This window comes from Pseudorca crassidens, chromosome 20 (genome assembly GCF_039906515.1).
Source record: "Pseudorca crassidens isolate mPseCra1 chromosome 20, mPseCra1.hap1, whole genome shotgun sequence".
NCBI lineage: Eukaryota > Metazoa > Chordata > Mammalia > Artiodactyla > Delphinidae > Pseudorca > Pseudorca crassidens.
The window spans coordinates 5,711,621-5,845,206 of NC_090315.1; the positions used below are offsets into that span (position 1 = coordinate 5,711,621).

At 47.1% G+C, this 133,586-nt stretch overlaps 4 protein-coding genes, 1 long non-coding RNA gene, 1 other non-coding gene and 1 pseudogene across 14 annotated transcripts; 3 read left to right on the plus strand and 4 right to left on the minus strand.

Annotated features, from left to right (window-relative positions):
- Positions 1–6,164: 6,164 nt before the first annotated feature.
- On the minus strand, positions 6,165–24,787 carry CACNG7 (calcium voltage-gated channel auxiliary subunit gamma 7). 2 transcript variants are annotated; one of them, XR_010939037.1, is made up of 7 exons: positions 24,663–24,787; positions 22,245–22,469; positions 21,480–21,566; positions 20,932–21,072; positions 7,879–8,024; positions 6,727–7,526; positions 6,165–6,592 (listed from the first exon to the last, which is right to left on the minus strand). XR_010939037.1 is itself a non-coding variant. In XM_067719212.1 (6 exons), exons 2-6 carry the CDS (start codon positions 22,438–22,440, stop codon positions 7,269–7,271), a joined length of 828 nt encoding a protein of 275 aa, XP_067575313.1. In that variant the 5' UTR covers positions 22,441–22,469; positions 24,663–24,787; the 3' UTR covers positions 6,165–7,268. The 2 variants fall into 2 exon arrangements, 1 of the variants encoding a protein (XP_067575313.1); XM_067719212.1 differs by having other exon boundaries at positions 6,165–7,526.
- Positions 24,788–26,527: 1,740 nt separating this feature from the next.
- On the minus strand, positions 26,528–48,059 carry PRKCG (protein kinase C gamma). The gene is made up of 18 exons (XM_067719041.1): positions 44,876–48,059; positions 44,434–44,465; positions 43,329–43,411; positions 39,056–39,167; positions 38,775–38,906; positions 38,042–38,198; positions 37,246–37,380; positions 36,877–36,964; positions 36,575–36,604; positions 34,261–34,413; positions 33,739–33,927; positions 32,327–32,418; positions 32,173–32,235; positions 31,930–32,068; positions 30,178–30,258; positions 28,982–29,089; positions 27,565–27,705; positions 26,528–27,469 (listed from the first exon to the last, which is right to left on the minus strand). Exons 1-18 carry the CDS (start codon positions 45,043–45,045, stop codon positions 27,281–27,283), a joined length of 2,094 nt encoding a protein of 697 aa, XP_067575142.1. The 5' UTR covers positions 45,046–48,059; the 3' UTR covers positions 26,528–27,280.
- A 148-nt stretch (positions 48,060–48,207) lies between these two features.
- MYADM (myeloid associated differentiation marker) lies at positions 48,208–55,950 on the minus strand. 5 transcript variants are annotated; one of them, XM_067719195.1, is made up of 4 exons: positions 55,936–55,950; positions 54,463–54,604; positions 52,225–52,300; positions 48,208–50,534 (listed from the first exon to the last, which is right to left on the minus strand). In XM_067719195.1, the coding sequence occupies exon 4, from the start codon at positions 50,530–50,532 to the stop codon at positions 49,570–49,572; it is 963 nt and encodes a 320-aa protein (XP_067575296.1). In that variant the 5' UTR covers positions 50,533–50,534; positions 52,225–52,300; positions 54,463–54,604; positions 55,936–55,950; the 3' UTR covers positions 48,208–49,569. The 5 variants fall into 5 exon arrangements, with proteins under 5 accessions (XP_067575296.1, XP_067575293.1, XP_067575294.1 ...); XM_067719192.1 differs by lacking the exon at positions 55,936–55,950 and adding an exon at positions 55,314–55,564; XM_067719193.1 differs by lacking the exons at positions 54,463–54,604; positions 55,936–55,950 and adding an exon at positions 55,314–55,564.
- On the plus strand, positions 52,726–66,569 carry LOC137214915 (uncharacterized). 4 transcript variants are annotated; one of them, XR_010939051.1, is made up of 5 exons: positions 52,726–53,563; positions 53,919–54,055; positions 55,176–55,233; positions 60,623–60,706; positions 63,603–66,569. It is a non-coding gene; the product is annotated as an uncharacterized lncRNA (long non-coding RNA). The 4 variants fall into 4 exon arrangements; XR_010939053.1 differs by lacking the exon at positions 55,176–55,233 and having other exon boundaries at positions 52,727–53,563; XR_010939052.1 differs by lacking the exons at positions 60,623–60,706; positions 63,603–66,569 and adding an exon at positions 55,437–58,734 and having other exon boundaries at positions 52,728–53,563.
- Positions 66,570–79,190: 12,621 nt separating this feature from the next.
- On the plus strand, positions 79,191–80,172 carry LOC137214855 (large ribosomal subunit protein uL18 pseudogene; annotated as a pseudogene).
- A 14,465-nt stretch (positions 80,173–94,637) lies between these two features.
- NLRP12 (NLR family pyrin domain containing 12) lies at positions 94,638–98,183 on the plus strand. The gene is given in 4 exon segments (XM_067720753.1): positions 94,638–94,711; positions 94,824–94,891; positions 94,894–94,993; positions 97,940–98,183. Coding segments are annotated over 4 exon segments (486 nt in total).
- Positions 98,184–109,502: 11,319 nt separating this feature from the next.
- LOC137215820 (U6 spliceosomal RNA) lies at positions 109,503–109,606 on the minus strand. Its single transcript, XR_010939451.1, has one exon. It is a non-coding gene; the product is annotated as a U6 spliceosomal RNA (small nuclear RNA).
- Positions 109,607–133,586: the final 23,980 nt, after the last annotated feature.

The window sequence follows — 133,586 nt, forward strand, 5'->3', positions numbered from 1 at the left end:
TACACTGTACTGGATTCCTGATCCACGATAAATTGTGAGATAGTAAATACGTGTTGTTTTAAGCCCCTGTGTTTGTGGGAATTTTTAAAGCAGCAGTAGATAGCTAATACTCCCTATAAATCACACAGCACCTTGAAGTTCACACAGGGGCCACTCAGGCTATACTGCGTTAATGCCTCCTCAACGCCTTCCTCTCCCCCATTCCTGACAACCAGCCAGGCTCCATATGTGGACCCCTCTCCCTCCTGGATCACTTTCGTATCTATTTCCTCCTCTCTGTCCTGCTCTTGTTTGGACTGTGCCAGCAGCCCACACCACTGTCCAATTTTCACTTGGCTCCTTTGTAACATTCAGAATTGACCTTTTCCTTCCTCTGCTCAAGATTCTCCTATGGCTCCCTATTGCTCTCAGGAGAAAAATCTAAGCTCCTCACCTGTGTCCTTCTGTCAAGGTCATCAGTCTCCTCTTATGCCATCTGCACTGCAGCCTCCAGCAAACTGGAGTTATTTTTCCCTTCTATGCCCAGTTCCTTCAGGCTTTTGAGGTTTCTTAGTGTGGATCCCCTTTCTGGACTCTTCCATCTCCCAGCCATATGACAAACACTCTACCTGCTCTTGAACAGTCAGCTTACATGCTTCCTCCTCCAGGAAGTCTTCCCTGACCCCCCAAGGCTGCATCAAGGATTACAGCTGTGCTTCCACCATGCCCTATAGGGTTCCCATTAGAGCACAGTCACCCTGTATTGCAATCAGCACATCGGTAGGTCTCCCCCAGGAGAGTAGGAGCTGTTCAGGATGGGCATGTGTCTGGTTCACTTTGGTGTCCCCCAGAGCCCAGCCCTGGTAGACAGGAAGCTTCAGTTTACAGGTGCTGAATGAATGGATGGATGGGTGGGTGAAGGAATGAATGAATGACTCAGGGAATGAGTGGATACATATTCCAGGGTCCTTACCCCCCAGCAGTCCCTGCCCAACCACTCTCCCCGCCTCACATCCTGAATGTGCTTTTTCCCAGGTGCTTGAGTGTTTCTCATCAACAACAGCTGGGGCCTTTGTGTCTTCTCGAGAGGAACAGAGTGCTGGTGGCATGTTTTCCCGCTGTACCAGGAAGGGAAGATCAGCGTTTCTAAAACGTCCTCATTTAGGGTGAAGTGGAAATATTCCAGCTCTGGTGAGTCAGGTGGCCTGAGTTCCAATCTTTGCTTTGCCTTGCCTCCCTAAAGGACCCAGAACCAAAGCATTGTTCTCTCTGACCCTTCATCCTCTTGTCTAAAAAGGGATGGAGGGGTGCAGTTAGTGATCTCCCTCTGGATGGGATGCTCTAGGACTGTGATTCAGAAACTACACTTCCAAGGAATTCTGGCAGGGCTCTTTTGGTGCCTGTGAAGCCCCTGAAATTATGTACAAAATTTTGTGAATATGAGTATTGTTTTCTGGGGGTTCATAGCTTTTATCTGATTCACAAAGGGATCCCTAATCCCCTACAAGTTAAGAGTTACTTCGTATAAATGGATTTAGCGAAATCTCATTTGTGTTAATAAAAATAAAGGCCAAAAAGAAAAAAAAAGCAAGGGAGAATATATAAATGCATAGGTAATATCTGAAGCAGGTTTTTCTCAACCCCAGCATGAGTCACATGCTAGACCAGATCGTTCTTTGTGGTGGAGGGCCACCCTGTGCATTGTACGGTGTTTAGCGGCATCCCTGGTCCCACTAGATGCCAATAGCGTCCCCTCCCCAGTTGTGACATCCAAAAATGTCCCCAGACATTGTCCGATGTCCCCTTGGGGCAAAATCACCCTGAGCAGGGAACCGCTCATCTAGAAGAAGAAACTGATAACAATTTTTCCCTTCGAGGAACAAACCTGGGATTGAGAAAAACGAAAAGAAAGTTATTTTTTTCTTTCTACACTTCTCTGCTGCTTAAATTTGAAAATCATGACTGTGTTACATTTATAATAAAAATGAGTTTATTGTTAAAATAAATTACCTCCATTCAAGGGACCACTATACAGCCATTGAAAAACTCAGGCAAATCTCTACATCTGATACATTACCTGCAGGGCATGCAGCAGCAATGATTCAAACTCTTGCCCTCAAGACCCCTCTATACACTTAAAAATTGTAGCAGACCCCAAAGAGCTTTTGTTTATGCGTGTTGTGTCTGTCAGTATTTAACATATTCAAAATTGAAGCCGAGAAGATTTTAAAATATGTATTACTTAAGTAAAATAATAAATTCATTGCATATTTGCATAAACAGACTTATTTTAGTGAAAAGTAACTATTTCCCCCCAAAATATAGTGGTATCGGTTTATTTTTTTAACTTTTTAATATGTTATATTGGAGTATAGTTGATTAACATTGTTGTGTCAGTTTCAGGTGTATGCTTTATGTTTTTGAAAATCTATTCCGGGAATTCCCTGGCAGTCCAGTGGTTAGGACTCCGTGCTTCCACTGTGGAAAGCCTGGCTTCGATCCCTGTTAGGGAACTAAGACCCCGCAAGCCTCGCAGCGCCAGGGTGGGGGAGTGGGGGAGAAAGAAGAAAATCTATTCAATGTTTGGCCTAATAGAAGAAAGTTAGGTTCTCATATCTGCTTCTGCATTCAATCTATTGTGTTCTCAGCCATTGTGAAGCCTCCAGAAGCCTCTGGACTCCATGTACTCATGAGAGACTAAGAGTGAAAAAGGCAAATAATATCTAAGTATTATTATAAAAATGGTTTTGACCTTGTGGTGGCCACACTTTGAGAACCACTGATGCATAGTACTATTCTGTAAATGAAATGAGTACAAAATACTTTGTAAACATGATGATAGATACAAAGATGAGATTGCGTGGCTTCAGTATACACGGAGGTATACACTTAGGGTTAATTATCGGTAGGCTCAGGAGATTCCCAGGATTCAAATCTTAGCTTGACCACTTACTAGCTGTATGACCAGGAGTAAGTTAATTAACCTCTCTGTGCCGCAGGATCTCATTTGTAAAATGGCGATGATAATATAATAAAAGCACTGACCTCCTTGGGTTATTCAATGTAAAGTGCTCAAGACTTGAATGCAAAGTGTCTGGCACATAGAAAACAGTAGACTATGCAATTAATTTATGCAAACTATTATTATTAAGTAGCTTTAAAAAACATAAGGTAGGGATTTCCCTGGTGGCGCAGTGGTTAAGAATCTGCCTGCCAATGCAGGGGACACGGGTTCGAGCCCTGGTCCCGGAAGATCCCACACGCCGCGGAGCAACTAAGCCCGTGTGCCACAACTACTGAAGCCCACGCCTGGAGCCCGTTCTCAGCAACAAGAGAAGCCACTTCAGTGAGAAGCCACTGCAATGAGAAGCCCATGCACCGCAATGAAGAGCAGCCGCCTCTCGCCCTAACTAGAGAAAGCCCGTGTGCAGCAATGAAGACCCAACGCAACCATAAATAAATAAATTAAAAAAAAAAAAACAAAACATAAGGTAGAGTTATATAACTGATGCTAAATGATCTCCATAACACATGTGAAATTGGAGGGTACAGAACTCTGTGCATACTATGATAAATGCTGTGTCAAATAAACATGTATGTGCTACAGATTCACTTGTGTGTGGATTTAAACACATACACATATGCTTAGATATGCATATAGAATTCTTGAAATTATACATTAAAAGATAATACCTTAGGGCGAAGGGTATTTCTGGATGTCAGGAGGTCAGAAGTAGGACAGACTTTTCACAGCATTCCTTCAAAAAAAAAAAAGATAAATCTTTAACTATGGAACCCCATTGTATTTTCAAAATGTAAAAAACAAAACCACCACCAAAAACACTAACTTAATTTTTTTTTTAAAGAACACAGACTTTAGGATTTTAAGTTGTTAAGTTCCAGGCAAAATCAGCAAATACCTCAGCACTTGCACCACAACTACTCATCCTGCACGCAAGACAGACAGCACCAAATGATCAGAACGGCAGACAGCACCAGTCGATGGGGACATCCCTTCCCACTGAGCAGATGTTCAAATCCTTCTTAACACTGTGCTCCAAGAAGCCACTAGGAATCAGTTAGTCTTGACAAAGAAGCTGAAACACGTTTGCCATCCCAGTTCTTGAGCGTGACCTACAGAAACTCCTGAAATCATTGAAAATGACTCAGAGTATTTCCCTCAGGGAATCTGATCCTGCTGACTCTTAGTTCTCTTCTGCTAACCTATCCCCACCTCTCTTCCTGTTCCAGAGGGATTTGGAGTCCTGCTAGCCCATCCCCCTCCTTTTTTACAGAAAAAGAAACTGAAGCTCCAGAGATTAAAAGACTTGCTCAAGGTCACAGAATGAGTTTGCATCAAATTCGAAGTCAGATATAGCAGCAGGAGAGAGGAGACTCTGGGATTAGAAAGGAGTGGGTGTGAATTCTTTGCATCTTTCAAGCTGGGTGACCTTACCTCCCAGTCTCAGTTTCCTCATCTACAAAATGGGGCTCTTTGGAATGCCTAGCTCAGAGGATGTTTGGGAGAACCCAATGAGCTGATAAATGAAAAGGGCTCAGCACAGTCCCTGACACCTCACAACAGCTTGATCAATGTGTCCGTGGCCATTACAGGATGCGGTAGTGGTTTCAGACGTTGTTCTGATTGCCCCCAAGAGACTAAGTCTAGCAGAGGTGTAGAATCCCCCAGCTAGCACTGTGTTTCCTTTTTAATATATTTCAAGAATAAGCTTATCTGGGACTTCCCTGCTGGTCCAGTGGTAAAGGATCTGCCTTCCAGTGAAGGGGAGGCGGGTTCGACCCTTGGTCAGGGAACTAAAATCTCACATGCCACCGGGCAACTAAGCCCGCGCGCACCACAACTACTGAGCTCGGGCCCCTCAACTAGAAAGCCCGCCTGCCGCAAACTACAGAGCCCATGTGCTTTGGAGCCCGCATGCCCGCAACTAGAGAGAGAAAACCCACCACAACTAGAGAGAAGCCCTCTCGCCGCAAGGAAGTATACCGCATGCCTCAAGGAAGATCCCGCCTGCTGCAACTAAGACCCGACGCAATAAAAAATCAATAAAATAAATTAAAAAAAAAAGTTTATCAAACATTCAGGCCGTTTTCAATCCCTCAGTGTGGTAGGTGAGATCACAGATCTTAGAGACCACTTTGAGCCTCCATCCCTCACCTGTAAAACGTGTGTGTGCGCGCGCTCGCTCAATGTGTGTGATAATTCCTACCTACAGGGCTGCTGGGAACATCTCCTGAGATCATGGATGGGAGGAAAGTGTGTGGCTCATAGTAGGTGCAATAAATAGTAGCAGTTATCTCTTCACAGAGTGACCAGGCATTAGGAGAAGCCGCTGCTCCCCGGTACAAAAGGAAGGAAGCTCAAGGTTTGGAACCAGCTGAACCTAGTCCCAACTCACAGCTCTGCCGAGTTCCACCTGTGTGACCCTGGGTGAGTCATTTCACCTCAATGGACCTAGCTGCAAAATGAGTCCAATAAACTCAACATGCAGGCTTGGGGGAGAAAATTAAATGAAGCAGGTACTTCCCTGGCGGTCCGGTGGTTAGGACTCCGCCCTTCCACTTCAGGGGACACAGGTTCGATCCCTGGTTGGGGAACTAAGATCCTGCATGCCTGCGCAGCGTAGCCAAGAAAAAACAAAAATTTTTTTTAATAATAAATGAAGCAAGGAAGGTGAGTAATAGTAACTGTTCTCTAAGTGGTCATAGTGATACCAAGAGTTAATTTTTATTGATCCGGACCTGTGTCATTTGCTGTCTTACACGCTTTACATGGCCTGAATTATAAAGTGAGGCTGTTAATTACAATGATTAAGCTATTTAACAAACAACCATCTAACCTTATTTTGTAGCACTCTAGCCACAGCCTCTCCCCCACCCCGCCAGGGTGGAGACCTGGACCCGCCCTCGGTATCCAATGCCCTCCCCCTGGGCAGGCAGAGACGTGTTTGAAATAAAGTTTATTGAAGTTTCTGTCGGTATTTACATATGATACACGGTAAATAACAGAGCCAGGCCCCCCACCCCATCCCTTCCCCACCCCCAAAGTCCCCCTCCCCCCAGCCTCGTTAAAAATCGCTGCGTAAAGACAGGTTAACTGCTGCGGTCCCCCCTCCCCCCTCCCACCTAAGATGCAATCTAAAAGCCCCCGTCCCTCCCCTGCCCCCCTCCCCCCACCCAGGGGGCCTTTCTAGTTCCGTGTACAACACTGTGCTACCTCGCCCCTCCTCCCCTAATAAGGGGGTGGGTTTCTGGTGACCCCCCCATCTGTCCAAGGGGGCGGACGGACCCTTGAAAGAGGCCAGAGTTGGGGGTCTGAGATGGGAAGGGGGACTTCAATGAGGGGGAGGGCCAGAAAATGGAAGACTTGGAGGTTTGGGGGGCGTCGACCCCCGCTACTGCCTCTCCCTCCCCCGACGGGGCCTCGAGGGGGAAGAGGCGGGCACAGGCGTGGAAATGGCGTGGAGGAATTCCCTCCACCCTAGGGTCTCCATTCTTGTCGCGTGGTATGTGGGGCTGGATGCACCGACGGGCTTTGGATGAGCGGGTGAAGAGGAGGCCGGGAGACGGAGGAAGGAAAAGAAGCCAAGGTCAGCTGAGAGAGCAAGAAAAGCCGTTAGAGAGAGCCCTCGAAAAGGCAGGTAACCTTCAAAAGGCCGAGAAGCGTCCAGCAGGTGAGAAAGAATGGGGTCTCCCGTGGGTGGGGAAGTGGGGGAGGGGACACCATACCTGCGGCCTCCAGCCCCACCCCGGCCGCACTACACCCGAGGACCACGAAAGTCCGGAGGTGAGACTGGGCCGGGAAAGAGAGAAGCCAGGGCAGAGAGCAGAAGAGGATGCTTGGCATTTCTGGCGGCAGCTGGAACCTACTCTCCTGCCCAGAGCCCCTGCAGCGAGGCGGAAGGCTGAGGGACGGCTCGCGGAGGTGGGCGCGCTCCGCCGCTCTGCCCAAGGAGCAGAGGAACCTGGGAGGCGGTACTAGGCCGGGAGGGGAGTGGCCTAAGGAAAAGGGGCGGGTCATCTAGAAGGAGGTGTCATCTGGAAGTGGAAGGGACCAATGAAGTGGAGCGGTCAGGAAAGAGGGAGGGGTTATGGTGACGGGGCGGGGCCACTGGGAAGAGGGCGGGGCTAACGCGTGCGCAGCGTCCTACGGGTGGGACGAGGAGTCCCGAGGACTTGAGGGGCAGCTGCGTTGTGGGGAGACCCATGAGGAGTAGGAGGAAGAGGAGGAGGAGGAAGAGGAGGAAGGGGGGCCCTCCGGGGGCGGGGCCTCAGCAGGGCGAGGTGGAGATGTGCAGGTGGTCCGGGTACTTGATGGCTGGAGGGTAGTTCTGCGTCATCTGGATGGATACGTCGCTAGAGATGTCGGAGGGACTGCGGCCGCGGCGCCACGCCTCGGGCTGCAGAAACTGGCCCGAGTAGTCGGAGCAGTCGCTGAGACGCGGGCGGTAGAAGGCCGGGTGCGGACGGTACATCTCCTCCTCCGCGTAGCGCTTGGTGAACAGGTACACGGACATCACGCCAGCTCCCTGTGGCAAGGCAGGGTCAGAGTCGCAGAGGCTGGCCCCGGGCTCCCTCTGACCCCAAAACTCAAGACCCCCAGTCCCTCCTCTCCCAGGACCCAAGATTCCAGGCCTCCAGCTTCCTCCTTTCCCAGAACCCAGGAAGTAGAGCCCCAGTCACCTCCTCCCCAGGATCCCAGGAGTTGGAGCTCCCAGACCCTCCTCCTCCAGGACCCAGGGGTTAGGACCTCAGCCACCACCTCCTTTTAATTCAGAGTCTACACCCACAGCCTCCTCTTCCTCCTGGACCCAGGAATCATGCCCTCCCCCCCAACCCCCCCCATTCAAAACTCTAGAGTCTGGGCCCCACAGACATCACCTCTTTGAGTAGGAAGGAGGAAGCTGCGAAGGCAAAAGACCACCCGTAGCGATAGTGGAAATACTGCTCAGAGCTGCTGGGCCTGTTCATGACCTCGTCGTTGATGCTGGAAATGTAAAGAACCAAGCCCACCACCAAGGAGAGGCCTGTGGGGAGCAGAGGGGTGCCCTTGGCCCATTAGCAGTGGGCCCCTTTCCCCAGCCCCAGGCCCCCTGCATCTCACCGCCATCCTCTCCCCTCTCCTCCCTGCTCTCCCCTGGACTAAATTCCATCCGTTGAAGTTCCTTGTGTGCTGGGCCTCGGCTGGGTGCAGGGAGCCCAGAGATAAATCAACAGCCTCCTCCTCCCTCCCACCCCCACCCCTAATCTGCCATCCAGGAGCTCACAATGCAATTGGGGCAGGCAAACATGAACACTGATCAACAGTCACATCCATGGTGACATGTACTGTAAAGAAAACAGTAGCACGGAGCTCTGTGGGTCCAGAAGAGGCACCAAGCCCACCTGGGGCAAGGGTGGGGGGAGCCAAGGAAAGCTTCCTGGAAGCATGACTTTGTCGAAGTCCTAAAGGATGAGGCCCAGGGAAGAATTAGGGTTTACCATTATACCACTCCAGGCAGGGCGGAGGGGACAGCATGGGCAAAGAGTTGGAGGGGGAACAATGAACTGATCCCTCCACGTAGCTAAAACATGAACCACAGCCACAAGAAATGAGGCCAGAGAAGGGGGCAGGGGCATTGCCATGATGAGGCTCGAATGCCAGGCTGAGGAGCTTGGCATCAATGCCAAGGGCACTAGGGAGCCATGGATGGTCTGAAGCAGAGGAAGGACAAGGCCAGATCGAAGTGTTAGAAGATCCTTGTGGGGCTGATTGGTTCTGGGAAGAGATTGGAAGGGAGAAACTGGATATTGTGATATTCCAAGGGAAGGAGGATGAAGCTGAGCTGAAGCTGTATAGATCATAATAGCAACAACAACAACATCAATAACAATAATAATAATAGCAACTGCTTATATAGGTCTTGCTCTAAGCTACGCACCATTCTCAGTGTTATATATGCATTAACTCATTCAAACCTCACAACACTTTCAAATTGGTACCATTTTTATCTCCATTTACAGCGGAGGAAATAGAGGCACATGGAGAAGGTGGAGAGGAGAGGTCTGATTTGAAAAATTTTAAGAGGCAACTATCACTTCTTCAAGCTGAACTTTCTTTTAAGCAGTAGCCATGCAGAGCGATAGCCATACGTAGGGTGGCTTAAAGAGGCTATAAAAATCCCTCCCCCCAAATTAATCCAAGTAATCCTCATCAGCATCTTCCCCTAGAATCCTACAAATAAACATTCGTGTGCCCGTCGCACCCAGAATAAATCTAAATTCCTTCCACTGCCTACAAACGAGGTTAGCAAACACAATGACCGCCCAGGGCTAAATCCAGCCCACCTCCTGTTTTTGTATGGCCTACTAGCTAAGAATGGCTTTTATATAATTAAATGGTTGAAAAAATCAAAAGAAGACTATGTTGTGGCACGTAAAAAGTATATGAATTTCATTTGGCAGTTCCTCAAAGTGTTAAAGATAGAATTACCATATGACCCAGCGATTCCACTCCTAGGTATTTACCCAAGAGAACTGGAAACATATGCTCACACAAAAACTTGCGCACGAATGTTTGCAGCGGCATTATTCATAATAGCCAAAAAGTGGAAACAACCCAAACGTCTATCAACTGAATGGACGAACAGAATGTGGTATAGCCATATAAAGGAATATTATTCAGCCAAAGAAAGGAATGAAGTACGTATTTATACTACCACACGGATGAACCTAGAAACTGTGCTAAGGGAGAGAAGCTAGATGCGTAAGAGCACATATTGTATGGTTCCATTTATATGAAATGTCCAAAACAGGCAAGTCCATAGAGATAGAAGGTGGATTAGTGGTTGCCAGGGGGTGGGGTGGAGGGGGGATCATGATTAGCTACTAAAGGGAGTGAGGTTTCTTTTTGGGGTGATGAAAATGTGGTAAAATTAGGTCATGCAGATGGTTGCACAACCTTGTGAATAGACTACAACTGCTGAATATATGAACTTTATGTTGTGTGAATTATAATGTCTCCATTTAAAAAGCATATGAATTTATAATTTCAGGGTCCACATTTGTTGGCACGCAGCCACGCCCATTTGTTTACATTTAGCCTATGGCCGTACCGGCAAAACTGAGTAGCTGCGGCAGAGGCTGTACGGCCAGTAAAGCTGAAAATATTTGTTATCCGGCATTTTACAGAAACATGTCCCTGACCCCTGGACTGCAATGCCTACAGGGTCACCTGCCAAACTCATCTCTAGCCATTTCTCCTTGCACCTGCTACTTAGGTCCCACTCTTGCTTGAGCACAAGCTCATTTCTGCCTCAGGGCCTTTGCTCTCCCTGTTCCCTTGAACTGGAATGCTCTTCCCCCAGATTTCCACATGTCTCTCTCTGTCACTTCATTTATTATTATTATTATTTTGGCCGCATGGCATGTGAGGTCTTAGTTCCCCGACTAGGGATAGAACTTGCTCCCCCTGCAGTGGAAGCACGGCATCCTAACCCCCGGTATCTGTCACTTCATTTAGATCTCTTATTCCTTGTCACCTCTTTAGAAAGGACTTCTATGCTCTCCTTGTTTTAAAAAATTGCCCCTTCACTCAGAATTAGAGAAATGCAGGTGAAAACGATGAGGACATACCATTTCTCATCCATCAGATCGTCAAAAAAAGCTTCACAACATACTCTTTGTGAGGCAGGGAAATGGAAGCTCTTATATATTGCTGGTGGGGATGCAAAATGAATGGTGCAACCTCTATGGAGGGGAGTTTGGCCATGTCTAACAATACCACACATATATTTATCCTTTAACCCAGCAATCCCACTTCTAGAAATTGACCCTGAAGATACCTGTCCAACAATATGAAAGCACATATGTACAAGTTAATCCACTGCAGCATTATTCATAATTGCAAAACATTAAAAATGACCTAGATGCCCTTACATAGAAGATTAATGGAATAAACTATAAAACGTCACATAACAGAGTACTGTGCCACTATGAAAGGGCGATGAGGAAGATCTCTAGGAACAGATATGCAGTTCAGTGATAGTTCCAGACCATATCACTAATTATTTAAAAAGACTATACAGAATGCTAGCTTTTAAGCCCCAAAAAGGTACACAAAATACATATATGCGTCTGCTTATTTTTACAAAAAGAGACATAGGAGGGGAAACAAACATGAAGTTGATTACTTTAGGTAGGTGAGAATAGGAAGGAAGAGATGGGAAGGAAGTGGCACTCCTCTGAGTATATATTTTTGCATAATTTTGACCTTTGGAACTATGATAATATTTTATATATTCAAAAGATAAAATCAACAAGGATCTGGGGCTTCCCTGGTGGTGCAGTGGTTGAGAATCTGCCTGCCAATGCAGGGGACACGGGTTCGAGCCCTGGTCCGGGAAGATCCCACATGCCACAGAGCAACTAAGCCCATGCGCCACAAACACTGAGCCCGCGTGCCTAGAGCCCGTGCTCCGCAACAGGAGAAGCCACCACAATGAGAAGCCTGTGCATCGCAACAAAGAGTAGCCCCCACTTGCTGCAACTAGAGAAAGCCTACGCGCAGCAACGAAGTCCCAACGCAGCCAAGAATAAAATAAATAAATCTATTAAAAAAAAAAACCAGGATGGGGAAAACAACAAATTGAATACAAACAAAAATAAATGAAGCTAATTTATATCAGATGAATAATACAACCACAGGAGGGGGGAAAGTAGTAATCCAAGTAACTTTTGGACAAAGTACTTTGAATATATATCTCAGTTTAAAGACAGAAAGGTCTGTGAAGAAATCTTGAACTGTATTTAATAAATTTTTATTGGGAGTGGTGTAGGGGTAGCAGTACTTAAGTTATTCTGTGTGGATAGTAGGGTTGAGCAAATGTGCAAATATACTGATGTTTTGGGGAGGTGGAGATCTCATTCCGAAAGAAGGAAGATACAAATCACAATGGAGTAAGTCAAGAAAGACCCTTGTGGTGTCAGTATAAACTCCTGTTTTACAAATATATGTAATTTCCCAGCTCGTATCCTGAAACATCCTAGGAGCAGTGACACCCCAGCAGCAATGAGCACACCTAGCACCCAGATTTTGGTCTCTACTATCACCCCCACTACATCAGGAGCTAGGAAGAAACAGCTCATTTGAAGCCTGAGGCAGGGGCAGTAAAGGTGTACTGGTACCACAAAATAAGGAAGTACTCAAAAACAAAATGGAGACATGTCAAAAAAGGACACAGGAACTCATCTGAAGGAGGTTCCTGATAGCCCAACTGGGGACAATCTGAACATCAAAATGAATACTAAAAGTAATGACATACAATACACTGAATTTTTAAAAAATGTGAATCCATACTGATATATTCTTTAAGGAAATAAATAATAAAAGAAAAGAGAAAATTTGGGAATTCCTTGGCAGTCCAGTGGTTAAGACTCCACACTTTCACTGCTGAGGGGCCAGGTTCAATCCCTGGTCTGGGAGCTAGAATCCCACAAGCCACGTGGCCAAAAAAAAAAAAAACAAATTCTTCTTTTCGGTGACATCCATGTAGATAGAACAACAGAGTTAAGAAAACACCATTTTGCAACCCTTGTAGTAATATTAGGATTTAGGCAAGCATCGTCGACAGTGGACATTAAATCACTGTATGACAGAATCTCCCCATGGAATATCTATTAATTATGAAGATTTTTGAAAACTTCCTTTATCATAAAGGAACCTGACAGATACCATCTGAACCAAGAAACCAAAGCTAACATCACCAATAATGGGGCAAACGGACACCCCGACCTCCTGATGTGATCGTGACGCTACTTCGTTTATGTAGTGTCCCTACTGGTAATTTGTAACACGGATCCACTCCTGTGGGAACTGTGGGGTGTTCTACAAAACACTGGCTGCATTCTTCAAAAAAACATCAACAAGAAAGATTTTTTTTTAAAGGTACAGGAACTATATAAAAGATGAAAGGAGGCGAAAGAGATACAGCAAGGAAAAACAGAACTGGATCCTGAATCAGGGGAAAAACTGACTATAAAAGGCAGTGTGGAGACAACTGGTGAGATTTGAATGAACTGCGTATCAGCTGTAATACTGTATAAGTGTTAAACTTCCTGAATTTGATGATTGTACTGTGGTTAGGAAAGAAAATGCACTTGTGCTTAGGACATAATTGCTGACGTATTTAAGAGTGAAGTGTTTGCAATTTATGTTCAGGTGGTTATATAATAATATAATATAATATAATATAAGTTACATAATATATACATATATACACATAAGATACAAAGAAACAGAAATACAAATGTGGAAAATGTTATAAATTGGTCCCAGTGAAGAATATATGAGAGTTCCTTGTATAACTCTTGCAACTTTTCTGTATGTTTAAAATTTTTCCAAAGCAACACATTTTGAATAAAATGGACATCCCCAAACAGGATTTTTCCCCCAAGGTGCCAAAATGTTACCCTGCAAATGACTTATTCGTTGTAAAGAGAAAAATGTACCTTTTCAGTGGAGAGCTCTAATGATCACCCCCTTTTCCAAGGGTTCAAACTTTGTTCCACTCCGGTAGGAACAACGTGATGTTATTTGCTACCTGAAGGGATGGGCTGTAAAGAACGTGGTACCACCTCTAAATCTTGCCAAACATATTTAACCAGAATCTAATCAAGTCTCTACCCTGGACATAACTTCCAGGCTACAGAAAATACAAAGAAAGAGGAACAAATCAAAGGATGCCACAAGGAAACAAATAAATGTGGGATGTGGGGTGTTCTACAAGACACCCTGTCCTGCAGATTTCAAAATGACAATGGTATGAGCCAAGCTGTAATACTAAGCAAGTGTCTGATCTTAACATCTCGAATAGCGACACAACCAGATAGTATTAGGTCTCCTGATGCAATACAGTAGGACATAATAGCACCACCTATCTATGAAGTACTTTATCACCACCACCCACCCCCAAAAAAATCAAACCTGGATCTGATCTACAGTTTTACAGGAAAACACAGGATGGAGGAGCATATTAAATCACAAAAACACAATTAGAAAGATCTAGAGTGTGGGAATTCTATGAGACAAATGACTAGATTTCTTCAACAAATAAATGGCAAGGAAAAAAATAGAAGGAGAAGGACTGTTATAGATTAAAAGAGGCTTCAGAGATCTATCAACTAAATGCACAAGTGGAATTTGGATCCTGGTCTGCAAGAAACTAATGGTAAAAAAAAAAAAGGCATTTATGAGACAAGTGGGGAAGTTGAACACTAACTAGATATTAATTTATATTAAGCAGCTATTCTTAATTGTTTGGGCATGCCAGTGGCACTGTGGCTAGTTAAATAACAAAGTACTGATTTCTCAGAGATATACTGAAATATTTGTGGATAAAACGATTTAATGTTTGAGACCAACTTTAAAATCATGTAGTGAAGTACAGAAGGGAGGTATGGCAGTATGACTAAAAAAAGATTCACCATATGTTGATAATTGTTGAAACTGAGTGAAGGGTACATGGCAAATTATACTATCCTTTGTATATTTTTATAATGAAATATATTTTAAAAGTCAGTGTTGTAAAAAAATATAGTATGGAAACTATTCTAGACTAAAAGAGAATTAACTAAATGCTACGCGTAAACAGACTGAATCCTGGTTCTGGGGGAAAAGCTATAAAAGGCATTCTTAGAACAACTGGGACAGTTTGAAAATGGAATGAATTATATTATGGAATTATTGTAAAATTTCTAGATTTGATAATGGTGTTGTAGTTATGTAGAAAATGTCATTACTCTTAAGAGATGCATATTAAAATGGTTAGTGATGAACATCACGATGCCTGCAACTTACTTTCAAACGGTAAAGCCAGAAACAAACAAAAACCAAACTGTGTGTAAAGAGAGAGACGGAATATAGTAAAACTTCAGCAAAATGCAAGTATCTATGTGGATCTAGGTGGAAGAAGTACCAGTGTTCACTGTACTATTCTACAGATTTCAGAGTTTTCTTTAAAAATTTGGAGTGATTGAGGTAAGATTAAATAATGACGTTCCCATCCATCTCCTTCCCCTTAACTGTTTTATTTATCTTTGTTGCACTTGTCACTACCTAACATTATATTTTCTATCTATTTGTAGTTTTTAGTCATGAATCTCCTCCACTTCCTCTAGGATGCTTGAAACTCGTCTACCTTGTTTCCTACTGCATTCCTAGCACCTGGTGCAAGATCCAGCAGATAATAAATACTGGTTGAATGGATGAATATACTTGCCATGCACCTGGAACTTCGAGCTCGTTAGCTGCTTTTCCCTTTTAAGTCCACTCTAAATCCCCATTCCTCTGTCTCCTTTAAGAATTAGCTTTTGCTGAACTTCCATAGCACTTTCAACTTCTGGTATTCCATAATTTTGATGTTCAAGAAGAGGGGGCCCATGAAGTGTTACATGGTGAAGGCATCTGCTATAGGTCTTGAAAGATGAGCAGGTTTATAGGAAAAGAATACCTAGGGAATTCCCTAGCGGTCCAATGGTTAGGAGTAGGTGCTCTCACTGCCAGGGACCCGGGCTCAATCCCTAGTCCGGGAATTAAGAGCCCACAAGCCATGAGGCATGGCCAAAAATAAAATAAAATAAAATAAAATAAAATAAAATAAAATAAAATAAAATAAAATAAAATAAAGGCAATGCGTGACTCTAAACGGGATCCTTAAAAAAAAAAAAAAAAGGAAAGAAACAATACTTAAAGATCCTTTAAAAAAAAAAAAGAAAGAAAGAAACAATACCTTGATTCCCAGTCCCCCATCCAAGGATGGTCCATCATCAAGTAATGTCTATGTTACTTCCTGAATCTCTCAAAATCTAAACCCCTTTTTGCATCCCCAAGTCCTCCGACCCAGCTAAGGCTTATTCCCTATGCCTGTTCCACTGCCTACAAATCTTTATCCCCCTGTTTTAGATACTGGTTCTTTCTAAAGCCCATACCTGCTAACCACTCCTGCCTCACCTCAAGTCCCATGTTTCACATTTCAGTTGTAAATAACAAACATTCTCCATACAGAGAGTCAGGAGCAGGGGTGATGAGAAGGAGACAAATATTTCCAAAGAGAAGAAAAATAAGAAAAAAAAAGAAACAGAGAAAGAGCTTTTTGTTGTTGTTTTTCACCCTTGTTTTTAGTAATTGAAAGTTGTCTAAAAACAACGTCAAAAGGTAAGTTATTCTTGTCATTCTTTCTCCTTCCTGGTCATTTTACAGTGGCTCTGCTTCTCTAAAAAATAACGTTCTTTTCCCTTTTTTCCCCTTCTCCCTTTTTCTCTCTCCCTTCCCCCTTCCCTGCTCTGTAATCCAACTCTCTCCCTCCCCCCTCCGCTACATCTGCTTCAGAATACTTAGAGCACAGTAGGCTAGAATCACCTACATTCCAAGCTCAACAGGCACAAGCTGCTTTAGAACAAAGAGTTTCAGGACCACGGAGAGCTACACAGCTGGCTACTTGTCTTAGCTGCTTTCTAGGGTCTTAACACATGCTGTGAATTCCATCTCTGTACAAGGCACTTTTCTCTCTTCACGTGAAAAACTTCCCCTCGCCCTTTCTGCATCGTCAACTTAGATGTCACCTGCTCCTGAAGTTGTGGTCGTTCCCACCCTTCCCACCACCTTATTGTGTCAGCTTAATGCATCTTCGCTTTTCCCAGAATGCCCTGAGCTGTCTTTACCATGCATCCCTTCTACATTCATTGTGGACTTTGTGCCAGCAACTCATCTAGGCTCTGAAGATACAAGCAAGAGCATGTTCCTGCCTTTTGGAGTTTACATTCCAGTAGAAGGAGACAGAAAATGAAGATGACAATAGCAATAAGTGCTATGAAACAAATATAAAATAGGGAATGTGATGGATAGTATAGTGGGGGCAAAGCAACATGGGGTACCACTGTCAGAGAAAGAAACTCTGAAGAGGGAAAGTTGGAGTCTTTGAGAATTAGGGGGAAGAGACTTCCAAACATGGAAGTGAGGCTGAGATGATCATTTTTGAGGAATAGACTGAGGCCAGTGCAGCTGAAGTTACAAGCAATGGAGAGAGTGTTAGTGAGTTAGGTAATAAGGCCAGAGGTCTGAACAGTGGCCAAATCATGGAAGACCTTGTAAGCCAGCATGAGGAATTGGGATGTATTCTAAGTGCAATGGAAATCCATTAAAGGGATTTAAGCGTTGTGTGACAAGCACTGACGCACATGTAGCTGGGAGCTGTTTTGTGGCTGACTGCCTGCAGACTGTCATGCGTTCCAATATACATTAGGTGCAGACAAATACTGTTTGATTCCACTTATACGAGGTACCTAGAATAGTCAAATTCATAGAATCAGAAAGTACACTGGTTGATGCCAGGGACCAGGCGGGGGTTGGGGAGGGGGAATGGAGAGTTAGTGTTTAATGGGGACAGAGTTTCAGTTTAGGAAGGTGAAAATTCTGGGAGATGGATGATGGTGAGGGCTGCACAACAATGTGAATGTACTTAGTGCTACTGAACTGCACAGTTTAATATGGTTAAAATAGTATGTTTTATATTATGTGACTTTCACCACATTAAAAAAAAAAAAAGATTCAGTATGTCACCAGCACCCAGCACAGGGCGTGGCATGTAAGATGTCTCTGTAAATGTTTGATGAGTGAATGAATGAATGAGCAGATGCATAGAGCATGATTGAGGATCAGGGGTTAATATGAGCCATGCATGGGAAGCATGCCTCTTATGACCTGGAAAAAGAAAATCAATGTCACTCCAGCCTCCTCCCCTTCTCTCACCAACCATATCCAGTCAGTCATCTGGTTCTATTGATTCTTCTGTCAATATCCCTCTCTCTCAAAGCCATCCAGTCACCTTTATCCTTCCACACCCCCTCCCAGCTCAAACCTTATCTGCTATTGCCCGGACCAATGCATAAGCCTCCTCCTCTGTTTGCCCAGTTCCAGTCTCTTTCCTTCTAGTGCATTCCAAACACAAGTCCCTGAGGGATCTTTAACGTCCCGGTGTGACCCTATCCCTTTCCTGCCCCAGCCCTCTCACCACTTTCTCCAAAATTGAATGCCAACTTCACCATTTCCCCGACCTCGGGCAACTCTCGTCTCTTTCTAAGTCTCAGTTTCCTCATGGGGAGCATGAGGTGGTTGGACTAGATCATTCCATTCCAAGATCTAAGATATTGTTGGTACTATTTCCATTCTTTCCCCTGTTTTTTGGGCCCCATCACAGAGCATGCAGGATCTTGCTTCCCAGACCAGGGACTGAACCCGTGCCCCCTGCAGTGGAACTGCAGAGTCTTAACCACTGACCACCAGGGAAGTCCCCCTTTCCTCTCTTTTAATCTCCTTTGTCTTTAGGATTTTTAACTGTGGTAGGGCAGCAGAGCGCCAGGGTGAAAGTCTGGTTTGGAATCCTTCTTCCACTATGGAGCAACTTCTGAGTGCTTCGGTTTCCTCAAGTGGAAAATGGGAATAATGATAGCATCTGCCTTATGAGGGGAAGAAAAAGAAATAACTTAATTTGCACAAAGCACTTAGAACTTCCCCAAACCATGGCCCTCAATAAAGTGTTTATTATCACGGTTGTTGTTGCTACTACAGCTATTTATGAATGTATGTGTGTATGTATTTATTTTAAATTACCACGTGTTGAATACTTACTGCTATAGACCAGGCACTGGGTTGGCCCTTCACGTCCGTGATCTAGAGCAGGGGTCAGAAAACTACTATCTGTCCTGCTGCCTGTCTTTGTATGGTTTGCAAGCTAAGTGTGGTTTTTACATTTTTTTAATGGTGGGGAAAAAAAAACAAAAGAAGAAGAATATTTCATAACCCATGAAAATTACACTGAATTCAAATTTCAGGGTCCATACATAGGATGATTGGAACATAGCCAGGCCCATTGCTTCCCCTCTGGTGGCTCACAAAGCCTGAAATATTTACTATTTTGCCCTAAGCAAAAAGTTTGCTGACCCCTGAACAAGACTGGTCCTCTCAACAGCTCCAGAAAGGAAGGCTGTAACTCACACACCGAGTAAGTGGTAGGATTTTAACCCAGGTCTTTCTAGGTTCACAGGAGCAGGTGCCTTCAGCCACTACCCCCTACAACCTGTAAAGCACACAACTGGATACTTTGGGTGGGGTGCATAGGTCATAGTCTATGAAATGAAGTTCAGGAAGCGGGGTTCAATCCCCGCCCATTACTCTATTATTACATCAGAGGCCTGACTTGCAGCCCTGAAGGCACCATTGATCCTCAGCTTGACCTTGGGAAGTCAGGTCCTGATGCAAATCAGGTCCACGAGCATGGCTTTTGGGAAGAGAATATCCTCGGTTCTAATGCCAGCGCTGCCATTTACCAGCTATGTCACCTCTTTTGTTTCAACTTCTGTGAACCACGAACAATGGGATTTTCCTTCTTCTAATGTTTCAGGTGGGTTGAATAAATGTTCCCATGCTCCTTACCCTTGCCCCACTTTCTGTCTCTCTAGGCCACTATTTTTCCATCTGACACTCTGGGATGGAGATATTCTACGTGTCTTATTTTAGCTCTGTGTCTGGCTCTACATGCTGTGATTCAAATTTGCACAGAGGTTGCACCCTGGTTTCCCTGGGAAAAGGTCTCATCAGGTTAGGTTGGAAACACGGGGGAGGTTTAGCCCGGAGAAAGCTGGTTGAGGAAAAGGGAGGAGACTGGGGGAGAGGATATTTGAAGATCTATCTTCAACTATCTGCAGAGCCAACTCAAAAGAGGCAGCCGAATGCGGGCCCAAAGGGACAGAACGGAAACGAGACCAACAGCGGGGTTTGTTCATAACGTATCAACTGAATTAAAAGGGCACGAATGGGGTTTAATTAAATCACGTTGAGTTAATTCGAATTGAACTGAAGAAATGAGTCAGAATAGATTGGGGTTAGTTGGGCCAAACTGATGGAGTTAAGTGTGTCAGAGCCGAGGTGATCTGGGCTGACCTGAGCTGAGTTGGACCACCTTGGACTGGACTGAGCTGACATTTGGAGGAGGGTAGCACTTCGGAGACAGCTCTACTCTGGAGCTCAGGACACTTGGGTCCCTGGGGAGCCAGAACTATGTTGGTATCTTAGGCAACTCCCTGCACAACTGCAGGCCTCGGTATCCCCATTTTATCAAATGAGTGCTAATAATAACTCCCGGGCAGAGATGTTATGAGAAGGTTATGAGATCACTCATGCAAAAGAACCCTGAATCTCAAAAGAAACAAGAACTATAAACAAACGTTGAACTCTAGCTAATGACACGCATGGTGAAGAATTTAGGGCAAAGTGTACTGATGCCTGCAACTCACTTGGAAATGCATTTTAAAATGATAATAAGATAGACTGATGGATGGGTAGAGAGACAGATGGACAGATACAGGATAGAGCACATCTGGGGTATGGTAATGGTCGACCGTAAGTGGTGGGCACAGGGTTCTTGCAACTTTTCTGGTTGAAAAATGTTCAAGTAAAATGATGCACAGAACATAAAGAGCCTTGTAATCTGTTAATTGCTCAAATATCGGGAGTGGTTAAAAATACAGCCTCTGGAGGCGAAATGCGTGAGTTTGAATCCCATCTCTGCCTCTCACTGGTTGTATGGCCCTGAGCAAATGACTTCATTTCTCTGAGTGTTTGTTTCCATATCTGTAAAATGGGGCTATTAATAGCATTTACCTCACAGGGTTGTTGTGAGTATCAGAACAGAGCCTGGCACCTAATTAGCACCCAACAGGCATTCGCTGTGATTTGGCGGCTAGCTCCATTTCACAGAGGAGGGAAGTGGGACTCAGAGAGGTTCTGCAACTCCTCCAGGATTACACAGCAAGGAAGTGGCTTTCCTATTGGAAGAGGAACCCCAGGTTCCTGGAACCTAAAATAGTCCCACGGCCTTTAAGTCTTTTCCTTGGGCTTACCCGATAGGATGAAGAAGATGCCAGAAACGAAGGCCAGAATGGTCCTCTGTGGGCGGATGTGGCCGATGTTGCTGATGACGAAGGCAGTGAACACGAGAAAGAGACTGACCATGGGGAAGGGGGTGGCTGTGCGCACTGTCTCTGGGGGAGGGGTAAGAAGAAAGACAGGGGTGAGGGGGGACTCTCCAGAAGGACACCTCCCCATTCTCCTGACCTCTCCACTTCCACCCCCCACCTCCCAGCCCTGACCCCGCTCTTTTATGTGGTTCCTCCCCTTTCTGAAACTTCCACTGCTGGCCCCACCCCTTCACACAGGCCACACCTCCTTTGGTTTGACCCCACCCCTTGCCTATTGACTCCACCCACTTCCCAGGCCCCACCCCTTCAACCTGGCCCCTCCTCCTTACCCAAGCACTCTGCCTGCTGTCAAGCCTCCACTCCTTCCCTCCCACCCCACCCCTTCTCTGGTCCTAGCCTTTCTCCCAGGACCCGCCCTGCCACCCTGCACCCTTGTTGCCTGACCCTCCCCACCCCCTGCCTCCCCTCACTCAGAATATTCTCCGTGTTTTCCGTCACCAAGTTGATCTCCGGTTCAAGGAAATATTCTGAGGCCACGCAGCGACCCTTTTCCCGGCCTGAGGGGAAGATAAGAAGGCAGGGCTGGATGAGAGGCTCCTGAGCTTTGGAGAGGCAGTCAGGGGCAGGACGCACAGTAGAGAGACCCCAGGATGGGAATGTGAGGTTTAATCCAAGGATCATGGTCTGTACTACTCTTAGGGGGTCGCAGAAGGGGATGGGCAGGAGTCCGAGAGCTCCTATTGCAAGCTGCCTTAGAGTCCCTTGGATGGAGGACAGGGCTGGAAAACTGAGTCCCAAGTGAGGAGGGGCTATGGGCCAGGACTCCTGGATCCCTAAAGAGGTAAGGTCTGGGGGGTGAGGTGGGACAGGATTCCTAGAAGGAGTGGTCTCTGGGGTAGCTGGGAGGCACAGTTTTTTTTTTTTATTATTATTCCCATTCAGCTCTGGAACTGTCCAGGAGACAAGTTCTGAACTTAGACTGCTGCTTCTAAGGGGCCAGGGGCTCCAGGAGGTTATGGGGATTAGGGACCTGGAGATTGTGTGAGCATTAAGGTTCTTAGATCCTGGGAATAAAGGGCTAGAAATTGAATCTCCAGGTGGAAATTTGACTCTCCAGGAGAAAAACAGGACTGATTTCTGGATTTCTGGCACCCATGGGATGGCACTATGGATAAAGACTCTCGGATCCCAAGCAAGGCAGGGACAGTTGACTGGTGGGCAGGTGAGGTCCGTACCTGCGAAGAAGCAGACGCGCCATAGGCCGGCATGCAGCGCCATCTTGACCTCCGTGGTCTGGTTCTGTGGCAACACCGTTCCCTCTTCCATGTACAGCCAGTAGTCCGTGCTGACCGCAATGCCCACAAGCAGCAGGCCACACGCACCAAACACGCTGCTCAGCAGGGTCAGGGCGCGGCTACTGCAGTGACTCATCCTCAGCAGCGGGGGGCGCCCTGCGGGGCCTGAGGGTCGGGAAGCTGCAGTGGAGGGCCCTGATGGGACGACTAGAGTCCCCAGACCCCATGCAGCCACGTGGGACATCGGACTCAGGCCAGAAACAACAACCCCCAAACTGAACCCTCTAAAATCTGACCTCTGTGTCCTGACCTACAACTCCATCCCTGGATTTGAACCAGTAACTTGTCTAGAAACCCTAACCTAGGCCACCAATCCTGACTCCAGGCCCAGACCTAACACCCTGACCCCTTTCTTTTGGACTCTGTCTCTGAATAGCAACTAGAAATCCCCCAAGTGGGTCGCTAGCCAAGGACCCTAACCCCATACCCTGGCCTTGACCTCAGACCTCCCATCTAAGTTTAAACCCTTAACATCCAATTCTAATACCAAGACCTTGACCTTTTAACTCTGACATGGTGTCTTGACCTCAATTTGGTATCCCAGTCTGAGATCATGGACCACGACCCAGATCCAAGATTCCAGAACCTTAATTCCCCCCTCCCCCATCCCAAATCCCCACAGGCCCCTGAACCTGGAATGCTAGAACTCCACCCCATGTTGCTGGATCCCAGAATATTGGGGCCCAGAGACCTGGAGCCAGGATTTTGGCTAGAGACTCCAGAACGTCAAAACCATGATCTGGGAGTCCCCCATCTCAGCACCCTAATCAGAGCACTCCAGTCAAACAAGTGACCCTCCTTCAAACTAGGGATCAGTGCTCTGAGCTCTAAAACCCGAATCAGGAAGCCCAGGATCCCCATTCCCCCCATCCCCATTACAAGATCCCCAGATTCCCTACCAGAGGTTCTGGACTCCAACTTCCCATACTAGGATTTCCAAATACAGACCCTCTTCAACATGCAACCTGGAACCCAGATCTCCCTAACACTGGACCCTCAAAAAAGAAATCCTCAGTTCAAGGCTGTGGCCTCCAAAATTCCAGTCAGAAGTCTGGAGACTCCAACTAGGGAGCTCTTAATCCCTTACCCACCACACTCACCCTTTATCAAGAACATTTCCCTAAACCACACAGTCTCATGATTTGGGAGGCTCAAATTGCAATCCCCATCCTATCTCAGCCAGAGACCTCAACCTACATGAATACCACAATCTCCATCACCGTTTTAACTATGAAGGTTAAGACCCCGAATCAACAGCCCCCCAACAATGCAGCCAAGACTTGAGACCCCACTCTCCTGAACCAGAATTCTTGTAGCCTTGAAACTTGACACCACCCCAATAAGAACCCTGGAGTTTGAGACAATCTTCATCCCGCCTGCCCCCCCCCCCCATTGCAGCATCTAGTGCCCCCAGCCCACCCGCCACGCCCCCAGCCTCCTGGAGGATTCAGGAATCCGAGGCTGGCAGGGCTCCGACCAGCTTTTCCTCCCATCCCCCGTCCCATGGCTCCAGGGCTTGACTGCTAGCTGTCTGCTCCTCTTCCAGTCCACTCACCTCGGAAACCAGCATCAAAAACCCTGTCACCCTGACTGTCTTAGTCCCAGGTAGGTGACCTCAGCTCCCCCCATTGGCTTCTCAGACTCCCAGCTGGGACCTTGCCAACGTCACCCTTCTCACTTCCCCTCTGGAGGTCCCCTCCTTCCTTGCTTGATTCCTCCTCACTCGAAATGGCCCGCCCAGATCTCCTCATTCTCCTCCAGCCTCCAGCCCTTCCTCCTTTGGGACCCCCCCCTCCCCCCCAGGCCCGGAGCCTCCTTCTTATCTTCTTTATTCCAGCCTTTCCTGGATATAGGCTTCTGGATCCCCGGGGTCCCATTCTCCAAGCCCCAAGTCCAAACTCCACCTCCCTTCGATACCTTGGGAGACGTGCTCCCTCTTTCTGGGGACCCCTTCTCAGACTCCAGCCTGCCTTTACTGGGCCCAGGCCCTCCCCGCTCAGCCAGGACCGCCTCCCTCAAGGACCTGGCCTGCACCCTCCCCGGTGCCCACGGTCTCCAAGACTCGGACATTAAGAGTATAGTTGCCCCACTCTGGGACCCTGGGACCCCGTCCTCCCAGATTCCTTAGGCCCAAATGTTCCTCCATCCCCCATTGCCCCCGAACTCGGGCGTCCGACCGCCAGAATCTCAGCCCCCGGAGCCACTCAGGGCCCTTTTAGCCCCAAGCCCCGTCCCCCAGCCACCTCCAGAGGAACCCCCCGCGCCCACCTCCTTCCAGGACCCTCCCCTCGCGCTCACCTCGCTCAGGGTTGGGCGGACGCTCCGGGCCGCGGGCCCCGCAGCCGCATGACCGGCCCCGCGGCTTCCCCCGGCCGCCGCCGCCGCCGCCGCCGCCGCCACCGGGGTCGCCGGTGCCCGCGCCCCCCGCCCCCGCCCCGGAGCCCGGCGTCCCGGCCCCCTCCCGGCCTCCCACCCCCCACCCCCCGCGCCCGCGGCCTCACTCGGCGGACGACGCCGGGAGCTGGGACCGGCGGCCGCTCATTGGCTACTGAGGAGGAGGGGAGGGGCAGGGAAGGAGAGGGGAAAGGATGCGGGGAGGGAGGGAGACGGGCCTCGAGAATGGGGGAGCCAGGGAGCGAGAGAGAATAGAAACAGAGGTAGAGAGCCCGAGAGGGGCAGGGGCACACAGAGCGGCAGAGAGACAGAGCAGAGAATCCAGAGTCACACCGAGACCTCGAGGCTGTGAAATTCTGAGACTCGCAGGTCTGGAGACTGGAGAAGACACAGAGATGGCCTAAAAGAGACAGAGAGAGAAATGGAGAGGCAGAGATCTGATCTAGGATCCCTCCTCTTCCTCCAGGCTAAGAGATTCTGGGGTCCTGGAAGTGGAGAGGTCACAGACAGAGAGAGACAGGTAGACCGTCAAAGACCTTTGGGCTGAGAGATGCTGAGACCCAGAGACCTTGAGATAGGGAGAAAGAGAGAGAGAGAGAGAGAGAGAAGAGACCCTGAGAAGAAAAGACAGCAGGGGCAATCCTGGGGTACCCTGATGAAGACTGGGGCTCTGCCCAGGCGTGGGGCGGAGCCTGGGGTCTGGGCGGCTGGAAGAAGCTGGAGGGGGCGTCCCGGGCCGGGGTCCCCTGAGCAGCAGGCGGGCGCAGAGCGGAGCCGGGTCCTGCAGCCGCCGCGGAGCCGGGAGCCGGGCCAGCACCCACCCCCCCCCGCCGTGATGTCAGCGGGGCCACTCTTAAAGGGGCAGGCCGCCCGCCGAGGGTCGGAGCAGGGGCTGGGGGCCGCGGGCACCGGATGGGGGTACCGCGGCGGTGCTGGGAAAGAGAGGAGAAGCCCCAGCATCCAACTGGGCCGAATCCCGGAAACCCAAGAGCCTGCAAGGACCAAGAGACGCCGGGGTTCCCCGAGGGAGCCTGCGAAGCTTTGAAGCTCAGTCCCCTCCAAATACACAGACGGAGGCACACCATTCCATTGGCCTGTCCCTATCCAGGGACTACACTTCCCATCAGCCCTGGCGGCGGGAGCCGCACTTGGGGGAAGGGTCCGCCGCAGTGTCTGCTGGGAAGTGTAGTCTATTTGGACTGCCCTCTCCACGCCCCTCACTCACAAGTGGGTCAGGGGAAAGAGGCCCGGAGGGCGCATCTGCCTGCCCTCTGCCTCAGTCTCTGATTCTTAAGCTCACGGGTGTCTCTGTCTTGGAGGGTCTCTCAATAGCAGGCTTGTCTTTCATCCTCTCTCTTAGGACTTCCCAGTCGCTGGGTCTCAGTGTGCCAGTGTGTGAGCTTTATTGCTCTGGGCGAACATGTGCGTGCTTGTCTTTGTGCCCGGGATCTCTACCTGACACGCTCAGTGGTCTATGAGTACACCGCTGCCTATTCCTGCACGTGTCCACTTTGGTCCTCTCTATGGCACTCTGTGTGTGGCTCGATCGCGCTCTCTCTCTCTCTCTCTTTCTCTCTCTGCTTTCTCCAGGTCTCTGTTCTTTACTCTCATGCTGTGGGTATCATCTCTCACTTTATGGGTCTCTGCGTTCTCCCTCTCTCTCTGCAGACCCTTCCTCAGCCTCTGTCTCTGTTTGTTTCTATGTATAGTCGTTGTCCCACCTGCACACCCCCTTCATTCTCCAAGCTTAGAAGAAAACATCCAAACACTTCAGCATCAGCATCCCAAATTTATTCTCCAGCAGCTGTGGCAGGGTGGGAGAGGCAGAGGATTGGGGGTGGGGAGAGACCCCGAGAGTGGCAGGCACTGGGGTAGGGGTTGGGTTCCAAGCAGGACTGGAGAAGCCATGCAGTGGTGGGTTTAGGATGGGGAGTCTAGGACAAAAGCTGACTGAGAACAGCTGGGGAGAGAATCCTCCATACATCCCAGGAATCCCCAGAGCGTAGAAGAGGGGCACTGGAGCACAGAGGCACAGCTTCCCACTTACTCCAGAATGGAGTGGAGGTAGGTGGGGCCTCGGGGGAGGGGGGTTGTCCTGAAATCCCAGTCTGAAACAGCCCGCCCTGTGACGCTATTTCCCAGAAATAAGAAAGAAGAAGAAGAAGAGGCATAGATTCTACCAAGATGGAGTCTAGAACTCCTTGGAGTTGGGATGGTGTTGGTGGCTCTGTAACTTGGTGGAGCGGAATCCAGAACACTGAGGCAGGTCAGAATCTAGGGCTCAGCCCAGCAGAATCTAGAACACGGTAAGACTCCAGAGATTGTATGCAGTTTAGAATGCCAGGAACGCTTGGGAGGGGCATCTGGAACCCGGGGCAGGGAGGGGGAGGGCAGAGGCCAGAACGTTGGGGAGCAAGATCTAGAATTGGAGAGGGGGTGGTGAAGTACGGGGGCGCGTGAGGTAGGGGTAAGGCTGGCGCGGCGGAGGGAGCCATGGGGACACCTAGTGGCGGCAGGTGAGATTACATGACTGGCACAGGTGCTGGGCTGATGGGGCTGCGGGCATCCGGGTGCACGAAATCCGGGTTGACATAGGTGAAGCCTTGGAATTCGGTTTGGTCGATGCTGGCCAGAACTAGGCGGTCTGGGGGAGTCAACGCTGGCGCCGCCCGCGTGAAGAACTTGTCGAAGTTCTCGCCGCTGCGGCCACACTGTGGGAAACACCGGGAGGGAAACATGAAGTACTGGAGCTCATGGATATTCCACCCTCTAGGGGCCAAGATTTTGTTCCCAGAAGGTGACTGACCGGGCGGGGTCTGAAAGGAGGCGCGATCTCTAATCGTTCCAGCCGTTCCCAGTCGATCCAACGGAAAAAGCCATGAGCTCGGATGGTGGGTTCTCCATCTGGCCCCGAGCCCAGGCGCTTTGCTGGGTGCTTGGTTAGGAACTGTAGGAAACACAGAGGGAGACGGACAGACATACACAGTCCCGGACAGGGAGGCCCAGAGAACGACAGAGAGAGAGGAAGACAAGCAAGGAGGAACAGAGAGACAAGCATAGAGATCCAGAAAGAGAAGAATGGGGGGGGGGGAGGGGGAGATGGGACAGAGATGGGGGGAGGGAGTGGAAAGAAGAAAGGGAGAGAGAAAGAGGAAGAGGGGGAATAAATGAGATGGGGTAGATGAAACCCAGATCCAGAGACCCAGGGAGAGACAAAGAAAGAAGCAAAATTAGGGTGTGAGGGTATAAGGGGCGGAGAAACCCAGAAACAGAGGAAGAGAAACGGAAAGAATCCCAGATGGGGGATGGAGACAGAGAAGGAAAGAGGGAAAGTGTCAGAGAGGGAGAAGGGGGGAGAGAGAGGAGATTGAAGACCCAGAGAAAGGGGGGAATAGAGATCCAGAGAGAGGAGGAGACTCAGAGGGAGGACAGATACCCAGAGAAGGTAAGAGACAAGCAGGGGCAGGGGTGGGGGGAGACAAAGGTCCAGAAGGAGAAGAGGATGGAGACCCAGGAGACAAATGCCCAGAGAGAGGGATGAAGACCCCATATGAGGGCAGAGACTCAGAGAAAGGGGAGACAGAGACCCAGAGAGAGGAGAACAAAGATGCAAAAGGGGGACAGAGATTCCCGAAGGACACAGAAAAAAAGGTAGCAACACAGAAAGCCCCATGATATGTAGATGGAGGCAGAGGGATGAGACAGAAGCCCAGAGAGAGATAGTCAGAGAGACGTGGAGACGGGAGCTAGAAGCAGAAATGTCCTAACATCTGTTGAACAGCTGCTATAGGCTAGTCTCTTCCTCCTGCTTTAACTCCACAACCCCAGAGAAGGAGACTGAGGCTCCCAGAGTTTTGGTGACTTGCCCAACCGAGATCCCGCAGGAAGAAAAGTGGCAGGAGTTAGGTTCACCTGACCCAGCCAGTGCAGGAGAGGCAAGCCTTGGCCTTCCAGCACTTCCTGCCATGAGCTGGGGAGAGGAGCTAGCACAGGAGGACAGGATAGAGGCCATCCTTGGACTGCAGGTGGCAGCAGGGCAGTATGTTATTGTTCTAACAAAATCTCTGTATTATATAAATTTTTTCAGCGGACGGGAGTAAAGCAACTTGAGGAACGGGTGCCTTTTCCTAAGGTGCACGTAGACAACGTGTGGGCAGCCCTGGACAGCAGCAGTGGGGCGTGTGGCTTATGGGTCTGGAGAATCTAGGAGTTAGGTCTCTCACCCCCTTGCAGATGGCCACAGCTTCCCGGGAAAGCGACTTGGGGTAGGTGACAGTTTGTTCCATGATGGACTGGAACAGTTCCTCCTCGTCTTCCCCATCAAATGGGGGCTAAGGAAGTAGAGAGGATAGTCAGAGACTCGGCAAACTACCTGGCCGCACCTTCCACACCCTCAATGCCCACCATGAACACAGCCCACCCCTGGGCCCCCAAATTCCTAGGGAAAAATTTGACCAAACCGCAAAAGCTGTATCTTTCACACTTTCAGACTCTGTTGTTTTCTATCTCAGATGCTTCAGCTCTCTGCACCTCTTTGAGGTTCTGTCTCTTTCTCTGCTACGTAAATTGGCAGGGTATTAATTAGGCAACGTGTCATTTAAATAGAAGAGAGAAAAACTGCAGGAAAAGCTGTAAAAGCATTCTCCCGGTTGGATGAGTGGCCTCCAGTCTTCTGGGATTAGCAGAAGCAGTACCCAGGCAAAGCTTCTTAATGTGAAGTCTAGGGCGTCTGTTTACACCATTGAGGGGGGCCATGAATTTGGATGGGAAAAAACATGCATCTTTATTCTTTAAAATCTAAAACAAATTCAGCATTCATGGCAATTATAGGAAACAAACCCAAATAGTGGTAACTGTCACTTCATCACCAATGGAAATCACAGATATTTTCTTAGCACCTAAGAGTTGCAAATATCTCAAAAAATCAGTCATCTCTACTTCAAAATCACTGGTAGACCTTCCTATTTACTTCCTATTCCTGTGAGATATTACCGTTTACTTCATTAGTAGGATATCACATATAGGTCCATATTCTAATATGTTTAGACAACCGTACACATTTAAATTTATTTAGTTGGTTAAATTACTCAATTAAACCTTTAACATTTTGATAACCATATTTCAACATGATTGGCTTCTTTTGTAATGCTATTATCTTACTTCATGCATTTAAAAACATTGTTCTGAGAAGGGGGTCCGTGACACAAGAAAAGTGAGGAACCCCTAGCCTGTGGGAAGATAATGCTTCAGGACCACGGAGAGCGCTCTCCTATCTGGCTGACCTTCCCCACAGCTTCTTATTAGCCTACAGACGGACATCCCTTCCTGACCGGCTCCTCCTGAGATGATGGCCATGTAACAGGTGGCACCCCATCCATGTTGCCTTTAGTCAAACCAGCCTCTCCCCACCTTCCCTTACCTGCCCCGCCAGCATCTCATACAGCAGGACCCCAAAGGACCACCAGTCGACAGACTTCCCATAGGGCTGGTAGGCAATGATCTAGCAGGGGAGGAAGGAAGGCAAGGGATTATGATTTGTGATTCAAGAAACCTAGGGCCCCTCTGGCTTCACCGCCTGCCCTACCCACTTTAAATGTTTTCAGCACAAACTTTTCCCATTCAGAACACTTTGGCTCCATCCTCTGGAAAATTTGGGAAACAAACTCTACCTACTTGGAACATCCCTTTGGTCCCAAATATAAACACTATCTAAAGACCAAGTCGCAAGTTCCACGCATCCGGAATATCTAGGTAACTGGACTCTCTCCTTACAATATCAGGTGCATAGGGCAGAATTTCAGAGACCAGAGAGTCTTAAATCTGGACACATATCAGATTCTTCTAGGGGACTGTTTTTTGGTTTTTGTAAAAAATAAAATTAATTAATTAATTTTGGCTGTGTTGGGTCTTCGTTGCAGTGCGCAGGCTCCTCATTGTGGTGGCTTCTCTTGTTGTGCAGCATGGACTCTAGGCGCACGGGCTTCAGTAGCTGTGGCATGTGGGCTCAGTAGTTGTGGCTCGCGGGCTCTAGAGCACAGGCTCAGTAGTTGTGGTGCACGGGCTTAGTTGCTCCGCGGCACGAGGGATCTTCCCGGACCAGGGCTCGAACCCGTGTCCCCTGAATTGGCAGGCGGATTCTTTGGCTATGTTGGGTCTTCGTTGCTGTGCGCAAGCTTTCTCTAGTTGCGGCGAGTGGGGGCTACTCTTCCTTTCAGTGCGCGGGCTTCTCATTGCGGTGGCCTCTCCCGTTGCAGAGCACGGGCTCTAAGGTGTGAGGGCTTCAGTAGTTGTGGCACACGGGCTCTAGAGCGCAGGCACACGGGCTTAGTTCCTCCGTGGCATGTGGGATCTTCTTGGACCAGGGCTCGAACCCGTGCCCCCTGCATTGGCAGGCGATTCTTACCCATTGCGCCACCAGGGAAGCCCCGGCAGGCGGATTCTTAACCACCGCGCCACCAGGGAATTCCTAGGGGACTGTTTAAAGAGAGATGTCCCCAGCCCTGAAGAATCCCAGCCACGATAGGCCAGAGGCAGAGGCAGGAAGATGTGTGTATGTTTCAAAATTTCCCCAGGTGATTCTGATTACCAGCTACGTTTTGAAACCACTGGCATTGGTTACTTGGGCACTACCATAGAATCGCCAGGAAAGGTCAAGGAGGGCACCACCAGCCCCACCTCCTCCATCAAGTGAGAGGTCAGGACGCGCTCTCAGTCTACGTATATACAGTCAGATCATTAGCTTCACCCCCCGCAACAAAATCAGAGCATACTCTGCCCACTTGAGATATTCAGGGGACACCCTCCACATGCCTAGTGTTCTGGGGGATGGGGCCCACCCACTCAGAGTACACCAGAAATCATCTCCACCTTCTTAGAACAGTCCAGTAACAGGCCCTGTTCTCCTAGAATCCCTAGAGCTGGTCCTTCTCTTTTCGAACATTCACCCACAGGTCCCCCCACTTTGCCTATTTAGAGACTCAGCTCCGCCCACTTACAACGCTCCGCCCACTTACAACGCTCCGCAAGAGCCTCTCTTTGCTGCTTGCTGTCGGAACCCCCACGACCCAGGTAAAGACCCCAGGGTCAAGTCCCCATACTCTGAATACTGGACGACCAGCCACACCTACTCAGTGAATTGGGAGGGCACCAAGAGCAGTGGAGGCAGGATTACCTCGGGGGCTATGTAGTCTGGGGTCCCACAGAAGGTGCGAGTTGTGGTCCCGGGGAAGACGTTCTCCTTACACATGCCAAAGTCAGTGATTTTGATGTGTCCTTCAGCATCCAGCATCACGTTGTCCAGTTTCAGGTCCCTGGGGGTGGGAAGGGTACAGTTCAACGGGCTGGAGCCTTAAGCTCAAATTCCTTCTCTTCTGGGGGTCTGATTCCCTCCCCTGAAAGGCCTGGGACTGCTCACCGATAGATGATGCCCTGATTGTGAAGGAAGAAGAGGCCGATGGCGATTTCTGCTGCGTAGAACCTGGAGGTGGAGGTGGGGAGTCAGAAGGCCAGAGACTGAAGCCCACTCCCTTCCACCTTCCCTCTACCCTCCTCTCTTGGCCAAGACTCACGCTGCATGGGGCTCCTTAAACTTGCCCAGCTGCTGAATGTGGTACATCAAGTCGCCCCCAGTGACATACTCCATCACAAAATACAGGCGATCCTGGGGAGGAGTGGACGGGACTTAGAGGCAAGGACACGCCCACCAGGGGTTGGAAACGTCCATCCCTGCCCACTTGAGACAAAGGCTCTGGATCCACCCAATCAGAAATCCAGAGCAACTGTCTGTGCCCACAGGGAGGCCCCGAAGATTCTCAACCGGCCACCGCAGAATCTCCACCCACCCCATCCCCTGTTACTCCAAACTGTCGGCTGTTCCGGTCCTCCATTCTCGGAATTTAAGATTGAGGCCCACCATTTGCTTGAAATCCCTGGGATACTGAAACCTCTTTCCACACCCACTCACATGCATATGCAATCATGGCCACCTGTTAGGAACCAAAGTTGTTCAGGCCTCACTAGCAAATGATAGTAATTTTTAATTTATTTTATTTTCATTTTTTTGGCCGTGCCGTGCCACTTGCAGGATCTTGGCTCCCCGACCGGGGATTGAACCTGGGCCCCCTGCAGTGGAAGCGTGGAGTCCTAACCACTGGACCACCAGGGAATTCCCGATACAGTACTAATTTTTAAAAAACTCCAGGAAGGGGACTTCCCTGGTGGCGCAGTGGTTAAGAATCTGCCTGCCAATGCAGGGGACACGGGTTCGAGCCCTGGTCCGGGAAGATCCCACATGCCATGGAGCAACTAAATCTGTGTGCCACAACTGCTGAAGCCCGCGCACCTAGAGCCCATGCTCCACGACAAAAGAAGCCACCGCGATGAGAAGCCCGCGCACCGCAACGAAGAGTAGCCCCCGCTCGCGGCAACTAGAGAAAGCCCATGTGCAGCAATGAAGACCCAATGCAGCCCAAAATAAATAAGTGAATAAAAATTTAAACAAAACAAAACCTCCAGGAAGCTGGCTACGCCCACTCAGAGCTCTTGGAAGTAGAGTCACGTTCTCTCTAACCCCTGACAGTTGTCCCATTCCACAGCCTTCGGGAAACACCCTGTTTCTGACAAGTCCTTAACTCAGAATCCAAGAGTGACCACCTCACCACTCAGAGCCCACTTGCAGGCATGCTCACTTAGAAGACATTCTCCACGAATTCTTTTACTCCAGAAGCCCTTACTCAAAAAACACCCACTCAACACCTAAGGGATTCAGGCCACTCCCACGCAGGATCCTAGCCTCGTGGCCACGCCCTCCAGGGGGCACCTGCATTCTGGCCACGCCCACTGAGGAGCCCGCCACACCCAATCAGAGTTCACAGGGTTCTTCCGCCTTGCCAAAAACTCAGAATCTCAAAGCCAATGCTTGATACATCCAGTGGGGATGAGGCAGGGCTCCTGAGCCGGCCTCTGCCACCTCCTTTCTTACCGGGGTCTGGAAAGTGGAGTGAAGCTGGGTGAGAAAGTGGGGCCGGCCTCCGGGGCCTCGACCCCCCAGGGCTAACACGCGTTTCTCCACCAGGGTGCAGTCCACGTCGTCATCCTGGACAATCACGTCTTTCTTCAGGATCTTGATGGCATAGAGCTCATCGGAGCCCCTGCGCTCGGCCAGCATCACCTAGGGGCAGAGGCGGGAAAGGCCCAGTCCATCTTGGGAACCAGAGGTGCGGGTCCCTACCCCTCCCTTTCAAGGACACAAACGAATGGGAGTCCCAGGTCCTCCCTCTCCCTCTCAGGGGACCAGATGCCCTGACTTTGCCAACTACTCCCTCAGAGAAAGTAGCCACATCTTTATGCCTCTCCTCTCCAGGAACTCAAGAGACCCATCAAACTCTCTTTGGGGACTCAGTAGCCTAGTTCCCTCCCCCCTGCACTTCAGCTCTAAGAACCAGAAACCTGAGCCCCACCCCCAGACATTCTCCCCCTTCTCCCAGAGCCCCAGGAATCCAACCTTCCCAAAACTGCCTTTTCCTAGAACCATGAGGAAGCTGAAGTCAGAGATGTGCAGACGTCCAGGGCTTGCCCCGAAGAAACAACGCTTGGAGTCAGTGGGACTAGGAGATGGGGAGGGGATGGGAGAGGAAGAAGGACCCATCCGCACCCTCTGTGAGAAAGGGGAGAGATCCAAAGCTAGTCAGGCCCCAGAAGGGGATAAGGAGGTGCCCCTCAGAGAGACAGCACCCAAGAACGAAAGGGACGGGGAGAGATGGAAAGATGGAGAGAGAAAAAAAGTTGTCTCCACCCCCCTCTCTGGCTTAAGAACTTTCTCTGATTTCCCGTAGCCTGGAGGGTTTATTATTCAACTAGCACTTAGATAGCTTACTATATGCCATTGATCCTCCAGGAGACCCTTGTCACCCACCCCACCCCCCATTTTAGAGACGATGGCACAGAGACATTAAGTAACTTGCCCGAAGTCACACAGCAGGTAAAAAACAGAGCCAGAAATCAACGTCCATTAAAGTCGGAGAGTGTGTCTCCCTCCCTTCTGTTTTTCTCCCATCGCCCAGCACATGACTTGGGTCTCAGCAGGAGTGGTTGAGTGGATGAAGGTCTCAGGAGATGAGTGCTGAATGCACAACCTGTTGCTCTATGTTCAGAGCACACCCAGAACCTGAACACCTTTACCATCATTGTCCCCTGGGCGAAGCCACTGGCAACTCCCCTCTGGGCCTTCACGATAGCCTTCTTCCCCCTTCCACCATCTCTTCTTGACACAGAGGCAGTTATCTTGCCCAAACAGAAATCATCTCAGGCCACCTCCAATGCCCTCCCATCTCACTTGGTTTAAAAGCCAAAATCCTTCCAATAAATGACGAGGCTACTCCCACCCCTTCTCTCTCTGACTCCATCTCCTACTTCTTCCCACCCTCATCCCTCATCCCTCCCTCTGCTCCAGCCTCACTGCTGGTCTGGGCCCACCTCAGGGCCTTTGCACGTGATCTTCCCTCCACCTGGAAGGCTTTCCACTATCCTCACAGCTCGCTATTTCATCTCCTTTATGTCTTTGCCCAAAGGTCACTTTCTCAGTGAAGGCTTCTCTGCTTATTGCTACTAAAATCTCAAAACAGCTTCCCTGGTGGCGCAGTGGTTGAGAGTCCGCCTGCTGATGCAGCGGACACGGGTTCGTGCCCCAGTCCAGGAAGATCCCAAGTGCCGCGGAGCAGCTGGGCCCGTGAGCCATGGCCACTGAGCCTGCGCGTCCGGAGCCTGTGCTCCGCAACAGGAGAGGCCACAGCAGTGAGAGGCTCACGTACCGCACAAAAAAAAAAAAAAATCTCAAAAAACAGCACTCCCAATCCTCTAGCATTTATTTTTCTCCACAATCACATATCACCTTCTGACATAGGACCATTCACTCCTTTATTTTGTTGAATGCTTTCCAAGGGTAAGCCCCACGAGGGCAGGAGGTTGTCTCTCTCTCTCTTTCCCTCTTTCTCTCTCTCTTTCTCTCTCTCTCTCTCTCTTGTTTTCTGCTCTATCCCCAGTGATTAGAACCATGCACACAGAGGGCTCAACAAAATGTTTTTTGAAAGAATAAATGGGAGAGAGAGAGAGAACGAGCGCATTATTCCTTCCTTGACCTGGAAATCTCGTCTCCCTGTCCTTTGCCTGGGGAATCCTGCACTTCCTGTCTACGAACTTTTCTCTGACTCCCCCAGGTCCTGCCAGAGGCTTAGGACTCCCTAGTGCCTGAAGCCATCTCCGTGATCAAACACACTCCTTCTCTATCTGTAACTTTCTCCTATATTGAAAGAGGAGCTCCCCAGGGAATGGCCTGATTCTACTCCCAAAATAGGGCTTGGTTTACATAAAACCTCAGGAAATAGGTGTTCAGTAAGTCAAAAAACCAATGGAGGAGAGAAAGGCACAGTGATAAATAGGCAGAAAAACTCAAGGAGCAATTCAGGTGTCACCTCCTTAGGGAAGTCCTCCCTGACCACCTCCACCCCAACCCTCTGGCCCCAGGCTGGGGTTAGTGCCTCCTCTATGCTTCTTTGTTCCCTGAGCTACCTCTAATTTAGCACATCATCCTGGAATCTGAGTATCTGTGACTGTGTCCCTACCTTGAGGAGTTGCCTGCGGGTCAGATTCGGCTCTGGAGAGCTAGGATTACTCAGCAAACACAAGACCTGCCACCAAGTATGTGCTCAACCCATGTGTGTGGAAATGAAGACAGATGTTGGAGGAGAGAGAGGTGGGGGGACGGATACAGACCACAGGAAAGGAAACTGTCTCCATTCCAGGCCTCCAGCTCTGCTCACCTCGTACAGTTCCAGTGGGTAGTTACAGGCCTGGGGGAGAAGAAAGCCAGAGTCAGAGCCCCCAGAGAGGTAGGAGATTGCCCTAAAGCAGGGGATGGGGGTCCCCAGACCCCCAAGCCAGGGGGATGGATAGGAGCTCTAATTCCCAGCAGTGCCCTAGAAGACCAGAAAGAACTCCAGGGCTTTCTGGGAATTTTAGTCCCAGGGCCAGTGGGCAACGAGCGATGGAGTTTGGGAAAGGCCAGCTCTGAACTGTGGGTGACTGGGCTGGGCTCCTTGTGGGGAAGCCGGGGTCTGGGTACCTCAAACTTCTGGAGGAGGCTGCAGTTGTCAGCATCAGCCACTGGCACATTGTAATATTCGCCCTCCTCCTGGTTCAGTAACTTGTACCTGACACACAGACGGAGACCAGAGGCGGGCAGGAGGAGGGGAGACGGACGGGGAGGGGGGTACCCGCGGGAGCGGCAGTGACATCAGACGGGGGGAAGAGACAGAGAGACGGAGAAGGAGAGAGAAAGAGTGAGATAAGGAGAGAGGGGCGGGGGAAAGAGAGAAAGAAGCACAGGGAGGTAGAAAAGATAGTGCCCTAGAGAATAGGGACCACCCACGGAAGTTGATGCAGATGCAGGGGCCCCGCCCCCAGCCCCGCCCGGCCCCGCCCCCGCCCTCACCAGCCGTCCACGGGAACCTTGAGCAGCTCCGAGACGCCAAAGGACATGGCACCCATGAAGTCGTTACGGGAAGTCCGGTCCCAGTCCCACACCTCCACGCTGAGCCGGCGCTCCACGTCCCCCGGCTTCAGGTTGCTGCGGGAAGGGAGTGGCACAATGAGGGGCCCGGCTCTTGGCTGCCCACCTTTCCGCCCTGGGGAAGAGCAGGCAAACCCGGGGAGCTGGGGGGCCTGTTTCCTGCTCTGTAAATTGTTTTGCCACCCCAGGTCCTGCCGAAGAGCGTCTCTCTCCCTGTCTGAGCCCTACGTAAACCTAGACAGCTCTCAGTCTCCCTCCCTCCCTGGCTCTTCCCCATCTCTGTCTCCCGGCCTTTCTCTCCAGGCCTCTCCTTTTCACGGGGCCCCTCTCCTCCCTCCAGATCTGTCCGTCTGTCTTTCTGTCAGTTGGCTTCTCTTTCCCTCCCTGCCACCCACCCATCGCCATTCCTTCTGTGTTTCTCTTTGGGTTTATGTCTCTTCTTCTGAGTTGCAGGGTCTGTCTACCTCTCTCTCGGATCCCTGTCTCATTCTAAAGCGGTGAGCTTTGATGGAGATCAAACACACAGATGTCTGTCTCTCGCCTTCTGTATCTCTGTCCCTCTCCCTCAACCACTTCATTTTCTTCTCCCACCACCTTCTTCTGCCCTTTTTGGGATTCCCGCAATGCTAACACCTGCTCTCTGGGGTGTTCTGGGCCACCAGGACCCTCAGATCATTCTCTATCAGTAATTACAGCCTCCCCTGCACCCGAGGCTCACAACACAAAGGTCTCGTTCCACACAGGGTTTAGCGTGGCTTTCACCGTCCGGGTCTTCTGTTTTGTCAAATTCCGAGGATCTGGGATGAGCTTCAGTTTCACATAGGGATCAGACAGACCATTGGGGTCCATTGGGATGAGGTTACGGGCCTCGCCAACTGAGCGGGGAGGGGAAGGAGGGTAGATGGGGTTAGAGATCCAGGAAGAAGCCCCCGAGCCTTCCCCCAGCCAGCACTCAAGAATTCCAATCTCTCAGCAGCCTCTCTCAAGACCCAGGTGTTTTTGATCTTTTACTTCTCCAGTGCCCAGAAGACAGGGCATGAAGCCCTTTCCCCAGCCAGTGACCCAGAAATCAAACCCAAAGACCCTGGCTCCATTAGGACCCAGGAGTCGGGACCCTGGCCATATCACCACTAGTAAACCCGAACCTCCTTCGGAACCAGCTCTTCTCTCATTCCCCACCCCCCACCCCTCCACCCCCAGGACCTTGATGCCCAGAACAGCCATTAAGAGGCGCCAGAGGCATGGCTGGAGGAGGGGCCTCGAGCTAGAAGGGGCGCGGCCGAGTGGTGTTCAGCTTTTGCGGGTGGGGTCAGGAGTGTGGGTGCGACCTCCGCGAGGGGCGTGGCCTTTCTGAGTCGGGGGGCGGGGCGGGGTGGGCAGCTCAGGGGCATTCAATCGGTTCCTCACGCTCCGGTAAAGGGGCGGGGCCAGGCGAGGGGGCGGGGTCTCACCCGTGACGTGGATCTCATCCGAAGTGGGAGCTCGGATTTCCAGCTGCAGGCGGCCGCGGCGCTCCGTGTGGTCCACACCGCACAGAGAGGGCACGCTGCGCACACAGCGCCGGTGCACGTTCATCTCGCAGCCTGGGGGAACAGAACTGAGGGTAGCACTTCAGGTCCCGCCCTTAACCCCAGACTCCATTCCCCAGCATTTACCGGAAACCCAGACACTGCACTTTTGCAGGGGCCCCGGAAGCGCCAAGTTCTGGCGGGCGCAGCAAGCGTAGACTCACAGGAGCACTTCATGCCCTGGTGCACCAGCCCGTAAAGGAGGGAGCCACAGTGGTCGCAGAAGGTGGGGCTGCTGTAGCTGTGCAGACGGAACTTGTGCTTGTTCCGGGGATCCTGGGGGTAGGGAGGAGCCGGTCAGAAGGGGTCTGCAGGGCGTCCTAAAAGAACAGCCCCCTGAACTCTTTCTCTTCCGCCCTGCTCTCCCGTCTTCCTGCGGCTCCACCTCACTCATTCACTCTACAATATTTATTGAGCACCTCCTGTGTGCCAGCACGGTTCCTGGTGCCGGGACCTAGCCCTGAGCAAAACAAAGGAAAACTCCTGTCCATGTGGACTTTACTTTCTAATGGAGGGAGAGAGAAAATAAACACGATATGTAAAATATATAGTATTACAGATGGTAATAGGTGCTCTGGACAAAAATGAAGAAGAAAAGGGGATTGTGAAATAGAGTGATCAGGGAAGGTTTCACTAAGAAGGTGGCATTTGGGAAGAACCTGAAGGAAGTGTAGGCTTCCAAAGTCCCATAGTCCCTAATCCCCAACCTTCCACAAGCTGTTCTCCCGAGGACTTGTGGGCCACCATGAACCTCAGATCACTCACTGTCAGCCTCTGTCAATGTCTACCCGCTGATGATCTGCCTACTCTGAGCCCCCTGTGGGATGGAGAATATGACCACTCAGTTTTAGGGACCCAGGTGTCCTAAGTGAAACATTAAGTGTAAACAACAGAGCCGTGTCTGGCATGTTAAATGTGCTCAGTAGCGTTACTGCTGTCATTACTGCCGTGGTTATTATTAGTGATTTTATTGCAGTCCCCACATACCCTTGGGTTTAATCAAGAGCTGGGCCTGGGCTTCCCTGATGGTGCAGTGGTTGAGAGTCCGCCTGCTGATGCAGGGGACACGGGTTCGTGCCCCGGTCCGGGAAGATCCCACATGCCGCAGAGCGGTTAAGGCCCGTGAACCATGGCCGCTGAGCCTGCGCGTCCAGAGCCTGTGCTCCACAACGGGAGAGGCCACAACAGTGAGAGGCCCGCGTACCGCAAAAAAAAAAAAAAAAAAAAAGAGCTGGGCCATTTCCCAGCTGCGTGATTTCAGACAAGTAAGTGCCCAATTTTGAGGCTCAGCGCCCTCCTCTGCACAGTGGAAATAAACAATGTATATCTTGAAGAGATGCTAAATGTCGAGTCCAATTAAGCATGAATTTAAGACACCAATAAAAGCATTCCTCCTTCCACCCTCAGCAATGTCTGAGTGTTAAATAATCTGATATTTGCCTTTTTCTACGAATGCATTGCAAGAGTTATCCCTAGGGTGAAAATTCAGGACATTCTTGGGCTTTCACTTATTTTGCAGTTTAGTGGGGATTCTATTTTGAATTATACTTGGACGGAGGGAGGGTGTTGGCAGGTGCATGTGCTGGACCTCTAAGGATCTTCATCTGACCGTGGCTCACAGTGTTCCTGCCGCATGAAGTGAGATGCTGTGGGTGAAAATTCCCAGCAGGGTACCTGACACAGAAGCTGTTGCGATTATCCTCAAGGTGAAAGTAGCTATTAAAGAGGAGACAGTACTGTGGCTCCAGTTCGAAAGATCAGGGTCCAGATTTTTGACTCTCCCGACCACCCAGCTGTGTGGCCTCCCCCCACACCACCCTTTTTAGAGACTCAGGTTTCCTCCCCATAAAATGGGGCCATGAGCCCTCCCTGAAAGGGTTCTTGTGAAGATTGAATGAAATCATGCTTGTCGAGCCCTGAGCATTTCTTAAGCCCTTGATCTGTGTTGCTGACAACAAGATTAAAAGCTTAGTGCTTCACAAAGGAAAAGAAAGCCAGAGTGATATAGAGGAAAGACCTGGTCCTCTGTTTCCTCATCAGTAATAGTAATAATTTTACAATGATAATAATTAATACTTTGTGTCTGGCTATGTACCAGGTGCTGTCCCAAGTATTTGACTCATTTAGTCCTTAAAACGGTCCTACAAGATGAGGGCATGGTTACCATCCCCATTTTATAGACAAGGAACTCCAGAGGTGCAGAGAGGTAAATAAACTTTTGGAAGGTCACAGAACCAATACGCGGTGGAGGTGGGATTCAAGCCCAGGTGTCCTGGCCCAGGAGCCTCGGTCAGATGAGGACAGGAACAATACCTAACCTTACAAGCTGTTAAGCAGAGTCAGTCCTATACTATATACAAGATACCTGATGCGTGCACGCAATGAGCCCTGGATGACTCAGATGTAGTGTTTGTTGGTGGTGGAGGCAGGCGAGGCAGCCAAATCATAACATATATAGGTGCTGGTAGACAGTGGTGCTCGATATGTATTCTCAGAGGTCACATCCTCTATGTAAACTTCAATTTTCTCAACCTGACAAGCTGGCAAAATGCCTCATGGACTTCCGTGGTGCTCTCCCTCTCTCTCTCATTCTGCCTTTCTCCATCTGCTAATCATAAAACCATCTCCAGCCCTGTGTCACACCCCGGGCTCTTATCCTGCCTGACTTCCCTGAAAACAAGCCTGGGCGGGGTGCGGGGGGTGGGGGGCTTCCCGGGCTTCCCTGGTGGTGCAGTGGTTAAGAATCCCCCTGCAAATGCAGGGGACACGGGTTCGAGCCCTGGTCCGGGAAGATCCCACATGCCGCAGAGCAACTAAGGCCGTGTGCCACGACTACTGAGCCTGCGCTCTAGAGCCCACGAGCCACAGCTACTGAGCCCACATGCCACAACTACTGAAGCCCGCGGGCCTAGAGCCCGTGCTCCACAACAAGAGAAGCCACCGCAATGAGAAGCCCACACACCGCAACGAAGAGTAGCCCCCGCTTGCTGCAACTAGAGAAAGTCCGCGCGCAGCAACGAAGACCCAACGCAGCCAAAAATAAATAGATTAAATAAATTAAAAATAAACAAGACTGGGGACATCTAGACTCATGCTGTCCCACATGGTAGCCCTAACCACAGGTGGCTATTTAAATGGAAATCAGTGGATAAACAACAAGTTCCTAATGTATAGCAAAGGGAACTATATTCAATATCCTGTGATAAACCATAATGGAAAAGAATATTAAAAAAGAATGTATATATGTGTATAACTGAGTTACTTTGCTGTACAGCAAGAGATTGTCATAACGTTGTAAATCGACTATACTTCAATAAAAAAAATAAATAAATTGAAATCAATTCAAATTAAATGGGGTTTAAATTTCTGTCCCTCGGCAGTTAGCTGTGGTGGCTGGCAGCTGGATGGCGAAGATACAGAACGCTTCCATCGTTGCAGAAAGTTCTATTGGTCAACACTGGACGGTGAGCCTCATTATATAGAGGAGGAAACTGAGGCTCAGGGAGAAGAGCCCCACAGCCAGAAAGAAAGTGAAGGAGAGATCAGGGGTAGGCATGCAAGGTGGGCAGTTCTTGTAAGCCCCTGATGTTGGGGGGCGGGGGGAGGGAGAGAACAGTTGTGTGTATCTGTGTGAGCGCACATGGGGGATCTGTACATGCACGTGTGTGTCCATACACGGGGGTCTAATATGCATATATATGTGTGTGTGTGTGTGTGTGTGTGTACACAGGGGTCTGTATATGCATATATATGTGTGTGTGTGTGTGTGCGCACACGGGCAGGGTGTCTGAAAATGCACATGTGCATGTGTATGACAGGATCTCTCTGGGCTTCCCTCTCTCAGCACCTCCTAAGCAGTTATCCTTATCTACCATTTTCTATTCTAGTTTCCCTTTCTGGGTATCTACCGCCCCGTCTCTCTGAGTTTCTGTGTCTCTGTCTCTCCCAGTCTTTCTGGGTCCCCTTTTCCTTCCTCCTGTGTCACTGTCTCTGTTCCATTGCTCTCACTCTCTCTGCCCCAATCTCTCTGTCTGGCTCTCTGTTTTTTTCTGCACCTCTGGGTTCTCTCTCTGTCTCATCTCAGGATCTCGGTGCTTGCATCGATTTCTCTCTCTGTCTCTCTGTCTCTCTCTCTGTCCCTCAGCTCTCTATTTTTTTAATCTCTTGACTCCTGGATCACAGTCCACATCCGTGCTGAGGTCCCCTCACCCCGTCTCCTCTTTGTCCCCCGCCTGGGTCCCCAGCCTGTCTTGGTCCCCTCTCATTCCCCCTTTCCAGGCCAAGGGCAGGGAATCTGGGCCAGACTAGCTCTCCCTATCTCTCCAGCCCCCCTCCCCTCCCAGCCTTAAAAATAGCAGGAGAAATTGGGACGGACGCCGAGGGGGTGAGGGCGGGGGCACAGCCCGAGGAGGAAGAACCAGGTGTCTGGGCACTCACGTCTGTCTGGGGGCCCTTCCCAGCGCCTGGACACTCGAAGGTCACAAATTCGTGGCATCGTCGATGAACCACAAAGCTGCAGACTGAAGGTGAGAATCATAGAGACACAGAGACAGAGAGAGACCCCAATGGACAGAAAATCAGAAACAGAGGAGACCCAGACAGAAAGAAGACCAGGAGAGGAGGATCCCCATAGAGTTCAATACAGAGAAAATCAAAGAGACCTTGACATGCAGAGAGACAGAGACAGAGACACTGGGAGACAGAAATTCAAAACGTGGACCCAAAGAAAGAAACAGAGATGCAGAGAATCACAGAAAAAGAGAAAGCACAGAGAGCCCAATGCATACCCACAGCCAAAGGGAGACAGAGACACAGAGATAGAGAGACAGAGAGAGAGAGACAAAGAGAGAGGAAGACAGAGAAAGAGATGGAGACAGAGAGAAAACAGGATCCCATTGACACAGACCCACAGACTGCGATAAGAAAGCCAGGAGAGAGGCAGGCCAACTAGAAGAGAGGAAACACAGAGAGAGGTCCTCCAACAGAACAGAGAGCATCAACTTGGGCAGAAGTGAGTCTGGGGGCGCCGCTGCCGGCCCGCCCCCCTCCCTGACTCACTCAGTTCTCAGCAAGTAGCAGCTGGTGCTTTAGGACTCGGCCCCCTCTCCCGGCCCCCATAACTGCCGGCCCCACCCGGCCCCCACCCGCCCATCGCCCATCGGTGACCCCACCCGGCCGGCCCCTGCCTAGGACGGTGGTGTTGTCATGGCAACGGCAGGGGGGGCTCTGACTTTGCATCTCCAGCCCCCCTCCCTTCAGCTCCCCTTTTCCAAATCTCACTGTTCCCATGGCAACAGATTCTCCAAATATCTGTCCCCACCTGGAGCCGGCCGAGGGAGGGGCCCCCAGCACCACCTCCGCGTTGGCCCCGCCGTCAGAGCACCCTCCCCACTGCAGGTTGTGTCTCTGCCACACCCCCCCGCCCAGGGCTCCCCCGCGCCTCTCTGGGGACCAGAGAACACGTGTGTCAAGCAGCCTAGGCTGTGGGGCCCCAGCCTCCACCCTCCTGAGGGTCCTGGGAGTCCAGGTCCCCAGCTCTTACCTTGACATTGCAGGCCCTGTTTTCCAATCCCCCTGTAAGAGTCAAGGATCTGAGGTCAGTGCAGAAAAGGGTACCTGGACCTCTCACCTCTGCCAGTCATAGGAGGCCTCCGTCCTCCCATCCTCCTCCTGCAGGACCCAGGAGTCTGAGCCCCAGCTGCCTCTCCTTTCCAGAACCCGGAAATTCTGGCCCTCCAGTCTCTCTTCTCTCAGACCCAGGAGCCCAGGCCCCCAGCCCCTTCCTTCAGACCCAGAAGTCCAGGGCCCCAGCCCCTCCTCTCTCTGACCCAGGAGTCCAGGCCCTGGCCCCTAGACCCCACCTACCCTAGGGCCAGGAGCCAGGGCTGCAGCCCCCGCTTTCCTCGTCACTGTGGGGTCTGGTGCGTCAGGGGTCTTTAGCACTAGTCTCCTTATCCCTCAGGGCCCCAGCCCCCTTCCCTCACCATATGAAGTCAGTGCAGTGGCTGCAGAAGGTTGGCTGCTTGAAGAAGCGAGCGGTGAACTTGTGGCTCTTGACTTCGTGGACCACCTTCTGCCTCAGAGCCCCCTTTCTGCAAAACAGGGGCCGGGGTCCCCCCTCTGAATCGCCTCCGCCGGGGCCCAGGCCTGCCATGGCCCCAGTAACGTAGCAGGGACCAGGATCCTGCCTTTCTCGGGAAACAGGTGGAAAGGCAAGGAGCCGAAAGCTCGGAAGAGCAAAAGAGCCGGCGGGAGATTCCGAGGTGGGAAGGAGAGGGGCGAGGCACCTCCGGAAGCGGAGCGCGCAGGACAGGGAGCGGCACCCCGGGGCGCGCCGGCTCCGCCAGGGGGAGCGGGCGAGTGGGGCGGAGAGCCGAGGGCAAGGGCGCGGAGGAGCCGGAGGCACGGGCGGCGTCGGTGGTGGGAGCTCCAGCTCAGGCACCTGCTGAAATGTGGGAGCCCCGGGTGGGGGGAGGCGTTGCCATGACGACCGAGAGGCGGGGTTTCGGCTTAAAGGCGTCCCCCTCCTTGAGACCTGGGACAAATGCCGTCCCCTCCAACACACACACACGTGCGCACACCCACGCCGGGGGCTGGCTGAAGGGAAGGGACATCCTCCGAGCCGTGCCCTGCCCCCTCCCCAATCTGTCGCCCGGCCCCGTCTTCCTCCCCGACTAGGGTGCCTCGGTGAGTCCTGTTAGGCCACTGCAGCTCCTCTCCGATCTCTGTGTCTGATTGTGTCACTCTGTTTCATTGCACAAACTTTGTATTAGTGCTGGGGTCCAATGGTGAGCAGGGAGGCTTGGTGTCTCAATTTTTCTGATGCCACCCGAGTCTTGATTTCTCTCTCTAGGCTTCTGTGAATTTGTACTTCTAGGTCTCCCTCTGGGAGTGTCCATTTCCCTGGGTCTCTGTTCCTTTCCCTAGTCCTGGCGCTCTCTCTGTCTCTCTGGGTGGGTCTGGGTTCCTTCCTTATCTCTGAGAATTTCTGTTTTTATTTTCCTGTTTTCTTCGCTGTGTATCTCCATTTATGTCTGTCACTCATCCTGTGACCCCCTCTGGGTCCTGGTGTGTGCGTCTCTCTCACTCCATGTCTGTCTCACTGTGAATCAGTCTCCCTCTGTCTCTCCCCATCTCATAAATTCTTGCATTTCTGTCTCCCTGAATCTCTTCCTCTCCCTGTCTCTTTGTCTCTCTGGCTCTGTGGATCTGTCTCTCCCTCCCTCCGTGTCTTTCTCTCTGAGAGTCAATCTCTGTCTCTCTCCCTGTCTCATTTCCTATGTCCTCTTCTATTTCCCTCGATTTCTCTCCCCTCCTCCCCGTGTCCGTGTCTTTGTAGATGCTTTTGTCTCTGCCTCTCTCCCTTCCTGTGTCTCTACGAATCTCGCTCTCCGTTCGTGCGTGCCTCTTCCTCCTTCTGTATCTCTCTGTGCCTGTCGCTCTCTCTGACCCACTCTCTGGCTCTGTCAATCTCTCCATCGCTGGGGGTCTCTCTCGGAATGTTTAAGTTGCTCTCTCTCCCTCTCCCTCTCCTTCTCCCCTCCCCAACTCTATCTTTGTCCCTTCCTCACCCACTCTATTTATCTCTCTGGCTCTGTGAATCCCTCTCGTCTCTGGAGTTCTCTCTCTCCCTCTTTCCCCCGCTGGCTCTGGAATACTCTGTGCATCTCTGTCCGGTGATTGGGAGGGTCTCTCCAAACGTTGGCCCGGTCAGGTCTCCTCCTGTCTCTCCCCTCCGTCGCCCCACCTGAGTCTCTGCCTCTCTCTGGTCCCTCCCCCAGCTCCCGAGCGCTTCCTAGTCCCGGCTCTACAGGTAGACCCCCGCTGTTGCCAAGGACAACCACGGCCCGCCCGGGGCTGCGGGGTGCAATGTATTCTGGGACTTGTAGTCTGGGCCTGCCGTTCAGCTGTTCTCGCAGCGCGACCGAGAACTTTCTCTCCCGGCATGCCCCGCGAAGCGGGATGGTCCGCTGAGGCGGAGCCTGGGGACTCGGGCCGGCCGCTACATCCTGTGACTTTTGGGGGTCGGGGTCCAGCTTCTGGAACCCGAAGGGGAGATAAGAGAATCCGAGTACTCTCCTAAACCCCAAAACATGGGGTCCACTGGCTTTCCAGCCACCTCCAGGCGTCCGCCGTACCCCAGGAGAGAGGATAGGGGGCGGCGGTGGCCCCGAAAACTGCCCTAGGAATCCCACGGCGCTCTATTCTAGTTTAGCTTGGGTTCTTTACCACATCACCAACATATCACCCCAAGGTTCTACAGCTGTTCTGCCTGGTGCCTTCTAGAAGGGGTTTAAGCGTGGGATGGGGGAGGGGTGGGGGTGCGAGACGGTCTTCGACAAGGTAGGGATTGGTGTAGGTCAGAATTCTGGGATGGACACTGCAGACATCGAAAGGAGGATTTTCCTCACTAAAAAGACGTGCGCCTGCTCTAGTTAGCCTTTCCCCCTCTTCCAGCGGGACCCTTGCAATATATCTTGCCAATTGCTTTTGCGGGTGTAGATGCAGAAAGTGGGTTGCATGATCCTTGATTTTTCCCAGAGTCATGTGTTTATGTAGTTGTGATTGTCTTGGAGAAACCGATAAGATGACCTTCTGTGGGACAGAGATTCATGGCAGGAGTAATTCATGTGATCTTCATCGAAGTGTTTTATTGACCACGTGTGTCAGAGAACTTAGAACTAAGGGTAAAATGGAGCTGAGAGTGGGAATATAGGCAGCGTCAGATCCCAAAGGCCTTGACTGAGGGCCTTTGGTATTACCTATAGGCAATGTGGAGTGGGATACGGAAGGATTTGAGCAGAGGGGGACAGGATCAGATCTGAATGTCGGAAAAGGAAAGCACCCCTCTGGGGCCAGGGTGGGCTGGAGGTAGGATGCTCCAAGGAGGAGGCTGGGACAGTAGCTCAGGTGAAACGAAAGGAAACTGGAGGAGGAGAGAGATATAAATAGGATTTAGGAGGAAGCATACAGTGTTTGATGACTGAAAGGGCAGATGGTAGGAAGTGGTGACGGGGTTCTCGCCGTGAGAAATGGGAACCTGAAAGCATTGATTTTGGAGGCAAGATGCTGCACTCAGAATGGGACACGGTATTTCTGAGGTGCTCGTGGGACTCCAAGGAGGGAGAAGTCTTGTTCATTTCTATCCTAACTAGCTCTCCTCATTTGAGAGAGAGTAATGTGTAAGATCCAGACTCAGTTTTTTTCTGATGGGGCCAAAGCTGTCTTGACCCCAGCCCCGTTCTCCTACCAGACCCAGCAACCTCGGCCTGGCCCTCTCTCTTGGAGCCCTCCCCATGAATAAAGCAAGCACAAGTCATTCTTTTATCTTTATATTGGGGTTTTAAAAAAAAGAATATAATGGATGTGGGAGAAGGGACAAGGCTTCTCTCTATGACTGACAGCAGGGGCTGATGGGAACCAGAAGCTCCAGGGAATTTAAAAAAAATAAAATATATATTTATACATTTATATAGATCATGTTACGCATATGAGTCCCAGAGCAGCAGGAAGCAGCAGCAGAAAGCAACTAGCACGCACAAACACACGTGTGTGTACACCACACACTCAAGCAATGCACTTCCTTTGACTATGGCACAGTAGCAATTCCCACCCCGCCAAAATTGTTTTCAAAAGAAACTTCCCTTTTAAGAAAAGGGCCACCCAGTGATTGTTGCTCTCGTGACCAGAAAAAAAAAAAACAGGCTAACATCACCTTTAAGGCTGGCAGTGGCCATTTTCTTCTCCTCCCTGCAAAGGCAGGAGATGCAGTTTTTGACACTGAGGCTGGAGGGCCACATCACTGGCCCTTACAAATGCTTCAGACAGTTGTCTTCAAGACAATGCAGTTTTTTTGCCAGTGTTTTGATACCCCAGGGAGTAGTTGGGATGGAAGTCATACACCCCTTGCTTCCTTTAAGATGGCCTCTAGGCAGTGGGTTTTTAGTAAGCCTGGCAAAAATTCTGGAGCCGATCTCAGGCGAGGCTGAGCACCAGGCGGGATCTAGGGACCGAGGGTCTATGTTTTAAGCCTCCCGCCCACTAGAAATTATTGACCTCCAGAGTTTTTTTCTTTCTTTTAACTTAAAGGGGAGGTACACTGTACACCCCGCCTCCACTGGGAGAAAGGGGGCCCGATCCCTAGCTACCCACCCCCACCCCCCAGACACACACACATACACACCAACTAAGGCACAGCCAGGGTGGGCAGGCATGCTTTGGCAATGAGGCCCCTCTGGAGGGCCAGGGTATGAACAGCTGCAAAAGGGGTGTGTGATGTGGGGCTCAGCACCTTTGGAGGTGGCAGTGGGCTGTGGGGCAGAGAAGAACGAAGTCTCAGGGCTCCTGATTGATCAGAAGGAAAGTGGGAAGAGCTGGTCAGACAACAGGCAGTTGAGAAAACAAACAGGATGACCAGAAAAAAGCCCCAAAGCAGAACGTGTAGAAAAGAAGAGAGCAGAAAGAGAAGGAAGCCAAACAGGATGTGGTAACCAAACAGAACAGAAGGGAGACAGAGCAGAAGGAGTGAAAGAAACAGAAAAGAGAGGAGGGTGAGCTGGGAAGGGTATGAGAAACGCAGGAGAGAGGGGAGCCGGGAAGAGGACCTCAGAGGGCCTCAGAACTTGGTAAAGAACCTCCACTGAGAAGAGGGAATCGGTAGCCCCTCCAGGGCAGAGCCTCAGGCCCTGACAAAAACCAGGCGGGCCGAGTACACCAGGTCGGCCACGTAAGCCAGCAGGTTGATGGCTGTCAAGATGGCCACAGCCAGTCGGCGGTCCCAGGAGCACACGTAGTAGGTGTGCCTGTTGCTGCAGCTCACATCCATGGACCGCCAGGGCTGGCCGTGGTACTTCTCGTTGAACTGGTAGAGCGGCCAGATGATCAGAGCCGTGGCGTAGAAGAGGACGGAGAGCAGGGCCAGCCCGGACAGGAAACTGGGGAAGGGGATGGGCAGCATGTTGGTGCAGTCGCCCAGGTTCAGCAGGATGGCCACGGCCGCCAGGATGAAGCAGATGGAGTACACGGCCACACACCACTCTAGGGCCGGCTGGTGCTGGTACAGGTAGGGGTTGCTGATGAAGGCGAAGATGACGCAGGCCACGAAGGTCTCCAGCACCTTGAGCAGGCCTGGCACGGTGGCCATGTAGCCAGTGATCTCGCCGGGTCGTGCCCGGGTCCAGGCCACTTCGGTGGCATAAGCCACGCAAGCGATGCAGGAGAAGGTGGTGGCGGCAATGGCGTGGTCCCGGGAGCGGCCGTGAGACAAAAACTGGACATATGTGGTAGGGTAGATGATGGAGGCCGAGAGGCAGAAGAGGGCGGCGTAGCAAGCGTAGGTGATGGGAAAGTTGCGCCAGGACAGGGGGAAGCGGGCCTGGAGCCCGCCTAACTCAACGATGAGGATGATCAGGGTCACGGCGAAGCAGAAGCACCAGGTAAACATGGACCAGTTACCCATGGCGCCCGTCCAAGCGCCCACACTGGCCACCAGCGAGAAGGCCACGCAGGTGGAGATCAGCTGCAGCAGGCGGAGGAGGCCCAGGGGCTGGGTCAGTGCCCGAGGGGACCCCACGGTGGTCGGGAAGCCCGGGCCCGAGGACGACGTGGTCGTGATGGTGGTGCGGGTCACCGTCACCGGCATGGCTGGGTGGAGGGGAAAGAAGGTGTCCTAAGAAGGTTCCAAACTGGAGGATCCAGGCCCCCAGCACTTGCCTCCCTGGAGTGAGGGGGCGTGTGGACAACGTAATCTCGACTCTAGCTGAGGCGTACCCAGGATGTGAGTTTTCATATTGGGCCAGTCCCAGCCCTCCAGGGACGAGGTGGTCGCCCGGTGCTAGCCTCCTCCTCCCTCCAGCCTCATGTCAGAGCTGAGGAGTGTAGTCCCCTATCTCTTTTCTTCCCAGGACCCTCCTTTCCTCTCCCCAAAAGCCAACTCCTGTGAAACCACGTATCTTTCTTCCCACTCCAAACACACAAAGCTGCCCTCCGTCCCTCAGGGACTCAGCAACCCAACCACTCAAGATTCTGCTCTAGGGACTTCCCTGGCAGTCCAGTGGTTAAGACTCAGAGCTCCCAATGCAGGGGGCCCAGGTTTGATCCCTGGTCAGGGAACTAGAGCCCGCGTGACGCAACTAAAAGATCCCGCGTGCCGCAACTAAAACCCAGCGCAGCCAAATAAATAAATAAATATTAAAAAAAAAAAAAAAACCAGCAGCAGCAGCAGAAGAGGCCCTGTCTTCTGTGACCTCTCAGAAACTCCATCTCTGCACTTCCTCCCTTTGGGTACCCAGGACGCTGCAGCCCAGCCTCTCTTTCACCTAAGGGTCCTAAACATTGCCAGCCTCCAGACATTCAGGAGTCCAGCCTCTACATGGAAACCTTCTCAGGGACCCACATCTGATCAGAGCTTCCGTCCTTCCAGCCTGTCTCCTCTCACTAAGCAGGAGGCTGGCCCCAGCTCCTGGAAGACAAGAGCCCTCTCTCCCTTCTGGAACTGGGTCTTACCAATCTCGGCAGCACCCCTGCCATGGCCAAATGGATTTCGGTCTGGAGTACTTCAACCCAAAGGGAGCCTCTCCCCCTTCCCCAACATGAGGTCCAGCCCCCTAGTTCCCAAACTTCTGGGAAACTCAGCTCCCCAGATTCTCTCAACTGGCCCAGTGCCACTGAAATCTCTCGTTCTCCCTCATTCAGAAATACAGCTTCAGACCCCAAGGCTCTGGGCCCTCAGCCGTGAGCACACCAGACTCAGGGAAATCAACTTCTTTCTTCTATCCCTTTAGAACCTTTGACTTTGATGTCCTTGTCCTAAACACCCTCAGGAATGAAGGCCTGGCCTCAATTCCTGACCAGGTGTCCAGGTCCTCCCTCAGGCCCTAAAATAGCTAATCTCTTGGTTGCCACCTCTAAAAATCTCAGGAGGCCTCTCTCAGCCCCGAGACAATGCAACACCCTCCTTCCAGTGTCAGGAGGGCAGTGTCACAGCCTTTAGCCCAGCTGTCCCTGTACAATAGCTTCCTGGGGACACAGGAGGCCACAGCTGCTGAACATCCTTCTTCCTCATATCCACAGGTGTCTGGGCCCCTCCCTTTGGAACGCAAGGTCCCAGGTCTCAGGATCCAGGAGTCCAAGTTCCCAGCCCCTCCTCCTTAAGACCCAGGAGCACTGCACTCCCCAACTCTTATCTCAGAACCCAATGTTCAGGGCCCTCAGCCCGCTCCTTCCTCTGACAAAGCAGCTCAGGCCTCAGGTCCCTCTCCCTCAGACCCAGGAGTCCAGACATCAGAACCTCTCCCTCCTCAGACCCAAGAGTCAGAGCCCCCAGCCCACTCACCAGCGGTCTTTGCTGAGGACCCCACCAGAGAAAGATCTGGCTCTGGAGGCGGATTAAGTCAGACACCTGGAAAAGGCTAGTCAGAGGACAGGAGGGAGAAACAACGTCAGCGTCCGCTCAGACCCGGCTCCACCCTCCCGGGACCCAGGCGACCAGCCGGCCTACTGCCCGGGGCTCGCCCAGAACGCGCGGTGAGGCTCCGCAGACCCTGGGCGCGCCTCCCAGCCAGGGCGGGGATTTGGCCCGGAGGCCCTAAGAGGTCGGGGATGGTGACCTCGGGGAAGCCCCGCCCCGCCCCTTCTTTCCTCCTCTTTCCGCAAACTGCGAGGACGGGAGTGGAGGGAACCTAGCCAAAGTGCACGCCCCGCGGGACGGCGTGGGCGTGTATGACCGTAACCCTGCCCCCGCCAGGAAAGCCGCGGGGCTGGCGGCCGGAGGGCCCTGGGCGGTGGCTGAGGGGGCGGGCGGCCCGGGCGGCGCCGCGTCTCCGTCCTTATAAGGGATTCAAGTCAGCCCATCCATTTGGAATGTGGCGGGGGCCGGGAGGCGGTGCTGGGACCCCCGCCCTGCTCGCGGATTCCGGCGGGGGAAGGGGGGCAGAGCCCGGGCGCTGGGTCGCAGGAGGAGAAGCCTGCACGTTCGAATTTCTGGGTCCTTCAAAATGTGAGTTCTGGGTCCCCATAAAGTGGGCCGGGAGCCTGGACCCCCCCCCCCACAAGAGCGTCTCTAAGAGAGGAGTGGCTGTGTACCCGGACCCCTGGGTTCGCCTTGCGGACGCCTCCCGCCCCGCGGCGGGAAACTGTGCACAGTGTTGGAATCCAGTCCAGAGAGAGTGGCCACACCTCCCAGCACCTCCCGTAAGGCTGGTCTCCCAGGTACAGCTGGACCTCCCGGGCCACCTCCCGCTTCCCCCGACCCGTTAGGAGGAAGGTGGGACAGGCCCAGGAGGCAGAGGGCGGGCCACAGTCAGTTAAGTCTCCCCTGGAAGGTAAGTTAGCGCACGGACCACCCGGAGAGGAGGAGTCCGTCTCCACTCTCAGAGCCCCCGGCCGTCGCCTGAGGTCAGAGCTCAGGAAAGAACTGCCAGAGACCCGAGGAGGGAGAGGAAAACACCCTTTGGCTTCGCGGAGAAGCTGAGGATTTCGCTGCCACGCCCAGTCCTCTCCCCACCTCCACGCCAGACACCACACCCCATCACTCCACAAACTCAGAAGCGCGCCCTGTGCTGTCAGCACCAAGGGGCCCAGCTCCATCTTCACTTTGGGACCACGGGTGCTGAAGCTCCATCTCTGGCCTTTTGAGTCTAAAGTTCGGATTCTGCCCCCTGGATGGGGAGGAGGTCAGTAATTCTGAACCCCAGCCACTCCCTTTCTCAAACCCAGGACTCCCAGTTCCAAGCTTCTCCAGGCCCCCGGCCCCTCCTCCCTCAGACCCAGGGGTCCAGGTCCCCAGCCCCCTCCTCCATCAGACCCAGGGATCCAGGCCCCCGGCCCCTCCTCCCTCAGACCCAAGGGTCCAGGTCCCCAGCCCCTCCTCCCTCAGACCCAGGATCCAGACCCCCGGCCCCTCCTCCCTCAGACCCAGGGGTCCAGGCCCCAACCCCCCTCCTTTTTCAGATGTATGACCCGTATGAGTTCATGTCCTCAGCCCTCTCCTCTCCAGAACCCGAGTCCTGACCCAGCCCATCTTTCTAGGGACTGAAGACATTTGGAATCCCTCTGCACCCAAGAATCCTGGACGCTGCTCCCACTCTAGGGGGGTCCTGCAGCCTCACCTTACGGGCCTGTGGCGGCTGCGGCTGGTGCAAAAGCGACAGCTGCAGACTAGGAGGGTCTGCGGTCTGGGTGCGGTTGGAGGGCCGGGGAGTGAGCGCGGGCAGGGCTGGGGGCGGAGCCGGAGCTCTGGGCTGGAGCCGAGTAAGGGACACCCCCTGCCAGGGCTATCCCAGTCCCGCCCCGAGGGCGGGGCCAAGATAAGACCACATCCCCAGAGATAAATACACAGCAGCTCTCCCGCCCCGCCAGCGGTAGGGGTGGAGGGCTGAGGTCACCGTTTCCGTGGTAACAAAACAGGAAGACACAACAGCTGGCGGAGTGGATGCTCCTGGGGGTGCCCTCCTCGACACAGCACTGGAGGTCTCCAGAGCAGTCCCGGGGAAGGCCGTTGCCATGGCAACCCGTCTATTTAGACTTTGTTTAGGACAGAGCCCCCCAGCTCAGGTCCCCACCCCAGTCTCACCTCAATCCGTTCTCCCTCTCCCTTCCTGGCCCTGCTCTTCCAGGATGGACGAAATTTTGGACTTCTAGGTCGCGGTGGGTTGGGGGACTGGGCCTCTCAATTTAATGGGGTCTGTTTGCTAGGGTCTGTGTCTCCTGGGTCCCTGAAATAGGAAAGAGTTGAGGGTGTGCCGATCCCTAGGCTTTAGGGGGTTTCTGGGCTGAGGTCTCCGACTTCTGGGTCCCCAAAAGAACAGTGGTTCGATTCCTGTAAGTAAGGAATTTGAGGGAAGAGCAGAATGGGTCTCCTAATGCCCATTTACACTGGGATTCGCGGTGTAAGGGACTGATGGGCCAGACCCCTAGGTCCCATATGTCCCTGTCGATGGGGGCAGGGGAGGGGGGTTGTTGGTAGCAGGACTTCTGAGATCGAGGCCATAGGAGTTGGGGGCATGGACTCCGAGGCCGCGGGCCCAGAATCTTGGCTCAAAAGAGCAATTGCGGCTCAGGCTCCTGGGTTTTCGGAGCAGATGTGGTTGCTAGCCAGGCCTCTTGGGTCTGTAAGGGAGAGATATTTTTGGCTTGCAATCCTGGCTCCTGAAAAGAGGGAGGGGCTCAGAAGCTTAATGAGGACGAGACTGGGGGCTGGGGGTGCCAGATTCCTGGTTCCTGCAAGAGGGGAGGGCCCAAGGGGCTGGTCTGCCCGGGCCCCAGAGCACGGGGGTCCTTTTTTAGGGGCGGCTCTGGGGCTCTGAGACGGATTGACGAGCCAAGAAGCAAGCGGCAGCTGAAGGTGGGGAGGCACTGCCCGGGGCTGGGGTGGGGCGGGGACCGGGACGCCTGGGTCCCTCCCTGCTGGCCGGGCTTACTCACCGCGCTCTGCAGTCGTCCCCGGCGCGGCCTTGCTCTAGGCTGCCGTTGGGCGGGGCCTCGTGGCGGCCGCGGAGGCTCGGCGACCGTTAACTGCCCGCGTCGCTACTGCTGGGTGTCTTCCAGGCCGACTACTGAGAAGGCTTTGAGGCCGAGTCCCAGGGTGGAAGACTCTCGCGTCGCGAAGGGAGGGGTCCGAAGGGATGCGGGAGCTCTGTGTCCCCGGCTGCGTGCCCTACGGAGGTGGGAGGGGCTGGGGGGGGCACCTGGACGCTGTGTGCTCTGCAGAAGTTGGGGGGGGTATGGTTGGGGTGGGAGGGGTGTGGAGCTTGTATGCCCACTTTTGTGCCCTGCAAAGGCGGTAGACACAGACCCTCTCTGTCATTATGTGCCCTGCTTAGGGGAGGGGGGTCTCTATGAGCCCCGCATCAGGATGTGGAAGGAGTCAGGACATGGTATTCGTTGGAGGTTCTCCAAGGACGACCCCAGGTTCTATTCACACACCTCCTTGACGCCCCCGGGGGGTCAGGCCCCCCTTCTTGCCCGAATCAATCACTCTCTTTGCTTGACCCTGAAGTGGCACTCCTGAGATACCCCAAATAGTCAAGGGGCTATCACCACTCACAGTTTACTGCAGTTGTGCTCTCCGGTAGAAGTGTTCCCCCTTTAAGGCATTCAAACTTCAAAACAGCAGAGTTCAGGGTAGCAGGAACAGGAAGCAAACATTTAAAGAGTGAGTCATCACTCTTTAAATAAATAAAGGAACCCAGTTTATTAGCGTTTTAGGAACTTGGTGCAGGGAACTGAGGACAAAAACCAAATATACAGATCTTTTTTTTTTAAATTTATTTATTTTATTTATTTATTTTTGGCTGCATTGGGTCTTCATTGCTGCGCACAGGCTTTCTCTAGTTGCGGCGAGCGGGGGCTACTCTTCATTGCAGTGCGTGGGCTTCTCATTGCTGTGGCTTCTCTTGTTGTGGAGCACAGGCTCTAGGTGCGCAGGCTTCAGTAGTTGTGGCGCGTGGGCTCAGTAGTTGTGGCTCACAGGCTCTAGAGCGCAGGCTCAATAGTTGTGGCACAGGGGCTTAGCTGCTCCGCGGCATGTGGGATCTTCCCAGACCTGGGCTTGAACCCGTGTCCCCTGCGTTGGCAGGCAGATTCTTAACCACTGCGCCACCAGGGAAGCCCCAGTGTACAGATCTTATGTCATTGTAACACACAGATCTTTCCTTACTCTGGGTCCAGTGGAAAATCTCATGCATTTATCAACAAATATATTTATGAGTGTCTCCTATGCGAGAGCAAAACAGGCTAAGGAATAGCTGCTGTAATGGAGATTTTATCTCATTTGGTAGTGGTAAAGGGTTCAACATGTAATAACTCCTTTATTTGGAGGGGATATTCCCACTGTCCTCAGACTATTGGATTCTCAGGAATGTCCCTGAGTGATAGGCTTCCCAATTTTTATGGTGTTTATCTTCCATGCTCTGGCATGTGTGTGTGTGTGTTTTATTAATACATACAGTGTATCTATCTGCTCTTTCCTGCTTTCAAGGTCTTATCAGTATGATGTCATCCGTGCAATTGACCAGAACGGAATCTATGGGGTACTGAAAGCGCAAGTTGCTTTTATAGGAGAATTTGGTGATTCTGGAACCGTATCATACGGCATATCTCTAGCTTGGGAAAAGATCAAAATTCAAAGCTTGAAGTACAGTTTCTACTGTACGCAAATCGTTTTTGCACCACTGTAAGATCAAACAATTGTACGTCAAACCGTCATAAGCGGGGGACTGTCTGTATTATTTCTTTCCTTGCCTGTATTGAAGTGGATGTCTCCCCCTAATCCGTTCTCTGGCCATAACACCTTTTTGTTATCTATGGACCTCCTGGTCACTTGCCCTCATTTTCCACATGGTTTCCTGAAATTCTATAGAGAGCATCCCACCAGATATGCCATGAACAGGTCATATTGTTTTCCCCCAGCCCTCCGAGTGGCCTGGTTGCCTCTGGCTGTTGCCAGACTCATCTGTTCATCTCCATGAGCTACAAAAAATATTATCATGTTTTTATTTGCCCCACGATGTGAAAATGCTGGGAAGCACTGACTTAGAAGGCCTGCCACGTGAACATTACCCTCCACACCATAGCAGTCACCTATCCACTCAGTTCTGCACGCCTCTCAGACATCAACCATTTCTCCTTCCATCTTACTTTCTCAGCAATGGCCACTTACGACCTTTTCTTAACTTGATAGGTACCCCCAGTCCATCAGCCCTCTCTTTTCTTTGCTTTCCTCTTTCTTCAGATATGATTCCACGGTCCATCATTTCAGTGACCCTCTTTTCATGTTAGGATATCTAACACTCCTCTGCCCTTCTGTCTTTGTATCACCCCAGTCGTTGAAAAGAAAAAGCCCATCTATAGATGATCTAAATAGACATTTCTCCAAAGAATACATACAGATGGCCAAAAAGCATGTGAAAAGCTGCTCAACATCGCTAATTATTAGAGAAATGCAAATCAAAAGTACGATGAGGTATCACCTCACACCAGTCAGAATGGCCGTCATAAAAAAGTCTACAAACAATAAATGCTGGAGCGGGTGTGGAGAGAAGGGAACCTTCCTACACTGTTGTTTGGAATGTAAATTTGTACACCCACTATGGAGAACAGTGTGGAGGTTCCTTAAAAAACTAAATAGAACTACCACATGATGCAGCAATCCCACTCCTGGGCATTCATCTGGAGAAAACCATAATTTGAAAAGATACATGCATTGGAATGTTCATTGCAGCATTATTCACAGTAGCCAAGAAGTGGAAACAACCTAAATGTCCAATCGACAGATGAATGGGTAAAGAAGATGTGGCACATATATACAATGGACTGTTAGCCACGAAAAAGAATGAAATAATGCCATTTACAGCAACATGGATGGACCTAGAGATGATCATACTAATGAAGTAAGGCAGACAGATAAAGACAAATATCACATGATATCACTTATATGTGGAGTCTAAAAATGGTAACAAATTAACTTATTTACAAAACAGAAACAGACTGACAGACTTCAAAAACAAACGTATGGTTACCATATGGGAAAGGGGGTAGGGATAAATTAGGAGTTTGGGATTGACATATACACACTACTATATATAAAATAGATCATCAACAAGGACCTACTGTACAGCACAGGGAACTCTACTCAATATTCTGTAATAACCTATATGGGGAAAGAATCTGAAAAGAGAATAGATATATGTATATGTAAAACTAAATCACTTTGCTCTACACCTGAAACTAACACAACATTGTAAATCAACTATACTCCAATATAAAATAAAAATTTTAAAAAAAGAAAAAATTCGGGCTTCCCTGGTGGCGCAGTGGTTGAGAGTCCGCCTGCCGATGCGGGGAACACGGGTTCGTGCCCCGGTCCGGGAAGATCCCACATGCCGCAGAGCGGCTGGGCCCGTGAGCCATGGCCGCTGAGCCTGCGCATCCGGAGCCTGAGCTCCGCAATGGGAGAGGCCACGGCAGTGAGAGGCCCGCGTACCGCCAAAAATAAATAAATAAATAAACAAAAATAAATTTAAAAAGAAAAAATTTAAAAAAGAAAAAGCACATCTATCAGCGTTTTTTGTTTTGTTTTGTTTTTCCTCCTGTGCTTGCCCTTAAGCGATTAAGCATTACTGGAGAAAGTCATATTACAAGGCATAGAGACAGGGTGCCCAAACTCAAATGTGTCCTCAGTACTGCCCACAATCTCACTGCAATCATCTGGTAAACTCATTCTCATTCCCATAGTGACAAGCACACTATTTTTATGCTCTTCGACCTCTGCCCTCAGCCCCCATTCTCAGCCTATGACCTACTTCTTTATTTAGAGAGGTAACAGAAGCTGTTCACTGGTAAGCCCCTCAACTTCCTTATACTGAAGCCCAAATGTGACTATATTTCCAGGGCTGTTCTTGAACAATAGCGACGTTTTTATGCTAATCCTTCTTCTTGTCTTTATTTTTTTGCATTTTTTTCCTTTTTTGAAATTGTAGTATAGTTGATGTACAATATTATATAAGTTACAGGTGTACAATATGGTGATTCATAATTTTTAAAGGTTATACTCCGTTTATAGTTATTATAGAATATTGGCTATATTCCCTGTGCTGTGCAATATATTCTTGTAGCTTATTTTATACATAACAGCTTTTACCTCTTAATCTCCTACCCCTATACTGCCCCCACACACACACTCCCCACTGGTAACCACTAGTTTGTTCTCTATATCTGTGAGTCTGTTTCTTTGTTGTTGTTGTTGCTATATTAACTAGTTTGTTGTATTTTTTACATTCGGCATATAAGTGATATCATACAGTATTTGTCTTTCTCTGTCTGACCTATTTCACTTAGGATAATGCCCTCCAAGTCCATCCATGTTTTTGCAAATGGCAAAATTTCCTTCTATTTTATGGCTGAGTAGTATTCCATTGTGTGTGTGTGTGTGTGTGTGTGTGTGTATACCTTATATATATATAATAGATATATTGGAAGGAAGGTTCTTAACCACTGGACCACCAGGGAAGTCCCTATTTTTTAGTTCTTAACCTTTTGACCTTGCAAGTAACTGATGCTGTTAGTCCCTCCTTCTAACTTGAAACTGTCCTCTAGGATTGTATGGCATGTCATCGTCCTGGCTTTCCTTTTGCTTCTTTGGGCTTCCTTTACAAGCCCATGTTCCTTTTTTTTTTTTTTTCTCTCGGTACGCGGGCCTCTCACTGTTGTGGCCTTTCCCGCCGCGGAGCACAGGCTCCGGACGCGCAGGCTCAGCGGCCATGGCTCACGCGCAGGCTCAGCGGCCGTGGCTCACCGGCCCAGCCGCTCCGCGGATGTGGGATCTTCCCGGACCGGGTCGCGAACCCGTGTCCCCTGCATCGGTAGGCGGACTCCCAACCACTGCATCACCAGGGCAGCCCCCAAGCTCATGTTCCTTTAAATACTAGAGCTCCTCAAGGCTCTTTCCCGGACTTCTATACTTCTCACGATATACTCTCGCTAGGGGATTCCATACACCCTTGGCTTCAGGGAGCCCTGATGAGTAAATGACCCATGTACTAGAGAAGATGCTCATTCAGCTGCTATAACAAAGGCAAAATATCACCGGCCTAAACCAGCGCTGACCAATAGAAAAATAATGTGAGCCACATGAGCAATTTCTAGTAGCCACATTAAAAAGAAGTAAAACAAGTGAGCTAGTTTTAACAACGTACCTTATTTTAATCCAATATATCAAAATATTATCATTTCAGGGTGTGATACCAGCTGCATTTCAAATGCTCAATGGCCACACATGGCTCATGGCTACCATATTGGACAATGCAGGTCTGGAAAAGGTAATGGTATATTTTTCTTTCTTGTAGCAATCCAAGAGTTGGCAATCCAAGGTTGATATGATACCTCCACGGTCTCAAGGAGTCATTCTCCGTTGTTGTGTTGTCACCTTTGACAAGGGCTTGCATTTGGGCTCTAGCATATGACCCAGATCAAACCACTATATTGTCGTTGCAGCCACAGGAAGAGGACAGGGGAAGGGGTTGGCACGCTTCTTCCCTTTTAAGTGTGTGATCCTGCAGCTACACATATTCCTTGTGTATCTTACTGTTCAGAACTTAGTTGCATGGCCACACAGAGCTGTAAGGGAGACCGGGAAATACAGTCTTTTTTTTTTTTTAAACACTGCTATATTTAAAATGAATAACCAACAAGGACCTACTGTATAGCACAGGGAACTTTGCTAAATATTCTGTAACAACCTAAATGGGAAAGGATTTGAAAAAGAATAGATACATGTATATGTATAACTGAATCACTCTGTTGTACACCTGAAACTAACACAACATTGTTAATCAACTATACTCTAATATAAAATAAAAAATTTTTTAAAAAAAGGAAATACAAAAACACACACACACACACCAAAAAAAAGGAAATACAGTCTTCAGTTCGGGAAACAGATATCCAGAAAAATCTTCTATTACAGAGGGAAGAAACTGGGGGAAACTCCTGGTAACCTCTGAAACCTCTGCTATGAGTCACAGGCATATACAGCAACTCAGATTACTCCTCTGAGCTCCAGACATGCATATCCCGGTGCTTACTGAGTCTCCACTTGGATGTCACAAAGGTCCAAACTCCATACATCCAAAATTAACAGGGGATCTTTCCTCCAGTGCACTGTGTGTATCACCAGTAAATGTCACTACCTGCCATCCTGTTGCATAAGCCAGAATTCTAAGACTTGTCATCGATACTGTCATTTCTCATACCCTCCCACATCCAGTCTATCACCAAGTCCCATCACCTCCTATATTCTTTCTCTCTTTTTTTTTTTTTGGCCATGCTACGTGGCATGCGGGATCTTAGTTCCCCAACCAGGGATCGAACCCCTGCCCCCTGCATTGCAAGCACAGAGTCTTAACCACTGGACCACCGGGGAAGTCCCCTATATTTTCTTTCAAATTCATCAACTTCTATACATCTCTTTTTAGTCACATGTTGCTGGGTAATACATTTCCCCAAAGGAATGAAATTCCGATACATGCTGCAGCATGGACGAACCTTGAAAACATTATGCTTAGTAAAATCAGCCAGACGCATAAGGATAAATATGGTAGGATGCCACTTACATGAGCTACCTAGAGTAGTCAAATTCATAGAGACAGAAAGTAGAATAGTATTTACACAGGGCTGGGGGCAGGGGGAATGGGAGTTAGTATTTAAGAGATCCAGAGTTTTAGTCTGTGATGATGAAAAAGTTCTGGACGTGTATAGTGGGTATGGTTGCACCACCGTGCGAAGGTACTTAATGCCACTGAATTGTATGCTCAAAAATGGTTAAAATGGTAAATTTTATGTTATGTGTTTTTTAACACAAAAGTTAAAAGAAAGAGGAACCTGGCCAATCTCGAAGTAGAATAAGGAAGCTGAAAGACTTAGGCTACTTGGTTTCAAGACTTACTCATGGGGACTTCCCTGGTGGCGCAGTGGTTAAGAATTTGTCTGCGATGCAGGGACATGGATTCGAGCCCTGGTCTGGGAAGATCCCACACGCCGCAGAGCAACTAAACCCCTGCGCCACAACTACTGAGCCGCGCTCTAGAGCCCGCAAGTCACAACTACTGAGCCCCCATGCCACAACTACTGAAGCCCCCGTACCTAGAGCCCATGCTCCGCAGCAAGAGAAGCCACTGCAATAAGCCCGCGCAGCACAAGGAAGAGTAGGCCCCGCTTGCTGCAACTAGAGAAAGCCTGCGAGCAGCAACGAAGACCCAATGCAGCCAAAAAAAAAAAAAAAGACTTCTTTATGAAGCCAAGTAATTGAATGACTTGGTACTGGCACAACGCTAGACAGATAGAGCCTTGGAACAGACTGGAAAGATCAGAATGGAAAGGGAGAGGAAAACAGAAGATTGTTAATACCCTGAACCTCTTTTTAAATTTTTTTTTTAGAATGTTTGAGACTGGTTAATGGAATTATCCAAATATCACTGGGATGGACTTTTGCCAGGTCCACGCTTGCTGGACTGAACAAAAGGAATCCTCAGAGTGATTCAGTTCCTTATGTTCTCTGTGCCTCAAAAAACCCATCCTCAGAAGCACATCTCTAGAATCTTCCGTATCTAAGCAACCCTCTTCCTCTGATTGGGCGTCTCTGGTTCTTAGACCACCAAGCACCAAAAGGATGAATGGATTTCTGTGCCCCTTAGGGCAGCGCTGTCCACATCTCTAGTAGCCACATTTAAAAATATAAAGAGACAGGCGAAGTAAACTTTAATCACATATTATATTTAACCCAAATTATTGATATGTGTTACATGATTTTTTTGGAAAAAATTTCTCGATGAGACCTACTTGTTGGCCATGATGATGGTGGTGGCCTGTACTCTCTTTAAAATTCAGTGGGTATTTTGTGCTTTTTTTTTTTTTTTTTTTGGCCACGCCGAGCAGCATGTGGGATCTTAGTTTCCTGTGACCCCTGCAGTGGAAGCTCAGAATCTCAACCACTGGACCACCAGGGAAGTCCTGGTATTTTGTACTTAGAGTACATCCCAATTCGGATGCTAAGGTTTCAAGGGAAATGTGGCAGCTGTTCGTAAAATTCATAAAATGTACAGTTGAAAAGGTGAATTCACACGGCCAAGTTGTCCAAACACACTTAAAAGGTACTAACTAAACCGAGTATCCACTTTTAGACAAATTAGTTAAACTTAAATAAAATTTAAAATTCAGTTCCAGGACGTCCCTGGTGGTGCAGTGGTTAAGAATCCTGCCAATGCAGGGGACACAGGTTCGAGCCCTGGTCCGGGAATATCCCACATCCCGTGAGCAGCCAAGCCCGTGCGCCACAACTACTGAGGCTGCGCTCTAGTACCCACGAGCCACAACTATTGAGCCCACGTGCCGCAACTACTGAAACCCGCGCACCTAGAGCCCGTGCTTTGCAACAAGAGAGCCACCGCACTGAGAAGCCCGCGCACCACAACAAACAGTAGCCCCCGCTCGCCGCAACTAGAGAAAGCCCGCGCGCAGCAACGAAGACTCAACGCAGCCAAAAATAAATAAATAAAAATAAAATATTTTAAAAAATAAAAATAAATCTATTTTAAAAATAAATAAATAAAATTCAGTTCCTTAGTCTCACTGGCCACATTTCAAGCACTCAAGGAGGTCATCATATTGGATTAAAATGTGTTAATTCCTTTTGCTCAGAATGGAACCCTCAGTTTTTCAGAGTGTGCCAGCCTGTAGTAGCATACAGATTCCAGCAGTATTTTAAAAAATAATACTTTGTGACTAAGTGGGGTTTATTTTAGGAATGGGAGGATGGCTAATATTCAGACACCTTTAATGAGATTTATGCTATGAACAGAGCCAAGTAGAAAAAAAAATCATGTGACTATCCCATATGTGCTAGAAGAGTATTTGACAAAATTTAATTTAAAAAAAAAATTGGGGGGCTTCCCTGGTGGCGCAGTGGTTGAGAGTCCGCCTGCCGATGCAGGGGACACGGGTTTGTGCCCGGGTCCGGGAAGATCCCACATGCCGCGGAGCGGCTGGGCCCGTGAGCCATAGCCGCTGAGCCTGCGCGTCCGGAGCCTGTGCTCCGCAACGGGAGAGGCCACAACAGTGGGAGGCCCGCGTACCGCAAAAAAAAAAAAAAAAAAATTATTTGGAATAAATTTTATAGCTGCTACTTGTCAGAATGTGCCCTCTGCAGACTACAGCATATATAAACACTATAGTCCAGGTCTGGTGTTTTGGGGACTTTCCAGCATTTAAACCCTCAGCTTATTTGCAGGGGGGTAATTCCCCACTGTAAGCACACTGGTGGGGGTTGTTGTCTGATTTTTTTTTTTTTTTTTTTTTTTTGGCTGCGGTACATGTGGGATCTTAGTTCCCAGACCAGGGATCGAACCCGCACCCCCTGCCTCAGAAGAGCGGAGTCTTAACCACTGGACCTCCAGGGAAGTCCCACTATTGTCTGATTTATTAGCAAAACTAAGGGAGCACTTCCCACTCTCTGGAAAGTATGGAGTAGGCAACCAAATGCTTCCTCCTGGGGCTTTGAATTAGGGAGGAAAGAGGCAAGGACGTTGGAAATTAAGAACACAACTGAAGGGGCGAAGGAATCACTGGTTTGGTGCTGAGTGGAGGGAGTGACCAGTGGGCTGGGTGGGACTTAAGAACATTCTCTCTGCTGTCTATTCTTGGCTTCCTGCCAACTTACAATGTCCAGCCTTCCCATCCATGCACTCTCTGATTTTCTTAGTTCAGTGCCCTTCCGTTAAATTCCTCCTTGGCTTCTTGGATCCGGAAGCAAGGCCTGTCATTTGCAAACCAGAACCACTGCAGGAGACCCTCAGGAATTCCCCTCCCTGCGGCCTGAGCGGAGGTTTCACGCCCATGAGATGATTTTCTTTCTCCTCCTGATGCAGATTGGATTAACAGATGGTGACTTTCATCGTGATATCTTAAGCAAAATAGACTGAAGTCTTCTGTTTTGAAGACGTAGGCTGCATTTGGTAGGAGGGAGGGGGGATGAGGAAGGAAGGAAATCTATTTGATTTGTAAAACTCCCCTGCTAAATGTACTTATCAGATGGAAATAAATCAAGTCTCCATCTATAAAGGACTGGATAAATAAACTATGGTACCTCCAGATAATGTGACAATATGCGTATCTAAAAAAAAAGAATTAGGAAGCTCTAGTTTACCTAAATGGAGAATTTCCCAGGATACAGTCTTAAGTAAAAAAGGCAAAGATACAGAACCATGTATGAGGATTTAACCTTCTGTGTGAGAAAATATAAAAATAAGAATAGGTATTCCTATTTTATTGTGTTTGCACAAACAAAACCACCCGAGATGTAGGGTGTAGGTGTGGAACTGAAACTTTTTCCTGTGTGTGTATAAATTTTAAACACATTAACATATTACTTACTTAAAATTATATCTATATATAGATTATATGAGGCATGGAAAATACTTAGAACAATGGCTCCATGGTAATTATTATAAATATGTAATACACATTAATATGATATAAAACATGCCATGGGAGGTTCTGGGAAGATACAAAAGAAATGGGTTCAGACCAGAGGGAAAGGAGGACTGGGCAACTGGAACACTGTCTACCCTTTTTGGTGTGTATTCTGAATCCTCTACCATGGTAAATATATTACCAAGTCAAACCACATAAGGATGAATGCATTTTAACGAGCTATTTATAATCTGCCAGGCAAGGAGCCTTATGATGACAAATGAATACAGATGCCTTTTTCTACTGAGCTTCTAGGAGACTGGAGGAAGCCCACCACAAATGTCGCAGTTCGCTTTCACAGATAAAAATAGTGGGGATCAGACATCCACAGTTTGAAGGCTTGAAGGCCAAGATTGATTTAACCCCGTGTCCACGACCCTCAGGCATGGGATTTATCCCATACGTATCGTGGGGTGTCAGAGAGTTCTGTGACCCTAGGAGGCTGGGGTCACCTCCAGGACGGCCACCTGGCCCAGGTAACCTCTGCAGGCCCTGTGGGACCTCAGAACACAGGAGGCTTCCGTAAAAATACGTCGTTTCAGGTCATCTAGGGCTGAGCCCAGGTTTTGACCACGTGCGGTCTCTCTTTCTAAATCTGTAGTTAAAAGGCGTTGGCCAGCCAGAAACACACATGAACGGCTCAAGACGGCCTGCAGAGCCGGGCCCTGCCGGGGTTGAGGGGCGGGGTGGGCGGCGGAGCGCACCCGTGTTAGGTCGCCCTCTAGCGGACGGTGAGGGTTAAGCACATTCAGCCTGGAAGTGGAACAGGGGCGTTTGTCTTCCTTTCCAGGCAGTGGTAGAGCAAGTGGACAAGACCTAAAAGATGCTCGCTGCTCTGCGCACACATTCAAGGAGACAGTGAGCAAGCAAACACCCACACTAGTTTGATTTTTTTTGCGTAGGGCAATAAAAGGATACGGAGGGGTCTCTTTCAGGCTGAGTGGAAGTGCCTTCGGAGGGTGTGACATTTGAGCTGAGAGCTCAAGGATGAGGAGAAACCAGAGTCCAAGGAAGGCTGAACATTCCAGACAAAAGGAAAGAGCAGATGCCTTGAGGTAGATGGACCCCTCCCACCACCACCACCCGTGTGTTTATGAAACAGCAGGAAGGCCAATGTGGATGGATCCAGAGTGACAGCAGAACTGTGGTGGGAAATGAGGCAGATAAGGCGGTATTGTCACAAAGACAGATACACCAACCGATGAAACAGAATACAGATTTCAGAGACACATACGCACATAGAAAGCCACCTGATCTATGGACAAATGCATGCAGCATTGCAGTGGAGAAAGGATGAACTTGTTTTTTCTGGGTTTTTTTTTTTGGTGGGGGGTTCTGCTGAGCCAGTGACGCCTACCCCACACCATATCCCCATATAAATTTCCAGATGGTTTTTAGATCTAACTGAGAAAGATAAAACAGCACATATTCAAGAACCAGACATTTTTGGGATATTGAGATTGGCAACGATTTCTAAACCAGGACATGGAAGCATCATGTACAAATGAAAAGCAGTAAATTGAACTAGAACTTCTATTGCTATAGATTGAATGTTTATGTCCCCCCCAACCCATTCATATGTTGAAATCCTAACCCCCAATGTGATGGTATTTAGAGGTGGGGGGCTTTGGGAGGTGATTAGATCATGAAGGTGGAGCCCTTATGAATGGAATGGATGCCATTATAAAAGACCCCCTCTGGGCTTCCCTGGTGGCACAGTTAAGAATCCGCCTGCCAATGCAGGGGACACGGGTTCGAGCCCTGGTCTGGAAAGATCCCACGGAGCAACTAAGCCCACGAGCCACAACTACTGAGCCCACGTGCCACAACTACTGAAGCCCGCACGCCTAGAGCCCATGCTCCGCAACAAGAGAGGCCACTGCAATGAGAAGCCCGCGCACTGCAGATGAAGAGCAGCCCCCGCTCGCTGCAACTAGAGAAAGCTCGGGGGCAGCAACGAAGACCCAAGGCAGCCAAAATTAAATAAATAAATAAATCTATTAAAAAATAATAAAAAAAAAATAAAAGACCCCCTCACACTACTATATATAAAATAGATAAGGACCAGGGAACTCTACTCAATACTCTGTAATGGCCTATAAGGGAAAAGAATCTAAAAAAGAGTGGATATATGTATATGTATAACTGATTCACTTTGCTGTACAGCAGAAACTAACACAACATTGTAAAGCAACTATACTCCAACAAAAATTTAAAATAAAAAAAGGACCCCCTCAGAGCGCCCCCTGGACCATATGCTATGTGAGGACACAGGGGAAAAAAACCATCTATGAACCAGGAAGCAGGCCCTCACCAGTCGGCAAATCTGCTGGTGCTTTGATCTTGGACTTCCAGCCTCCAGAACCGCGAGAAATAAATGTCTTGTTTATAAGTTACCCGGTCTGTGGTATTCTATTATAGCAGCCGGAATGGACTGAGATATCTCTTCACCAAAAGTCACTTTTGATGAGAGCCAGGAGATCACTGTGGCACAAAGGAACTGCTGAAGAAGAAGTGAGAAGCTATAAAAGGAGAGAAGAAGCCACTTTGTCTCTGGACCCTCCTCATGAATTGGGATTTATCCCCAGGTGCTGTGACAGTGAGGAAACTGAGTCTCTCCCAATAGAAGAAAATGTGGAGAGTCTGTTACAGTGACACTGGGCATCTGGAAGGCTTCAGAGAAATGTAGAGATTGAGGGTACTGTTGAGAGGAATGTGGGAGTGGCAACTGTGAGTTAAAAATCACCTCTTGGGTTTCCCTGGTGATGCAGGCGTTAAGAATCCGCCTGCCAAAGCAGGGGACTTGGATTCCAGCCCTGGTCCAGGAAGATCCCACATGCCCCGGAGCAACTAAGCCCGTGAGCCACAACTACTGAGCCCACGCACCACAACTACTGAAGCCCGCGCGCCTAGAGCCCATGCTCCGCAACAAGAGAAGCCACCACAATGAGAAACCCGCTCACTGCAACTAGAGAAAGCCTGCTCAATGAAGACCCAATGCAACAAAAAATAAATTTTTTTTTTTTTAAAAATGACCTCTCATGTCCAAATCCTCTGCACAGATTTTCTTGGCCTTATCATTCCCGGGGAAACATATGTTTTGGCTACATGGGTCTGGCTTCCAGGTTATGTATATCCCACACAGGTTGTGTGGTTTTCAGATGTCTCAACGTCCCATGACCCTTTGAGTCAGGAAACAGAGCAGACTTGAATGGGCAACTGGAGGAGAGTTTAACTTTATTTACAAAGGTGTGACCAGAGTGTAGGAAAATATCCAGGATCTGTTGTCCAGTAAAATCAACGAGATGCAGAGTGACTTAGGATTGCGCCATCGTTTGTGTGAGGAAGGGTTGAAAAATAGGAATATATTTCCTGGGTTTTGTGTAAACACTGGAAGAATGCATAAGAAACTCATCAAATGGTGGCATCTGAGGAAGAAAGGGAGACCAAATATTTAGGTATAGCAGCAGGGATGAGATCTTTTAAAAAGTATACCTTTTCATATTCTTGCGATTTCTTAAACCCCTAGATGTGTTACCCATTTAGCAGTTCTATATTAATTAGGAGACTCAGATCAAGTAAAGCATTTAGAACAGTGCCTCAAAATTGTGACATCTTTCTACCTGTTAACTATTAAATCCATTTTTTGTATATGTAGCGAATTTCTGGACAAAAGATAGAGGAAGGTGGTAAAAAGGGATGGGGATTGAGAAACTGGAAAACTGGGATGGTGCGGGGTGGAGTTATTTGACTTAAAACTTTTTTTCAGATGTAATTGGCATATAACATTGTGTAAGTCGAATGTATACAATGTGTTGATTGATACATTGATATATTGCAATAAAATTGCCACCATAAGAAAAAAAAATTGCCACCATAGCATATGTATTTTTGGTTTTGTTTCTGTTTTTGCGGTACGCAGGCCTCTCACTGTTGTGGCCTCTCCCGTTGCGGAACACAGGCTCCGGACGCGCAGGCTCAGTGGCCATGGCTCACGGGCACAGCCGTTCCGCGGCATGTGGGATCTTCCCGGACCAGGGCACGAACCCGTGTCCCCTGCATCGGCAGGCGGACTCTCAACCACTGCGCCACCAGGGAAGCCCAGCATATGTATCGATTTGATACATTTATCTATTGCAAAGTGATTACACTGCAGTATTAGCAAACACCTCTCCCAGGTCGCATAATTACCATTTCTTCTTCGTGGTGGGAAAAATTAAGATCTAGTCTCTTAGCAACTTTGAAGTTTACAGTACAGTATTGTTGACTATAATCACTGTGCTGTGCATCAGATCTCCAGCGCTTATTTATCTACTGGTACCCAGTTTGTACCCTTAAACATCATCTCTCCAATTCCCCCATCTCCTTAAACATCATCTCCCCAATTCCCCCACCCCTCTGCCCTGGTAACCACCATCCTACTCTGTTTTTATCACTTCCAGCTTTTTTAGATTCCAATATATAAGTGATATCCTATAGTATTTGTCTTTCTCTGTCTGATTTAGCTCACTCAGCAAAATACCCGCAAGGTCCCTCTCTGTTGTCACAATCTTTTTTCTTTTTCTTTTCTTTTATTGAGGAATAGTTGACCTATTACATTATGTTAGTTTCAGGTTACAACATAATGATTTGATATTTGTATATATAGAAAAATGATCACTACAATGTCTAGTTAACATCCATCACTGCATGGTTACAATGTTTTTAAATTTATTATCTTTAAATTTTTTTTTTTTTTTTTTTTTGGCCGCACCAGGCGACATGCAGGATCTTAGTTTCTCCCACCAGGGCTTGAACCTGGGCCACAGCAGTGAAAGTGCTGAGTCCTAACCACTGGACCACCAGGGAAGTCCCTATAATTTTTTCTTTCCTGTAATGAGAACTTTTAAGATCTGCTCTCTTAGCAACTTTCAAATATACACTATAGTATCATTAACTATTGTTACCATGCTGTATATTACACCCCCAGGACTTACTTATTTTATAACTGGAAGTTTGTACCAATTTGTAACCTTTTTTCTTATTTGTCCACCATTTTGTCCTTTGTCCTTTACCATGTAAATTATTACCGAGTCAGAAGCATATGTATTTTTGTTTTTATTTCTGTTTTTGCGGTACGCAGGCCTCTCACTGTTGTGGCCTCTCCCGTTGCGGAACACAGGCTCCGGACGCGCAGGCTCAGTGGCCATGGCTCATAATTTCATCTGGCCAGCAGGGAGCCTTAAGATTGGCAGTGAGGGCAGATGCCTCTCTGTCACCCAGAGTCTGGAAGGAGACCTAGCGAGCTTACCCCTGGGGAGAAAACACGAGCTTCACCGCAAAGACCGAAATAGTGATAGCAAAGTGATTGCTGACGTGGCAAAGGAAGAGCTGGAAGGAAGGCCAGAGTTTGAACCCAAGGGTCCACATCTCCAGATCTGGGCTCTCTCCCAGCACCTATCACTGGGATCTGGTTTCTGTGGGCCAGACTGTGTCCACCGCAGCAGACCGGGAGCTGCTTCAGGGCTAGCACCACACCCAGTTCCTCTCCTGGAATGGTGATCCTAGGAGGTTTCCAGAATGACGGTGTCATTTCCCAGATAAACTTAGGCCTGGAGAGTGAGAGACAGGGCTGGCCCTGGGGTCTCTCACCTCTGTGGTCACTCTCTGCATATTCCTGGGCAGGAGTCTGGGGCAGGCTATTTCAGGAAAGAAACTTACAGGAAGGAAAGGGAAGGTTTTCTGTTGTTGTTGTTTGTTTTTTAAATATTTATTTACTTATTTGGTTGCGCTGGGTCTTAGTTGCTGCAGGCGGGCTCCTTAGTTGTAGCTCTTGGGCTTCTGAGTCGTGGCATGCAAACTCTTAGTTGCGGCATGCGGGATCTAGTCCCCTGACCAGGGCCCCCTGCGTTGGGAGCATGGAGTCTCAACCACTGCGCCACCAGGGAAATTCTGAAAGGCAAAGTTTTACGTGCAAATCTGCGTCCCGTGAGGGCTCTTGTATGCTGAGTTCTCTCTCTAGGGGGCTGTGATGGAAAAATGCATGTATCCCAGACATTGATAAAGATGTAATAATTCTTTCCTCCAGCAATTATTTGTTGACTGTGCATAATGGTCATAGGCACGGGGATATGGCAGGGGATCAGACAGACACAGTCCTGTATACAAGGGAATATTACTCAGCCATAAAAAAGAATGAAATCTTGTCAGTTGTGACAACATGGATAGACCTAGAGGGTACTGACCTAAGTGAAATAAGTCAGAGAAAGACAAATACCGTAAAAAAAAAAAAAAAAAGGTACAAATACCTTCCAGTTGCAAATAAAAGAGTCATGGGTATGAAATGTGAAATGTGGGGAATATGGTTAGTAACTATATAATATCTTTGTATGGTGACATATTGTGACGAAACTGGTGATCATTTTGAAATGTATAGAAATGTCGAATCACTATGTTGAGTAACAGGAACTAACACTGTGTTGTGGGTCAATTATACTTCAGAAACAAACAAACAGACTCATAGAAAAAGAGATCAGGCTTGTGGTTATGGGGGGGAGTGGGGGGAACCGGATGAAGGGGGTCTAAAGGTACAAACTTCCATTTACAAGATAAATAAGTACTAGGGTGTCATGTACAACATGGTAAACATAATTAACCCTGCTGTACATTATATATGAAAATTGTTGGGTAAATCCTAAGAGTTTTCATCACAAAGAAAAATTTTTTTTCTATTTCCTTAATTTTGTATCTATAGGAGATGATAGATGTTCACTAAACTTATTGTAATCATCACTTCATGATGTTTGCAAACCAAATCGTGAGGCTGCACACCTTAAACGTATACTGTGCCATGTGGTAATTATATCTCAATAAAACTGGAAGAAATTTTTTTTAAAAAGACAGACGCGGGAGAATCCCCAGGTGGTCCAATGGTTAGGACTCCACACTTTCACTGCTGAGGGCACGGGTTCAATCCCTGGTCAGGGAACTAAGGTCCCACAAGCCCACAGCATGGCCAAACAAACAAACCAAAAAAACCCCAAACCCCCCAAAAAAACCCAAACAACAAAAAAAAACCCCAAAAAACAAAAACAAGAAACAAACAAAAAAAGACAGACACAGTCCATCAAAGGCCACATTCTAAGGAGACAGACAATACGGAGGCAAAGGCAGGAATAAAACGCTTTCAAATGTGAAAAGTGCAATAAACGTAAGTATGTATGGGGGTCCTGGGAGGGAGGGGATCCTACTTTAGACTGACCTGGCAGGCACTGGCCACGTCTGAGGAAGTAAACCTGAGCTGAGAACTGAAAGTTAAGAAGGAACCAGTCCCCTAAAGATCCTAAGGGAGTCTGGACACAGGGAAGAATTAGCATAAAAACCCAACATAAAAGGGATTCGACCTAAGTGGATGAAAACCAGCGCCAAGGCTACTGTAGCAGGGCCGCTGGAGAGAGACAATGGGCCAGGATGTAGGAAATGAAGCAGCCCCAGTTAGCAGGAGCCAGATTAGCGAAGGAGTTTTTAGAACATGATAAAGACTCTGGCTTTTGTTCAGAGAGGAAGGGGAGGCGATTAGATGCTTTTTAAACTGGAAATGACATAATCTGATTTCTGTGCTTGAGAGAGTCTTGCTGGGTGGAGAAAAGACAGCAACGTGGTGACAGTGAAGCCAGAAAGCCAGGTGAAGAGGCCAGAGCAGACCTTGGGAATGTCTTTGGGGTCTTAAGGGAAAGATGTCGGTGACCTACAGTGGGTGATTGCAGGGGACGGAGAGGTAATGGAAGATTCTTTCACTCGGCCAATATTTATAGAGTCCATTGTGCCCTGTTACGGGCACTGCAGATAAAACCATGAAGGGAACAAAGTCCCTGTCCTCCTGGGGGTTCCTCTTCTACAAGGGGAGGCTGATATATATTTTTTTTTCATTCATTCATTCATTCATTTAGCTAGCTAGCTAGCTGTGCTGGGTCTTAGTTGCGGCATGTGGGATCTAGTTTCCCGACCAGGGATCGAACCTGGGCCCCTTGCATTGGCAGCTCAGAGTCTTAACCACTGGACCACCAGGGAAGTCCTGGGGAGGCTGATAATTAACCACACGAGCACGTAGGCATAGCCCATGACATCAGACAGTGACACAGGCAATGAAGAAAGATAAAGCAGCCTAGAAGAGGAGGAGGGGCTTAGGATTCCAAGTCATCAGCAACTGCAGGCCAGGTGATCAGAAAAGGCCTTTTTAGACATGATGCTTGACCTGGGGCCTGAATGCCTTGAGGAAGAGAATTCCTGGGAAACGGACTAGGAAGTTCAGATGTGTGCAGGTGGGAGTGGGACTGGCTTGCTCTAAAAAGAGTGAAATGGACAGTGTGGTTGGAGGAAAGTTAAAAAGAGCAAGAGGAATAAAAAAAATGAGGTCTGGGGCTTCCCAGGTGGCAAAGTGGTTAAGAATCCACCTGCCAATGCAGGGGACACGGGTTCAAGCCCTGGTCTGGGAAGATCCCACATGCCACAGAGCAACTAAGTCTGTGTGCCACAACTGCTGAGCCTGTGCTCTAGAGCTCCCAAGCCACAACTGCTGAAGCCCATGTGCCACAACTACTGAGCCCATGTGCCACAACTACTGAGCCCACACGCCGCATCTACTGAAGCCCGCGTGCCTAGAGCCCATGCTCTGCAACAAGAGAAGCCACCACAATGAGAAGCCCACTCACCGCAAGGAAGAGTATGCCCATCTTGCCACAACTAGAGAAAGCCTGTGCACAGCGACGAAAACCCAATGCAACCAAGATAAATAAATAAACAAATTTATATTAAAAAAAGTAGGGTTATAGTCACAGATCCCAAGAGGAGGGGGCCCGCCATGCCCTGGGGCAGCCCCAGGGTCCACCAGGAGGCAGAGGGGAGCAAGGGGAAGACAGGGCAAGTGCCCTTACCGTGGTTTCCATGGGAAGAAACGGGTGAGTCAGGGTAAATAGATTTAGGATTGTCTAGTTTGAATAACTTCAGCAGACTCTACGGCATAGGGACAGCCCTTAGCTGTCTGGTACCTGGCCCTGGGGTGACTAGGACAGGGAAATAGTGGCCCAGGGTATAATAGCCTAATAAAGGAGGCGGTTGAGGGGTTAGGCTCTGGATTGGATGGTTTGCATACAAAAGGCATGCACAAAGGCAGGTTGTTTGCTATCTCTAGGAATGAGCTAGTCCTGACATGGGCATTCCCTCCAGGGTCAGCAAGACCCCAACATGTCAAAGCATGAAAATCACAGAAAAAAAGGAGAGAATTAATACACATCCTCCCCCCCCCCCCAGGAGACAAGTTCAATGTCATGAGACATTTTTGGTTGGTACCATTTAGAGGACGGGCGAGGGGTGCTATTGGTGTCTAGTGGGTGGAAACCAGGCATGTTGCTCAACATCCCACAATGCCCAGGACAGCCCCCCTCCCCCATCTGCGGATGAGCCAGCCCCGAACGTCAATTGTGCTGAGGTTGAGAAATCCTGGTTCAGAGCAAAATGCAAAGACTTATTTCCCCAATTAACAGTTGATTAATTAAATAAACAGTTTCCTGATTCAGTAGACTTTTCTTGGTCCAGACCTTGCAACGGAACACGGGGGCAAATGCAAATTGGATGGACGTGGGGGGCCATATGATCTGATATAACTGGCTGACTCAAGACCCAGATGTTCAAAATGCACTGTGAGAAAAGCTCTAGAAAGAGCGGAATGGAGGGAGAGTTCCACATGCCAACTGTTTATATTCCTCTTCCTGGGTCTTTGATTTGATGAGAAAACATGAGTAATTGTTTTGCTCTGCAACACATAGGCGGCATCTGCTATATGTTCCAAGCTCCTGCCTAGATCTTGTCAGCACGCCATACACATTTGTCGATCAAATCATATATGCCTGTATGAATGACTGTGCATTCGGTAGGTGCATGAGTATTTGATGAATAAACGAATGAGTGAATGGAAACCATGAATATATTTTCGAGGAATTATAAATACATTTAAAGCGAGGTAAGAATGACTTGTTTTTCTTTGTTTTTTTTTTTTTGCGGTACGTGGGCCCCTCACTGTTGTGGCGTCTCCCGTTGCGGAGCCCAGGCTCCGGACGCGCAGGCTCAGCGGCCATGGCTCACGGGCCCAGCCGCTCCGCGGCATGTGGGATCTTCCCGGAGCGGGGCACGAACCCGTGTCCCCTGCACCGGCAGGCGGACTTCCAACTACTGTGCCACCAAGGAAGCCCATGACTTGTTTTTTAATGCCATTTGCAGCAACATGGATGGACCTAGAGATGATCATACTAAGTGAAGTAAGTCAGACAGAGAGAGACAAATATCATATGATATCATGTATATGTGGAATCTAAAATATGACACAAATGAACTTATCTACGAAACAGAAACAGACTCACAGACATAGAGACCAGACTTGTGGTTGCCAAAGGGGAGGGGGTGGGGGAGGGATGGACTGGGAGATTAGCAGACGCAAATTATCATATATAGGATGGAGAAACAACAGGGTCCTACTGGATAGCACAGGGAACTATATTCAATATCCTGTGAGAAACCATAATGGAAAAGAATATGAAAAAGAATGTATAACTCAATCACTTTGCTATACAGCATAAATTAATACAACATTGTAAATCAACTATACTTCAATAAAATACATTTTAACAATTAAAAATATTTTTAAAAATAAGGATGACTTGTTTTTGAATCTTCCTAATTCCTTCATTAAAAGCCAAACACCAAGGGAGGGAGAAGCAAGAGGGAAGAGATATGGGAACATATGTATATGTATAACTGATTCACTTTGTTATAAAGCAGAAACTAACACACCACTGTAAAGCAATTATACTCCAATAAAGATGTTAAAAAATTAAAATTAAAAAAAAGGGGCTTCCCTGGTGGTGCAGTGGTTGGGAGTCCGCCTGCCGATGCAGGGTACGCGGGTTCGTGCCCCGGTCCCGGAAGATCCCACATGCCGAGGAGCGGCTAGGCCGGTGAGCCATGGCCGCTGAGCCTGCGTTTCCGGAGCCTGTGCTCCGCAAAGGGAGAGGACACAACAGTGAGAGGCCCGCGTACCGCAAAAAAAATAATAATAATAAAAAAAAAAATTTTAATTTAAAAAAAACACCACCACCCCTAAAAAAAAAAAAAACCAGCAAACACAGCAAGTAAAAATACCTACAGACAACATTTTTGGTAAAACTAGGTGAACCCCAGTGAACCCTAGAATACAAGCAGATGGGCTCAACCAAATACATATTTCTTATTCTGAATCACAAATAAAATAATAGCAGTTATGAGCAAACAAATGTAAAATTAGGAAATCTCAGAAAGGAGATAGGTGGGGGGAAAATGACATAAACTGGAGATGACAACGGTCAGAAAAGGACTAGAAACTTTAAAAAAGACATTTTACAAAATGCCAGGTAAACTATAGGAAGCACGAGAATGAATAGACGCACAGAAAATAGAGTAAGTGAAACTGATGTCAGAAAGAAGAAAAAAAATCCTGGGTTTCCCTGGTAGCGCAGTGGTTGCGAGTCCGCCTGCCGATGCAGGGGACACGGGTTCGTGCCCCGGTCCGGGAAGATCCCACATGCCGCGGAACGGCTGGGCCCGTGAGCCATGGCCGCTGAGCCTGCGCGTCCGGAGCCTATGCTCCGCAACGGGAGAGGCCACAGCAGTGAGAGGCCCGCGTACCACAAAAAAAAAAAAAAAAAAAAAGTCATAAAAATCATAACCTAATAAACTTTCCTGAAAGAAAGAATTTGAAATTGAAGGGCCAAGAATATAACTAGGAAATTGGCCAAAAAGAGTCATCCATAAGACACACTCTAGGAGAACGACTAGTTTATTGGGTTTTTTTAAGGGGAAAATAATTATTTGCACATCTGAGCAATAGATCACGTTAACTCAGAAGGGAAAGAAAAGCAGATTAGCAACAGATTTTTTGATGTTCTAGGAGAGAGTGGTTTAAGAAGTGTATGATACTTAGCAGCATATTAAAAAAAAAACATCTTGACCAAGTGGGGTTTATTCTAGCAATGCAAAGATGGCCAAAATTAGGAAATCATTAATAAAATTTATCATCTTAACAGAGCTAAGAAGAAAAAAATCACATGATCATCCCCAATACGCTAAAAGGACATTTGACAAAATTGAATAACTATTCACTTTAACATGCTATTAAATATGAAGTGATAGTTCTTTAAAATATTGATAGATAGCCCAAAATTCAGGATCTCAATGAGCAAATATTAGAGGCTGCAATGCAAATAACACTAGTGTCTAAAGTTCAATCAGAGACAAGAATGCCCACTATTTTCACTGCTATTTACCACAGAGTACGTGTTTTCCACTGTGTGAAAATCTAATGAGATCTCACTCACCTGTCCTGAGATTGTTCTGGGTATCACAGAGCCAACAGGTGAAAGGAATTCAGTTTTAAGTGACTCAGCACATTCATTTGCCAAATATTCTTTGCATACTTACAGTTTTTAGGCATTCTTTTAGGAACGAGCGATAACAGTGAGCTGGAATAGAAGATGATCCTGTGGTCAGGTTGACAGTTGTACCCCACATTCCATTTTGTTTCCTACCAGGATGAATAGCTGTGACTTTCTTCCTGACTCCAGTTGGGATTTTCTGAGGAAAACCATGCAGGGAGCATAAACCTATTCCTTTCTCTGCCCCAGACTCAGACCTGTGGGGTTAATCTCAAGGTACAACAAGGCACTATTTGATACAGCTATGAACTAGTGGAGGGAAGAAGGGACACTTCCTTAGCTGGTGTTTTCTTTCTCCCCCTTCCTCCTTCCAAACTAAGAAGTTAATTGCTTGCCCTGCCTTTAAATAGACATTCTATCCAGTAGCATTGAAAACATCAGTTCCCTTAGTAAGGCATTGAACCACTTACCAGAATCAATTACACAAAAAGCTGGCTGAAGAGGTATTGAAGCCCTGCTGAAGATCTTAAACACGTGACCACCTTGATTTCCAAACCGCCACCTGACCTTGTGAACTTGCTTTATGCTGCTGGTAATCACTGGGTTTTAACAATTAAGAAGGGTTTTTTTTTTGCCCTCTAAGAGAACAATGCAGTCCTTAAAACTTGTATTTCTCAGTGCTTTACTAAGATATCCGAACTTTTCTACTCTGCTAGGTGGCGGGTAATGCCATGGTTTGTGGAGATTATTTCCACTTGCTCTCAATGACTCAACTTTACTCAGGGGTGAGTCAAGTACAAGATTACAGGCGCTCTCCCCTCCCCCAACCCAGGCCGTGATGGTTCTGCAGCTCCGTGGCAGCTAGGGCCTCTGTTCCACAGGATGGGGTTTGTTAAAGTTGTCAAGAATAAGGCCCACTTCAAGAGATACCAAGTGAAATTGAGAAGACGGCAAGAGGGCAAAACTGACTACTATGCTTGGAAACAATTGATAATCCAAGATAAAAATAAGTACAACACACGCAAATACAGAACGATAGTACGTGTAACCAATAGAGCTATCATTTGTCAGATGGCTCATGCCCGTATACAAGGAGATAGGATAGTTTGTGCAGCTTGTGCTCACGAGCTCCCAACGTATGGCGTGAAGGTTGGCCGGACAAATTATGCTGCACCATATTGTACTGGCCTGCTGCTGGCCCGCAGGCTTCTTAATAGGTTGGGTATGCACAGAATTTATGAAGGCCAAGTCGAGGTGGCTGGAGATGAATACAATGTGGAAAGCATTGATGGTCAACCCGGTGCCTTCACCTGTTACTTGGATGCCGGGCTTCCCAGGACTACTACTGGGGATAAAGTTTTGGGGGACCTGTAAATGGAGGCTGGTCTATCCCTCACAGTACCAAAGGGTTCCCTGGTTATGGTTCAGAAAGCAAAGAATTCAATGCTGACTTACACCAAAAGCACATCGTGGGGCAGAACGGTGCAGATTATATGTGTTAACTGATTGAAGGAGACGAAGACGCTTACAGAAAACAATTCTCTCAATACATAAAGAACAACACGACTACAGACATGATGGAGGAGAAGGATAAGAAAGCTCATGTTGCAATACGAGAGAATCCGGTGAATGAGAAGAAGCCTGAGAAAGAAGTTAAAGAGAGGAGGTGGAACCGTCCAAAAATGTCACTTGCCCAGAAAAAAGATACGGTAGCTCAAAAGAATGCAAGCTTCCTTAGATGTCAGGAAAGGGCTGCTGAGAATTAATAAACAAAACCACAACTTCTGTGAAGATTTTTCAGATAAAAACAATAATAAACTTGTTGACAGAGTAGAAAAAATAAATAAATGAATAAAACATTACAGGCAACACTGTATCCCTTCCACCTGGAGGAAGGCTGGCTGTGCCTGCTCCTGTGGTGTTGGAGCGCCGTCTAGTGGTAAAACTAATCCCCTGCAGTCTCGGGCCAGTTCTGCTTTGGCGCCCTGAGAGGACAGAGGTCCCTCTCGAAAACTCAAAATAGGTCCACTTTTCACGGTCCCCTTGGAAAATAATTCAAAACTGGATTACCACCATCCGAGGAAGCTCCAACTTAAAAAAAAAATTCTCTTGCGATAATCGACTGTTGGACAATTAAGATAAAATTCTTTCTGATTTGCAGGTTCTGTTAACTAGGTAACTTCAGTCTCCATCTGCTCACATGGAAAACCGGAGGCCTAGATTCCCTCGTGTTTTCATCAACTCTCTTGACTACATTCACCTGGGGGTCATTAGGGAGTTATCAGGACAGCCAGCACTGGCCCCAAGACTAAGTAAGAACTTTGCCCAGCAGAATTTCTCCTAAAACTAACTGGATGGGAGAGGTATTCTATGTGCACACTTTCCTCACACGTCAGCATTTCCAAAATTGGGATGCATCTCGTTACTGAAGGTATATTAGTGCTGGGGTTGAAGAAGGAGTGGCCAGAAAGGCAGGGAAGCAACTGAAATGTCTGCAGATGAATGAATGGATAAAGGAGGTGTGGTATATATGTACAATGGAATATTCCTCAGTCATAACAGAGAATGAAACATTGTCATTTGCAACAACATGGATGGAGCAAGACATTATCATACTCCGTAAAGACACTGAGACAGAAAAAGACAAATAATATATGATATCACCTACTTGTGGAATCTACAAAAACAGTACAAAGGAATGTATATACAAAAGAGAAACAGCCTCCCAGACATAGAACATAAATTTATGGTACAAAAGGGGAAGGAGGGAGGGATAAATTAGTAATTGGGGATTACTAGATAACCACTCATATATAAAATAGGTAAACAGCAAGCATTTACTGGATAGCCCAGGGAAATGTTTACTACCTTGTAAAAATCTGTAATGGAAAAGAATGTAGATAGTTGAATCACTTTGCTGGATACCAGAAACTAACATAATGTTGTAAATCAACTACACTTCAATTAAAAAACAAATATTATGGGAAACACCTGGTTAGTTTCCCTTCCTCATGGTGCAAAGCTGACTGTGTCCTCTCCTGTGGTGTTGGGGCGCACTCTCGTGCTGACACGAGTCCTCTGCAGGCTGGGGCCAGTCCTGGCCTGGAGCTCTGAGACAGAGGTCAGAGGTCCCGCTATAAAGCTCAAAATAGGGCCACTTTTCACAGTCCCCTTGGAAAATAATTCAAAATTGGATTACGACCATCCCAGGAAGCTCCCAACTAAAAAAAATTTCTCTCGCCCTAATCGATTGCTGGGCAATTATGTAAAATCCTTTCTGGTTTGCAGGTTCTATTAACTAGGCCACTTCAGCCTCCATCTGTTGCTATGGAAAAGCTGAGGCCTAGATTCCCTCGCGTTTTCATCAGCTCTCTTGACCACATTCACGTGTGGGGAATTAGACCGTTACCAGGAGGGCTGGCACTGGTCCCAAGAGTCGTAAGTACTCACTTTGCCCAGCACATTTTCTCCTAAAACTACCTGGATGGAAAACTTTTCTACGTGCACAATTTGTTTTCAACATTAGCATTTCCAAAATTGAGATGCATGTTGTCACTGAGGGCATATTACTATTGGGGTTCAAGAAGGGGTGGCCATAAACGTATGGAAACAACTAAAATGTCCTTCATAGATGAATAGATACAGATAGTGTGGAATACATGTACAATAGGATATTCCGCAGTCATAAAAAAGAATAAAATATTGCCATTTGAAGCAACATGGTTGGAGCTAGAGATTTTTATAGTATGTGAAGTAAGGCAGACAGGGAACGTCAAACATTACATGATATCACAGAAATGTGTGGTCTAAAACTAATGCAAATGAATCTATACAGAAAACAGAAACAGAGTCACAAACATACAATACAACACATGGTTACCAAAGGGGAAAGGGAGGGAGGGACCAATTAGGAGTTTGGCTTTCACAGATACACGCTATTATCATATATAAAATAGATAAACCAAAAGAATTTACTGTGCAGCACAGGGGCCTGTATTCAATATCTTGCGATAACCTTATAATGAAAAGGAATCAAAAATGAAAGAATATGGAGGTATATATACCCATGTAAAAGTGAAGTAACCTGCTGACGCCTGTAACTATCACCATATTGTATAGCAACTACACTTCATTTAACAAAGAAAGAACAGGGACAACCCTTGGTTAGGTTCCCTTCCTCCTGCTGCAAGGCTGGCTGTGCCTGTTCCTGTGGTCTTGGAGCGCCCTCTCGTGGTGACACTAATCCCCTGCAGTCTCGGGCCAGTCCTGGTTTGGCGCCCTGAGATGAGGTCAGAGGACCCTCTCTAAAACTCAAAATAGGGCCACTTTTCACGGTCCCCTTGGAAAATAATTCAAAACTGGATTGCCACCATCCGAGAAAGCTCCAAATCAAAACAAAAAAATTTCTCTTGCGCTAATCGACTGCTGGGTAATTAAGATAAAATTCTTTCTGATTTGCGGGTTCTGTTTACTAGGTAACTTCAATCTCCAGCTGCTCATATGAAAAAGCTGAGGCCTAGATTCCCTTGTGTTTTCATCAACTCTCGAGTACATTCACGTGTGGCTCATTAGAGAGTAATCAGAACAGCTAGCACTGGCCCCAAGCGTAAGTAGGAACTTTGCCCTGCAGAATTTCTCCTAAAACTAACTGGATGGGAGAGTTATTCTATGTGCACATCTTCTTCACACGTCACCATTTCTAAAATTGGGATGCGTCTTGTTACTGAAGGTATATTAGTACTGGGATTGAAGAAGGAGTGGCCATATGGACAGGGAAGCAACTGAAATGTCTGCATAGATGAATGAATGGATAAAGGAGGTGTGGTATATATGGACAATGGAATATTCCCCAGTCATAAAAAAGAATGAAACATTGTCATTTGCAGCAACATGGATGGACCAAGACATTATCATACTCCATAGAGACACTCACAAAGAAAAAGACAAATAATATATGATATCACTTACTTGTGGAATCTACAAAACAGTACAAAGGAATGTATATACAAAAGAGAAACAGCCTCCCAAACATAGAACATAAGTTTATGTTACAAAAGGAGAAGGAGGGAGGGATAAATTAGTAATTTGGGATTACTAGATAACCACTCATATACAAAATAGATAAATAACAAGGATGTACTATATAGCCCAGGGAAATGTTTACTACCTTGTAAAAACCTGTAATGGAAAAGGATGTAGATAGTTGAATCACTTTGCTGTATACCAGAAACTAACATAATGTTGTAAATCAACTACACTTCAATTAAAAAACAAATATTACGGGAAACACCTGCTTAGTTTCCCTTCCTCATGGTGCAAAGCTGACTGTGTCCTCTCCTGTGGTGTTGGGGCGCACTCTCGTGGTGACACGAATCCCCTGCAGGCTGGGGCCAGTCCTGGCCTGGAGCTCTGAGACAGAGGTCAGAGGTCCCTCTATAAAGCTCAAAATAGGGCCACTTTTCACAGTCCCCGTGGAAAATAATGCAAAATTGGATTACCACCATCCCAGGAAGCTCCAAACTAACAAAAATTTCTCTTGCCCTACTCGACTGCTGGGCAATTATGTAAAATTCTTTCTGGTTTGCAGGTTCTATTAAGTAGGCAACTTCAGCCTCCATCTGTTGCTATGGAAAAGCTGAGGCCTAGATTCCCTCGCGTTTTGATAAGCGCTCTTGACTACATTCACGTGTGGGGAATTAGAGAGTTACCAGGAGGGCTAGCACTGATCCCAGGAGTCCTAAGTACTCACTTTGACCAGCAGATTTTCTCCTAAAACTACCTGGATGGAAAACTTTTCTACGTGCACAATTTGTTTTCAACGTTAGCATTTCCAAAATTGAGATGCATGTTGTCACTGAGGGCATATTACTATTGGGGTTCAAGAAGGGGTGGCCATAAATGTATGGAAACAACAAAATGTCCTTCATAGATGAATAGATACAGGTGGTGTCGTATATATATACAATGGAATATTCCTCAGTCAAAAAAAAGAATAAAATATTGCCATTTGCAGCAACATGGATGGAGCTAGAGATTTTTATAGTATGTGAAGTAAGGCAGACAGGGAACGTCAAACATTACATGATATCACAGAAATGTGTGGTCTAAAACTAATGCAAATGAATCTATACAGAAACCCGAAACAGAGTCACAAACATACAATACAGCATATGGTTACCAAAGGGGAAAGAGAGGTAGGGACAAAGTAGGAGTTTGGGTTTCACAGATACACGCTATTAGCATATATAAAATAGATAAACAAGAAGGGTTTACTGTGCAGCACAGGGGCCTGTATTCAATATCTTGCGATAACCTTATAATGAAAAGGAATCAAAAATGAAAGAATATAGAGGTATATATACGCATGTAAAAGTGAAGTAACCTGCTGACACCTGTAACTATCACCATATTGTACAGCAACTACACTTCATTTAACAAAGAAAGAACAGGGACAACCCTTGGTTAGGTTCCCTTCCTCCTGCTGCAAGGCTGGCTGTGCCTGCTCCTGTGGTCTTGGAGCGCCCTCTCGTGGTGACACTAATCCCCTGCAGTCTCGGGCCAGTCCTGGTTTGGCGCCCTGAGATGAGGTCAGAGGACCCTCTCTAAAACTCAAAATAGGGCCACTTTTCACGGTCCCCTTGGAAAATAATTCAAAACTGGATTACCACCATCCGAGGAAGCTCCAAATTAAAACAAAAAAATTTCTCTTGCGCTAATCCACTCCTGGGCAATTAAGATAAAATTCTTTCTGATTTGCAGGTTCTGTTAACTAGGTAAATTCAATCTCCATCTGCTCTTATGGAAAACCTGAGGCCTAGATTCCCTCGTGTTTTCAACTCTCTCGAGTACATTCACGTGTGGGTCATTAGAGAGTTATCAGGACAGCTAGCCCTGGCCCCAAGCTTAAGTATGAACTTTGCCCAGCAGAATTTCTCCTAAAACTTACTGGATGGGAGAGTTATTCTTCGTGCACATTTTCCTCACACGTCAGCATTTCTACAATTGGAATGCATCTTGTTACTGAAGGTATATTAGTACTGGGATTGAAGAAGGAGTGGCCAGAAAGACAGGGAAGCAACTGAAATGTCTGCATAGATGAATGAATGGATAAAGGAGGTGTGGTATATATGGACAATGGAATATTCCTCAGTCATAACAGAGAATGAAACATTGCCATTTGCAGCAACATGGATGGACCAAGACATTATCATACTCCATAAAGACAATCAGACAGAAAAAGACAAATAATATATGACATCACTTACTTGTGAAATCTACAAAAACAGTACAAACGAATGTATATACAAAAGAGAAACAACCTCCCAGACATAGAACATAAATTTATGGTACAAAAGGGGAAGGAGGGAGGGACAAATTAGTAATTTGGGATTACTAGATAACCACTCATATATAAAATAGATAAACAACAAGCATTTACTGGATAGCCCAGGGAAATGTTTACTATCTTGTAGCAACCTGTAATGGTAAAGAATGTAGATAGTTGAATCACTTTGCTGTATACCAGAAACTAACATAATGTTGTAAATCAACTACATTTCAATTAAAAAACAAATATTACGGGAAACACTTGGTTAGCTTCCCTTCCTCATGGTGCAAAGCTGACTGTGTCCTCTCCTGTGGTGTTGGGGCGCACTCTCGTGCTGACACGAGTCCTCTGCAGGCTGGGGCCAGTCCTGGCCTGGAGCTCTGAGACAGAGGTCAGAGGTCCCTCTATAAAGCTCAAAATAGGGCCACTTTTCACAGTCCCCTTGGAAAACAATTCAAAACTGGATTACCACCATCCGAGAAAGCTCCAAATTTTAAAAAAATTTCTCTTGCCCTAATGGATTGCTGGGCAATTATGTAAAATTCTTTCAGATTTGCAGGTTCTATTAACTAGGCAACTTCAGCGTCCATCTGCTTCTATGGAAACGCTGACTGCAGGATTCCCTCGCGTTTTCATCAACTCTCTTGACTACATTCACGTGTGGGGAATTAGAGAGTTAGCAGGAGGTTTTCCACTGGTCCCAAGAGTCTTAAGTACTCACTTTGACCAGCAGATTTTCTCCTAAAACTACCTGGATGGAAAACTTTTCAACGTTAGCATTTCCAAAATTGAGATGCATGTTGTCACTGAGGGCATATTACTATTGGGGTTCAAGAAGGGGTGGCCATAAAGGTATGGAAGCAACTAAAATGTCCTTCATAGATGAATAGATACGGATAGTGTGGAATACATGTACAATAGGATATTCCTCAAAGAAAGGAATAAAATATTGCCATTTGCACCAACATAGATGGAACAGGAGATTTTTATAGTATGTGAAGTAAGGCAGACAGGGAAAGTCAAATATTCCATGATATCACAGAAATGTGTGGTCTAAAACTAATGCAAATGAATCTATACAGAAACCCGAAACAGAGTCACAAACATACAATACAACACATGGTTACCAAAGGGGAAAGGGAGGGAGGGACCAATTAGGAGTTTGGCTTTCACAGATACACGCTATTATCATATATAAAATAGATAAACCAGAAGAATTTACTGTAGAGCACAGGGGCCTGTATTCAATATCTTGCGATAACCTTATAATGAAAAGGAATCAAAAATGAAAGAATATAGAGGTATATATACGCATGTAAAAGTGAAGTAACCTGCTGACACCTGTAACTATCACCATATTGTATAGCAACTACACTTCATTTAACAAAGAAAGAACATGGGGCAACCCTTGGTTAGGTTCCCTTCCTCCTGCTGCAAGGCTGGCTGTGCCTGCTCCTGTTGTGTTGGAGCGCCCTCTCGTGGTGATACTAATCCCCTGCAGTCTCGGGCCAGTCCTGGTTTGGTGCCCTGAGAGGAGGTCAGAGGACCCTCTCTAAAATACACAATAGGGCCACTTTTCACGGTCCCCTTGGAAAATAATTCAAAACTGGATTACCACCATCCGAGAAAGCTCCAAATTAAAACAAAAAAATTTCTCTTGCGCTAATCCACTCCTGGGCAATTAAGATAAAATTCTTTCTGATTTGCAGGTTCTGTTAACTAGGTAACTTCAATCTCCATCTGCTCATATGGAAAACCTGAGGCCTAGATTCCCTCGTGTTTTCAACTCTCTCGAGTACATTCACGTGTGGGTCATTAGAGAGTTATCAGGACAGCTAGCCCTGGCCCCAAGCTTAAGTATGAACTTTGCCCAGCAGAATTTCTCCTAAAACTTACTGGATGGGAGAGTTATTCTTCGTGCACATTTTCCTCACACGTCAGCATTTCTACAATTGGGATGCATCTTGTTACTGAAGGTATATTACTGCTGGGATTGAAGAAGGAGTGGCCAGAAAGACAGGGAAGCAACTGAAATGTCTGCATAGATGAATGAATGGATAAAGGAGGTGTGGTATATATGGACAATGGAATATTCCTCAGTCATAAAAGAGAATGAAACATTGCCATTTGAAGCAACGTGGATTGACCAAGACATTATCATACTCCATAAAGACACTCAGACAGAGAAACACAAATAATATATTATATCACCTACTTGTGGAATCTACAAAAACAGTACAAAGGAATGTATATACAAAAGAGAAACAGCCCCCCAGACATAGAACATAAATTTATGGTACAAAAGGGGAAGGAGGGAGGGATAAATTAGTAATTGGGGATTACTAGATAACCACTCATATATAAAATAAGGTAAACAGCAAGCATTTACTGGATAGCCCAGGGAAATGTTTACTATCTTGTAGCAACCTGTAATGGAAAAGAATGTAGATAGTTGAATCACTTTGCTGGATACCAGAAACTAACATAATGTTGTAAATCAACTACACTTCAATTAAAACACAAATATTATGGGAAACATTAGTTTAGTTTCCCTTCTTCATGGTGCAAAGCTGACTGTGTCCTCTCCTGTGGTGTTGGGGCGCACTCTCGTGCTGACACGAGTCCTCTGCAGGCTGGGGCCTGTCCTGGCCGGGAGCTCTGAGACAGAGGTCAGAGGTCCCTCTATAAAGCTCAAAATAGGGCCACTTTTCACAGTCCCCGTGGAAAATAATGCAAAATTGGATTACCACCATCCGAGAAGCTCCAAACTAAAAAACATTTCTCTTGCCGTAATCGATTGCTGGGCAATTATGTAAAATTCTTTCTGGTTTGCAGGTTCTATTAACTAGGCAACTTCAGCCTCCATCTGTTGCTATGGAAAAACTGAGGCCTAGATTCCCTCGCGCTTTCATCAGCTCTCTTGACTACATTCACGTGTGGGGAATTAGAGAGTTACCAGGAGGGCTAGCACTGATCCCAGGAGTCCTAAGTACTCACTATAAAGAGTAGAATTTCTCCTAAAACTAACTTCATGGCAAGTTCCTGTACGTGCACATTTTGTTTTCAACTATTGCATTTCTAAAATTGGGATGCATGTTGCCACTGAGGGCATATTACTATTGGGGTTGAAGAAGGAGTGGCCATAAAGGTATGGAAGCAACTAAAATGTCCTTCATAGATGAATAGGTACAGGCGGTGTCGTATATATATACAATGGAATATTCCTCAGTCATAAAAGAGCATAAAATATTGCCATTTGCAGCAACATGGATGGAGCTAGAGATTTTTATAGTATGTGAAGTAAGGCAGACAGGGAAAGTCAAATATTCCATGATATCACAGAAATGTGTGGTCTAAAACTAATGCAAATGAATCCATACAGAAAACCGAAACAGAGTTACAAACATACAACATATGGTCACCAAAGGGGAAAGGGAGGAGGGACAAATTAAGACTTTGGGTTTCACAGATACACGCTATTATCATATATAAAATAGATAAACAAGAAGGATTTATTGTAGAGCACAGGGGCCTGTATTCAATATCTTGCGATAACCTTATAATGAAAAGGAATCAAAAATGAAAGAATATAGAGGTATATATATACGCATGTAAAAGTGAAGTAACCTGCTGACACCTGTAACTATCACCATATTGTATAGCAACTACACTTCATTTAACAAAGAAAGAACATGAGGCAACCCTTGGTTAGGTTCCCTTCCTCCTGCTGCAAGGCTGTGCCTGCTCCTGTGGTCTTGGAGCGCCCTCTCGTGGTAACACTAATCCCCTGCAGTCTCGGGCCAGTCCTGGTTTGGCGCCCTGAGACAGTGGTCAGACGTTCCCCTATACACCTCAAAATAGAGACACTCTTCATGGTCCCCTTGGAAAGTAATTCAAATTTGATTACCACCATCCGAAGAGGCTCCAAATTAAAAAAATTTCTCTTGCCCCAATGGACTGCTGGGCAATTAAGATAAAATTCTTTTTGATTTGCAGGTACTATTACTATGTAACATAAATCTCCATGTGCTGCTATGGAAAAGGCGACGTCTAGATTCCCTTGTGTTTTCATCAACTCTTTTGAGTACATTTATGTGTGGCACATAAGAGAGTTATCAGGACAGCTAGCGTTGATCCCAAGAATCCTTTTTTTTTTTTAATTGAAGTGTAGTTGATTTACAATGTTCTGACAATCTCTGCTGTACAGTAACATGACTCAGTTTTACACATATATACATTCTTTTTTCAATAGTCTTTTCCCTTATGGTTTATTTTAGGATATTGGATATAGTTCCCCGTTCTATACAGTAGGAGCTTGTTGTTTATTCATTGTAAATGTAGTAGTTTACATCCACCATCTCCAAATTCCCAGTCCATCCCTCTCCCTCCACACCCCCGTCTGCAACCACAAGTCTGATCTCTATGAATGTGCATTTTTCTGTTTCTTAGATAGGTTCATTTGTGCCAAATTTTAGATTCCACATGTAAGTTATATCATATAGTATTTGTCTTTCTCTTTCTGACTTACTTCACTTAGTATGATAATCTCTAGTTGCATCCATGTTGCTGCAAATAGCATTATTTTTTTCTTTTTTGAGGCTGAGTAGTACTCCATGGTGTAATTGTACCACATCTTCCTTATCCATTCATCTGTTGATGGACATTTAAGTTGTTTCCATGTCTTGGCTAATATAAATAATGGTGCTGTGAATATAGGGGTACATGTATCTTTTTGAATTATAATTTTGTCCGAGTATATGCCCAGGAGTGGGATTGCTGGATCATAGTTTTCTGAGGAACTTCCATACTGTTTTCCATAGTTGCTGCACCAACTTACATTCCCACCAACCGTGTAGGAGGGTCCCCTTTTCTACACACTCTCTCCAGCATATGTTATATGTAGACTTTTTAATGATGGCCATTCTGACCAGTGTGAGGTGGTACCTCATTGTAGCTTTGATTTGCATTTCTCTAATATTAGTGATGTTGAGGATCTTTTCATGTGCCTACTGGCCATCTGTATGTGTTTTTTGGAGAAATGTCTATTAAGGGCCTCTGTCCATTTTTCAAGTGGGTTTTTTTGTTTTTTGTTATTGAGTTTTATGAGCTGTTTGAATGAGGAACTGAAATGTCCATCACAGATGAATAAAGATGGGGTGGTATATATGTACCATGGAATATTCCTCAGCCATAAAAAAGAATGAAATATTGCCATTTGCAGCAACACAGATGGACCTAGAGACTTTCACAGCAAGTGAAGTAAGGCAAAGACAAATATTATATGGTATCAAATATATTTGTGATCTAAAAAATAATGCAAATAAATCTATATACAAAACAGAAACAGAGTCAGAAAAATGGAAAACAACATATGGTTACCAAAGGGAGAAAGGGAGGAATTAGGAGTTTGGGATTAAAAGATACTATCATATATATGTAAAATAGATAAAAGGCTTTACTGTGTAGCACAGGGAACTGTATAATATCTTGCAATAACCTATAATGGAAAAGAATAGAAAAAAACGAATATATATTTGAATCACTTAGCTGTACAGCAGAAACTAACACAATGTTGTAAACCAGCTATACTTCAATTAAAAGAAAAACGTTTACGGGGAAACACTTGGTTTGTTTCCCTTCCTCACGGTGCAAAGCTGGCTTAGTCTGCTTTTGTGGTGTTGGAGCGCCCTCTGCTGGTGATGTAAATCATCTGCAGTCTCGGGCCAGTTCTAGCTTGGCTCCCGGAGACAGAGGTCAGAGGTCCCTCGATAAAGGTCAAAATAGGAGCATTCTTCATACTCCCTTAGGAAAATCATTCACAATTTGATTAACATCATCCATGGATGCTCCAATGTTTAAAAAATTTTCTCTTACGCAGGGGCTTCCCTGGTGGTGCAGTGGTTAAGAATCCGCCTGCCAATGCAGGGGACACGGGGTTGATCCCTGGCCCGGGAAGATCCCACATGCTGCGGAGCAACTAAGCCTGTGCGCCACAACTACTGAGCCTGCGCGCCTAGAGCCTGTGTTCCGCAAAGAGCCTGTGCTCTGCAAGAGAAGCCACTTCAATGAGAAGCCTGCGCAACTCAACGAAGAGTAGCCCCCGCTTGCTACAACTAGAGAAAGCCTGCATGCAGCAGCGAAGACTCAACGCAGCCAAAAACAAATAAATAAAATCAAATTATATTTTAAAAAAACAGAAAAGAAAATGCAGCAAGGCTGTCAATTCCCAGAAAATTCTTTTTCTTTGTAGTCCCAACGGAGAGTGCTTTTTAAATTTTTTTTTTTTTTGGTCCTATCGTAGCATCATCAATTATCTGATGTCATTTGCTTTGGAATATATATATATTTTTTTTTCTTTTGAGACATTGAGTCATACTATGCTTCTATTGTGTTTAGAGAATAGAAGGGACAACATATGTGCCCCATCTTCACACCTTTCTCTCTACTGCACCCTTTAAACATTTCCTTTTTGAGCTGAAGATACACATAATTAGAAGGTTCGTAATCCTCACCTGGTATCACAATAGCACTATGGACCCACACGTGCCTTTGGCTTTTTTTGGTCTCCTTCCTTGCCCTCCCCAGATCTCATCCGTAGACACTCATGTCTTCATTTTATATAAATAATGCATCTCATCAGCTTCTGTTTTTTTTCCCACTTACCTTCATACACTGAAGATTTGTTCATGTTGGTATAAGCATATCTAATTGAGTCCTTGAAACTGACCTATATTCCATCATTTGCATGTATCAAATGTTATTGATTCATCCAGGAACTCTGTCCCTATAATTGTGTACAGTGTTGTGATGTATATTGTTATTTATTTATTTATTTATTTGGGGCTGCATTGGGTCTTCATTGCTGTGCACGGGCTTTCTCTAGTTGCGGTGAGCGGGGGCTACGCTTTGTTGCGGGGTGCGGGCTTCTCATTGTGGTGGCTTCTCTTTGTTGTGGAGCACAGGCTCTAGGCACGCAGGCTCAGTAGTTGTGGCTTGTGGGCTTAGAGCACATTGTGGCACACGGCTTAGTTGTTCCGCAGCATGTGGGATCTTCCCGGACCAGGGCTCAAACCCCTGTCCCCTGCATTGGCAGGTGGATTCTTAACCACTGCGCCACCAGGGAAGCCCCTGATGTATATTCTTGTACATGTGTCTTTCTGAACCCTTATAAGGTTCCACCTGGGGTAGAACTGCAGGATCAGACTGAATTTACAATGTCAAAGATATGCTCAATATCTTCTTTTTTTTTCTTTTATTGACGTATAGTTAATTTACAACATTGTGTTGTTTTTTGGTGTGCAGCAAAGTGATTCAGTTATACACACACACACACATATTCTTTTCCATTTTCCATTATGGTTTATTACAGGATATTGAATATAGTTCCCTGTGCTATACAGTAGGACCTTGTTGTTTATCTATTCTACATACAGTTGTTTATATTTGCTAATCCCAAACTCCCAATTTATTTCTCTTCCACCCCCTTTCCCCTTTGGTAACCATAAGTCTGTTCTCTATGTCTGTCTCTATGTCTCTGAGTCTGTTCCTGTTTCATAAATAAGTTCATTTGTGTCATATTTTAGATTCCACATATAAGCAATATCATATGGTATTTGTCTTTTTCTTTCTGACTTACTTCACTTCGTATGATAATCTCTAGGCCCATCCATGTTTCCATTTCTTTTTCATGTTTATATGTGTAGTTCAGTGGATTCCAACTTATTTTTCTCCAATTTTTGCAACACCATTTAATAAAGAAAGCATCCTTTCCTGGTTGATTTGTAATGCCACCTCTATTGTAAACCATTTTCCCATATTGTATTTGACTTTTTCCTTTCCACTGGTCTCTGTTCCTATCTCAGTTTAAAAAAAATTTTTGGCCAGGCCGTGCAGCCTATGGGATCTTAGTTCCCTGACCAGGGATCGAACCCACACCCTCTGCAGTGGAGCAAAGAGTCTTAACCACTGGACTGCCAGGGAAGTCCTGTCCACTGTTGTAATTGCTATAGCTTGTAATATGCCCTACTGTTAGGAAAATTCTGCATTTTGCTTTTTTTTTTTTTTCAAATTCTCATAGTTATTCATAGACATTTATTCTTACATGAAAATTTTAGAATGCATTGGTCCAGTTTCCTCAAAGCCTAGGCCCTTTCCCCTTGTCCAGTAGCAGCAGGTCAGCCATATGTAAATTATCATATTTACATAGATCCTACATGTCACCTGAGGAAACTGACACACTTGAAGAAAAGTAGAATTTAGTTTTTCACAGCACGGGTAGCACTATCTAAGGACATGGGAGAATCGCTGGAAATTAGTAAAAGAATGCTATACAATACAGTAGCACATTTTTTTTTTTTTTTTGCTGTACGCGGGCCTTTCGCTGTTGTGGCCTCTCCCATTGCGGAGCACAGGCTCCAGACGCGCAGGCTCAGCGGCCATGGCTCACGGGCCCAGCCGCTCTGCGGCATGTGGGATCTTCCCGGACCGGGGCACGAACCCATGTCCCCTGCATCGGCAGGCGGACTCCCAACCACTGCTCCACCAGGGAAGCCCCAGTAGCACATTTTTAAAGGTTACACTCCATTTACAGTTATTACTAAATATTGGCTATGGTCCCCGTGTTGTACAACACATCCTTGTAGCCTACCTTTTTTTTTCTTGGCTTCACTGCGCAGCACGTGGGATCTTAGTTCCCTGACCAGGGATGATGAAACCTGCGCCCCCTGCAGCGGAAGCGTGAAGTCTTAACCACCGGACCACCAGGAAAGTCCACTTGTAGCCTACCTTACACCCAGTATTTTGTACCTCTTAATTCCCTACCCCTATATTTCCCCTCTCCCCTTCCCTCTCCCCACTGGTAACCACTCGTTTGTTCTCTATATCTGTGAGTCTGCTTCTTTTGGGTTATATTCATTAGTTTGTTAATACAGGTGCACTTTTGACCCCAGTAAGCCGCAGATGTCTGGGAATTCCGCGGTGGTCCAGGGGTTAGGACTCCGTTTTCACTGCCAAGGACCTGGGTTCAGTCCAAGGTTGGGAAACTGAGATCCACCCCACAACTGCCACCCTCCAAAAAAAAAAAAAAGCTGCGGACGTCTGCAGAAGGAATGGGTCAGCTCTGTCCTGTGCTTAATGTCTTTCCAGGCTGGGAATTTGCCATCTCAGCTCCACAGCCTGTGAGGCGCTCTCTGCTGTGCTCGGGGTCAACCACCATCTCGGGAGCTGGACTTGAGTTTTAATGACCTGGGAGACTGCGTCATGTCGTTGCTGTGTAAGGGGCTGCGACAGCCCACCTGCAGGCTCCAGAAACTATGGTGAGTGGCTGGGAGTCAGGGCTGGTGGTGATGGGGGTCCCTGGGATGGGAGCGTTTTCTTGTTTTTATGTTTTTTCTATTGAACTGTTATCCTTCTATCTCTGTGGAAGATATAACATGCTCAGAGGTGGAAGAAAAGCTGTGCAGGGAATTCCCTGGCGGTAAAGTGGTTAGGACTCCATGCTTCCACTGTTTGATCCCTGGTCGGGAAATAAGATGCGGCAAGCTGCTGGGTGTGGTCAAAACAAACAAACATACAACATACAACTGTGCAAACAAGTCATAGAATAATTCCTACCCTGCAATACAAACAGAAAATGCTAAATGTTTCCTTCCAGTCGTTGCCTCTAAACATTTTCTGTAAAACTCCTCTTTTCTCTTGACATTTACTTGGGCAGACTTATAGCTTTTTGGTAACACTTATATAATAAAAATTCAGTCTGGTCCAGGGTAAATTCCAGTCAAATGTTCATGAACATCTTTTCCTTCCCTTTCTCCCAATACCAGCCTGCCCCTTCCTCCCAAAGACTTAGAATGAGATGAGTCATATCTATTTTTGTTTTACTTTTCTTCCATTCGTGAATCTCTTGCTTCTCTGGGGCATTGGGTAACTGGGAACTAAGAGGAGGGCTTGGGGACAGCATTTCTGCCTTAATTGGTGCTGCTAGGTTTCTTCTGGATGTGAGTACCACGCACCCCAACCCCCCATCTGGCAGGTCTCCGAATGCTACCACTCTCATGAAGATCATATGTGAGTTCTGATGGGGACCGCATGGGAGGTGTCTCCACTGCCCATTCCCCTGACATGGAATAATCTGGGTCAAACTCTTTCCACAATGCCCTCCCCAGCTCTCACCGTATGTCCTCCTCCTGACCCTTCTGTACCTGTGATGTGGGCGATCGTGCGTCACTATGCTGGTTTTTTCTCTTCCTTTGCGAGTCCTGCACTGTTGTCTTATCCCTTGTTCGAAAGCTGGAATCTATTGCCTCACAGCCTCAGCCAAACAAAGAAGAAAATATTTCCATCTAACATCCCAGCTACAGCAGTACTTCCATAACGCTACCTATTTTTATTGTAACAGCATGCCGTACAGGAAAGAAATACAATTGGGGGGACTTCCCTGGTGGTCCAGTGGTTAAGAATCCACCTTCCAACGCAGGGGATGCAGGTTCGATCCCTGGGGGGATGGGGGGACACGACTAAGATCCCACATGCTGCAGGGCAACTGAGCCCGACTGCCGCAACTCCAGAGCCCAAGTGCTCTGGAGCCCACGAGCCACAATGAGAGACCCCGAGTGCCACAACTAAGGCCAGACGCAGCCAAAGATAAATAATTTTTTTTGTTTTAAAGAAACACAATTGGGCAGAATAGAAACCAGAAAATCAGATGGCATAGCGTTGGGTGGGGCAGGTGGCAGCCCAAATCATGCTGGCTTCTTGAAAAAAAAAAGCATTGATTGACTTGTGTAACTGAAAGTGTAGGTTTGAGGTACGGCTTGATCTAGGCATTTGGCTGCCTGATCTCCATTATCTTCTATACTTATTGCTGTATTGGCTCCATTATCAGTTAAGGTTAGCCTTGACCCTGTACATGGTGGCAAAACGCCTGCAGCTCTGTAGATGACTTCTTTCCAGGTGCAAGTTCTGGACAAAACATCTCCAGGAAAAGTATGATTCTGAGTCATGGGTTTTGGATGGATCCTGTGCCCAACTGTAACCCATGTGTGGTGGCTGGGGACGTGGAAACCCACCAGCTTAGGCCTGGATTCTATATACACTGCTAGAGCTTGCAGACATTAACCCTAGAGAGACTGAGATGGGGGTTTCCATGAGAAATTGGGATAGAATTGCCAGAAGGGAAAGTGGGTACTTGGCTGCAGAATCAAGGTACTCATTACAGACGGAGCTATGAATTGAGGAGTGTCCTTAAATGCCTTTATTAAATGCTTTCCGGGGAATTCCCTGGGAGTCCAGTGGCTAGGACTCTGCACTTCCACTGCGGGGCACATGGGTTCGATCCCTGTTTGGGGAGCTATGATCCCATATGCCATGCAGCATGGCAAAAAAAAAAAAAGAAAGAAAGAAAGAAAAGTTTTCCATCACTACATTGGCCTTAACCTGGACTGATCTGGTTCTACTCTACCTTTTTTTTTTTTTTTGGCACGAGTCACGTGGGATCTTAGTTCCCCCACCAGGGATCAAACCCAAGCCCTCTGCATTGGAAGCACGGAGTCTTAACCACTGGACCACCAGGGAAGTCCCCTACTCTACTTTTTCTTTTTAAAAGTTTATTTATTTTTGGCTGCATTGGGTCTTCGTTGCTGTGCACGGGCTTCCTCTAGTTGCAGAGAGCAGGGCCTACTCTTCTTTGCAGTGCACAGCCTTCTCATTACGGTGGCTTCTCTTGTTATGGAGCACGGACTCTAAGCACGCAGGCTTCAGTAGCTGTGGCACACGGGCTCAGTAGTTGTGGCTCACGGGCTCTAGAGCGCAGGCTCGGCAGTTGTGGCACACGGGCTTAGCTGCTCCGCAGCATATGGGATCTTCCCGGACTGGGGCTTGAACCTGTGTCCCCTGCGTTAGCAAGCGGATTCGTAACCACCAGGCCACCAGGGAAGTCCCTCTCCTTTTTCTTTTTTTTGCGGTGCGCGGGCCTCTCACCGCTGTGGCCTCTCCCGTTGCGGAGCACAGGCTCCGGACGCGCAGGCTCAGCGGCCATGGCTCAGGAGCCCAGCCGCTCCGCGGCATGTGGGATCCTCCCGGACAAGGGCACGAACCCGCGTCCCCTGCATCGGCAGGCGGACTCTCAACCACTGCGCCACCAGGGAAGCCCCCTCTCCTTTTTCTTAAACTGATCCCTAAAACTATCATCCTGATTCCCTATGAAGATGAGACTTTCCAACATAACTGCTGATATGGCTTCAACCACTTCCTATCTTCCACAGGCTGGACAGCTGTGGCCTCACAGCCAAAGCTTGTGAGGATCTCTCTTCCACCCTGGGGGTCAACCAGACCCTAACAGAGCTTTATCTGACCAACAATGCCCTGGGGAACACAGGTGTCAGGCTGCTATGCAAGAGGCTGAGTCATCCCAGCTGCAAACTTCGAGTCCTCTGGTTAGAGATGGTCCCTGGTTCTGGAGCAGACAGGATACAGGGCTTGGAGTTAGAAGGAAAAGTCAATCGTTGAAACCCTCCGTTTGGATAAACAAATAACCTAGAAAATTTGCAAATAGTTCCTTTGTCCACTTGTGTATGCAATTTGTGCAAAATACAGACGTCTTACTTTGCCTCTTGGAAGATACCCATACCTTTTACTGGCGGTGTGACCTTGGGTAATTTAACCTTGGTTAATTACCTGATCTGACAAGTGAGGCCATTGTAACTTACTGAGAATCTGGAATTACTCTGCCTGGCCTCAAATTCTAATTCCTGTCACTCACCAGTTTTGTGATGTATTTTTGTAAATTAGTCAACCTCTTGGTACTTCAGTATCCCTGTCTGTCAAATGAAAATAGCTGCTTCTTCATAAGATTATTACAAATTAAATGAGTTCACAGAGGTTTGGGATTTAAAATGGTGTGCGGCTCAGAGTAAGCCTACTTCCCGATAGGATGCGGTTTCAGATGAAGAACTAGTTAATGGAATTATGTATTTTAACAGGGCAGGATGCATGCATGATAGGTTTAATATATCATCTGAATGCCACAATCGTGGCCTGGACAATTTCCCACTCTGTGTCCTCAGGCTATGTGGAATGGACCTGAACAAAATGCCCCACAGAAGTCTGGCCGCTCTTCGCCTACTTGGACACTGGCTGCTGAATGGTTCCAGCTTCTGGTTCTTCTCTTGAAGTCAGGACAAAGGAGGGTCACCCCAGAACCCGAGAATCAACAATGAGCCTGTTCTTTACTCCCTCAAGAGACAAATTCCTCGGCAGGATAATCCTTGCCGCTTGGGGGTCTATGTAATCACCGTGGGACAGAGCTCGGAATTTTAGTTTTGGGAGTTGGTGCTTTGGAGAAAATTCTCCAACCTCCACCGCTCCTCCCCCCACCCCGCCGCCGAATACCCGGCAGTGTCAGAGGATACTGGGGTGGGGGAGCTACTGGCATCTTGTGGGTGGAGGCCAGGGGTCCTGCTAAACGACCTATAACACACAAGACAGCCTCCCATAGCAAAGCGTCAGGGACTGCTGACGGAACCCCACCCCCGCGCCTTGACCAGGCCTGCTTACCTGAGTTTTCTCACAACGGGAGGTCCCGGTAAGGAACGTGGTAAACTAAGCAGGAGAATTCGGGAGGGGCTAAAAGAGGGAGGAGATGACCAGCTTTCCAAAGTCCTTCTCACTGAATCCATCTTGGCTGAGAGATGCACGCACCACCGGGGAGGACCCTGAGTCAGACTATGGGCCAAGCAAGATGATTGGCCAGAGACAACACGGAAACTGACCTCATTACCATAAACCCTGAGACTGCAAGCCACGTGGCAGAGCAGTTCTCCCGGGTTCCCTCACCCTGCTGCTCTCTGGGCGCCCCTTCCCAAGTCTTTTGTCAGCACGTGTCTCCTGGGACAACTCATTGACGAGAGTTAGACAAGAGCCCACTCTCGAGCCCTGGAAGGGGTCCCCCCTCCTGCAACAACAGTACTTAGCTTCAGTGTCAACTGTGCCAAAGTTGAGAAACCTTATTCTCAGAGAGGATCGGTGCAGTGAGGATATTAGGCAGTTTGGGAGGATGGTGTATCTTAGAATGATTGTCATGCCAACAACCCTTGCAATCTTGGTTTGCACCATGATTCTGTCCTGACTGGGGCTAACAGGACTATGGTTGGACACCTGCAGGCTGGCCAATGACCTACACCAGGCTTTGGATGAAAACATGAAATCAGCCCTAATTTCATTATTGGGGACCTGAGCTAGGAAACTTCAGACTATGCCAATGATCATTGGCAAACTGCACCAGGCTGCCATGAGCACACCATGCTGAAGATGTCTAGAAGGACCAGAATTTACTAGGAAGCAGAGGAAATTTGTACATAAGGCTTAGTGACTTTGTAACCTATGAAAGGTTGAAAACCCCAGACTCTGAAGATGACATTCCTGTGGCCATCAATAAATGTTCCGGCTACTCACATAAAACTGTCCCTTGGGCTTCCCTGGTGGTGCAGTGGTTGAGAGTCCGCCTGCCGATGCAGGGGACACGGGTTCGTGTCCCGGTCCGGGAAGATCCCACATGCCGCAGAGCGGCTAGGCCCGTGAGCCATGGCTGCTGAGCCTGTGCTCCGCAGTGGGAGAAGCCACAACAGTGAGGCCCCGCGTACCGAACAAAGAACTGTCCCTTGAAATACTCATTGCTGAACCGTATAATTAAACCCTTAAATTATTAAATCCTTGGCTTAACCTGGCCTCAGATCTCCCTTACAAGCAGCTTCTGAAACAGCTCTTCTCACAAGCTCTATTTGATCATGACCAGACTTTTTACGGCTGACTGAACTAAGGTAACCTGTCCCACTTTAACCTAATTCCTCGGCTGTTAGAAAGCTGAAGGCTAATGAAATCTGTGGGTGTGAACGTTGAGTATGCCTTGACATGAAGGTATGGGTTTTCTGGTTTTATGTTCATAGTATACAACTAGCAACACACAACTCCCAGGACTTGAGTTTAATTACTGGTCACTCAAGGTCCCGTAGCTGGAATGGTTTGGGGAGGGCTACTGGGAAACGAGTCTGTCAAGAGATGGGATTTCCCGATTATAATAGCTGGAATTTTAAACTATAAATGGAGTATAACCTATATAAATTGTTAATCACATTTCTGTACACCTGTAATTCTATCAACTATATTTTAGGAATTTTAGAACTACCCCCAATTACCAAGCAAATCATGAAGCTGTATCCCCAAATTCTAAGGACAGTACTCCTGGCACAAGACTTTTATATTTACCTGTAGTTCAAGGGTCTTGGCAGACTGCTAGCCCATCGATTCTAAGACCCTAGTTCAGCAATTTGAACGTCTGAGCAACTTAACTTGCACTTAATACAATTAACTCTTAATATTGGGTTGGCCATTTGTTTGGGCTATTCTTGTTATACCAAACTTTTTGGCCAACCAAATATTTGAGACCCTCCTAGAATTGTCCTTTACAACTTAAGACCTTTCATAGCTTTCTCTTGCCAACCTGTGTAGAGCTGATCAGAAAGCTACAAATTCCTTGGTCTTCTGAAGGATATTTTATGTCGTGCTATTAACCAAAACTTGAAAATAACTTTAATATGGAAAATATGGTAGGTTTCCCCATAAAGGTAGGGAACACTAGGCCTTAATTTCTTTTTGCCACACCTGAAGGTTTCTGGGATCTTATTTCCCCACCCAAGGACTGAAAGCACACCCTCCAGTGAAGGCCTAACCAGGAATTCCCTCTAGGCCTTAATTTACTAAGCCCAAACACTCTCCATTTGACTAATTCTGATAAAGGGCACTAAAATCATAAGGGAAACAGGCTTTTCCTCTCTTGCTTAAAGGGCAAGCAAAATGTTCAGGAGGCACACCACTGGATTCGCCCACTTCACACCCCCCCCAAGGACCCCCTAACTTACAGAGAAACTGGGGATTTGGAATTCCCAGAAAAAATAGGCAAATTCACACACAATATGGGTGTACAATTTTATTGACATTTAAATTCCACCGAGTTCACTAGCCATATTTCAGATCTTTAAAGACAAACAGCTTTAGGGCTGCCATGTATTGAACACTGCACAATATATTCAACTAGACAATCGAAGGGCTATAACTATACCCTTAGGAGCACGGAAGTATAGGAACAAGCCCTGGAACTGGAGAACAAACCTGCCCCGCCATTCAGGAATGAACAGAGATCTTTGGTTGCTGACAGAATCTCCCCTTGACTTCGGACTTGAGACAAACCGAGGGAGTCTGTCAGTGTACAAAAACCACTGTCTTCAGTAACAGGATGGACTGGCCAGGGCCAATTCAGATTGGGGGCCAGTCTGAGGTGAGCAGGGTTGGCTGGAGGCTGGAAATGGTGCAGCTCAAGGCCGGCATCGGCAGGTGAGAGCAGCCATCTTGTAAAAATCGCCGATTTCTACACAAGTTCCTAACATGCCATTTCCCAAACAGGGACGCTCGAAATGGGAGCACTTTCCAGTCGTATAAAACGGCAAGCACCCCCATTTTGAGCATCACGGTCTGAGTTGTTTGAACTTGTTCCTGGAGAAAACACCTAAGACTCTCGAGCATATGAACCTGTTCTAGAAAGCGCCTAGACTTTACGCATGCCTGAAAGGTCACTGATCTTAAGATGTTAAAAAGCATAGAATTATTACCATTACTTGGAGAATGATCATGTTTGTAGGCGGTATTGGTATTTAGCTACTAATTTTTATTCCCCCTCCGCCACTTAGCAAGCACATACCGGTGGGGTGACCATTCCTGAAGTGTTCCCTAAATTCCCATGAGCACCTCTAAGAGTAATAAGGCATTTACTATATTCTAAGACACCGATTTCCCAATGGACCCCAGAATCCCAGCAGTGAATAAATACCCTTCACATAGGAGTTACCAGAACAGTCTGACCAGAACAGGACAGACTGGTCTTGAGCCGAGCAATCCCAAAAACCTTTGGCCAGAGGTAGCCTGAAGTCTGCTCAGCCCAATAAACCCACTCCAGGAGTTCAAAAAGCCTGTCAAGGACCACCGCACTATGTGAAATGGGAGCTACCCTTTAGTCCCGCCGCGTGGCATGCGTGACCCTATTTCCCAACCACGGGTCGAAGCCACGCCCCCTGCAGTGGAAGCGCAGTTTTAACCACCGGACCCCCAGCGAAGTCCCGGAAGCTACTTTCTCAATCGGTAACACTCAAAAGATGGCGGCACTTCCCTTCGTAGAACAGAAGTGCCCCCACAGTTTGAGTACCACAGGCTGAGAAGGTCCATAAGGGACACGCGATCACCAACGGGAAGACTTACCAGACAGGGAACGCCTGCAAAGGACTAAGATGAACCCCATCTTAACCCCCAAATCTGGAAAATGGAAGAGAGATAAAGGTAAGGAAATCCGACCATGCAAATCAACCTCATAGCATCCCCTCCGCACGCAGTTAACACGAGTCAAAATTCAATGAGCATTCAGCGCATGCAACAGAGTTGGGGGTAGGTGAGATGGGCTTACCTTAAGGGGCTCCATTTTGAACCTGTTAACCAACTGTTGTCACTTAACACACAAGGCACCCCAAAACACAGATTAAAAAAGACGAGACTTACAGAACCTGCCTTAAATTGCTCCACAATGAGTGAAGACCGAAGCTTTCCAATGTAGATATCCCAAGTCATAGACAACACTACGCCCACACATAAAGTTTCTGGACCCAAAGGCCGAAAGAGGGAAGAGCACATACGGTTAAAAAGCTGGAGAGGAAAGGGAGCTTAGGGTGAAAGGAGGGAACGAGCATCCCAATCGAATTTCAGAATGCAGAAGGTAAGGCAAGTCCCCAAAGGATAAAAAATGAAAGAAACTAGTATCCTGGAGATGGGAGAGAATGGAAAAGTAAAGGTGAAATAAAGTGCAGGCGAAATTTACAAGATGCTGAGTCACGCTGCTTTCCTCTTCAGATGATGAGAGCTGGGCGCTCCTGGGCTCTTATATAAGCCAACGACCCAGACTTTGAGGGGAAGACCACTCCCCTCCACTGGTCTCCACCCACACCCACCCAGCCTCCTTCTGGGTCAGACCCACCCTCTTTTTTTTTTTTTTTTTAAACTGTTGACTCCTTTATTGTTTATAGCACCAGAACAAACTATTGTTGTAAACAAACTGGGGATAAAAAAGGATAGAAGTACCCAGAAGAATGTCAGTCTACCTCCTGGGGACTCAGTTATTCATTCAACAACTATTTACATATAATATTGATTTGTCGTATTTTTTGAGCAAATAAAATACACCAGGCCCTTTGCTAGTTTTGGGGGTGATTGAGGTGAATAAGACCATGGATTTATAGTCTAGAACAGTGGTTTTCAACTGAGGGTGACTATTTTCCTCCCCTGGGGACATTTGGCAATGTCTGGAGACATTTTTGGTTGTCACAACTGGGGTGACGAGTGGAGTACAGCCAGCCTATAGTGGGTAATACCAGGGATCTTGGCAAACATCCTACAGTGTACAGCCCCTCACAATAAAGAATTGTCCCTGCCCAAAATGTGAATAGCGCTGAAGCTGAGAAACTATGATCTAGGTAGAGGTAGGGTGATGGACAGAAAAATAACAAACAACAAACAAGCACACATCTAATTGCTGTTCATATTATTTCATCTGAATCTCTCCATACTCATATAAACATTGATGTGGGGATCACTTCTGTGCTCTTTACATCCAATAGCCTATTGAAAAGTATTTAAAATAGGTTTTAGCAACCATGAATATTAGAATAAAATTTCTCAAAATGTTTTCAGTATCTTTTAAAAATGTGCACAATTTTACTATACTGATGCATATTTTCGAGGTCTTATTATTATTCTCCCTGTAACACATCTTGGACAAGGAGTAACAAGTCCATGGGACTTGCTAAGGATGGTTGGATGAACTACAGAAAATATATAAATGAAATAGTAGAAAAATAAATAAACGTGCTTTAATGCTTGAATGGCAGTACAGAGTACGCTTTTACCATCATTTCATAATCCCCTAATTTTAGACATTTTCAATTTTTATAAATTTAGGATAATTTATTAATAGTGCTATAATGAGCATTTTCTATTATTTAAAATCTGGGGGGCTTCCCTGGTGGCGCAGTGGTTGAGAGTCCGCCTGTCGACGCAGAGGACACGGGTTCGTGCCCCGGTCCGGGAAGATCCCACGTGCTGGGGAGCGGCTGGGCCCGTGAACCATGGCTGCTGAGCCTGTGTGTCTGGAGCCTGTGCTCCGCAACGGGAGAGGCCACAACAGTGAGAGGCCCACGTACCGCAAAAAAAAAAAAATTGGGGGGGTTTAATTTTCTATTTAAAAAATTTTTATTGGAGTATAGTTGATTTACAGTGCTGTGTTAGAATGAGCATTTTTTTAATTTCCTTTTTTGTTTTTTTCTCTTTTAAATTTTCTTTTGCAATGAGCATTTTTTTTTTTTGGCCACGCAGCTTGGCTTGCAGGATCTTAGTTCCCTGACCAGGGATTAAACCCGGGCCCAAGGCAGTGAAACTCCTAACCACTGGAACGCCAGGGAATTCCCTAAAATGAGCATTTTTGAGAGCAACTTTGATAGGAGTGGAGACATTTGTTTCTGATGTCTTCTAGAAATCCGTGTTAACCCTCCAAATATTCTCTGCATTTGGAAGTACTGAAATGAAGTGATTTGCCCAAGAAAACATGGTCAGAAGTAAATGGAACTGAACCCAGGTTTAGAAGTTCTTGCTTTGGTCCTGGTCAAGGTTGCTGGGGGAGAGCACTGCTTCTGACCTGGCATCTGCTGAGCCCATTCAGAGGCAGATCTAACCTGTCCACTCCTCTCCCATCCCACCTGGACCTCTCATACATCCCCAGCAAGCACCTACCCATCACCTTATTTTGTGTGTTTGCCATTTTGTCAGCTACGGGCAGCTTTCTCTTCCCTCCCTTCACCCTCATGGAGTACATTCAGCGCTGACCCCTACGTGTCTTTCACGTTTCATGGGTTTAGCATTTCTGTTAGTCTAATAACTAACCTACCAGTTCAACTATTTGTCACAGTTATTTGTCTTTTGAGCTCAGCTCCCGGGGTGGAGGGGTGGGGGACAATGGTTTGTCTTATTCACCTGGTCCCCCACCCCCAAACCAGCCCCGGAACCGGCCCATTAGTAAAGGTGCATGGAGCATTTGTTTTTAAGGGTGAAAAACGCTTTTAATGGAATTGAATTTAAGGAACATGAAACAAAGACTTACATTCGAAGTTGATTTTAAGTAAATTGGATGTAAATTAAATTTTACATTAGACCCTATTTGATATTTTCCCAGTGATCCCTAACATTTGTGGTGAGACAGTTGTAAGATGACTTTTATTCCTCTGAGTTGACAATTACATATTTGCTTGGTCCAATAGCCTTTGCAATTTTGGTAATTTAATATGCCAATTAAAACCTCAAGTTTTAATCTTTATTAGCTGCTTTTTCCAATTTTTTCCCAGCTTTATTGATGTATGATTGATTTGTTAACTATTAATTAACATTAATTCTCAAATTAATATCTTTCCTCTTTAATAAGCTGCTTTTAAAAATAAATTTATTTTTTTGGATTCAGAAATTCCAAAGACTTAAGAACTGAGATTTGATAGCCTGAGGTGGCCAGGGGATGTCGGGACAGAATGGAGGTTGGGACTAAATCAGAAATTCTTCCTGCTGAATTGAAAGGTCTTCATCTGCAAATCACTAGACCTCGTTGTCATTACAATCACCTGGACTCTCCACCTTCCCCACCCAATTCTTAGCTTTATCTGTCTGGTCTCCATACCAATCAGAATAAGGTTTTTTTTTTGTTGTTGTTTTTAAGATCCTCAACGGTTTTTAAAATCCTTTTACGTACAGCATTCTTTCCTCAACATTGATCTACAGCCTGGAGGTGAATGGGTGGTAATCCTGTTTATTCAAAGGATTCCTGCCATGTACTGCTTTGTGATGAGGTTAAGAAAAAAAATGGGGTGATGGAAGAAGGACTGTTTCCAGACTAGATGAAATGCTTCTCTTGGGTGCCTACTTTGCTTACGTGTGTGTCTGACACCTCTGAGACTTAATAGGCATCATTTAATATACCTTGAGCACCTAAGATGTACTGTCCTTAGTCCTAAATCCTCAGTCCTAAGTGCTGGGGATAAAATGGCATCTAAAAAAGAAAGAAAATCCTGACCCAAGTGAAGTTTACATTCTAACAGCAAAGAGAGTTGACAATGAATTTAATAAACCAATAAAGTAAGCGGTTATGTTAGAACATCACAGGCTATGGAAAAGACAGAGAGGAAGATTGTGAGTGTTGCAATGATGCAGTGGGTCTACTTGTCCGGAATTTTCTAGCTATTTAATTGCTTACTTCCCTGATTTCATGCAAGGCTGTCGATCAGATCATGCCTCCTCATGGACACCTCCTCCAACCAGCTTTTCTTTCTTTTTTTTTTTTTTTGCGGTACGCGGGCCTCTCACTGTTGCGGCCTTTCCCGTTGTGGAGCACAGGCTCCGGAGGCACAGGATCAGCGGCCGTGGCTCACGGGCCCAGCTCTCCGCGGCATGTGGGATCCTCCCGGACCAGGGCACAAACCCGTGTCCCCTGCATCGGCAGGCGGACTTTCAACCACTGCGCCACCAGGGAAGCCCCCAACCAGCTTTTCTAAAATAGCAATTCATGATATTCACCTCCAAGCTGTGTCTTTATACTTAATATGTACAGCGAGCTGACATTATAAGCTCATTTGCTTATTTCTTTATCATCTGTCTCCACAACTAGAATGCAAGCTTGGTGAGGGAACGACATTTTCTGTTTTGTTCAGGGATGTGTGTGCCACTGCCTGGTCCATCACAGACATTCACACAATAAATGAATCAGATGTTCACACAGTAAATGAATCTGTCAAGTGAAAAAAAAATGATCAAGTCTGGGAAAACACTAGAAACGGAGAGAAAAATCCCTGTGAATGTGTATCTGTGTTATGATAATTTTACATTTGAAAAATGAAAACAGGACTTCCCTGGTGGCTCGGGGCCACAACTATGCAAGCCCACGCGCCTAGAGCCCGTGCTCCGCTACAAGAGAAGCCACCGCCATGAGAAGCCCGCGCACCCTTGCTCGCCACAACTAGAGGAAGCCCGCGCTCAGCAACAACGACCCAGCACAGCCAAAAATAAATCAGTAAATAAAGTAGTTTTTAAAAAGATGAATTTAAAAAAAAGGAAAGAAAGAAAAACAAGAGCAAACCTCTACTTTTAGTAACACCCATTGTGAACCGAGCAGAAGCTTTTGGGAGGCATTTCAGAGGTTAATCACAGTCGCAGAGTGCTTGGTGTAGAGTGGGCTTGGAGTGACACAGCCCTCTTTGGGAATATTTTCTCAGGCACCTTTGTGAGTTCTGTCCTGGTTTTCTCCTTGATTATCTTGTATTTCCTTCAGGGTTCAGTACATTGTGTGGATAAGAAATCCAGTTAAAAAGTGTGAGTTGGGCTTCCTTGGTGGCTCAGTGGATGAGAGTCCGCCTGCCGATGCAGGGGACGCGGGTTCATGCCCCGGTCCGGGAAGATCCCACATGCCGCAGAGCGGCTGGGCCCGTGAGCCATGGCTGCTGAACCTGCGCGTCCGGAGCCTGTGCTCCGGAACCGGAGAGGCCACAACAGTGAGAGGTCTGCGTACCGCAAAAGAAAAAAAAAAAAAAAGTGCGAGTTTGTGTTTTTATTGCCTGACCTACCATCTACATTCAAGCTTTCCGAGGATGGCCATTCCTTTTTTAAAATAAATTTATTTATTTTTGGCTGCATTGGGTTTTCGTTGCTGTGCACAAGCTTTCTCTAGTTGTGGCCAGCGGGGGCTACTCTTCATTGCGGTGCATGGTCTTCTCATGGCAGTGGCTTCTCTTGTTGCAGAGCATGGGCCATAGGTGCGCGGGCTTCAGTAGTTGTGGCTCCTGGGCTCAGCAGTTGTGACTCCCTGGCTCTGGAACGCAGGCTCAGTAGTTGTGGCGCACGGGCTTAGCTGCTCCGTGGCATGTGGGATCTTCCGGGACCAGGGCTCGAACTCGTGTCCCCTGCATTGGCAGGCGGATTCTTAACCACTACGCCACCAGGGAAGTCCAGTATGGCCATTCTTAATAATATTGGTGATGGAATGTACATGATAGATAAGAGAGAGGAAGGTATGAACGATGAGATTCCAAGTGTCAGGAGTGTGCAAATGTGTGTTTGGAAGTGCTGTTGATTCACATGGACGAGAAAACATGGATGGGCCTCAGCTTTCGGGGGGAGCAGAGTCATGAGTTTTAATTTTGAGTTTCTGAAGTCACCTTGTAAAATTTTGGAACCACTTAACTAATTGAATTATTCAATATACTTTCCCGAGTGTCTGTCAAGCTCCAGGGTCTGCCTGGGCTCTGAGGACACACATATAAACCATTCAGTACATATATATTTTAATCATGCCACTCACATCCTGTTTACTAGTCCAGCCTCTGTTTTCCCATCCAACAAATCCCTCGGAAGGTTGAAGAAAGGGGATTGTTTCTATATCTGGGTACCACTGTCTTTATGTCAGAGACTGTCCATCTCTATTTCCTTTTATCCAAAAGAGCAATTCAGCCTTACAAATCACTACTTTATTGATGGATGGTTAAAAAAAAAAAAAAAATTCCATGTGAGAAAGAAAAAAAAAAAGTAAGGAATTGCAATAGGGATTGTAAGGGAAGCAAACTTTTATGCTTTTAAGGTTCTTGCTGGCGGTTCCTGAGAGTTAAATTGACATAAGTTGGACCAGCAGGAGGAAAACATAAACATTAAAAAAATACAGAATGCTTCATAATGTTGCGTGTCATCCATGCACAAGGCCTGTGCTAATTTACTCTGTATCATTCTGTTCCGATTTTATTACCCATGCTGTGGAAGCTAGCTCCATGCAAATTTATTGAATACAAGTTTTACATGACACGGGAGCCTTCACCAGGACTCAAGACGCAAGGAGATGGCAAGACTTACTTGCTTTTTTTTTTTTTTAAATCAGTAATCACTTTTTTAAAAATTGGAAAGTATAGTTGATTTACAATGTTGTGTTACTTTCAGGTGTACAGCAAAGTGATTATACATATAGCGCTGGCCAAAAAGTTCGTTTGGTTTTAAGGAAACAGACACATTTTTCATTTTCACCAAGAATTTTATTGAACAATGTATTCACTAACCGAATGAACTTTTTGGGCCAACCCAATATCTATATATTCTTTTTCAGATTCTTTTTCATTATGGTTTATTACAAAATATCAACTATAGTTCCCTGTACTATACAGTAGGAACTTGTTGTTCATCTATTTTATATATTGTAGTTTGTATCTGCTAATCCCAAACTCCCAATCCATCCCTACCCCCCCTTTCCTCCTAAATTTGTTTTCTGTGTCTGACTCTATTTGTTTTGTAAATAAGTTCATTTGTGTCATTGTTTTTTGATTCCACATATAAGAGATATCATGTGATAAAGCCTACTTGCTTTTACATTGGGTTATATAAGAGACGTGTCTAGAACTCTCTCATTTACAACTTGTATTAAATAAATTTACATGGTTTTCTCAGCTTCTCATCCTTAATGACAAGAATGTGACTTCCTTCTGAATAAGAATCATCAGTCATCTGGGAATTTCACCTTCCACTTTTAGGAAAAAGAAGGAAGGTCAGAGTGTTTTTCCTGTATTTGCGGTTTCAGGTGCCTTTCACGCTAAATAGTCAGTATGCCAGAGCTGCATAGTTTGGGGTGGCCTGTAGTAAACTCCTTCAGGGTGAAGACTTTCTCAATAGGGGAGAAGGACTGAGCGCATCTCCAGTTATAACAAGGAGAAATGGGGATTTGCAGCCACAGTGTATAGTGAGGGGATCAGTGGATGGAAAATCACTGAGAACAGTTCCAAAGGTGGAATTCTGACTTAAGGAGTCTAATAGGATTCTCGTTAAGGCAGATCAAGGACTTAGACATTAAATGGAGGGATGAGAAACTTGATCAGATATCAGAGGTGATCAGATATCAAGGGTGGGGGAAATGATTTAGTCGAATTCTTTGCTAAGAAGGGGCTTGGGCATGTGGAAGGCAGGCCCAAGACCAAGGTCAAGGTCGTTATTCCCTCAATTACAAATGCGACCTGGGGGGTGAACGGAAAGACTAGGGGGCCAGAGCTGGGGAAATTGATGCAAAAGTAAAGGGCAATGGAGGCGGGAGTGGGGGTGGGAATCTGAAAGGGAAACGGGGACTTGGAGGCAAGAATTCCTCCCTCCTCAGCAGGAAAGACATTCACACCCTCATTCAGTGCAAAGAATAAGATTTGACAGCTGCTTCAGAGAGTATTTTGAATATCAACAGAACACAAAGAGTAGGCATACATCTGTTAACAATGGTAAACAAACTTAATTCTATTTACTATGAAAGCCCTAGGGGTGGGGATTTGGGGGGGATGGGACATACTCTCATTCTTCGGATTTCTAAGAAATTACCGATCCAGAACAGTAGTTTTTTTAATTTTAATTTTATTTATTTTTTATACAGCAGGTTCTTATTAGTTATCTATTTTATACATATTAGTGTATATATGTCAATCCCAATCTCCCAATTCATTCCACCCCTCCCCCCCAACCCCCGCCGCTTTCCCCACTTGGTGTCCGTATGTTTGCAGTAGTTTTTTTAAATAAACTTATTTTCTTTAAGACACTTTTAATTTTACAACAAGTTTAGATGTACAGCAAAACTGGAAAGAGTACAGAGTTCCCATCATACCCGCGACCAGTTTCCCCTGTACATTAATACATTCTTAGTCCAACAAGGACCTACTCTATAGCCCAGGGAACTCTGCTCAATACTCTGTAATAGCCCAAATGGGAAAAGAATTTGAAAAAGAATAGATACATGTAAATGCATAATACCTGAAACTGCTGAAAATGCTGTATGCCTGAAACTAACACAACATTCATAATCAACTATACTCCAATATAAAATAAAAATATTTTAAAGAATAAATTTAAAAATACATTATGAATACATGAGTATGGCAAATTTGTTACACTTGTTACCAATATTATTATTATTAGCTGCAGTTCATAGTTTATTCAGATTTCCTTAGTTTTTTCCTTTGTTTTTTCTTCTTTTAACCTAATGTCCTTTTTTCTGTTCCAGGATCCCATCGAGGACATCATACTACGTACAGTTGTCACGTTTTCTTGGGCTCCGCTGGGCTGTGAGGCTTTCTCAGACTTTCCTTATCTTTGACAACCTGGGCAGTTTTGAGGCATTCTGGTCAGGTATTCTGTAGAATGTGTGCTTCAGTTGGGATTGGTCTCTTGTTTTTCTTATGATTAGACTGTAATCATGGGTTTTGGGGAAGAAGACCATACATTTCAGTGCCTTCTGATCACATTTCAAGGGTACATCCTTTTTTTTTTTTTTTTTTGGCCTCTCCACAAGGCTTGTGGGATCTTAGTTCTATGACCAGGGACCGAACCTAGGACCTCGGCATTGAAAACTCGGAGTCCTAACCACTGGACCGCCAGGGAGTTCCCTTAAGAATACGTACTGATCCAAGACGCTCTCCTTGACCAAACTTCAGTCAGGCTCCCCTGAGGCCTGTAGGGAAACACAACTGGCCATCCCGATATGCATCTCTTTGGCACGCAGGTTATTTGGAGCTGAAAATAATCAAGGCCCCAAAGACTCAGGAAGAACATTTGACCTTCCCCCTAACTGCTTAAAGAATTAAAATGGTGGGTCTGTTCCCAGAATAGAGCTACGACCAGAGATGTCTGCAAAGAATATGAGCTAACAGTGGGGGAAACTCGGCAGGACCTGGAGATCAGAGTCCTCTTTGTTGCGTTGTCCCTGCCCGGCCCAGCAAATCTTTGCCTACCAAGGATTTGCTTTTCCATCTCCATGTGAGTTGTCTTCCTCCCCTTTCAGGTCCCAAACCACCAGCCCCAACATCCTCTCTTGTCTTTAGCTGAAGTTGGCATTTAAGATGACAGTGTTGGCCATTTTGACAAGTTACTCAGTTTTCCTGGGACTCTCCCATGTATCCATGCTATTAAATGTTTGCTTCATTTTCTCTTGTTAATCTGTCTCATGTCAATTTAACCCTTAGATCAGCCAGAAGAACCTAGAAGAGTAGAAGCACATTTCTTCCTCCTGGACAATACTGACCAAGACTTTCTTTCTCTTTAAAAAAAAATCTTATTCATTTATTTATTTATTTCTGGCTATGCCAGGTCTTAGTTGCGGCCCACAAACTTTTAATTGCAGCATGCATGTGGGATCTAGTTCCCCTGACCAGGGCTCAAACTGACGTCCCCTTCATTCGGAGGTAAATTCTTAACCACTGCGCCACCGGGGAAGTCTGTGAAGACTCTCTCTTTGACCGAACTTCCGTCAGACTCCCTTGAAGCCTCTTAACTAGGCCTTGACCTTGGCCTTTGACCTGTCTGTGGCCTGCCCGGTCCAGTCTTAGCAAAGAATCTGGCTGCCTCCACCCCCATCCTTGATATCCGATAACTCCTGATATCTGATCAAGTTCCTCATCCTACACCCTTGATGTTTAAGTCCTTGGTCTGCCTTTAGCAAGAATCCTGTTAAGCCAGTTAGTAAGAATCCCCCTACCTTGATGTTTCCTCTTAGTCATTTTCCATCCACTGACCCACGTTTACTCTGCTGTTGGCTGTGAGTCCCTGGATTTTAGCCCAATCTCAATCCCCTGTGGCAATGGTCACAACTCTTATTTATTTGTCTGAAATAGTCTTTACCAGTTCTTAAAATGTATTTTATTTTATATTGGAGTATAATTGATTTACAATGTTGTGTTAGTTTCAGGCGTACAGCAAAGTGATTCAGTTATACATATACTAGTATCTATTATTTTTCAAGTCCTTTTCCCATTTAGGTTATTACAGAATATTGAGCAGAGTTCCCTGTGCTGTACTGTAGGTCTTTGTTGGTTATCTATTTTAGATATAGTAGTGTGAACATGTCAGTCCCAAACTCCCAATCTGTCCCTTCCCCCCACCCCACTGCCCGCCCGCCCTCCCCAGCCGTAAGTTCATTCTCTAAAGTCTGTGAGTCTGTTTCTGTTTTAAGGCTTTACCATTTTTTTTCTTTTGTTGCCCACGCCGTGCCACTTGTGGGATCTTAGTTCCCTAACCAGGGATTGAACCTGGACCCTCGGCAGTGGAAGCGCGGAGTCTTAACCGCTGGACCGCCAGGGAATTCTCAAGGCTTTACCAATTTTACAAGTGTCCAGTGGATAATTTTGTTTTCTTTAACACTTGTTCCAGAAACTTCACTGTCAAACACTCAGAGCCATACCATTTATTCCAGGATTCCATGCTCAAATGGGGTTTACTGATGGTGTACTTGTTTAAAAAAGAGAGTACATGCCAAAGCGATGAAGGGTTGGAGACAGGAGAGGGGAGAGATGGGCCATGAAGGACCTCTCTGGTCAGCATTGGGAAACTAACGTCTCAATAACTGTGTCCTGTTATTCGCCCTCTGGACTCATTTGTACCAGCCACTCTGTGCTGTCCAATACAGTAGCCATGTGTAGCTTTTTAAAATTAAATAAATTAAGAATTCAGCTCTTCACAACAAGGTCCTACTGTATAGCACAGGGAACTATATTCAATATCCTGAGATTAAACCACATGGTCAAGGATATAAAAAGGAATCTATAAGGAATTCCCTGGCGGTCCAGTAGTTAGGACTTCATGCTTTCACCACCAAGGGCCCAGGCTCGATCCCTGGTCAGGGAACTAGGGTCCCACAGGCTTCGCAGTGTGGCAAAAAAAAAAAAAAAAAAGAATGTGTATATATATGTGTAACTGAGTCACTTTGCTGTACAGCAATTAACACAGCATTGTAAATCAACTATACTTTAATAAAAAAATACAATTTAAATTTTTTTTAAAAAGGTAGGAAAAAAAAAAAGAATTCAGCTCCTCAGTCTGGAGTTGCCAGGCAAAATACAGGATGCCCAGTTAGATGTGAAGAGCCGATGAACAATGAGTGACTTTTTTTTTTTTTTTTTTTTTTGCGGTACGCGGACCTCTCACTGTTGTGGCCTCTCCCGTTGCGGAGCACAGGCTCCGGACGCGCAGGCTCAGCGGCCATGGCTCACGGGCCCAGCCGCTCCACGGCATGTGGGATCTTCCCGGACCGGGGCACGAACCCGTGTCCCCTGCATCGGCAGGCGGACTCTCAACCACTGCGCCACCAGGGAAGCCCCCAAGAGTGACTTTTGAGTATAATTTTTCAGTATGTAACAGGGAAGAGCTAAATCTGACTACACATTGAAACTGTATCTTTTACTTTAAACTGTGCTTCCCGTTGCTTTTGTTCACTAAAAGGATACTATCTATACATAATGGCCTGCCTCCGAGAACCCTACCCATCTGCCTGAAGGTTAAACCAAAGTGCCTTTGTTCAGGGAAGTATCCTGACCCGGTCCACCTGTGGATGGCTGCAAGAAAGAAGAAATTAACACATCCCCTCCCCGAGGCTGGCCATTCCAGGAGATATTTGCAAACTTTATGGCCTTTTTCTTTACTTCCTCATCTCCTCCCCCTCTCTGTTCTATTTTTAAAAACTGGCATTCAAACCCAGATAAGATGGTTATGTTGAGACTTTAGTGTGCCGTTTTCTCGGTCTGCTGGCTTTTCTCGCCTCAACGCTTCGTCTCCCGATTTATTGGCCTGTAGTGCACCGAACAGAGCGAGCTTGGACTCGGTAACAAGTATAAGTATGTCCCAAAGAGTGCGTGTTTATCTGAAATGCACATTTAACGGAGAATCCTGTATTTTTTTTGTCCTAAATCTGGCAACTCTCCCTCAGCTGCAGGAACCACATTTCAAGTGTTCACAGCAGATGCTGGACCCATGGCTACCATGTTGGACAGCACAGATATTATATTATATATCTGCATCCTCACAGAAAGTTTTACTGGACAGTGCTGATCTATAAAATGGCTTTTATGGAAAGAGTCAGGTCTGGGAGATGGGGAAGGACATCACAGAGGGAATGGAAATTGAAGTCAGGGCAAGCATAGGGGTGTGAAATAAAATTCATATTTTATGGCAAGACAAGACAAATTTAAACATAAAAATTCTTCTCTGCCTCTTGTTCCCTCTCCCCCCACTGTGCATTGTATATCTGCATTATGTGTCACCAAACCTAAAAGAGCAACGTTCTCCTAGCATCAAAGACAGCTCCTTAAAAGATAGGATTCCTTCTAGAGCTTATAAGGGGTCACATGACCCACCACGAAGTTGCTTAGATCTGGATTATGTAGACTGTCAATAATACATCATATAATGTACAGCCCTCTGTATCTAAAAACTCATATAACTGTGCCTTGTCTTCTAAGGGGCGGAACAGTTCTCAGAGCTTTCTGAGATGCTCTTCCCAGGCTATGATCCTCTAATTTGGAAATTTCCATTTCTTTCTTAGATCGACCAATTAATTTTTTGTTAAAAAAAATCAGAGGAGAGGTCTAGAAATTAGGGGAGAGGTCTAGAAAATATGATTAGATTCCAAGGCATGGCAGCTTCTGGAAAAGAGATTTCAGGTGTCTAGGTCATTTCAAAGAATGGGTTCTCATGAGCTTGCTGCGAAGAGATATTTTCGACATAGAGCAATGACAGCTCATTTAGGGAATTCCTCTTGGATTACTGTAGAATGCTGAAGAGGATTGGAGTGGGGCATAATCTCATTTTCTTTATCTGCTTAGGATCTGTTAGGACAGTCTTTTAGTTTCCAAAATCCAGTTTCGCTGAATATTCCTGAAGATTTTTATTATTTTTTAAAAATAAATTTATTTATTTATTTTTGGCTGCGTTGGGTCTTTGTTGCTGCGCGCGGGCTTTCTCTAGTTGTGGTCAGCGGGGGCTACTCTTCGTTGTGGTGCGCGGGCTTCTCATTGCGGTGGTTTCTCTTGTTGGCGAGCACGGGCTCTAGGCATAGCAGGCTCAGTAGTTGTGTCGCGCAGGCTTCAGTAGTTGTGGCTCGTGGGCTCTAGAGCGCAGGCTTATTAGTTCTGGTGCACAGGCTTAGTTGCTCCGCGCCATGTGGGATCTTCCCGGACCAGGGCTCGAACCCATGTCCCCTGCCGTGGCAGGCAGATTCTTAACCACTGCCTCACCAGGGAAGTCCCTTCCTGAAGATTCTTGTGAACAATTTATTTGTTCATTAGGTATTAGTTGAAATCTATTTTCCAGGTCCTAATTCATTGGTAAGAAAGGGAGATGCAATTCCTTGGTACTTGGAGTCCATGTCAAGGGTTCAGAACTTGAGAAGGCCAAGAGTTATAGTGGTTGGGTAGAGGGGTTCAGTTCAAGGGCAACTCCCTGTTGATTTGGGATCCTAGGAAAGAAATTCTAAAGAAAGCATCAGGAGGAAAACCTTTTCCTCTTCCAAATCAGGTCTTGTAGTTGGAGGCCTGAAAATTAATAGGAGAAAAGAGGTTTAGTAACAAGTACATGAAGGACCTCCCAGTAATGAGAAACTTTTATATATCAATTTAACTGAAGGAGGGGGCATTAGGATTTCAGTGGGAGGGTATGGAAATTTCTTTCGGGCTTTTTTTTTTTTTTTAATGCGGTACGCAGGCCTCTCACTGTTGTGGCCTCTCCCGTTGCAGATCACAGGCTCCAGACGTGTAGGTTCAGCGGCCATGGCTCACAGGCCCAGCCGCTCCGCGGCATGTGGGATCTTCCTGGACCGGGGCACGAACCTGTGTCCCTTGCATCGGCAGGCGGACTCTCAACCACTGCGCCACCAGGGAAGCCCTCTTTCGGGCTTTTTGATGCTAAGAGAATGGGCAGTCTGTCTTGGCAGCAGAATTTGCAGGAAACTTCCCTTGGAGGGAATGGTTAAGGGCAGCTGTTTTTTGAGGCGGCAGATGAAGGAAGCTTACCTAAAGATTTATTTTTGCATCTTCAGCAGCTGAAATGTTTTCACTTTGGGATGAAGATAGCTTGGGGATAAAAGGAACTTCCCTGGCGGTCCAGTGGTCGACTCCACGCTTCCACTGCAGAGGACTAAGATCCTGCATGCCCCACAGTGCGGCCCCCGCCGCCCCCCTCCCCCCCAAAAAAGATAATTTGGGCATGAAAGATTGTTTCATCGAAACTCTGAGGGTCCATGTGGGCCCCCATTTAAAAAGGAGGTAAGACAGGCAAGCATAGTAGGGTGGGGAGGTATGTAAGAAGACGCTGTGAGAACCCGCATTCATAGGATAAAGAGTTTAATCTGAAAGGCTCTTGAGTGCTTTTTTTTTTTTTTTTTTTTTTTGCGGTACGCGGGTCTCTCACTGTCGTGGACTGTCCCGTTGTGGAGCACAGGCTCCAGACGCGCAGGCCCAGCGGCCATGGCTCACGGGCCCAGCTGCTCCGCGGCATGTGGGATCTTCCCGGACCGGGGCATGAACCCGCGTCCCCCGCATCGGCAGGCGGACTCCCAGCCACCAGGGAAGCCCTTTGAATGCTTTTTTTTTGGCCACGCTTGCAGCTTCCTTGGCCCTAGGCAGTGAAAGCGCAGGAGTCCTAACCACTGGAGCACCAGGGAATTCCCTCCTGAATGCTTTTCGAGGAACTCTTATGAGGCTGGAGGGTGGAATGGTGGTGCCCATGAGTAAAGGTGAAGCGTCACAAATAGTAAGGAACCTGATCTCCGAATTAGAAGCTTCATGAGAGCAGAGAACAGGTCCGAATGAATCAACTGGTGTCTTTCCAGGGCAGTTGCATCTGTGCTCGATATTTGAGTCAGTTATAGTGTCTTAAGTTTGATTTTTTAACGTGGGCGATTGGAAGTCAATAAAATGTTTTTCTATACAGGCTGCCACTGTACCCATTTCACAGATGGGCACATTGAGACCCCGGTAGAGTGTGGTCCCAGCTGCCAACTCAGGTAACTGGACCGGAGAGCACATTTTGGGTGAACATGGAGAAAGAAGAGGGGTTGAGTAGACAAGAAATAAACTTTGAGGAAGTGGTGTAAACCCCCAAGAAGACGAATGTCTGCAGTTACCCAGGACTTTCTTTTGGAGTGAGGACTCCTGTTTAGTGGGTGAGATCTGTGACTCCACACATGAAGTCCCTTGCTTGGGCCACCTGGGCTGTGACCACCTTCTGCATCAGAATAGGAGCACCTCAAGGGCAAAGCATTAGGCAGACACGTCTCTCGTATCATTCTGCTTGGGTGCTGGCCTGCAGAAAACTTGTTGAGTAGCTCAATTAATTATGGCTCCATTTAGCAAATCAGCATCCCAAGTGCTTAACAAGCATGCTTTCATTTATTTACCCTGGCCACGAGTAAGTCAATGGCTAACGCGGTTCTCATTGTGACTTGAGAACCTAGAGATGTCAAAGTCACTTGCTCAGAATCACGGAGCTTGGTTGGTTGGTACAAGCTAGGATTCACACTCAGGCAGTCGGAGTGAGACTCGAGATCTTATTCGTGTTCCTAGCTCCACCTACTGGAGGCTTCCGGTAATTTTATTTTACTTTTTGGCCTCGGCTTGGGGATCTTAGTCCCCCGACCAAGAATTGAACCTGTGCCTCCTGCAGTGGAAGCGTGGAGTCCTAACCACTGGACTGCCAGGGAAATCCCCTGGTAATTCTTAGTCTAATTCTTAGATACAAAGGCAGGCCTTGTATCTCGGTGTGATCAAAAAAAGTTCAGAAAATCTCCCTTCCTGCCAAGATCAGAGCTAAGGGCCATGGAGTGTTTGCTTGGGAATTCGCCTTCAGTTAGTTCCCTGTGCTGTACAGTAGGTCCTTGTTGATTATTTTATATATATTAGTGTGTATATGTTAATCCCAACCTTCTCGTTTATCCCTCCCCCAACCCCAAAATTGGGATTTTTCATATCCCCATTTAAGAGATCAGCAAAATGAGGTTTGGCATAGGGGGAAATCGTCTATGTAAAGTTATTAACATCATGTCTTACTTGTGATAAGATCTCATTAATTGGGAAACTACTATTATATCATTGTAGTGATAAGTAATACTATTGAAGTTTATTATTGTTTTTATAGTAATGTGTTACCATTATTATCACTATTTTTTGTTAGTACCTGTAAGAATTACCACTATTATAAATATTGCTATTATAGTAATAAGCATTACTATTATAGTAATTAGTATTACTATAAATATTACTATAAGTATTACTATTATCACTATTAGTAGTGTTTAAAATGACTGTTTATTGGGCTTCCCTGGTGGCGCAGTGGTTGAGAGTCCGCCTGCCGGTGCAGGCGACACGGGTTCGTGCCCCGGTCCAGGAAGATCCCACATGCCGCGGAGCGGCTGGGCCCTTGCGCCATGGCCGCTGAGCCTGCGCGTCCGGAGCCTGTGCTCTGCAACAGAAGAGACCACAACAGTGGGAGGTTCGCGTACCGCAAAAAAAACAAAAAGGAGAAGATGAAGACTGACATTAAAGGCATGCTGTAGCAGGACAAGTGGTGGTGCTAGGTTTTGAACCCAGGACCCTGGAACTTAAGCGGTTCCATCTGTCACGTAATACAGCCTTTAGAATTCTGGTTTCCTTTATCTTGTCCACGTACCAGGCCAGAAAAAGAAATGTTTGCAGGGACAGCGTCTCAGCTTTGGAGGAAATGGCTTTGCTCGGAGCTCCCCCTGGTGGCAGGGGCGGGAAAGCGCGTCTCTGATGACTGCCATTTATTGTGTTTGCGAGGTACACGCAGCATGTCGGAGAAAAGTCAATTTGGATTTAGGTCAAATTTGGCTTGTTGACCTGCATCCATAATCTTTTGTATACACTCCCACTCCTAGTAGACCACTCCATCTCCCCTACCACTCCAAGTCTATTTAAACTCACATTCCTGCTAAAACATCCACCCTGCAAACAAGTCCCTTCCCCCCACTGGCTCCCCCTGGGTGGTTACGTCTCACCCGGATGAGGAATCGGCGTCCTATGCGCTTGCCCTGCATCCACTCTGGCCTCTCTGGCGTATGTTCTGAAGCTAGACCAGAATGTTCTTTTCGAAACGCAAATAATTATCCTGACATAAACCCAGGTCAAAAGAACTTAATGGACCCCAGTGTCCTTGTAAAGCCAAATTCTTACCAGCGCTTACAGGGACCTAAATAACCTTGTCTCTCTTAGTTCTGCATGGTAATTACTCTCTCTCTGCCTCATTAGATTTCAGCCACGCTGATTATCCCTTATTTCTTTTCTGACAGAGGGCTGTCAGCCTGATTCTCTCTGCCTGGAATGCTTTTTGCTAGCTAATCACCAGCCTGATTATCCCTTTTAAACGTAAATGCCATTTCCTCAGAAAATATGTTCCTGACAAGACCAAATTTCCCTCTTTTTTTGCAAAACAGACCACATTTTTTGGAGTCATACTCAGAAGCTTCTATTATAGCTATGCTGTTTTTTTCTTTTAAAGAGAGGAAATTTAAAAAAATAGGAAATCAAATGTTACAAAATGAACAAGAAGCATACTGGGTATGCCGGTCTGAACCAGTACCTGATCCTGCTGTCAACTGGCAGGAAATAAAGACATAGGATCATTGCACCAGGAAGGTGCAACCGAAAAAATCCAGACTGGGACATCCTTACAGGTCAAATGGCTCAGGTTCTACAACATAGATTATAACAAAGGGAATATAATATTCCGGAGAAGGGTCTGGGTGATCGGGAAGCATCAGAAGAGAAGGGAAAATTATTTCTGTGACTTTATTATGGTGTTTCATCAGTCTCTTTATTTAATGATGTATTTCTGTATCTTACTGGGAACGTAAGATCCTTGAGGACAGAAGTTATTCTCGAATTCACCCATCCAAACAGCAGTACAGTGTTTGGCATGGAGTACTGCCCCCAAATATTTTTCTCAATTAGTTTACTAAAAAAATGAATGATGGGGGTTTCCCTGGTGGCGCAGTGGTTGAGAGTCCGCCTGCCGGTGCAGGGGACACGGGTTCGTGCCCCGGTCTGGGAAGATCCCACATGCCATGGAGCGACTAGGCCCGTGAGCCATGGCCGCTGAGCCTGCGCGTCCAGATCCTGTGCTCCGCAACGGGAGAGGCCACAACAGTGAGAGGCCCGCGTACCGAAAAAAAAAAAAAAAAAAAAAGAATGATGAGACTTCCCTGGTGGCACAATGGTTAAGAATCCGCCTGCCAATACAGAGGACACAGGTTCAAGCCCTGGTCCGGGAAGATCCCGCATGCTGCAGAGCAACTAAGCCTGCAAGCTACAACTACTGAAGCCCTCACACCTAGAGCCCGTGCTCCGCAACAAGAGAAGCCACCGCAATGAGAAGCCTGTGCACCGCAACGAAGAGTAGCCCCCGCTCGCCACAACTAGAGAGAGCCTGTGTGCGGCAACGAAGACCCAACGCAGCCAAAAATAAATAAATAAATTTATATTAAAAAAAAAAAGGAGGAGAATTTTAACACATGCTACAGCATGGATGAACCTTGTGGACATTCTACTAAGGGAAATGTTGCCAAAGTCTGGCTCCCTGTGCACCGTTGCCAAATAAAAATATGGAGACAGAGAATTGGAAGATAGGCGATAGAGAGGCTTTTTACTTTCTTTGCTAGGCAAAGGGAAGACACAGTAGGCTAGTGCCTCAAGAACTGTGCTCCCCCCCTTCCTGGGGAATTGCAGGGATTCTTATAGGGAAGTTCGCAGTGGGAAGCCAGTGATAAGGATCAAAACGATGAAGGTCTTGCATTCTTCTTCTTCTTGCATTATTTCAAAACAGTCATCGCTGGAGTCAGGCAACCCGGTAATTGGGTCCGTTAGTCTCTGGGTTATCAGTCTGCAGACCTCCTTTCTGAAATGCAAACAGCTACAAGGGCTGATTTGCTACAAGAGTTTAGTAAAGAATAAATACCAGATGCAGGATGTTAATTACCTAAATTACACAGGATTAAGGGGGACAGGTTAGCTTTGTGAAGGAGAAATCTAACTACAGACACTACAGATTAGTAACAGTTAAAACTAGGAAAAACAAAACAAAACAAAACTAGGATTAACTCAGGCCAGTTTATGTTTCTTCTCTAGCCTGTTCACTGCTCCCTTTATTTTCCTGTTTGTCAGGAGAGGAAAAAATCCTCATTTCTATTTTTGTTGCAACAGAAGTAAGCCTGACAGGAAAGGACAAATATTATATGATTCCACTTAAATGAAGTACCTAGAGTCATCAGATTCATAGAGACAGAAAGTAGAATGATGATGGCCAGGAACGGAGGGGAGAAAGGGGGAACTGTTGAATGGGTACAGAGTTTCAATCTTGCAAGATGAAAAAAGTTCTGGAGTTGCATTGCACAAAATGCGAATGACTTAACATGACTGAAATGCACCCTCAAAGATGGTTAAAATGGTACATTTCATGATATGTGTACTTTACCACAGTAAAGAGCATCTCAGAACCATCCCCTGAGGGTAACCACAGAAGAGTCCAGGGCTGATAGCAACACTGCAGGTACTCCCCACCCACCCAAACCTGTCCTGTTTTACTGAAAGCCTGCTTTCGGTTTTAAGGATGGTTGGATTTGCTGGCAAAATAACCACTCGTCTCACACACAAACAGCTTTAATCAATTCTTTAACGAGAGGTGATTTCACTTAATTTTAATATACAATCATTAGAAGGAAAAGAATAAGAATATTAGAAAAAACGTAACAGGGTACACATCACCGAATTGGGCCGACACCTACATCCAGATACAAACAGCAGCTGGGAACTTCTGAGTAACAGCAATCTGGAGCCCCAGGTGGGAAGGGTCCCAGGTTTGTGCGTCCATCCTACTGGTTAGATTTCCGATTGGCGTTCTTAGGGCTTCTGTTCTTTATAATTCCAGGCCTCAAACTGATATTATCAGTTTGCCCGCAAAAATGCAGCTCTGGTTCAATTATAACAATGCTGCTAATTTCACCATGCAAGTCACAAGATTTTCCAGACCCCGGGGCACTGGCCAGGTCTCCAGGGCTCAAGAAATTCTAAGACCCATTCCCTTTCTTATCATCCGTGCTGCTTGACTTGTAACAGTCGTTAGGTGTGCAGGCAAGCAGGCAGTCCAGGAAGGGTCACAGGTCGGTCAGAGGCCTGCTTCTGCCTCTGAAGCCTGGATAAGATTATTTTACTAGTTTTCCCAACACATCTTCACCCCCAGCAACCCAGGGGTTAAGGGTTGTCTTTTGTGCACAGGGACTCCCTGCTTTGGGTTTTTTTTTTTTTTTTTTTTTTTTTTTTTGCAGTACGCGGGCCTCTCACTGTTTTGGCCTCTCCCATTGCGGAGCACAGGCTCCGGACGCGCAGGCCCAGCGGCCATGGCTCACGGGCCCAAATGCTCCGGGGCTTGTGGGATCTTCCCGGACCGGGGCACGAACCCGTTCCCTGCATGGGCAGGCAGACTCTCAACCACTGCGCCACCAGGGAAGCCACCTGTTTTTTTTTTGTTTGTTTGTTTTGCGGTACGCGGGCCTCTCACTGCTGTGGCCTCTCCCGCTGCGGAGCACAGGCTCCGGACGCGCAGGCTCAGCGGCCATGGCTCACGGGCCCAGCCGCTCCGCGGCATATGGGATCTTCCCAGACCGGGGCACAAACCCGCGTCCCCTGCATCGGCAGGCGGACTCTCAACCACTGAGCCACCAGGGAAGCCCTGGTTTTTAGAGATGTATCAGCTCCAGCCCTACACAGCTTAAACTCAACGTCACTGGCTTTGATCCAGGGCTCCAGGCTCTACTCCAACGATCCAGTAAGTCTTGGGTAACCCCCTCTTCTGTAGGAAACTGGGCATTGAGTTCAGATCTTCCTAAAGAGACCTCAGCAATCCAAGTGTGCAATTGGGTCAGCCTGGCTTCTGACCCATTTTCTGCATGAAGACAGGAGCTGGGAGCTGTGGGTGTGTGTGAAAAGAGGTGTGTGTGCGCGCGTGTGTGTGATTGGATCAGTGTCCTGATGATCTACGACTATTTTTTGGCTCGTGTCCAACAATATTAATAATTACCCTTATACAGTGAATGTGACACGTGGACCACTGATTTCAGTCTTCTGTTTGCCCTCTGTGTCTGTGGGTTCCTCATCTGCAGATGCAGGGGTGACTGTAAGGGACTTGAGCATCCGTGGAGCTTGGGATTCATGAGGGGTGACTGTACAGTGATTTACATTAAAACACGTTTGGGTTTGCTCCACCCAGCAACTCTGAGAAGCTGGCTCTATTATTTCTCATTGGTAGCAATTTAAAAAATGGTGGTAAAATACACATCACATAAAATTTACCATTTTAACCATTTTTAAGTGTACAGTTCAGTAATGTTAGGTATATTACATTACTGTGCAACCAATCTCCAGAGCTCTTTTCATCTTATAAAACTGAAACCATGTCCTCACCAAGAACTCCCCATTTCTCCCTCACCCCAGCCCCTGGCAAGCCACCATTCTCCTTTACGTTGCTATGAATTTGACTACTCTCAGTACTTCCTAGAAGTGGAATCATAACAATATTTGTCTTTCTGTGACTGGGTTATGTCACTTAGCATATCGTCCTCAAGTTGCGTCCGTGTTGTAGCATGCGTCAGAACTTCCTGTCTTTTCGTGGCTGAATAATATTCTGCTGTATGTATAGACCCCATTGTGTTTATCCATTTCTTCGTGGATGGCCATTTGGGTTGCTTTCATCTTTCAGCTGTCGTGAACAATGCTGCTGTGAACATGGGTGTATAAATATCTCCTTGAGACCTTATTTTCAGTTCTTTTGGATATATACCCAGAAGTGGAATTGCTGGTGAAACTGTGCACCTCATATTCGGACTTGAACCTGGCCAATACCCTGACAGGGACTTGAACCCACGGTCTTTTAGTTAGAATCACTGGTCTAATTAGAATCACAAATTAGAATCACTGGTCTCTGGACTCACTGAGGCTCAGATTCTTTGTGTCTCAGCGCAGAAGGAATTCCACGAGAGGCAAAGGAGAGTGTCTGACCTTACGAGGTCTGACTAGGACTGTCATAGCACTTATTCAACTCAGTAGAAGGGTGGTAACATTTTCCTTCCACCTAATGACCTGGGGCATATCTTGTGCTTTTATTTATGGCTTCATAGTTAAACAAGGCTGCTTCACTCCACAGTGTTCTGATAGCTTTCTTGAGCTGATGATCTCAATTTAAAAATCAGCATTCGTATCCACTCAACTCATACCAATTAAGCAGGTAGTGTGTGCCCAGCACTTTGCTGGAAGCTTTTGCTTCTGTAGGGGTGGAAAACTCGGCTTTCCATGTTCTTTGGCTGGTCTAATAATTAAATTGACATAAGGCAGATTAACAAGTTTAATTTGGTATGTATGGGAGCCCCGTATAAACTCTGAAGCTCAAAGACATTCAGGCAACTGAGACTTAAATGCTCCCCTGACCTAGGGAGAACTGGGTAGGGATCTGGGGCTTCAAAGGGAAGGAAGACATCCCACAGGAAGATGGGACGGGCAAAGGCTTGGTAAGCAAATGTTTGCCACTCCTTGCAGGTGAGTCTTTTTTTTTTTTTTTAACATCTTTATTGGAATATACAGGTGAGTCTTTCTGAGGTAAAACGTTCTCTCTGGTAATAGGTCTCTTCTTGCCATAGGCCTCCTAATGTAAATTATTTTGAGCAATTAAGTGAGAGGCAAAGAGCTTTCCCTGAGTCTGCAGGGTCTTGATTGCTTTCAGCTCAACACAATCCACGTGACAGAGTGGCAAATTGGGGGGAGACAGATTCCACTCCCCCTCACTTCTCTTCAAGCAATCCTTCCAATGACTTGGAAACATATTAGAAGTCTTGTTTATGTTTAAGAAACCAAAGCTGGGAGATGGAGAACTTGCCCAATGTGTCCTTTTACCAACTGGTCTCCATAACTCTTTTGCTCTATGGAATTGGACTCCCAGGGCCAAGGGTGGATGGACATTAAAAAAAAAAAATTAATTAACTAGGCTGTCCCAGGTCTTAGCTGCGGCATGTAGGATCTTCGTTGCTGCTTGCGGGATCTTCGTTGCAGCATTATGGGATCTAGTTCCCTGACCAGGGATCGAACACAGGGCCCCTGCATTGGGAGCATGGAGTCTTAACCACTGGACTACCAGACAAGTCCCTCTCAGCAGCTCTTTTTAGCCTTCCCAACTGCGTCTAAGATGCTGTGTCAGAATGTCTGCCCATCTGTTCCAAAGCTGGTCTGCAGATGACTGCTGGAGCCCAGGGAGTGTTCTGAGAGTTCCACGGCTCCCTGTCTGAACACCCTCGACCTGGTGGCCTTGGGTGTGAGCAATACCTTGGGAGCTGGCGTGCACATCATGGTTGGTGAAGTGGCCAAGTACGTAGCTGGACCTGCAATGGTCATCTGCTTCTTGGTGGCCACCCTGTCTTCTGTGTTGTCTGGGCTCTGCTATGCTGAGTTTTGGACCTGGGTACCAGGTCCGTGTATTGCTACAGCTATGTCACAATGGGACAACGGTATGCTTTCATCATTGGCTGGAACCTCATACTCTCTAATGTCATTGGTGAGATGGTAGGGGTGGGGGCAACAAAGGACTTATTATGGGAAACTAGGAGGGGGGTCTTCAGTCATTCCTGAGAATTTGTTATCCACCTTGTGTGATGTAATATGTAACAGTGGCAGGAAAACCACACAACTTCATTCTACTGAGCTCTATCCTGCTTTCCTTAAATGGTGGACCAAGAACCTAGAGGGAAAGGGAGCTGTAGGGAAGGGGTAAGAGGGAGGTATGTCCCACAGGCTCATCCCCTCACCATTTTGAAGTTCTGGCTCAGCTGTTGCCTTCTTGGAATTTTCCCTTACACCTCAGTTTAAAATTTCAACACTTGGGCTTCCCTGGTGGCGCAGTGGTTGAGATGCAGGGGACGCGGGTTCGTGCCCCGGTCCGGGAAGATCCCACATGCCGCCGAGCGGCTGGGCCCGTGAGCCATGGCCGCTGAGCCTGCGCGTCCGGAGCCTGTGCTCCACAGTGGGAGAGGCCACAACAGTGAGAGGCCCGCGTACTGCCAAGAAAAAATTTCAACCCTCATCTCCCAGACCGCCCACTCCCACTTAACCTGTTTTCTTTTCTTGAATAACATTGATCTCCTAACATATTAAATAAAATTAACCCATTTTTTTGGACCGCCTGGGTCTACTCTCACCACTCAATGAAAAGGAACTCTTTGGGATTAGGTATTTTGTCTGTTTTTGCTTTTTTGTTTTTTGGTTTCTTTGGCCGAGCCGTGCGGCTTGTGGGATATAGGATCTTAGTTCCTCGACCAGAGGTCAGGCCCGTGCCCCCTGCAGTGGAAGGGTGGAATCCTAACCACTGGACCACCAGGGAAAGTCCCATGCAGCGACTTACTTTTAATATTAAAATGTATTCACTCAATTAAATTAATTCTCAGCTTTGCCAGACCTGGTCATGAACAGAACTCTTTTCCCAGAGTTCCTTTTTCAGAAACTTTCTATAACTTCCTTCTCTACATTCAGATTTTATCCTGTGCTTCTCCCACCCTCCTCACTTTAACCTAGCTTTGGGACAAAATTAATTTCCTTTAACAAAATGCATGTCCACTCCTTATAACTTTTTAGAAACTTCCTTGCACACAAAGATGTTTTCCTTCTTAATTACATATATTAACCAGAATCTTAACCCTTAGAAAAGTTCATTTCTAGTAGAAACTAAGAAATGAGCAATTGTGAACTATTTGTTATGCTAGCATTTTTTAAGTTGAAGTATAGTTTATTTACAATATTACATCAGTTTCAGATGTACGGCCTAGTGATGCAGTATTTTTACAGATTATATTCGATTAAAAGTTATTACAAGATAATGGTTATAATTCCTTGTGCTCTAAGAGATCTCCTTGTTGCTTATCGAATTTATATATAGTGCTTAGTGTCTGTTAATCCCAAACCCTTAACTTGCCACTCACCCTTCCCTCTCTCCACTGGTAGCCACCTGTTTGTTTTCTGAATCTGTGAGTCTGTTTTCGTTTTGCTATATACATTCATTTGTGATTTTTTTTTTTAGATTCCACATATAAGTGATATCACCTAGTATATGTAAAAATACTGAGTCACTATGCTGTACACCTGAAACTAATGTAATATTGTAAACCAACCAACTATATTTATAACTAACTAAATAAACAAATCCATTCAGGAAGAAAAGCACCTTTGTGGGTGTTGTGGGATCTCGCAACATATGCCCAAAGAACCCTGGAGAAGTCCCGTCTATCTGTGGATCTGGGAAACACCAGAAAGATGTCTATGTGGGCTACGGAACCTGCAGAGCCAGGGAACCTGCGCGGACCCCTCCTCTGGTGGTGAGAAGGTGGGGGGAACCTGGAGAGTACTGACTTGGGCAGATTCCCCAGCAGGAGAGAGAATGCAAAAGTCCAGTCTTCTCCAGTGGAGATTCCAACTGCCAAAAAAACCAGTGTGGTCAAAGCAAATGCGGCAGTAAGATAAACTTTCCCCTCCCCCCTCCAGGGAAACATCTCGTGGGGCTGATCTGTCCAGAGGGCACCTCTTCCACCACAGAGGAGGAAAGTGGTGAGTGAGCGCTCAGCTACCCTAGTTACCCAGGACACCGCTGGAGACCCAGAGTACTGAGGCTGGACATCCCTGACAAGGGAGAGGAAGCGTATTGGGAAAGAGGCAGATAAGCATTTCAAAGGGTACTAAAGCAATTGCTTTCAACAGGGGTCCTCTTACAAGCCTCTGGGAGTACTACATCTGGGAATCTCCCTATTGGGTCCACCAGCACCCTCAAAAGCCCTGATTGCTAAACCCACACCTCCCGCCACTCTTCGGGGGCTCCTTGTTTGAGCTTCCACCTGCAGCACCCAAGGGAGCTCTGGTAGACAGGGCGCATGTTCAGAAAACTGGCCACCTGCCATGGGCAAGGGCGCCCACAAATTTGAGCTATAGTGCCACCTTCTGGAAGACCAAAAAGAGGCTTCCAGGAGGCTGTCTGCCGAGTTGTAAGACCAGAGAAGACGTAGAAGCTTAAGAATTCTCCACAAGAGGGAGCAAGAAGAATGGAACAGGTGTACTGATACAAAGAGAAAGCCGCAGATAACGCAGGACACCACCATGGAACACAGTAAGCCAGCTGTGAAAGCACTGATGCAAAACTCCAAGGAAAGTAGAAAATAAAAATGTCATTACAAAAATAAAATAATACTTTTCCAACAGTTGAGCTCAAAGCCAGGACATTTTGTGATTTAGCAGTTAAAGAATTCAAAACTGCTGTTTTGAAGAAACTCAGTGAGCTACAAGAAAACTCAGAAAGAAAATTAAATGAAATCTTAAAAAACCCAAAAAACAAAACACACCCTATCAAAGTGGGATTTTTACCAATGAGATAGAAACCATAAAAAAGAACCAAACAACTTCTGGAGGTGAAGAACTCAGTGGATGAAATGAAAAATGCAGCAGAAAACATCTGTAGGAGAGTAGAGAAAGCAGAAAATAGAATAAGTGAGTTAGAGGATAGGAATTTTGAATAGAGTTAACAAAGAAGAAAGAATGAAAAAGAGCAAAGAAAGCCTATGTGATCTATGGAGTTCCATCAAAAGTACTAATAGTAGAATAATTGGGAACCAGAAGGAGAAGGGAGGGAGAAGGGAGCAAATATTTATTTAAAGAAATTTTAGCTTGGTGTGATGAATTGGGAGATTGGGTTGACATATATACACTAATATGTGTAAAATGGATAACTAATAAGAAGCTGCTGTAGAAAAAAATAAATATTAGCTGAGAACTTCTCAAACCTGAAGAGAGAATTGGATACGCAAATACATGAAGCTCATAGGTCACCCTATTATCTCAATGTAAAAGACCTTCTCAGAGAAACAGTACAATGAAACTGTCAAAAATCAAGGACAAAGAAAGAATTCTCAAGGCAGCTAGGGAAAGGAAAATTGTAACCTACAAAGGAACCCCCATTAGGATATCAGTGGATTTCTCAGAAGAAGCCCAGGAGACTGGAATGACATATTCAAAGTGTTGAAAGGAAAAGATTCCTGGCCAAGAATATTCCATCTGGCAATGTAACCCTTCAGATATGAAGGAGAGAGGCTGGGAAATTAGGGTGTCATGAGGGGTGATGGTCATGACACTCTCACCTTGAAACACAGGGTAATGGTTGAATGAAAAAGGAAAAAAGAAAAACAATGTAAGCATATCTCTTACATTTACCAAAGTCACTGTGAGATGAACTAAATATATTTGGGGCTTCCCTGGTGGTGCAGTGGTTGAGAGTCCGCCTGCCAAGGCAGGGGACATGGGTTCGTGCCCCGGTCCGGGAAGATCCCACATGCCGCGGAGCAGCTGGGCCCGTGAGCCATGGCCGCTGAGCCTGCGCGTCCGGAGCCTGTGCTCCGCAACGGGAGAGGCCACAATAGTGAGAGGCCTGTGTACCGCAAAAAAAAAAAAAAAAAAAAAAAGGTAAATTATATTGGACATATGAGAGGGTGAGGAGAAGGAAGCAGAGGTGGAAGTGAGTTACATTCTCATGGATCATAGCAGGAAGATAATGCCTGACAGTTGGGGTCTTTTAAATTCTATATAATGTGATATTGGAGATAAACATCCTCAAGGATTAAATCTCTGTCCTTATATTATTTTAAACTCTTTGCATGGTTTCTCCTATTATGTTATGGTTGTTTTGAAAAGTTAGACTCCTTTAAGTATATGAAGTTTATTTCAGTGTAAGGTGTGTGGAATGGATTCCATATAAAGTGTCTCCAGAAGTCCCACTGTTGTTAAAGAGGGGGGTGCCCTTTACTTCTAAGTCCCTGGTGTCTATTTTAGTGCCTGGCACACAGTGGGCCCTTTGGCAGTGTTAGATGAATGAACTCTATACTCTACTTCTTTTACTTGGCCACACATTTTTTAAAATAAATTTTATTTATTTATTTATTTATTTACAGCTGTGTTGGGTCTTCATTGTTGTGTGTGGGTTTTCTCTAGTTGTGGTGAGTGGGGGCTACTCTTTGTTGTGGAGCACAGGCTCTAGGCACGTGGGCTTCAGTAGTTGTGGCACATGGGCTCCATAGTTGCGGCTCACAGGCTCTAGAGCGCAGGCTCAGTAGTTGTGGTGCATGGGCTTAGTTGCTCTGCAGCATGTGAGATCTTCCCAGTTCAGGGATCGAACCCATGTCCCCTGCATTGGCAGGCGGATTCTTAACCACTGTGCCACTAGGGAAGCCCTTGGCCACACATCTTATTCAGTAGCAGTGTCATAGTGTTGAAGCATTTAAACTTTGCCGCTGTTGGAGCAGAAAAACTTTCCCCCTCTATCCTCTTAGAGTCTTTGACTGGAGCTTACAAAAAAGACAGGCCAAAAGCAAATTACCAGGAGAAAGGATTATATACAGGACCTAACAAAAGTATAACTTGCTAAATGATTAAAGTTACAGGCTTATATACTCAACTTAGTAGGGGGTGGGGGTAGGGAGAAAAGGCTTCTATGCGAAGAACAAATGGCTTTCTTTGGGAAAGACAAATAAATTAAGAGAAGAAACTGGAGATGAGAAAGTTTGCAATAATGTTTGTGCAGATGTGAGTGGTCTTTCCACGTTCTTCAGGCTATAACACTGTGGGACAAGAGAATTACAGTAATAGGTTTACTTACCTTTGCCTCTTTGGGAGTAGCCTCTCCCCAAGTGGGAGTTTCCGGCAGCCTTACTTACCGGAATTTTCTGCTGTGAGACAAGGGAAGCTCTGAGAAGTCGTTCTGCATCTATTGCATCTCAACGTCTTCCCTTTGAAATCACCTTTCTACCAACTCTTGGGTTTTGAGCGGGTCCCCAACACAACCAACTAAAACGCTCCACAACAGCTTAAGCCAGTTCATTCCATCTTGTGTGGTTGGCCCTTCAAAAGTTAATGTAGGGGCTTCCCTGGTGGCGCAGTGGTTAAGAGTCCACCTGCCAATGCAGGGGACACGGGTTCGAGCCCTGGTCCGGGAAGTTCCCACATGCCACGAAGCAATGAAGTCCATGTGCCACAACTATTGAGCCTGCGCTCTAGAGCCCGCGAGCCACAGCTACTGAGCCCACGTGCCTACAGCCCATGCTCCGCAACCAGAGAAGCCGCTACGATGAGAAGCCCGTGCACCTCAATGAAGAGTAGCCCCTGCTCGCCTCAACTAGAGAAAGCCTGCGTGGAGCAGCGAAGACCCAACGCAGCCAAAAATTAAAAAAAATAAAAGTTAATGTAACAGTCAACCATGACAGTTAAATCCCAGGTTGGTGCCCGGTGTTTTAGCATGTGTGTTATTTGATGCATGTCATAATCCTGTCAGGCCTCCACCAGCAGCCACCCAGCTGCGACACTCCCCTCTCACTCCCAGGTTTTTCCTCCCTTACCTCTTACATCCTATTTCCCTTCCCTGCCTGGGTTCTCAGCTCTCCCAGCAGAAGGGGCCCTTGAAGAAGAGGACTAAGTCGCACTCCCCTTTATCTTCTTCCATCCCTTTGTGCAACGCTGGATGCAAGCACCATGCTTATTAAATGTTTTTGCTGCTTGAGTTAACATCAGAGATTTTAAGCTCCCCTCCTCCTGGTTGGGGCCCAGGTGGGCTTGGGGGTTCCCCACATTTGAGTGTCTCAGGCCATGGGCGGACTGTGCAAAGTCGAGTAGTGTAAGAAGACTGGAGAGAGCAGGGTTGGAAAAAACAGTCGAATATTTTTAATAGAGGGTTATTTGTTTCAACCCAGTACATTCTCAGTAAATGTCTAATGTGTGAGGCCACTCTTTCTTGTTTGGAATCTATTCTGTAGTAGGCTGATAATACCACTTCATTGGTTTTCCTTTTTTCCAGTTTACTGAAGTACGATTCACAAAACTGCGTATA

Bases quoted from the DNA above. Each gene is read 5' to 3' on its own strand.
- PRKCG (XM_067719041.1), bottom strand. From the start codon at position 45,045: ATGGCAGGCCTGGGCCCCGGCGGAGGCGATTCAGAGGGGGGACCCCGG. The intron at 43,412-44,433 runs GTAAGAGCTGGG...TCTCACCTTCAG, and splicing joins ACAGGGCCTGCAATGTCAAG to TCTGCAGCTTTGTGGTTCAT. The intron at 36,965-37,245 runs GTGAGGGCGGGG...TCTGTGTGTCAG, and splicing joins AAGGTTCCCGTGGACGGCTG to GTACAAGTTACTGAACCAGG.
- CACNG7 (XM_067719212.1), bottom strand. From the start codon at position 22,440: ATGAGTCACTGCAGTAGCCGCGCCCTGACCCTGCTGAGCAGCGTGTTT. The intron at 21,567-22,244 runs GTACGGACCTCA...TCTTCCCCTCAG, and splicing joins GCGCGTCTGCTTCTTCGCAG to GCCGGGAAAAGGGTCGCTGC. The intron at 21,073-21,479 runs GTGAGGGGAGGC...CCCCTCCCCCAG, and splicing joins AAACACGGAGAATATTCTGA to AGACAGTGCGCACAGCCACC.
- MYADM (XM_067719195.1), bottom strand. From the start codon at position 50,532: ATGCCGGTGACGGTGACCCGCACCACCATCACGACCACGTCGTCCTCG.